We start from the raw sequence: 144,179 nt of genomic DNA on the forward strand, positions 1-144,179 counted from the left end.
AAAGAGCTGCTGCCCCCAGGGGTGTCAGGAGTGGCTGATTATATGCTGGGGAGTTGGGAAGTAAGGAAAAAGGGAGGTTTCAAAGGGTTTTCATATGTTAAAGAAGACCCTCAGGATACTGGAGGCCTGGCTATATCAAGCTAAGGTTGTTTTTCCCTCTGGCAAGTCATTAACATTAAGATAGTAGGGAGATTCTGGAAGAATGTCACACATGTCCCACCCAGGAATGGGGGTAGGGGGAGGTTGCAGGGTGTCAACTTATGCTTTGTCTTCAAGCTAGCCTTCTGCGCCCTCATCATCAAGCAATGAACCCCATGAGTTTGGTTACACTTATATGTAAAATTAGAGATTTAGTTCCAGGTTGGAAAAGATGATGAAACTGGCTCTCTTGCCTCAACTCAATCCTTGAAATTCTAGGAAATAGGTTGTCAAATAATGTGGAAGTAAACCTCTGAACAAAAAATATGGGTAGTGTCAAAAAAATAAATAAAAAAAATATGGATAGTTTCAAGAGAACAAAAGGATGTAGGAGCTTGCTAAGAGTTTATTCAGGGGAAAGGCTTTATCTAGGGAAAAGATGAATAGAAGTAAATATAAATAAATAAAGCTATCAACACATGGGGGAATGAAGCATACATATGGGTCTTAATAAATTAGAGATCATCACCGGAAAGACTTTTTCTAGATGTACAAGTTTAACACAAGTAGAAATAAAAAGGAAGCAAGGTAAAATACTGCTGATATCAAAAAAGAGAATTTAAGTCCTAAAATAAAAAATTTTAGATGTTTTTAAATAAATCCATCAATATATTTTTTACAAGAGACACTTAAGATGCAAGGATGAAAATGAAGAGATGGAAAAATGACATGTGACACAAATGTGGATTAAAAGAATGCAAGGGTAGCAATTAAATATAAGACAAAAATATTTTTGGGCGCCTGGGTGGCTCAGTCGGTTAAGCGTCTGCCTTCGGCTCAGGTCATGATCCCAGGGTCCTGGGATCAAGTCCCGCATCGGGCTCCCTGCTCCGCGGGAAGCCTGCTTCTCCCTCTCCCACTCCCCCCTGCTTGTGTTCCCTCTCTCGCTATGTCTCTCTCTGTCAAATAAATAAATAAAATCTTTAAAAAAAAAAAAAAAGACAAAAATATTTTTTAAAGCTATAAGTATCATACTGTTAAAAATAAATAAAATAAAAAGGCCCCAAATGGAGTCACTTGCCCCCAGGACAGCAAACCAAGACTTAACTGCTGGAATGTGAACTTTAACCAGTCCATCTGGGATTTCCTGATCAGCACTAGGGAGGTAACCTGCATGATAGGCCCCAACCCTTCCCCCAAAGGAAGGTGACCTTGCCTGAAACAATCCTTTCTTTTTTTTTTGCTAGTAACTTCCTTGCCCTGCTCTGTTTTTGCCCATAAAAGTCTTCCAGTTTGCACAGCTCCTCTGAGCTCCTTTATACTTGCTAGATGGGATACTGCCCAATTCATGAATCACTGGATAAAGCCAGTTAGATCTTCGGATTTACTCCATTGAATTTTGTTTTTTAATGATACAAAATAAAGAGGAATGTTGTATAGAAGCTAAAGGGAAAATACATCAAGATGTAGCGATTATGAACACAGATCCATTTAACCATATGGTCTAAAAATACATACAGCAACATATGACAAAGTAGTAAGAAATATATAAATCAACCATTGTAGTTATTTAAAAAATTAGTGAGATAAAACAAACATGTATTATAGATATACCCACTTAACCCCACCCTGATGAAAGTATAGACTATTTCTAGCACCCAATGCCCCCTTCTACAAAATTAACTTCTATCATCATTATTCATTTTGTCTATTCTTGAACTACATATAAATGGAATCATTCAGCACTTTATTAATAGTTTATTGGTCATTTGGTTTTCCTCTTTAATGAAGAATCCAAGTATTTTGCTCATTTTTAAAATTGGTTTCTTTGTTTTTGTTTTTGTCTTTTTTCCTATTGATTTGTAGTTCTTTATATATTCTAGATACTAGTCCTTTTGTAACTGAACCAACATGACTTCGCTCTCCCTCCTTGATGAGTCACAGGTGGAATTATTGCACAAAGTAAATTTTATTTGCAGCAAATAAGGAGATCATGGGGAATAACTTCCAAACCCATGACTCTCCAAGAGATGGTGAATGGGTACCTTTGTTTCGGGTGAGGATGAATGTTTAGATAGGGAAGCCTTGTCATCATATGCAGAGGCCGGCATAAGATCACACATATGCCTTAAGGAAACATGCCTATACATACAATGTATGTAAATATGGCTGAGGCTCCTCTTTGTACAGATTTTAGTATTATAATGAGGTAAAGGTAATTGTCGATCCGGCCAGGGGTCATCCATGGTCCAGTGGTGCAGGCCAGAGTCAGGGCTCAACCTGTCTGGGTGGTCTGGGCCGGCTGGAGGTCTCATCAGGGCAATTACTATCACCTGAGGGGTGGTTTTGAGTTTCATCTGCCTGAGTTAATAGGTAAGCCATAAAGAAGAGCTTAAAGAAAAATGTAAGACAAAGGTTGTGAATGTAAGCAGTAAAGTGAATATGGGAAGTAAAGGTCAGGTCTTGGGGCCTAGCTGGTGACACTTTGTTGGATGTATGTATCACAAATATCTTCTTCCGGTCTGTGACTTGCCTTTTTACTCTATTAGTGGGGTCTTTGATGAACCGTGGCTCTTAGGTTTCAGTGAAATGTAAGGTTTCAATCTTTAAGTGGCTTCTCTTGGGTCCGATTTAAGAATTCTTTGTTTTCCCCAGGGAAAGAATGGGTATCTTTCTGTTTTCTTCAAAGAGTTTTATTATTACGTCTTCCACATTTAATTTCATGATCCATTTCAAATACACTTTCTGTGCTTCAAATACATTTTGTGCATAGTATGCAGGCAAGGTCAAGGTTCACTTCATTTTCCATCTGGTAACTTTTATTAAAAAGACCATCCTTTCCCTACTGATTTGCAGTGGTACCTTTGTGGTAAATCAGGTGACTGCATCTATGTGAATCTATTTCTGGACTCTGTTTTCTTTTCCATTTTATTCTGTGAGCAGAAACCAGGACTGGATTTGTGAGACTATAGTCATTTCCCAACACGCTATTTTTAGGTTGGGACACGAATGCTTTTGCCTTCATAGAGTTCTTTTGATTCTTTTCCCTGACTTACTTTCCATCCCTTTATAAGGACAAAGATGGCAGTGAGCTCCAGGACATGCACTGGCAATGGTGACCCCAGACATTTTTTACTATAAATTTCATTATGTCTGCTTTTTCTAATAGAAAAAAAAAATTATGTTCCTTAACCCAATATTCAGAGAAAACGTAAAATTGTATGAATGTTAAGGAGCCTTTCTTTTGCATTAATTCATTTTCTATATTCCTATTCATATTTTCTATATGCCTGACTATATATGAACACCTACTAGAAATAGTCTACAAATGTTTTAAGATCTCAGAGAAATAACTATAATCTGAGATTTTTAAATTTTCCTATTATGTGTAAAGAAAATATTACATTGGTTTATCTTTAATGTTGACATTTAATACAGTAATGAGTATAGATGTTGATGCAATCTCCATATTGCAATGCACATTTTAAATTATCTTTTAATTAGAAAGGTAAATGTTTAGTTCTTGCTTGTGAATGGAAACATTAAGTACAAGAAGCAATATTTATATATACTCTGGCCGTCATATTTTTATGAAATGAAATTCCATATATTCTTCATAAACTGACAACTAAAAAAAAAAAAAATCTCCTGATGTAAGTACGGATCACAGTTTCTCTGATGCATCCAGTGGAACTAATATACCAGATTCAATTCTCTGTAAGTCCTCGGTCACTGAACACTTAATATCTTATGAAAATTTCTTAAGTCCATCTCACAATGCACCTGGCTCCCCTAAAAATAGTTTCAGCAATATGTGCAGCTTTAATTCTGAAATTGTGGATTTCTCTTTTCTCCTCCCTCTAGATTCATTTGTGCTTCCTCAAAATGTTAGGTGAGCTTTTCTGAGGTCCCATATGTCACCAAAGCTTGTTGATAAATGACAGCTACCTGAGTCATTCAGGCAAGGAAGTTTCTGTTAAGAGAAAAAACTTAGAACTAGTTGTCGTTGTCCCACGGAATCCGATTTTGGCTAATTTGCACTGTGAACAATGTGCAGTTTGTTTGCACATTGAAAGTGTGCAAGTTGAAAGAGGGAGGACTTTGTTGCCTGAGGTCTTCTACAAAACCTTAGTTTGTGAAGATAAGCCAAATAGAGCTAGAGGATATATATGTGAAAGAAGTGATATAGCTTATCACTTCAGCAGTTCAATGATTTTGAAGCATGTAAACTTATGTAAGAAACATTTAAAAGGCAGTTTTTTATCAGTCCCAAAGGGCTCATTTAAATTTCAAGATGGTTAATGAACTTCTCGTTTGGAAATGAAAAAAATAAATCTAGACCTATACTTTAATCCGTTTATTGTGTAATATGATTAGTTCTCTAACATCTTTAATTCCTATGTCAAAAACAATTTTTCATATATGTTATGTTTTTCATGAAAATTATACTTCATTTAGAGAAAAACAGAATTGTCAAAACAAAAATGGCTGTATCTAATGAATGATTCAAACTAAAATAGGGATCAAAATGTTTTAAGTTGTTTTCTAAAATTTTCTAGAAATATATATTCTAAAATTATTTTAATGTACAAAATATGGATATTAAGTAATTTTTTAAGTACTGCTACACCTTTTATTTCCTTTTTTTCAAGGTTTTATTTTTAGGTAATCTCTACACCCAGTGTGGGGCTCGAACTCACAACCCTGACATCAAGAGTCGCAAGCTCTACCGACTGAGCCAGCCAGGTGCCCCAAGTGCTGCTACACCTAAGTTTGGATGGGGAATTAAAATTTTTATTTGTAAGTTCTTGTGTTAAAGTCTTTATCCCAAGAAAAGATAGGGGGAAGAGAGCAGAGAGAGTTTTTAGTGCCTCTTTGTATCCCTAAATCCATCATAGATGTCAGCTGCTACTTATGTCTGAGGTGCCACGGTTTAACTTTTGTGGGATTTTGGTGGTGGGCTGGGGTTAGGGTGGGCTTATATGCCCTTTTTTTAAAAAAAAAATATTTTATTTATTTATTTGACAGAGAGAGCACAAGCAGGGGGATCAGCAGGCAGAGGGAGAGGGAGAAGCAGGCTCTCCGCTGAGCAGGAAGCCCGATGTGGGGCTCGATCCCTGGACCCGGGGATCATGACCCAAGCAGAAGGCAGACACTTAACAGACTGAGCCACCCAGGCGTCCCACCTTTTTTTTTTAACACTGAATAATGATAGCATTTTTAAAAAAAGAATTTATTTATTTGAGAGAGAGAGAGAAAGCGAGGAAGAGAGAGAGAGCTAGCACAGAGGGAGAGGGAGAAGCAGACTCCCTGCTGAGCAGAGAGCCCTATGCGGGGCTCGATCCCAGGACCATGAGATCATGACCCGAGCCAAAGGCAGACACTTAACCGACTGAGACACCCAGGTGCCCCAATAATAGCATTGATGTAGAAACCTAGGAAGACTACCATCCTGCAACCCTAATTAGTGTTTTGAAAGCACATAGAATCTTTTTAAAGTCTTTCTAGGAATGTATAAATATTTGTATGGTACTTTTCAATAAGCAAAATACTTTCACTTACTTTCTCTCATTGTGATCATCACAACAAACTGTAAGGTTTATTTCTTACAGATAACAGGAATTCCTACAGGGAAATTGAGGCTAAAAAATAGTTACATAGGTTAGCCAGTAATTTACTTTGGAGTCCATATTCAAACCGAGGTTTAACAACTAGAAGCATTCTGCCCCTGGTCAGAATGTCACACTGTATCATACCTACAGTTCTAAGCAGCAGGATCTGCCTGAAACATTGGAATTTTCCAGAGGAAACAAGTTCTTTAGATGCTTACATTTAAAAGACTTATCAAATGAATAAGGATGGCTGTGTTCAAGTCATGTATTTTTGAGGTTCAGCTGTGGATATTGATGATATGGGGCTAGAGATAAACTTGGGTAAGGCGTAGTCCTGAAATTCCAACATGGACAGAAAGTAGCTGACTGCAAGCACCTGAGACAGGCAGCTTATGGCGCCCTCAGAGGACACAGCATCCCTGTGGCCTATCGGTTCACGCCACGGGATAAGGTTCAGAATTTTTCCTTGGAGCAAAGGTGTATTTCTTTCAAGTACAAAGGCTAGATTCAGATAGAGTGATAAAGGTCAACCTTTTGAACTCTTGGTTTCTTGAGCATTATCTTTGAAAATGTGGACTACTTCCTGTAGTAGACTAGCAGTTCATACTGTTGTAAGAGGCTTCCTGCAGAAGGTAGTCAACACACTCCTTGTGGCTAACAAACTTTATCCTTGTGCTGTCTCTTACGTTAATTTGTAGAGCTTTCTCCAAGAAAGGGCCACAGCAACCGCTCATCACTTTCAGTAACATCCAACTTTGTTATTATAGTAACCTTGAGTATACGGGCTCCCCAAAAACTTTGAAAAGAACTTGTGAGAAAATACTGTGCAAAGTAACGGTAATGAATTCATTGATATTAGTTGTCTTCCATTTCACAATTGTCACCTTTTAAGGAATGCCCCAAGTGCATTAGGAGGCATTTTGCTTTGGCCCTTCTAACCAAAGTAAAACTTTTGGAGTTTACTGCTATGTGAATACACAGAATCATCTTGATGTCACACATTATTTAATGGAGATTTTCTGAACTTCATTCTAATCGTAACCTTTTAATTACAAGCTCTGTAATTAAAACAATTAGAAATAATATGGTAGTGAGCATTGAGGAGGTATTTTAGTATGTCTAAATTGTTGGAATTTTCAAGATTTATATGAAAATCTGGGAATTTACAATTCTAGGTTGGCTTATTCTAATAAACGCCACAAAGAACATATGCAGAGGGAAATCAGGTATCCCCTAGAACTTGTGTAAAATGAGAAAAGTTTAAATAAATAATTCAATAGGCATCTGGAGAAATAGTCCTAGCGGCTGTGGATGTGTGGCTGAGATTTTAAAACAATTAGTCCAATCAAGACAACAAGGATTTGGTTATAGTCTCACGGAGACATGACTAGAACTTAATTACACTTTAAAAAAAAGCTAACACCTGAACAACTGAAAAAGGCAGCATTAACTGTAGGGGATGGGAAAGGGAAGCTAGGAAATGCAGCTGGGGGAGAAGGGTGAGTAGCATTGAGAAGGCAAGTCCCCACCTTAGACTCTCACAGCTGAACTGCTATGGCCACCTGACAACCAAAGCTTGCTCCAATTTCTGGCTCGCTGGGCTACATTTTGATTATTCCGCTTCCAACAAGAGACAGAATTCATCTGTTAGTATACTATATTCCCTTGGCAACCATATTACTGTCACAAGTGACAATGGTTTTGGTTTATACTGGAATCACACCCGAGTGACATGGCCTGCCTTCATACAAGGACATGGAAAATTTAGTACTACTGATTCATTTATTTATGGGAAAACAGTTTGAGTGAAGATATTTACAATACAGAGCAGCATGGGCATGCGTGTCAGGTTTAAGTCATTCAAATCCCAAGAAGACAACATTGGTGTGCTGTGAAAGTGATTTCTTGACATTCCAGTTACATCCACAAGCCTGTACCCACCCACCTCTTAATGTTATGAACTAGGAATTACCACTTAGCTCGTGGTGTGAGATTTCAATTACCTTAACTGTGAATACTCTATTGATAATGGTAAATAGCAGTTATTCAATAAATCAAAACTTTTTTGAAAAGCCTCTCTGATTTATGGAGTGCACAATTGTTCAATGTGGAGGCAGTTTGGGAAATACCAGGTACCAAAGTTGGAAGGTGAGTTGTCCGGCATCCCAGATCCCTACGGAAATCAGGATCAGAGTGATGACAGAATTCTTGTAGAATTTTTGAATGCTCTTGTCAGATAATGACAGTATTATTTGTAAGGCAACTCAAAATATTTTAAATTATGCCCAATTGCTTTTAGTGCTGTTAAGAATCCTCCGATAATATTTCCAGGATGCAAAATAGGCCACAGTTATAAACGTTGCTCACTCATGTTTTCTTGCACTCTTCAATGCTACAGGCTAAAATGTGTTACTGGATCTACTTATGTATATCGTGGTATGAAAACATAAGGGCAGAGTATACATTTCTACTAGATCATGTATAACCTGTTTTAAAAGTTAATACCTGCACAGATGGTGACAGCTCCAGAAATCATACTTCTAAGCAGGTTGGATGAAGAGATCAACTTGTTGTATGTACGTGGCAGTTCAGGCTTTACACTTGTAGGAGTTAAGAACTCATTCTTTTAAGAAACTAGACGTTGATGTTAGAAGCTTGAACTGGTTAAGCAGACATCCACTGTTACAGCAGAATTCCAAAGAGATTACAAGTGACACCTACATGAGCTATTCACAGAGTAGTATTACTGACTAGTGGAGGAATTAACGGGTGGCATTTCTAAATCAGTCTAAGAAGGGAGTATTACAACATCAACTGGGAATTAGACTGTCAGAAGCATTTTTGCTATTAGGGTCCACAAAACATCTTTCAGAAGCAACATGTAACATTTGTAAAAATAACCCCTGAGAGTGCTGGAATTTCCTGAATTGTCCATATTATACTGTTAGTTCAGTGAGAATGGAGGGATTCCTCCCTCTAGCAGGCCTAGCACCTGCTCTGAAGGAAGTAAAATGGGCGACATCCATTAAAATGGCTGAATGGCACAGTATTTTAATGGGGGCACAGACACTAAAGAGGCATCGCTAGGTATATTCTTATGTGAAGCATACAATTGCTTTGATGAGAGCACATGGAGAACTAATCTTGCATTTTGTAACACCGAGGCTTGCCACTTGTTTCCTTTAACATGAGGACTGATATTGCTAGTAAGCCTTATTTATTTTAAGGTAGGAATGAAACAGGTGAAACGAAATGGTCTCCAAGTCTGAGACACCTAAGAAGTATGTAAACCAAATAGCTTACAGCTGACTGTAGAGTCTCATTACCAGAAGTGTTTGAAAGAATTTCCATCTTACTCACAAATATTATAAATTATACAAAGCATTTTTAAAATTGGCCAAAGATGGCTTGTTTATATTCTGAGACTATGACTAATATAAAAGCTATCAATTAGTGGACAATAACATTTTTAACTGCTCCCAGTTTTTATTACTAAGTAACATATGTACTTATGGAAATTATTTTAAACAAATTTTGTGGCTTTAGACATCATTAAATCACATGCTACTCTTAAAAAAATTTCAAGGATATCTGTAACTATTTCTATCAAAGGGCAATAGCTATTTTGCACCTTGTGATGGTATTAAAAAAACAATTTTTATACCCTGCTACTCCTTTGAATCTGAGTTGGTTCTGTTAGTTTGACCAAAAGACAAGCGACAGAATTTGCCTTCCAAGCCTCAGACTTTTGCTGCCTCTCTTTTAGGAATGCTACATTGTAACTTAGAAAGCCAGGGTATTATGATGGAGACCACATAAGGAACCAAAGTATCCCTGAGGACAACCCTAACCTTTAGACACTTGAGTGAAGGCATTATGATCATCCAGCCTAAGTTGAGTCAACAGGTGACTGCAGCCATGTGAGCAACTAAGTGTTTTGGAATGAATAGTTACACAACAATAAACACTTGATACAGAAATTGGTACCAAGACTGAGGTGCTGCCATAACAAAAGCCTAACGTTTGGCACTGCCTGACCAGAGGCCGGAACAGTGAAGGAACTGTCTGTGAAAGTTGGAAAAGTAGAGAAACTGCTACTGAAAGCTGGAAAGATGATGACATATTTTGAGGTAGCCAAACAAATGGCAAAACTAACAAATGTGTGCTTCTGGCTAAAAAAGTTTCCAAGAAATGTTCAAAGTGACAATTGATTCATTTTAGCTGTGTATAATGAGGCATGGGGAGAGATGGTTCCAAAATGCATGTTCCTTGGGCACCTGGGTGGCTCAGTTGTTAAGCGTCTGCCTTCAGCTCAGGTCATGATCCCAGGGTCCTGCGATCGAGCCCCGCATCGGGTTCCCTGCTCAGCGGGAAGCCTGCGTCTCCTTCTCCCACTCCTCCTGCTTGTGTTCCCTCTCTCACTGCGTCTCTCTCTGTCAAATAAATAAATAAAATCTTTAAAAAAAAAAAATGCATGTTCCTGGGAAATGTGACTTGATGAGATCAAATATGAAGAAGCATTTAAAAAGATCAAGGCTCTGGCAATTACACAGTAATAGCACAAAAAGAAAAAACAACAGAAAAGCTTCAAATAGACTATGGGCTGTACAAGGGAGGAAATGTAATCATAGTTCAGGACATGGCTCAGCAAACAGTATTTAGAGTCATGATATTGTAAATGCTAGTTGAAAAGTTACACAGTAAATTATTGGAAAGAGCAGAAAAAGTTCTAATAACTAAAATTTCATATAAGAAAGTAAACTGATAACAAATTATCAAGTTGATTGCAGTGTAGTCTTATAATTTGGCATATAGACTAAAAAAGGCTAAAATTAAAAAGTAAAATTTTACTTCTAGATGGTACAACTGGGAAATAGGACAGGGACTTAGGGATGTATTAATTTTTTTGAAAGCATGTACATGTCTTATGCCATGATAATTTTAAAAAATAAAAGTGAAGGTTTAGATAATTTTTGCTCATTCTGTTCTTAGCATATGCAGAGGTACCTTTGCAAAAAGAAATTATCCACACATTTCATGTGTGATTAATTTTACTTGCAGTAAAATGTGATTTAAACATTCATCCCTGGAATAAAGATACATTTCTATCAGAGTTTGAGTAGTGAATTTAACAGGTTTTGATTATGCAAAGAATCTTTACAATAGCTTTTATTCAATATTTAATCTGTTTTTGAAATTGTTCAAAGTACTTTATATTAATTTTCATCACTTAACCTTCAAAATAACCTTGGGAGGTAGGTCCTATTATTATACCATTTTATACATGAGAAAACAGGTTCAGTTTATGCAAGTTGCCCAAAGCACAGTACATTGACTGTAACCATACGAAGATTAAGAACTCAACTGAGTTTTGATTTCCAGGTTTCATTTTTAAATAACAAAACTGCATTTTCTTTACATGTGCTTTATAAAGGGATATGTGAACACTGATAGGATGGATATAAAAAAGAAGAAAAACTGTAAGCAATAAAATCCAACATTAAAGAGGAGCATTAATGAGATGATGGCTTTCATGTGTCAGGCCACTGTGATTCCACAGCACAACGACCACATATTTATATGTGTGAAGGGCACCAAGTAAGTCAAAATGGTCCATCTGGCAGATTCATTTAGACCCAACTAAATCTGCTTCACAAAACCATTCTGTATATAAAGTAGTTTAATGCTTTGGTATTTTTTGCATTGAGATGTCATGGAAGGATTGAATAGAAACATGTGAAATCATTTGTTCATTTATTCATTAATATGTTGTCAAATTCAGTTTTCTATACACTATGGTGTTTATTCCATTTTCTGTACTATTAGATATACATATTTAAAAAAATATTTAACTTATTTTAAGAAGAAATTAAATATTTTCTGAAAAAGAATCATTTTATTATTGTTCTCTAGCAACAAACCTGAAACAAGCCTCATCCAACTCAACTAACTCATTTAAATACCTTTGCTCCACAGCAATTTGTCTACATATCTAGTTTACACAATTCTATTCTACATAACACTGTTTTACCCTGTTACATAGTATATAGTTAAAGAACATTTTTGTAATAAACATGTTTCTCTTTTGATATGATACAGAACAAGTTTCTTCATACTTCCCAGCAATCACTCAAATATATTAAAAATGTATCCTTCTTTAAAAGGCACACACATTTACAGGTTCAAATCTTTATTGTTTTAAAATTCTACATGTCTTTTACAATACAATATTTTGTTATTTAAATGACCTCTAAATGGTTAAGGTACAATGAATATGCTTTTTCTGAAATCAAACCATGAATTACGATTTCATCAATATGATTATTCTAAACCAAGTAATAAAGAGGCTGGGAAGGTTCCAGTGCTGCATTTGAAACTGTGAATAGCAGACTCTTCCCTTTAGAACCCAGGTGACCACTGTTGAAAGTGCTTTTGAAGATTGCTGTTTATGGCTGATCTTAACATCAGCCAATCAAATTAAGAGTTTCTTTTTGTTTTGAAACATCAAAGGGCATTTAAAAAAATAAATGAAACAATTTGCTTTAGTAATCTACAGAGGCAAACTCAAAGTTATGATTATCTGCATGCAATAACACTCCTCTTTAAATAGTTTTGAAGAATTTATACATTTTATAAAGAATGTGTTTAAGAGTGCAAGTTTTCTGATATTGACTTCACAAAAGGACAAATGCTGGTAATAATAACTAACATTTAATATCTAAGTCCAAGCTAATGTATATGTAACAGGCAATTAATATGGCTAACCATAAGCCACAATGCAGGGTATGCCCTTTGAGAAAATTAACTAGTTTGGTCCACATTTCTAGTTATTTGGGTAAAAAAACAAAAACAAAACCATTTTAATTCAGCCAAGGGTTTTGATGAATTTATTGTTCCTAAAACGTAGCCAGTTAAAAAGTAAATGATATACACCAATGAAGTATATTGTCACGGTGACTTTTGTATAAAAAGATGGCCTGCTGTTTTTGGAGTGATGAATAAGCACTGTAGGACAAATCAGAAAAATGTCACAGAATGTTTAATTTCTTCCATAAGTTATACTTTCTTATTCCACGACACAGCTTTCACTCTGTAAAACTTTGTCCCCAAAGGAACTTTAAATCTGTTTTGTGCCTAAGAAGAGAAGAAAAAGAATCACTTAAATGGTTAAAACCAAATCACAAAGGTACTGTCCTATCATACAGTTCAATGCTAGAGTATTGTGGGCCGAGAAGCATGGGTGAGAAGTCTTTATCAAACTATACAAAATCCAGCCCTTACACATGAGAGTATACTGAACCACTAATATTGATAGAAGAAAGAGCTAGTAATAATTGCTCAAGAATATAGTACAAAGGGAGACATATGTCATGATTTTAAGTATCAAAGAACCCTCAATACACAGTTTAAGTTTCATTAGTGTTTTGGAGCAGAGGGGCCCCAAATTACAGTGAGTCAGGAAAAATGCTCATTAGATTCCATTGATTCTCTAGCACTGACACTGCTGACATTATGGTCAGGTACATTTTTAGTCATCAAATTATTTGCATTATCTTTCTTCAAAGGGGGTAGCATATGAAAATCAGAAAAAAAATCTACTACAAATAGCAGTAATTTAATCATCAGTTATGCTGTGTGTTCTTTTTTTGCTCAAGAAAACACTAGTAACTTGACAGTTATAGAACAGAAATTTGCAGTTATTTTCATGTATAGGCTGATGAATTGTTGGTAATCTACCTACATCTACTCTCTAAAGATAAATAACAAATACTTATAAAATTTGTGGTTCATACTCATACTCATTAAATTCAAGGTATTAATTAAATGAGCTAAAGGACAAACGACTGCCCTAGTAACAATTTCTATGTGTAGTATGTGAATCTGAATCTTCTTGATAGTTCCTAGGTTTATATCATTTGATGTAGTTTTTCACCTTTTTGGCTTGACAGTATTCCTTTTCCATTACTTTTCCAAGTACCCAGGGTCTTCTAGATGCACCTGAAGCTGTTGAATGAAATTGTTAATTTCTTTTTAAAAGTACAGGTATAATCACCCATGAAAACAAAACTGCCAGAATCAAAACTAGTAAAGTTTTCAAAAGTGAAAGAAGGTGAAGACTTTTAAAACAAATCACTAAAATACAAAATGATTTATAAACCAAAAATGAACTCATTTTACTTTTCAGCCAGTAATTTTGGCTTTACTCATTAAATATAGATGGTAAATCAAATCACAGAATAGAGTTCAAGAAATACAAATAATCTAAGTACAAATCATGAACAATCTAGGAATTCTAAATTAGCTCAACAGTGCCATCTACTGGAAGTGCTAATGAAGATGACCACGTCCATTTCTGAAAGCAGACAGTTATTCAGACAAAATTTTTTTCCAGGTTCAAAGCAAAGCACTACCCTTTTCTTTGGTTGGGGGGTGGGTGCTTTTAACACCAGGTGCTCAAGGGCAGGAGTTGCATCTGCCTCACATCTGTACTCCACAGTGCCTGGAATGGCAGTGTTAACATCGTGAGTGCACAAAAAACGAGAGTTAAAGGCTTAAGAACCAAAGTCTGGAAAGGCAGCGCTTATGTAAAGGGGAGATGGAAAATGTGGGAGGAGACAGGATGAAAAGACTAGTCCTCATAGAGCCAAAGTGTGACAAACTAAGAAAAGGAAAGTACTCATTCTATTTTTAAATTCATCAGAAGATAAGTTTTTAAAAGAGTCAATTTCGAAAGTATTTGGCCAGTAAATTATCTGGTTAGGCTAAAGCCTTTGAGAGATTCCTAAGAGAAGACAAAACTGATTTTTATTCTGTAAACATAATTTGGCAACATATAAATGAAAGATATCATGAGGGGTGCCTGGGTGGCTCAGCTGGTTAAGCGTCTGCCTTCGGCTCAGGTCACGATCCCAGGGTCCTGGGATCAAGTTCCACATCGGGCTTCCTGCTCAGCGGGGAGTCTGCTTCTCCCTCTGCCCCTCCCCACACTCGTGCTCTCTCTCTCACCCTCTCTTGCAAAAATAAAATCTTTTTTTTTTTTTTAAAGATTTTATTTATTTGACAGAGACATAGTGAGAGAGGGAACACAAGCAGGGGGAGTGGGAGAGGGAGAAGCAGGCCTCCTGCTGAGCAGGGAGCCCAATGTGGGGCTTGATCCCAGGAGCCCAGGATCATGACCTGAGCCGAAGGCAGATGCTTAATGACTGAACCATCCAGGCACCCCAATAAATAAAATCTTTAAAAAAATAATAAAAAAAAAGATATCATGAGTGAACTATCAGAAATAAAAATGTGTAGATATATCACATGATAGAAAGATTAAAAGCCCCTAAACCACAGGATATGGAAAATACTCTTAAGAGTAATACAGCACTTCACAGACAATCCATGATTGCTGAAAATTAAAATTAAACACTTAAGTTTTATGTTTGAGGAGTAGTAAGTCCCACTGTCACGGGCACAAAAACACCCTAATAATCTCCAGGGCAATGACACAGGGGTAGGGAAGCATAATTCCCAATTGGTAACCTCAGTTCTGTATTTCTCAAAAAAAGGGTGGAGGGGAGGGAAGGCTGGAGTGGAGTTCCTTCGTAAAGTAAGATTGTTAAATAAGTTCTTTTCTCCAAGACCTGTGAGAACCTTTAAAATGGTAATGTACATTGTAAACCTCTAAGAGTATACAGTGTTTCCTAGATTTATTTTTATTTAAGTTTTTAAAGATTTATTTGAGAGAGAGAGACAGAGAGAGAGTGGGTGCATGTGGGGGGAGGGGAGGGAGAGAATCTTCAAGCAGACTCCCTCTGAGTTTGGAGTCGTGGCCTGAGCTGAAACCAACAGATGCACATTCAACTGACTGAGCCACCGAGGCGCCCCAAGTGTTTCCTAGATTTAAACACTAACTCTTCTATTCTTGGGAAATGCATATTGAAATATTTAAAAATAAAGATCCATGATGTAACTTGGGCTCATATGGTTCTGGCAACAAAAACAAGCACATATTTGTGTATATTTATGTATTTATACATTTAGACATACACATGTAGAATAAGGCAAATGGGGCAAAATGTTAACAATAGGTGAATCTGAGTAAAGGTGTATGGGTCTTTTTTTTTTTTTTTTTTTTGCACTGTACTTACTATGCAACTCTTTGGTAAATTTAAAAATCATTTTCAAATAAAAAGTTTAAAGAAATGAGAAAAAAGAAACCCACAGCAAATCAAAAAAATAACCAAGTTCATTGTTTTCAAGACAGAAAACCAGTAAGCTGTAAGCTTATCTTCTCATTTTTCAAGGTTATATGAAAACTATACAAGTCTATGGACATTCTGTATAACCCATCACCAACAGTCATGATGGAGTGACTATGTGACATTGGCCTACGTCAAGAGTTGGTATTTGCCCATGTTGGTTAAGTCATTCCAAACAGAAACATCAATGTAAATGGACATATATTCCTTTTTTTTTTTTTTTAACATTTTATTTATTCATTTGAAACACAGAGATACAAAGAGAGAGAGAGAGCATGAGCAGGGGGAGAGGCAGAAGGAGACGGAGAAGCAGGCTCCCCCTGAGCCAGGAGCCCAATGTGGGGCTCAATCCCAGGACCCTGGGATCATGACCTGAGCTGAAGGCAGACGCTTAACCATCTGAGCCACCTAGGTGCCCCTGGACATATATTCTTGTATTTTAATAATTCTATTTAAGCTAAGTATCCCAAGGTTTCTATTCTTTAAAGATCAAAGTAATTACAATAGACACTGTAATTTAGTAAATTTTAACAAAACTTTTTTTAAAAAGCCTTAAAAAACTAAATATTTATAAGTTTAATAAAAAACAAGGTAGGAACATAAGATGATAAATAGGACAGAAAAGACATTTTACAGTTGGAGAGAATATTTTTTCTAAAAACAGTCTTTATTGCCTTTGTAAACAAATGAGTATAAACTAAGCTTAAATAGGCTGCATTTATATGGGAATTCTGACAATATAATTCTACTTTTGCTAGGGTATGAGATACTTGAGCCAGGTGCATTAAATACACTCTAATTTTGAACTTTCCACAGAATCCAGGAAAATAATCTGTATAATGCAGATTTTATAAAAAACAAACAAAAAACATATTAAGCAGAGTTCCTTCTTAGTGATTTAATTCTAATTAGTCAAGAGGGTAGAAAAATCTTTGATATATTCTCTGTACTCCAGGTTTTTATCTTAGTTATGGATGTGACACTTACCACCCTCACCTGGTTTGAGATCCAGGGCAGGCAGAGACTCCGAATGCAGAAAATACAAGGTTGGACTAACAGTAAATAACACATAATTGTCATGGCGCTCATCTAGGATGATGAGTACCAAATCTCCCACCTGAAAACTGAATAAAGGAATATAATTTATTGTCCTCAATGGTTACTGCCACCCTCTTATGAAAACTTTAAGTATATATTCTGCAATATTCAACTCTATATTTAAATATCAATGCATTATTAAAACTCACATTAACATGATTTTTTTTTTTTCTTTTACTCTACCCTGCTCCCAGTGAGTGTGCTGGTCATACACAGATGTTCAAAGAATGATGCCCATGACTGTCAAAGACCAAAACTTTTAAATTTCCAATACTATCTATTGTTTAAAAAAAAGAAACAAAACAAATGCTTGGATGAGAGGGAGAAAAACACCATTATAGTCACCAATCACAGGAAGAAGATATTCATCCTCATCTTCCATCTTAGAACATGAAACAAATTCCAAGTGAACTATTTGCAGTCACAGTGGCAAAGAAAGACTACATACTATTTCTGTCTCCAGGTATAGAGCTCTTCAATTTGAAAGAAAAACCTATTGTGCTCAGTTCATGTACTTAATCAGTTTTAAACAAGTCAATGAAAATTACTGCTTTAGGGCGAAGGCCCAAAAAAAGGATCAAGGAAAGAAAAAAGTGGGTACAACTGCCCATATATGCTTTAATTGGTTCTGTGTCTTCAGAATCATTTTTAGAAATGTTGTTCAAAATATGAATAGGCCTTGAAAGTTAATCTTGTGACCTTACTGAATTTATCAGTTCTAGTAGTTCTTTGATGGAACCTTTGGTGTTTTCTACATAGTATCATGTCATCTGCAAATAGTGGAAGTTTTACTTCTTCCTTGCCGATTTGGATGCCTTTTATTTCTTCTTACTGTCTGACTGCTGTGGCTAGGACTTCCAGTACTATGTTGAGTAAGAGCAGTGATGGTTACCAGAGGGGAGGTGGGTGGTGGGGATGGGTGAAATAGGTGATGGAGATTAGGAGTAACATTTATCATAATGAGCACTGAGTAACACGTGGAACTGCAGAATCACTATATTGTACACTTTAAACTAATGTAACACTGCATGTTAACTGTACTGAAATTAAAATAAAAAAACTTAAAAAAGAAAGTTAATCTCAGATTTCTTAGTTGTCAAGATCATTTAGTTTAGTAGGCCCTGCACCTGATAAATCATCAAAATCACTGGGAAAGTTATTAAAGGATAACAGCTTTTTCCTTAATTGCTCATCCTACAAATACTTGATGCCTACCTAACAAGATGTGGCAGGTACTGTTTTGGCTAAATACCAGAACACCTTCAAAAAGGTAAGGGCCTCTCTCTAGGCAGTTAAAAAAAAAAAAATTTTTTTTTTTTTTTAAAAGCTCATCTTACTCTAATCTTTGAAATGCCAAAAACTGGATTTGATCTGACATACAGCTGATATATAAAAGAAGATACCAGCTAGTTTTTTAACATCACTGAGAAAAGATAAAATTCTAATGAGAAGTTGAAGGTCAGAAACCACAGATGTCTGACAGCCGAAAATTTAGTTGACAGACCTATTACAGACAAAAATAAAGGGTCTTGTAAAAATATCTAGTTTGCTGATTTTTTTATCTGTCCTGATAGGTATAGAAGACTGACCAGTGTTTATATGCTACTGACAACACTTTTTGAAAACTTTATTACAGAGACCCTCCTTTCAAACAGTCCATGCCAAAACCCAATATATTACTATGGCTAATGTGGTTCTAGAAGACTGTCTATGAAATTATTCAACTGATAAATAGTGTATTGTGAATTGGTAGTATATCAATAAAATGAAGTCTGAAAAATAAAAATGAGGAAACACTGCAACTTAAAAAATCTCCTGACTCTCCAATCTAAAATGTAAAAGGCTAAGGTAATAAATGGGATTTAAAAGAGGTGAAAAGTGAAGTAGAGTCAAAAGGAATATTTGTGTATAAATGATAAATGAAGCTGTAATAATGACTTCAAATATAATCCTAATGTTTCCAAGAATAATAATTTAGAAAAACTATGCTTTTTAATAAAAAATTTTTATGACCAATGGTTACAAAACACTCAGCTCAATGCACCTGAATCTGAAGGAATATAGCCACTGAAAAATATTTTCATTAACAATTCAATACTATCCAAATCAATAAATTTATTTCACTGGAAAACAGAAAATATAAATATAATACTTACTCTCTAATAGCTATCTTTTCAGAATGCCTTGAGGATACCGAAGACATGCTCTGAGACATCTAAAAAAATGAATAAAGCTTATATAATTAAAGCACCACATTTATTTATTAGGTCCCTGCTGCAAAAATTTTTGATGTCACACACATTCACATCTGTGTCCCAGCTTTTAAGGATCCAAATATGAGGTTCATTATTAATATAACTGCTTTCCTTCAACAATGATTTTCAGTGGACAAATTCACCTACATTTTTACTTATGGTATTTTCTTAATCAAATTTGCCTGCATTAAAAACTTTAATATAGGATCATATTTTATTTATAATTACATAGTTAATATTAAAAATATCACAGAGTAGAGATTGACAAGTTTTGGGGAAGCATCTGCCAATTCTAACACATCAGTTTCAAATCTTTCCTTTTGGTAAACGAACAAACCAAAAACTCTTCAGGAAAATCTTATTCCAAGGTCCAATATCTAACTACAAAAAACAAATACAATACTCCTCTGGTTAAAATGGGGGTGGGAGAATAAAGTTCTGAGAGTTGGTAAAGTCCCTCACTTACCTCCAAGGCAACTTCTGAGAACTTCAGTTTAAAAACCCACTATTCTCTGCAAGTGCTAAATAATGACAGGTGTGATTGTCATCCATTTCCTCTCCTGATGAGCACAATAGAATGGGACACGCTAGGTGATGTAGTGTTGCCTTAGCTCAGCTGGGACTGCTTGCTCTTCCAACAGGCTTTAATCCATTATTTACACCATCACATGATACACGGGACTTATGTCCCATGGTCTTGGGGCCAGAAAGGAGGGTGAGGATGCCTATACTTCCCAAGCAGAGTGGGTCCATTACACAGTTGTACAAATCAAGGACAGTTAATGGATTTCTCTTTGTTTAATAAGTCTCTTTTTAAAAATTTTATTATGTTAATCACCACACATTACATCATTAGCTTTTGATGTAGTGTTCCATGATTCACTGTTTGCATATAACACCCAGTGCTCCATTCAGTACGTGCCCTCTTTAATACCCATCACCAGGCTAACCCATCCCTCCACCCTCCTCCCCTCTAGAACCCTCAGTTTTTTTCTCAGAGTCCATAGTCTCTCATGGTTCGTCTCCCCCACCGATTTCCACCCTCCTTCATTTCTCCCTTCTTACTATCTTTTTTCTTTTTTTTAACATGTAATGTATTATTTGTTTCAGAGGTACAGGTCTGTGATTCAAGTCTTACACAATTCACAGCGCTCTAATTCTGATGCTCAGAATTTGTTCCATTGCCCTCTAAACATTATCTGGAATGATGCAGGGTCTCATTAGCATTTGGAAACAAAGTAAAATGAACAACAACAAATAGTGAATAGAAAGGCCCAGAAGTGTAGCAACTTATTATCAGAATCATCCAAATGGTCTATATGCTGCCAGTGAAGACAAGTTTGACTATCCATTTTCCAGACCATATTCAATTTTATTTTGATTTTTAAAAAAGCTTAAGTTTTTCAGATATTTATTATAAACAAGGGCTTAGATTTAAGAAAACACTGTGTGAAAACAGTTGTAAATTGATATGAAAGTATGCTTTACATTGAGACACCTCTTTGGGTGGGAGTGGGGTACTCTTTGGATCTGAAGGGCAAAAATCTTTCATTCATAAACACTTCCCAAGCATCAACCGTGTACCAGTTACTATTCCAGGTGCTAAGAACACAGGCAAAATTGACTATAATCCTTGCCAAACACAGCTTATATTCTATTGGAAATACCGCATAAAATAGCATACTGAATGATGTCTGGGATAGGCAACTCTTCTCAGTCTTTTTGAACAAGTTTGCTCTACTTATGAAAATAGCAAATAGCCTTAAGATTATCTTGGTGATAAATTAATGATTGACTGGAATGACTACAGACTAACTGACTATATGACTGATGACTGTAGAATTAAGATGTAATTTATGCTGTTCAAGTTGGGGAAGAAAGGCATATGAAAGAAAGCAGATGTTTCCCTATAAGACACAAATTTTAAAAAGCTCAATTCTAATCAGTACCTTAAAACTTTTCAAAAGTATTGAACACAGGCCTTAGATTATGTCTATTTTTTTTGTAAATTACAATTATTAGAACTTGAAAAATGAAGTAATTGCTTTATTAAAGCATGTAAGATCAACTGTATAACTGTTCAAGTAATTGGTTAAGTTCAAAGGTTAGATTAGAGCCAATATTAATTCAGAAGACCATATAGTGTCTCATGTAAGGTGTCAAGGTCAAACAGTTTAAGTTAAAAAAAAAAAAGAAAAGAAAAAACGGGAAGGGATACCATGTATTAATTATGCACACTTACATGTGAACATGTTAATTTTCAAAAGGCCTATGAAGAATACCTCCAACTTTGTTACTGACTTAAGAATCCTAACTTGATGTTATAAATACATGTAATTATGGAATCCTAAGTGATCATAGCTTTTTAATCAGAAACACTGCCTTGATTTTATTGACTGATTTTAACATTATATTAGTAAGGCAGTCCACTTGGTCAGCTCTATGGCCACAGATAGTAACTCTGACTCAAGGTCATCACTCTGAGAATCAATTCATTAATGACCCACATGGCCCAATGAAACTACCAGAAATAAATTAATCAAGCCATACATATCTCTGATGGTATTTATAATAAAAGATAGTGCAAAACATTTTGAAATGTTAACATCTATTGGGCAAGAAAAATAACTTACCAGTCTTTGATTTAACCGCTTGTTTTCTTCTTCTTTCAACTGTAATGTCTGTAGGAGAAAAAAAGAGAGACCTGTGGTTTATCTCCTGTACCTTCTCAAATTGAAACTTAACTGTCAAAATTTCCTGAATCTTCACATTAATGTTCTGATCTAGTATGAAAAATTAGTGACTATATTCTTTTTTATGGGTCCTTTCCAACTGTTTTAATTATTTACAGGCTTAAGAGAGAAAATTAGAACAATTTTAGATACATTTACCTAAGCCTAGAGTTCTCAAGAGTTTAATATGCATTAGAATTACTTGTGGCACTTGTAAATATGCAGTAAATAGCTGAGATCTAACTCCAAAGACTCTGTAGGGGATAGACAGGAGATAGGGATAGGAATAGGTATGGCCTAAGAGGAGGATTCTGTAGTTGTAATACACACTACAGCTGATTCTGATAAAGGTGATCACACAACCCTTTAATAAAGAAAATGTAGAAAATCTTAAAAGCCTAAGGAATGAAAAGTGGTCTATGAACAAAGATATGTTAACTTTGAATCAAAATTATATATAACCTGGTAGTACAACTGGGAGGAAACCCCTTATTGTCAGTTTTTTCTTGTTCAATTAATCTCTAAAAAAACGCTTAACTTTTCTTCATTATTCATATTCTATTTTCACCCAATTCTAGAAAATATTTACCTTGCTTTTGAAATACATGAAGTTCGTATTTATGTTTTGCTGCATTCTGAATTATTATTGAATAAACCATTATTCCATATATTCATTTTATAAAGACCACCAATCTTTCTTACTGATAGAGACTTCATTTATTGGGAAGAAATGAAAATAAGAAAAGTAACCATTAAAAGATCTAATTTATAAACACAACTGGGTATGTTTTCAATACAAGGTTTATGTAACTGCATCCCCAGAGTGAACATAGCAAACATTGTATTTTAGGAAAGCAATTTACTTACTCGTTCTAACAGCATTATTCTCTGTTTTTCTTCAGATAGCATATGACTATTTTCTCTAAAAGAGAAGGATTTATTTTTGTTTAAGCTGGTTAAAATTCTGGACTTTACATTTTCCAGTAAGATTTGGAAATTTAACTATTAATACAGAGCACTTAAAGGTTTGTACTAAACTTTCAAAAGCAGACTGTTTAAATTAGGACACATTTCAAAGGTGTATATTCTTTGTACCAGGTCTTGAACCTAGATCTACAAACTGAAATTATAAGCAAAACTTTGTGCATGCATTTTTCCAGAGATAAGGTCTTCTGAATTTAAAATTTCCACCCCCCCCCCAGGGATTAAAAACCACTCTTCTTCCTATGTGTGGGGTTAATCCATGTTACCAATCAAGTGGTACTTCTTGGGTGGCTTTACCATTAAAACTAGAAACAAAACAAAATGCTACACGTCCTTGAGTAAGCTAAAGGACTTGAAGTTTTATTTTACAAAAAAATAAACCAAATATCAATAAAGACTTCAAAAGTACTACTAAATGGCTATAAATGTGCTAGTCACTGTGCCATGTGTGAATCTGCCCATCACACTAAAATACTCAAAAATTAGAAAAGAAAAAAAATGTAACAGGGTGTAGCCTTATATTTTTATTTTTACTACTAATGGGAAATAAAATTGAGACATTCAAAGTATAAAATATGATGATTTGATATACATACACATTGTAAAAGCAGACTCTCCACTGAGTTAACTAACACCTCCATCACTTACCTTTTTTGCAAGGCAGGGAGAACACTGAAATTCTACTCCCCTATCAAATTTCAAATATACAACACAGTGCTATCATTTACTGTCTACATGTTATATAAATCCTCAGGTCTTATTCATTTTGTAAGTGGAAGTTTGCAACCTTTTTCTCCCACCTCCCAGCTCTTGGCAACTACTTTTCTACTCTATGAGTTTGACTTCTTACTTAAGATTCTACAGGGGCGCCTGGGTGGCTCAATAGTTAAGCGTCTGCCTTTGGCTCAGGTCATGATCCCAGAGTCCTGGGATCGAGCCCCGCATCAGGTTCCCTGCTCTGTGGCAAGCCTGCTTCCCCCTCTCCTGCCCCACCCCCCCGCCGCTTGTGTTCCCTCTCTGGCTGTCTCTCTCTCTGTCAAATAAATAAAAATAAAATCTTAAAAAAAAAAAAAAAAGATTCTACATATAAGAGATACTATGCAGTATTTGTCTTTCTCTGTCTGGCTTATTTCATTTAGCATACTGGCCTCCAGTTTCATCCACAATGTTACAAAGGGCAGAATTTCCTTCTTTCTTATGGTTGAATAATAATCCATTATATATTTTTATTCACCATTTTCTTACCCATTTTCTTTATTCATCCATCGAGGAATACTTAGGATGTTTCCATATGTTGGCTACTGTGAATAATGCTGCAATGAACATGGGAGTACAAGAATCTGAGATAATGATTTCACTTCCTTTGCATGTATACACCCAGAGATGAGACTGCTGAATCATACGGCGGTTCTTTTAATTTCTTGAGGAAACTCCGTACTGTTTTCTATAGTGGCTGTCCCAGTTTACATTCCCACAAACGGTGCATGAGGGCTCCTTCTTCTCCACATCCTTGCCAGCATTTATTATCTATTGATTGTCTCTTTAATAACAGACATCCTGATAGATATGAGGTGACTGATATCTTGTGGTTTTGATTTGTATTTCCCTGATGATTAGTGACATGGAGCACCTTTTCATGTACTTGTTGGCCATCTGTATGCCATCACATCTATTTTTTTGCCCCCTGTTTAACTGGGTTGTTTCTTCGCTATTGAGTTGTGTGAATTCACTACGTATTTCAGACATTAATAATTTATCAGATATATGATTTGCAAATATTTTCTCCCATTCCACAGGTTTTTGCCTTTTCATTTTGTTGATGTACATAGAAGCTTTTTAGTTTGATGTAGTCCCACCTGTTTATCTTTGTTGCCTTTGCTTCCAGTGAAAAAGCCCAAAATCACTGCCAAGGCCAATGTCAAGGAACTCACCTCCTTTATTTTCTTCCATGAATTTTATGGTTTCAGGTCTTATGTTCAAATTTTTAATCCATTTTGAGGTGATTTTTGTGTATGATGTTAACACAGGGATCCAATTTCATTCTTCTGTATGTGGCTATCCAGTTTTCCCAGCACCATTTATTGAAGACACTATCCTTTCCCCATTAGTTTTCTTGGCTCCTTTGTCAAATTTTTGTTGCCTAACACGTGGGGATGTATTCCTGGAATCTCCATTCTGTTCCACTGAGCTATGTTTATGCCACCTGTTTGATTACCATAGCACTGTAGTACAGTTTGAAATCAGGAAGTGTGAGGTCTCCAGCTTTGTTCCTTTTACTCAAGATTGCTTTGGCTACTCAGAGTGTTTTGTAGTTTGATATGAATTTTAGGACTGCTCTTTTCTATTTCTGTGAGAAATGCCACTGGAATTTTGATAGGGATTGCATGAAATCTGCAGATTGCTTTGGTTAGTAGACATTTTAACAATATTAATCTTGCAATCCAAGAACACAGGATACCTTTCCATTTATTTTTGTGTCTTCTTCAATTTTACCAATGTCTTCTAGTTTCTCACTACAAATCTTTCACCTCCTTCGTTAAATTTATTCCTAGGTATTTTATTCTTTTGGATGCAATTGTAAATCGATTGTTCCTTCAAATCTCTGTTAGTTCATTGTTAGCATATAAAAACACTACTGATTTCATGTCCTGCAACTTTACTGAATTTATGATTAGTTTGAACAGTTTTTGGTGGTCTTTAGGGTTTTCTACATATAATGTCATGTCATCTGCAAAGAGTTAATTTTACTTCTTCCTTATTTGTTCGGGGTTTTTAAAATTTCCTTTTTTTGCCTAATTGCTCTGGCTATGGCTTCCAGTACACTGTTGAATAAAAGTGGCAGAGTGGGCATCTTTGTCTTATTCCTGATCTTAAAAACTTTCAGCTTTGCACTGGTGAGTATGATGTGGGTTTCTCATATATGGCCTTTATTATATTGAGGTACATTCATTCTATACCCACTTCTGTTAAGAGTTTTTATCATGAAAGGACATTGGAAATTTTGTCAAGGGCTTTTTCTTCATATATTGCAATGATTAAATGATTGTCATCCTTCATTTTGTTAATGTGATATATCACACTGATTTGCAGATATTGAGCTACCCTTGTATTCCTGGAATAAATCCCACTTGATCATGGTGTATGCTTTTTATTTTTTAATATTTTATTTATTTATTTGAGAGAGAGAGTGAGAGAGAGCACGAGTGGGATGAAGGGCAGAGGGAGAAGCAGACTCCCAGGTGAGCAGGGAGCCCGATGAGGGACTTGATCCTGGGACTCAGGGATCATGACCTGAGCTGATGGCAGACACTTAATCGACGGAGCCACCCAGGTACCCTGCATGCTCCTCTTAATGTACTGCTGAATTCAGTTTACTAATATTTTGCTGAGAATTTCTGCATCTGTTCATTAGGAATATTGCTCTGTATTTTTCTTGTCCTTCCTTTGTCAGGTTTTGGTATCAGGGTAATGCTGGCTTCATATAATAACTTCAATAGAGTTCTTTCCTCTTCTACGTTTTAGAAGAGTTTCAGGAAGTTTGGTATTAGTTCTTCTTTAAAAAAATGTTTGATAGAATTCACCAATGAAGCCATCTCGTCCTTGACTTTTCTTTGCGGGGAGGTTTCTGATTACAGATTCAATCTCCTTACTATTAATTGGCCTGTTGAGATTTTCCATTTCTTCATGACTCAGTCTTGTTTGGTTGTATGTTTCTAGGAATGTAGCCATATATTCTAGATTGTCCAATTTGTTGGGAATAATTGTACATAGTAATCTCTTACGATTCTTTGTATGTCTGGTATTAGCGGTAATGTAGTGTTGTAATTTAATGTTTTAAATTCTTCTGCATGTGTAATTCCCCAATTACATTTTAAGCAACTTGAATGAGGCAGGAATTTTATCTTCTAAACGTTAATTCTTGTAGGAAGAGGCTTTGCCTAACATAAAGTCACAAAGACTCATAATTCTAGCTTTTACATTTAAGTCCGTGATCCATTTTGTTAATTTGTCTTATAAGATAAATAGAAGATCTAATTTCATTCTTTTGCACGTGGATATCCAACTGTCCCAGCACCATTTATTGAAAATGCTATTATTTCTCCATTGAATGGTCTTGGCACCTTGGACCATAATGCAAAGGTTCAATTGACTATAAATATTAAGGGCTTATTTCTGGACTCTCAATTCTATTTCAATGATCTCTAAACATATACATTCATATATATACACACACATATAGATCAGGCTACCACCATACTGTCTTGATTGCCCTAGCTTTTCATTAATTTTTGTAATAAGGACATGTGCGTTTCCAACTTCATTCTTTTTTGCATATTGTTTTGGTTAGAGTTCACTGCACTTCCATATGAATTTTAGGATCCATTGTCCACTTCTGCAAAAAAGGCATATTTCAACAGCAATACTGTGTTGAATCTGCAGATCACAAGAGTATTGCTACCTCAAGAAGATTAAGTCGTCTTTTTTTTTTTTTTTTTAAAGATTTCATTTTTAAGTAATCTCTACACCCAACTTGGGGCTTGAACTCACAACCCTGAGATCAAGAGTAGTATGCTCTACCGACTGAGCCAGCCAGGTGCTCCAAGATTAAATCTTCCAATCAATGAACATGGGATGTCTTTTTAGGTCTTCAATTTTGTTCAATAATGTTTTGTAACCTTCAAAACATTGTATGAGTCTTGAACTTCTTTTGTTAAACTTACTCTTAAGTATTTAGATTTCTAGTGAAATTCTTGGGTGTGTCAATATACAAGATCATGTTATAGATACCAATAGAGACAGTTTTATTTCTTCCCTTCCAATATGGAATGGATGCCTATAATTTCTTTTCCTTGCCTGAGTGCCCTTTATAGGAGAACCTCAACTGATCTTTTTCTTCTTGATTTTTAGGGGAAAAGCCTTCTTCTTTCATCACTGAATATGATCTTATTTGTGGGCTTTCTTAGATGCCTTTTATTAAGTTGAGGAAGTTCTCTTCAACACTTCAATATTGAGTGTTTAAATGCTTTCTCTTTATTGATATTGATATGATATATTACATAAACTAATTTTTAAATATTCAGCCAATATTGCATTCCTGGGATAATCCCAGTAAGAATCCCTTTTACGTATTGCTGGATTTGGTCTATTAGTATTTTGTTGAGAATATTTGAGTTTATAGTTATATTTTCTTAGAGTATTAGAACTGAATTTGATGTGGATTTCTCACTCAGTAGGACTTGGAAGGGTTCTAAGATTTTAACTCCTAAGGAGTTTAATGCCAGTTCTGATATTGCTTATCTAGAGAAGGAACTTGAAGAATGACTGCTAAACTACTATTTTTTTTTTTAAAGATTTTATTTATTTATTTGAGAGAGAGAATGAGAGAGAGCATGAGAGGGAAGAGGGTCGAGGGAGAAGCAGACTCCCCGCTGAGCAGGGAGCCCAATGCGGGACTCGATCCAGGGACTCCAGGATCATGACCTGAGCCGAAGGCAGTCGCTTAACCAACTGAGCCACCCAGGCGCCCTAAACTACTATTTTTAATTTTTATAAAATAAACAGTTAATTATTTAGACTTTCTAAAGTCACACAAATAGAAACACAAATAGAAAATTAAGGGGGAACTTCTAAAGTAGGCTGAAATAAGTAGAAACCCAGCACATTTAACAAGCCAATTAGAAAAGAACCAAGCTGGCATTACTAGACCTAGCTTCAATTTTCTTTTTCTTAGTTTAACTGAGGTTTAATAATTGATATGCAAATATCTGCACACATTTCATGTACACATCTTGATGAGTCTAGACACATGCATACACCCATGATACCACCACCACAACCAAGGAACTAGATATATCCATCAAATTAAAAAAATTTCTGTGTGTGTGTATAAGAGAGAGTGACAGAGAAAAAGGGAGAGAGAAATTTTGATGTAACACTTAGTAGTCTTTTCCTTGTGCTTCCCTACTCCACATTCAAAGTAGTCTACTTTAAGAAATACTTTATGTTAAGAAATCTTTAGTCTTTAATACATCTGTAATATTTTTTGGTATATAATATAAAATATAGGTTACCCTCCACCAACAGGTAACCAGTTACTCCAATATCTCACGTCTTTTTCCAAACTGATTTAAAATGCCATCAATTTCCATACATCCATGGGTTTATTCGACAACCAATTCTAGTAATCTATTTACCCGTGACTTTATCAACAATATACAGAATTAATTATCATCTACAGCTTAAGACTATATCTTAACATCCAGCAGGATAAATTCCTACTCACTGATATTTCCTGAAAATGTTATCAACTGTTTTTTTGCACATTTATTTTTCTATATGAATTTTAACATCCAACATCAAATTTTACCTACTTATCCTGTTGAAATTTTAGTTGGGTATAAATAACTGAATAAGTCTGATGAGAAAACAGTATCTTTGCAACACTGTACTTCCATCCATCTTTAACTTCTAAGCCTTTAAATACCTTTCATAAAGTTCTACAGCTTTCTCCACAAGGGTCTTGCACATTTTTTTGTTAAATTCATTACTAACAAATTATTTCCTTAAATTTTCATTGGGATCTCATACACACACATACATGTATACATATACAAATACATATATGTATATATACACACATACAAATATATATATTCAAATCAGCTTTTGCTGGTAAATATATGCAAACTGCTCTATTTTGATATATTTATGACATACACTCTGATGTAGTCTTATTACTTTTAATAGTTTGTTAGGTCTATGTGGTTTGAAAAGGAAATTATCATGAACTCGTGACAGTTAAGACTTTACTTGCCAATTTTTACTGTTTATTGTCTTGCAGAATGATCATGGTGACAGCTGGCATTCTTCCTAAAATTATGGAAAATGCTTCTAAATGTTTCAACATTAAATATAATGTTTGCTGTAAGTGTCTCATGTATACTCTCTCAAACTAACAAAGTTCCCCTCTATTCCTAGATTGCTAAGATTTTTTTTTTTTTTGAAGATTGATTTATTTGTGAGAGAGAGAGAGAGAGAGAGCACAAGCAGGGGGAGTGGAAGGCAGAGGGAGAAGCAGGCTCCCCGCTGAGCAGGGAGCCCAATGCGGGACTCGATCCCAGGAGCCCGGGATAATGACCTGAGCCAAAGGCAGACCTGCCCAATCAACTGAGCCACCCAGGCGTCCCTAAAAAAATATTTTTAATGGACACAGACTTTTATCAGTTGTTATTTCTGTATCTAGATGATCACATAATCCTTTCCATGTGATCAGTGAATTTGGTTACACTGAGATATTCTGAGGTTTAATTATTATTATATTCCTGAAATATTCCATTGAGTCATGATGATCATCTTAATACTCCATTGTATTTGAAATGCTGAAATTGTCTTTTGGATTTTTTACACCTATAATAACAAAAATGAGATTAACCTTTATCTTCTGTATAATTTTTAAAACCATACCTGTGGTTATGGTTCTATTCATTCCACATATTTACTTATACCTTCATTTTGCTTGATATTTCATTTATCATGGCTCATATACTTTTATCAATTTCATTTTCTAATACATATACTAGAGATTATATAATTCTTCCAGTGTTACCACCTTCATTATATCTCATTTTTTTGATACTTTTGTTCAGATTTAAGTAACTAAATTTCCATTTTCTTCTCAATACCTATATTGAATATATAGGTATTCAAATTTCCAAATGTATAAACTTCTATTTTTGTTACAGGTTTTCAATTGCTTATGTTTAGTGGCTGGAATTATATCAATATTTCGAACTTTGAGACTTCCTTTGTGATTTGGTATATAGTGAATTTTCTTAACTGTTTCTCTATTGCTTTATTTTTTACTTCACTGTATCCTGAGAGGAAGGTCTACTGTTACTGTGGCTCTGAAAAATTCTCATTCTAGTTTTAATCCATTTTTCATTCATACACAATTGATCAAAGTCACATTTTCAAGCATCTACAAGTTAACAACCAATTGCTTACGGTAAAATTGTGCCCTCTCTACATGTGAAACTTTTTCTTAAACTTATAAAAAACTTTTGCTTTGAATGGCTTATATATTTTTTTCCCTTATCATTTTTCTTTACGTGCTTCTCATATGTAGAGTTCACTGGATGCTTTTTTTTTTTTAAGAGGTTTTGTTGTGGTAGGTCAGTTAGCTTTTCATCACATGTTTTGACTTATTTTTGTCATTTATGTTTTCTAATTACCATGGGCTCTTCAGAGGTTTGTGCCTTGCCTTTTTGAATTAGTTTATTTGCTCCATTTTTCACTTACATTCTTAAAACCTTGTATCTTCCCCAAACTCAAGTTAACCAGTTTCTACTCCTTTCTTTTAAACCAAACAGAAAGCTGAATACATTTTTACTTTTTAAAAAACTCCTTTGCCTTCCCCCACCCAATACACTCATCAAAATAAATATATTTATTACTATAGTAATGCCTTTTCCTCCTAGGTAGTGGACTTCAAAATTTAAACACTTCCTATAAATAAAATAGCTTGACACTACTGCAGTGATCCTGATCTTGGCAGCCTATGAAAAGTTTGGTGCACTTATAAAGTATGAAAACATGCCAAAGTGATTCATATATTTACACAAGCAGCAGTATGAAGATATTTTTCATATTTTTAGATTAAAGGAATTTAAATGCACAATTTTCAGATACATGGGCTGTGGGCAACCAGTAGTGCTACCATATTTCCTATCTTTAGAGCTTTCAGCTTAGGAAAGTGCACACTAGTGGTTTAAAAGCCTGTATTACTTAAGGAAGTTGAAGACATAATGTACTTACTGTACAGACATCATGCTTGTCTCCATTGCTGGATCCACTTTTCCTTCATCTTGTGTTTCCATGGCTGATCTCTCTGCTTCACCTGGGAGTTCAGGTGCACAAGCTCCATAAAGTTCTGGGGCTGCAGCTACATACGCTGAAGGAACAAAACTGCTACTACGCAACTTACTGACTTCTTCTTCAAGTTTTTTCTTTTCCTCAAGCAAACGAGCTCGATCTTCAGATAGTGACTCTATCAAATCTGAAGGCCCCCAAGTTGAAATAACATTATAAAACATTTCATGTGATTTTTAAATTTTAAAATGGAGTTAAAAATATATTGTGAAACATTACTAACCTTTATCTCGCTCTTGCTGTTGCATTGTACTTTTCAACTTATCGCTAAGATCATTGATTATATTTTCTTTTCTCATTTTCTCTCTTGTTAAAACAGTGTTAAAATTGGTCTGGAACAAGAGAATGATAACTACTTAAATTACCTGCATGTACACAGCATCTAGGACTAAAGAAACTAGCAAATATTTTTGTATGGTGCATCTGTATGTGGAGAAGGTAAAGTGCAATTCACAAATGATGTTCATTTTTTAATAACAATACTCTACTGTGGTAAATACAATGTGACTGTGCTGTCCTGAGGTTCCATATTAAGATACGCTCCAATTTAATACCTTGAAAATGAATGCTATTTTTTTTTTTTTTAACGATTTTATTTATTTGACAGAGAGAGGGAACACAAGCAGGGGGAGCAGGAGAGGGAGAAGCAAGCTTCCTGCAGAGCAGGGAGCCCGATGCGGAGCTTAATCCCAGGACCCCGGGATCCTGACCTGAGCCGAAGGCAGACGCTTAATGACTGAGCCACCCAGGCACCCCGAATTCTATTTTCTCATTATTGTCTACATATTTATTGTCAAAGGAAAAGCACTAATAGATCATTTTATTTTTTTTTTTAGGCAGGTCACCGGTGACCTGAGATGCATTTTTTTTTTAGATTTTATTTATTTATTTGCCACAGACAGAGAGAGAGCACATGCAGGGGGAGCAGCAGGCAGAGGGAGAGGGAGAAGCAGACTCCCCACTGAGCAAGGAGCCCGATGTGGGACTCAATCCCAGGACCCTGGGATCATGACCTGAGCCGAAGGCAGACACTTAACAGACTGAGCCACCCAGGTGTCCCTAACAGAGGATTTTAAAATTGGGAAGAAAGAAAGAAAACAAGTGCTGTTATACACTTCATTTTTTCTTTAATACCCTTCCTGCTTCTGGAATCTTCCTTTTGTCTTTAGCTAAGTCTTGATTACCACAGTATATTTTATAGAGATGACTTTATCCCATCATCTTCTCCTTTCTGGATATTTGCAATAGACACTGCACATCTGGTTAATAATTACTGGACTTATTACTCTTTAATTTTTTATAAATACCTTCCTACTGTGAAGCTCATGTATCAAAGTGCCTACTGATTGCATAAGCCCATCTGGCAATTCTAACTGCAGTTTCTTTTATAAAGATGACCGAATTGTTAACAATTTCATTAATAAGATCTCCATTAAGATCTTCTTTAAACTTAAAAGCAATAGATGAATGGTAAATGATCTAAATTGACTCTTCCCATCTGCCCAGCATTTCCAATTCCAAAATTAATAATCTATGATCCTTCAATGTATAATGCCAATAATGCTAAAAACTGGGAGACTTAATAAGAATATGGCATTTTTAGATCAAAATTAGTTAATTCATTAAAGATTGAGTTAAATATCATTTCTAGCCAGAAAGCATACATGGAGATGCCTCGAACATTTATGATGCTAAGCCATTTCTCTATGTATTATGTATGTATAGAAAATAAGCATTTATAATAGTGTGTTTTAGTCAGTTAATTCATCCCAAATATTTATAATAGCATATTTCAGCCAATTAATTCGTCCCCTACTTAATTTTGGAAATCAAAAATTGGGGATTAGCTCACAAAAGAGCACACAGAGAAAGAAAATGAATGAAAGATACATTTTATGTAGAATGAATCATACGAAGGAATGTACAACCTCAGATTTTTAAAAACAGAGACATCATTAATGATCTCTTCACTAGTAATTCTTACTTAGAACTGGCTGCTACTCCACCTCCCTGAACACTTAATTTTGCTGGCTTCCATAAAGCCACACTTTTCCTTTTTCTCGTTACTCTTTCTCATTCCCCGTTTCAGGCTCTTCTTTCTTTCCCCAGGCCTTAAAATGTAAAGTTCCTACAGGTTTTGAACTATACTTCTATACTTTTCTTGAATTCTACAGACATTAATGTAATTCACACCATTACAAGAAAAGGAAAATACCACATACGTTAAACAAATGTGTATATCAACTGTAATATGTTACCTGTTTCAGAAAAGCATTCCCTGGGGTAAAAAAAGCAGGTCACTACTCTCCCTGGCCTGAGCTGTCACAGCAGACACCCACTGTCCCCACAGTTGCCCATGTTTGGCAAATCTCCATTCTTTCTCCCCACACCAGTGGACAATCCTGATTAAGTATAAATCCAACTGTGGCATTCCTTTATTTTCTCTCCAGGTGCCTGAGGTGAAGCACAAGCTCCCGAACAAGGCAACCTAGTCCTTAGTGGTCTGTGCCCCTGCTTCCCTCACCAGCTTTACCCTCTCCCCATTCCTCAATATTATTAATAAAGTGAATCAGCAAAATTCAACAGTAGATCATGATTATGTACCACCAGCCTGTCACATGGATAAAAATTATAGAAAGTAAAAGAAATTTGTACTGATCAGCATGTAATTTATAATAAAATTTGAGCGCTTAGGGGGAAAAATTCAAATATCATGTGTGAAGTAGGAGAAGCACTTTCATTTTACAAAAAACTAATCTGAATCAAAAATGCTTTTATCATGAAGATATTTAATAAATATAATCAGGGTTAATGTAGGAAAATCATATCTAAGATGTAAGATGCCCTCAGTTACACACAAAAAAATTATATTTGTTAATTTATGTTTGTCTTCTTTAGACCTGAAATAAATGAAACAAGGGTGGGGGACCATACCTGTTGTTCAGCAATCAGAGATGTTCGAACATTTTGCATTTCTTCATTCTTTCTTTTTTCTTGCTCTTCAAGTTGTTCTAGAAACTTTGCCTTTTCTTCCTGAAGCTTTTCTTGAAGTTCAGCAACTAGGCTTGAAGAATCTTCTCTGGTAGATTCAATGGCAAGACTTGGAAATTACATACAGTATTAAATTTTTTTGAAAATAACATATAATCACAAATATACCAAATATCACAATTAGTTGACATCAGAAAGGCTATGTATCTTCCTTAAACCTAACAGTAATTAATTGCTGTTAGAGATATTTCTATGTAACCCACCACCCTTTTTATCTACCAAGGAAAGGGAAGCAAGTAAAAGGGAAAAGTTTAACAGAGATTATATACGTGTGATACCAACATGGTGAATGACTATAATGATTATATTTGATAAATTCAGGATAACCTGCTTCTACCAGCATTGGCAATGTTTTCAATATAAAAAATCAATATGCCTCTCAAGAGCTCAGCTTCAAATGTCGGTTCTGCTAATCCCAGAACTGTAATGTACATGAGAGAGAAAGAAAAAAAGAAACACATACGTGAGGATCACATATATTGAAAAGTCCTTCTTAATTTTTTAAATAGGCTTTGGTTCATTTTGTTAACTAATGAACAAGTAACACAAAACTAAAAAGGAACTTAAATGTTCACACAGCAAATCTACATATTTATAATTCATATTCACCTCCCTCAAAACTAGCTACCCCCTAAGGGGTTGCTGACAAAGCACCAGAGGTAAGAGAAGAGGACAAGGCAAGGAGAAATAGCAAAAACACAAGTAATAAGTATTGTAATTTCTGATATAGAAGTTAATTTTATCTGCTTTCAACCTAATAACCTTTTACATCAAAAAAGTTTGCCCATGAAGTAGATAATTCCACTAAAGGAGTTATAAATATGTTAAACCATGGGAATGAGGCTGCCATGTTAGCAAATATTCCCAAACTGTTTTAGTGATTAAGTCAACTGACTGCTTTAAATGTACATTTACACAATTTTAAATTACACTTTAATGTTTTTGAAATCAGGAGGCATACTGAAGATTTTTAAAATTTACTTGAGAGAGAGAGAGAGAGAGAGAGAGAGAGAAAGAGTGGGAGGAGCACAGGGAGACGGACAAGCAGACTCTGCTCTGAGGGTGGAGCCTGATGCAGGGCTGCATCCCACGAGCCTGACATTATGACCTGAGCTGAAATCAGGAGTCCGATGCTCAACCAGACACTCGACCCAATGAGCCACCCAGGTGCCCCTTGGAATCAAAGAGGCATTTTCTAGTCAATGTAGATTTTATTCCTGATGTAATTTCATAATCTATAAAATTATCATACTATTAATATTATAGCAATTGATAATCACACAAAGAATTATTGTGATTCTTTTATTCAGTCTTCCAAACTTACTGATAAAATCTAGTAATTCTTATCAATTTGCTGCCCATTTTCTTCTAAGGGATGGTTTTAAATGGCCAAACATGAAATATGCAGTTAGAGATATATTACCTCTACCAAAGTCTGAGACTTCTTAGTTTACAGAAAGATTTCAACTGGGGAAGCACCTAATCCCTTATGCAGTAGAAAGTATAAGGTGGAAGATCTGTTTTCAAAGTTTTTCCTGTAGGGCTAGAGGAGAGGAGTATAGAAGGTAAAAATTATAGCACAGATGGAAACCTGACAAGCTACATAAATCAAAGTGTTACTCAGGAACTAGAATATAAATATGGACTCAACATAGTAACAAAGTGTTAAGGATTAAAATTGGTATAGGCAGGGTTTAGGTATTAGGTTTTCTTCAATACTATTTGGCTAATGTCTACCTTTGGCAAGTAAGAGATATACTTTGAAGAATTATCCCTACAGTTACAGGATAGGTGAACTGTTACGGGAAAAACAAAAAGCCAGGTTTCAGGCAAGTAAGCAAGGTGACCACAGTGAGGAATGAAGTTAGAGAAGGGAGCGGGGGGGGGGGGGGGGAGTCATTTCATGAACAGAAAACATTTTGGATTTTATTAGCAGTACAGCATAAAGTCATTAAAGAACTTTGTCTAGAGAGAATGACAGAATACAAATTTAGGTTTGTAAAAGACTGCTGTGAGGATGTTGGTAAGAATAATGGAGCACAGTAACAAAGTAAGAAGGAGAGAAGGTTTCAGTATGAGAAACGATGCTAAGAATCCTGTTTTTGTGTGTGTGTGTTATGCACAACAATGGGTAGTACTTATAATTTCTAGGTGTCTTGTAACTTTGGGTTGCCTGGTGCACCCTGGGGAAGTGTTACTTTTACTTCAAGTGTCAGTGCTGTGCTAGGATGAGGCAGGTTGGGGAGAAGATAGTTCTAGGCACACAAGAATGTGCAGACATCATTGTCTCTTTGTAAATACACTATCATTCCAAATACCCAGAATATTAAGTAACTGCCTTCGGCTCAGGTCATGATCCTGGGGTCCTGGCATCAAGTCCCGCATCGGGTTCCCTGCTCAGCAGGGAGTCTGCTTCTCTCTCTAACCCTCCCTCCTCTCATGTGCTCTCTCTCAAATAAGTAAAATCTTAAAAAAATAAACAAACAAACAAACAAAAAAACATTGAACCAAATACCCAGAATGAGCACATTAAATGATTAGGTATATGCTGACTCATAGGGTAAAAGACTTTTGGTGGCAAAAGCAAATAAAGGAGAGCTTAAGACACAAAGAACAATCAATCATACTGTGTTGGGGACAGGGGTTTCTTGTGGTTGTATATGCTATGTCACATTGTTTGAGGATCCCATTAGAAAAGGTTCCAGGGAACTGTTAGCCACATCATTCTGTTGTATTTTATACTACTCTATGACCTCAAATGACTCTGTCATCAGGGGGAATTAACCCTAGCAATGAAATAGTAACAGCTAGAGTAAGTTTTGTTTCTTATAGCACCATGGCCACACTTTCTTTGGGGACTAAGGAGATAGGTGTGTGCTGAGTGGGAGGGAAGGCATGAGGAAAAGGTTATAGTATTTCATAATTAAGAATACTATTTGATCTAGCAATGCTGGCATAGAAACCTAAGAAATTTATCAATACAGGTTGCTCCCCCCAATCTAAACTTACATAATCCTGTCTTATATTATTAATACCCTAAAACAGCCTGGAAATTAGAACTGAAGGAAGCAAACACATTTGTTGTCAGTTGGAAATTTCTATACTCTTACACAGAACCTGAAATAAATCATTTCTGGTTGATAGGTTACCCCACCATTAATAAATTAGTGTATGCTAGCCAAAGATTCTATTATACCCAACATTTCTAGGACCTAGAAAATCTGCGCTGGATACAAACTAGACTGTCATGATGCTTGAACTATCTCTTATCATTAACTATATTAGATTTGGGCCTAGTAAACAATATATTGTTTATTGTGGGTTTTTAAAATTTTTTTGAGATTAAAATTATAAAACTGAAATGCTTCTCCTGTACTCACCCAGATCTACATCAACTACTCCCTGGAGGCACAGCTATGAACAGTGTAGTAGGTACATTTGCAAACAACACAGACACACACACACACACACACACACACACATTCTCTGCACTCATTTTCTTTGTACACAGGAGTATGAGAAAGCCCTTTCCCCTACTAAAAGTAACGTGTATTACTGATTAAATTTTTCCCAGATATATAGGAAAAAAATGTATTTTACTTTAATTTTGCATTTCCTTAATCCTAGATAGACCGAAAAGCTATTCACATACTGGCTATTTGTACTTCTTCATTGATCTGGCTGTTCATATCCTCTGTCCATTTTTCTAATGAATACCCTGCCTTTTCCTCACTGACTTGTGGGAGTTCTTTAACATTACAGATACAATTAATACTCTTATTTATATCTCGCTGATGCTTCTCCCATGTAGTTGGTCTCTCCATGCTGCTTCTGGCATATGCGCAGCCAACCAAGCAGTGGAAAGCAGGGAGGTGTGCTGGACCATGTCATCACCTCAGCATCATTTCTTCTCAAAGATTTCCTCATTCTTTTTCAACTGTTTCTTCTGCATGACAGAGAAGCCTAGAACTATGTTGCCCAGAACCCCCTTCCCAATAAGTTCTGAGTTCAAGTTTGCCAACGAAAGATACCCACACAAGATCTGGAAGGCTAAGAGAAAGAGAGTTTGTCATTCTGTAGAAGTGGCTACGACCAGCTATGTGGGCTGTTAAGTTCATGAGGGGTTTCCAAGTGAACTACCTGCACTGGTGCCACAGCAGACAATTGGTAGACGTCTCCAAGAAACTGTAGCAATTTTCTGACTAGCCACACACTTTTGGTGCTTCAGATGGCTTTGAACCTACAGATTTCCAGGTCTTGGGCAGCAACTCGTTTACCACGTCCCTCCCTTAGGTCTCCCCAAATTCATATAAGTTCTAATTCTAATATTAAACCCTTTAATCCTGAAAGATTTAAAAGAGATTCTGTTTTCTAAATTCAATACTGACAGATACAAATATGATCCTTGGGGAAAAAAAGCATAAAGACAGGAATCTGGAATTGATTCTCTGATCTGTTTCGATCTGAAGGCAGTGATGACCTCACTGTCAGTGCAAAATGGAACTCTGGCAGATGAGGGCATTCTATGGCAGAACAGCTGATACCTATAGCTATGTGCATCAGGTGACTAAAGGTGGCAAGGTTTTAGAAATGCCACAGCTGTCCCTACCAATCCCACCAAGCCTTCCTTGACAGCAGCAGCAGCCTTTACTCCCTCATCTGAAAAGATTAGTGTCACCTTGACTGAGGTTCCCATCTCAACAAGCTGATCCTTCTCAACTGGCTCCCATACTATTTAATTACTTCGACTCATCTCTACTTTCAAATCCCCAGGTCCCAGGGGAGATGAAAATCTAACCAAGAAGGAGTTGCAACTGCAAAATTTTCCATTTGTTTTGGTAGCAATATAGGAAATACGTATGGGGATAGATCCAATAGGAGTTAGAAAAGGCAAACATAATGGTAACTTGGGCCAGTATTATCTGTATGGATACAATAATCAGAGACTCTAGATTCAATGTTAACAGTTTGCTAGATTTATTGCCTGAAACCTGGATCTAATGGCCAATGTCAAAAGAAAATAAGATGCAAAGATGAGATATTCTAGACCACACACAGGCAAACAATGGCCTGCAGGCCAGATCCAGCCTTTATCTGTTTGTGTAAAGTTTTACTGCAACACAGCCACACCCATCCATTTACACTGTCTCACTTCTCTCTGGCTAGTTGAGTAACATGGATAGAAACCATATCACCCACAAAGCCTAATATATTTACAATGTGGCCCTTTACACAAAGTTTGCCAACCAATCTCTGTATCAATGATTCTCAAAGTGTGATCCACAGAACTTTGACTAGAAACACTTTCAAGGGATCAGTAATATCAAAACTATTTTCATAAGATGATATTTGTCTCTTACACCTTGTTGACATTTGCACATATGATAAAATCGCTGACACCTTAACAAATTAAAGACGATAGTGCCAAACCGTACTTTTAGTCATTGTTTCTTTATACCGACGCACTCAAAGTGTAAAAGAAAAAGGCAGATTTTGCAATATCCATGATATAGTAAGAATTATTATTACTGAATCCTGACCACTGAGTATGCACCTTTTTAGTATTCAGTGTGATGAAATGAGTACATATAAAGCACTTCAGCCACTTACAGAAGTATGTCTGTCTCTCAGAAAACTACTTGTATAATTGCTTTGCTGTGTGCTGAATTAGCTACATTTTTCATGCTCTACTATTTCTATTTGAAAAACGACAATCTCTGGTTATTTAGATTTGGGTTTTCAACAGACATTTTCTCAAAAATGACCAATGTGAGCTTGTTACTTCAATTAACAACTGACAGAATTTGTTACCAATGGTAAAATGTGATTCTCTAAAAATAAATTAAAATTTTAGAAACCTTGAGGCGCCTGGCTGACTCAGTCGGTAGAGCATGTGATTCTTGATTTCAGGGTCATGAGTTCGAGCCCCACTTTGGGCACAGAAATTATTTAAAAACAAAAACCAAAAAACCAAAGAGAAAAAAAAATCTTGTACCTGCCACTATGAACTTGAGAGCCTTCCAGTACTTAAGATCTTTCTCATAAAATTGGTAGGTATACTAACACAACTGATTTTTCTTTCAATAAAATAAGTCAGTATTTACAAGATCTGCATAACTCAGTGAACCAGTGTTTTTCATATGGACAATTCATTGTGCTACAAAATTATGCATGAGTAAAATAGCCACTCAAAGTGCAAGGCAGTTCAATAGATATTAGCATAAACAGCATGAAAAAAATCCATTTGATAGCTTCATATTCTATCCTGAAACTAATGTTTAAGAAATTATAATTTGTTGGATTTTGATTTAGTATCAAGGAAATGTCCACAAGTATCTGAAAAGGTTATTGAAATACTCCTCTTTTCCAATTACACGTAAGTTAAAGACTCTATTTTTATCATACATTAATCAAAAGATACTGCAATAGATTTGATGTAGAAGCAGATATGAGAATCCATTAAGCCAAACATTAAAGAGATATGCAAATATATAAAACAAATGGCACTCTTCTCACTTATTTTCATTTTAGAAAATAGTTCTTAAAGAACACATTTACTGATCCTTGGTCTTGAGGAATGCATCCAAAGAATGATGGTGATAGGCATTGTGGAAGAGATTTATTATTTATATCCCGGGAGGGTCCAGAGATATTGCCCTTCAACAAGGCTTTAAGAAATTCAACTTCAAAAAGCTCTATAGTGGTACTCTGCAGGAAAGGGATAGCAGAGGGAGATGAAATCACTGAAATTCAATGAATTTAATGAAGTCAAATTCTTACTCTTTGCAGATAATATAATACTTTATGTGGAAAACCCAAAAGACTCCACCCCAAAATTCCTAGAACTCTCCAGGAATTCAGTAACGTGGCAGGATATAAAATCAATGCACAGAAATCAGCTGCATTTCTATACACCAACAATACAGAAGAAAGAGAAATTAAGGAGTCAATCCCATTGACAATTGCACCAAAAACCATAAGATACCTAGGAATAAATCTAACCAAAGAGGCAAAGAATCTGTACTCAGAAAACTATAGAATACTCATGAATGAAATTGAGGAAGACACAAAGAAATGGAAAAATGTTCCATGCTCATGGACTGGAAGAACAAATATTGTGAAAATGTCTAAGCTACCTAGAGCAATCTATACATTCAATGCAATCCCCATCAAAATACCATCAACTCTTTTTAAAGAAATGGAGCAAATAATCCTAAAATTTGTATGGAACCAGAAAAGATCCCGAATAGCCAGGGGAACGTTGAAAAAGAAAACCAGGGCGCCTGGGTGGCTCAGTTGGTTGAGCGACTGCCTTCAGCTCAGGTCATGATCCTGGAGTCCCTGGATCGAGTCCCGCATCGGGCTCCCTGCTCGGCAAGGAGCCTGCTTCTCCCTCTAACCCTCCCCCCTGTCATGTACTCTCTCTCTCTCTCTCATTCTCGCTCTCTCAAATAAATAATCTTTAAAAAAAAAAAAAAAAAAAGAAAAAGAAAACCAAAGCTGGTGGCATCCCAATTCCGGACTTCAAGCTCTATTACAAAGCTGTCATCATCAAGACAGTAGGGTACTGGCACAAAAACAGACACATAGATCAATGGAACAGAATAGAGAACTCAGAAATGGACCCTCAACTCTAAGGTCAACTAATCTTCAACAAAGCAGGAAAGAATATCCAATGGAAAAAAGTCTCTTAAACAAATGGTGTTGGGAAAACTGGACAGCCACATGCAGAAGAATGAAAACAACCATTTCCTTAGACCATACACAAAAACAGACCCCAAATGGATGAAAGACCTAAATGTGAGACAGAAATCCATCAAAATCCTTGAGAACACAGGCAGCAACCTCTTCAGCCACAGCTGCAGCAACTTCTTCCTAGACACGTCGCCAAAGGCGAGGGAAGCAAGGGCAAAAATGAACTATTGGGACTTCATCAAGATAAAAAGCTTTTGCGTGGAAAACGAAAACAGTCAACAAAACCAAAAGACAACTGACAGAATGGGAGAAGATATTCACAAATGACATATCAGATAAAGGGCTAGTATCCAAAATCTATAAATTATCAAACTCAACACCCAAAGAACAAATGATCCAATCAAGAAATGGGCAGAAGACATGAACAGACATTTCTGCAAAGATATCCAAATGGCCAACAGACACATGAAAAAGTGCTCCACATTACTTGGCATCAGGGAAATATAAATCAAAACCACTTCACACCAGTCAGAATGGCTAAAATTAACAAGTCAGGAAACGACAGATGTTGGCGAGGATGTGGAGAAAGGGGAACCCTCCTACACTGTTGGTGGGAATGCAAGCTGGTGCAGCCACTCTGGGAAACAATATGGAGGTTCCTCAAATAATTGAAAATAGAGCTACCCTATGACCCAGCAACTGCACTACTGGGTTATTTACCCCAAAGATACAAATGTAGTAATCCGGGTCGCCTGGGTGGCTTAGTCGTTAAGTGTCTGCCTTCGACTCAGGTCATGGTCCCAGGGTCCTGGGATCGAGCCCTGCACAGGGCTCCCTACTCCATGGGAGGCCTGCTTCTCCCTCTCCCACTCTCCCTGCTTGTGTTCCCCCTCTCACTATGTCTCTGTCAAATAAATAAATAAAAAATCTTTAAAAAAAACAAAAAAAAAAAAACCCAAAAAACAAATGTAGTAATCCGAAGGGGCACCTACACCCCGATGTTTATACCAGCAATGTCCACAATAGCCAAACTATGGAAAGAGCCCAAATGTCCATCAACAGATGAATGGATAAAGAAGATGTGGTATACATATACAATGGAATATTATGCAGCCATCAAAAAAAAAAATCTTGCCATTTGCAATGACGTGGATGGAACTAGAGGGTATTATGGTAAACTAAGTAAGTCAATCAGAGAAAGACAATTATCATATGATCTCACTGATATGTGGAATTTGAGAAACAAGGCAGAGGATCATAGGGGAAGAGGAAAAAAACGAAACAAGACGAAACCAGAGAGGGAGTTATAACCATAAGACTCTTAATCTCAGCAAACAAACTGAGGGTTGCTATAGTGGTGGTGGGTGGGAGGGATGGGGTGGCTGGGTGACAGACACTGGGGAGGGTATGTGTTGTGGTGAGAACTGTGTATTGTGTAAGACTGATGAATCTCAGGCCTGCACCCCTGAAACAAATAATACATTATATGTTAATTAAAAAAAAAAAAGCTCTGTAATGGTACTATGCAAAACAGGGATAGCAGAGAGATGAAATCACTGAAATTCAATGAATTTAATGGGAATGACAGGATTCTGGAGTGGTAGAGGCCAATTAGTGGCACTTAACCAGCGACATGATGTGGTATTATTACAGGGAGCAGAGCCAGAGCAGCAATCAGGTCTGACCCAGATAAATCTTTGGCACTGGCTGTCCACAGGGCCATAACAGAACAGGATGATAAAGGATTATTAAAACTTTTTAAAATTGTTTTTTAAAAACTCAATATTTAGTGCTCAGAAAGCTAATTTAAATAAGGAGAATCACCACCCCTCACCTAATCCCAAGATCTGAGTCAGTCACCAACTACAATGCCGAATTTTATAATCTTGTCTCCTTTATAGTCTTTAGCATAGAGACCTGTGTCCACTTCTCAGGCTTAGTATGTATTCTGGGAAAGTAATTAACCAACCTTTGGGGGACAAATGAATACTGGCTCTGAGGGGGCTCTAATGCCACTGTGGTCCACCAGGAGATTACTAATAGCCAAGTGATAAATGGAGTTTGGGTCCATCCTTACATCCAGAATCTCTAGTGGAATACACATAAAAGCAACTGTTAGCGACTCCTTGTTGGTTCCCTTACTCATGGAATGAGGAACTATTATGGTAAAAAAAAGCCAAGCGAAATCTCTAAAACAGTCTCTCATTTCATATGATGTAAGGGCGATTTTTGTAACATTCTTATTCAACTTAAGTATGTGTCCTGTAGAAAACATACAAAAATAATGGATTCTCATAAATTTAATCAGGTAGTGACTCCAAGAAAACTGTATTTCACATAGGACCTCTTTGCTGGAGTAAATCAACAAGGTCACTACTGCCTGACATGGAGCTAGTGACTTAGTGATTTCTTCCCTCTTCATAATATATACTGGAGGCTGACAAACTTCTTGTAAGGGGAAAAAGAGTAAACATGTTAGTGAGATGATCTGTCATGCCTACTCATTTCTTCCAAAAGCAACCACAGGCAACAAATAGGTAAAGGAAAGGGCATCTGTGTATTCCAATAGAGCTGTATTTACAAAAACAAGTGGGAAGCTGGATTCCCAGAGGCCAGTTTGTCAACCTCTAGTACAGACCACAAGCAGCAGTTAGATTTTACCTACAACAACAGCAACACACTTCCAATGTCTTATATCTGGATTATACCAGTTCTCTAGTTCTCTGATAAAAACTGGTCTTCTTGCTATTCCTCAAGATATCAATACTAATCCATGAGAGGGGTGGGGAAAAGGGGAAAAAGATATCATATTAACCCAATATATTTATGGCATTTATGCTCCTTAGGCCAAGTAAATAGGAAGCAGCAACTACCTCAGCTACCAGGGCAAGACATAGGAATGCCAGAGGATGAGCAATAAAGACCATGAAAATTCAGGAGCTTGTCAGCACAGTGAAATTTCTAAGTATCCAGTGGTCCAGTCATATGAGATGTCAAGGGACAAGCTGCTTATAGGTGAGCATCTCTGAATTTTGGAGGCAATATAGATAGTACATTTGGGATTGCTGCTCTGACTCATTTACGAACTAACTCCCGGTTCTGTGTAAGTTCCAGAGCAACATGCAAGTTGCTCTGCCCCTTGAGCCACACTTCCAAGAAGATGCCTGAAGTGTCTGTAGCAGAAATGAATACTGTATAGAACTTCTGACAAGTCCTACAGGAGAATCACAGTTGAGAACCTTGGAATTCTGAAGTGCATAACTATTTTTCTGTTGTAAAGTAGTTATGGCTTGCTACTGGGTCTGTAGCAATTGAAAGACTGACCATGGTCCCCCAAGTTACTGTGTGTCCTGAGCTGCCCATCATAAAGTGAATGTTGTCTAAGTCATGAAACCATAAAGTTGGGTATACACAGCAATATTCCATCACAAGTTAGATGTGGCATACACGAGATCCAAGAAAATATGGCACAAGTATGGTACAAACAAACAGATCAAGAGATTCAGGTTCCCAAGGTGCTTTCTCCTGCTACATTGCCTCCTTTCTCTCCATCAGGACTCTGACATTGACTATGAATGAAAAAAAGTGGGAGGCCTGGTTTCATCATGATTCTGCAAAATATACTGACACTATTCAAAAGTACGGCTGAGGTATTAGAGCCCCACTGAGGAGTGGCTCTAAAGAACAACAGTGAAGGGAAATCTTCCCAGTGGCATTATGTTAAGCAGTGTACCTGAAGTTACCGAGTAGGAGAAATGGTCAGGGGCAAAGATTTACAGTGATTCACAGCAACTGGCCAGCCAAGGGCTTGGCTGGATAGTGAGGGACTTCGAAGAAACTAGACTGAAATCTGGTGGGAAGATTTCTGGAAAAGAAATAAGGACCAGCCTCTTGAAATGTGCAGGATATTAAGTATGAGGACATGTCAGTTCTCTGAGTATATTATGTCTGACTGTGAGGAACCTCTTAATAATCAGATGGGCAACCTGAACATTCTGTATCAATCAGTCCTATTCAAAAGGCTGATGAACAACAGTCTATACAGGCAGGAAGTGAGGTTACATATGGGCTCAGCAATATGGATTTCTATACATTTAGTAACTAGCAGTGAGCCCCCCTGATATTGCAGTGCTCCTTTGGGAGACCATGCCAGCTACTTGGTGGCATGCTGATTACACTGGACCGCTTCTATCATAAAAAGAACAGTAATCTATCTTCACAAGAACAGTCTATTATTCTCCATATAGAATTACTTTCCATGCCCACAGTATTTCTGCAAAAACCACCATTCCTGAACATATAAAAAGGCTTATTCACTGCTATATTCTACTATAATTCCTTCTGAACATGGAATTTCATTGTACAGTGAAAGATATGTAGCCATAGCCTCATGCCCATGGAAATCACATATTTTACCACATATGCCAATCATTAAACAGCTAGTTTGATAAAACCGTGGATCAATGTACTAAAAACTCATTACAGTACCAGATGGGTTCCATGACCAGTGTGGAGCCCAATATGGCGCTTGAACTCAAGATCCTAAGATCAAGACCTGAGCTGAGATCAAGAGTTGGACACTTAACCGACTGAGCCACTCAGGCACCCTGTCATTCTGAATGGCTAGGGTAAAGAATGCAGTACATGTCCTGAACCAAATACTACTATGTGAAACTAATTCTCCCACAGTTAGAATATATAGGTTGGAGAACCAATGATAAAAATTGGAGTAACACATATGTTAACTAACTAGAATTTAAATAAAAATTTGGAAAACAAAATTGGAATAACTATTATTTCAATGAGCCAACAGCAAAAATTTTGCTTCTCATCCTTACAACTTTAGGCTGTGCCTGTTTGGTACCCCCAAAAGAATTCCTTTACCAGGAGATACAACGAAGGTCCCACTCACCTGGAAGCTTAAGCTACCACAGGGATACCTAGGGCTCATCACAGCACTGAATCAACACACAAAGAAGGAAGCTGCAGTATGTACTGATATAACTTATCAATGAGAAACCGTTGTTCCTACACAGTAAAGCAGAGGAATATGCCTGGAAGTCAGAAGCTTTTCTAGGGTATCTCTTGGCACTGCCATGTCCACTGATAAACAGTCAAATGAGAAACTACAGCAACTGTATTACAGGAGGAATCATTATTGGCAGTCTCTTCAGGTCAAGTAAAATCAGCTGAGGTAATGTCTAAGGTAAAAAATAGAAGGAAGCCGTAAATACCTACTAGGGTTATGAGACTAGTTATAGAAATAAAGACTACCACAATTAAGCCTATACATATGGATGAATTTTTTATCTTTATCCCCTTCTCTCGGTATCTTAGTATGTAATAAGCGTTGTGACAATTGTAATTAACCCTGTATTTCAGTATTTAGCCTACAAAATATCAAAGAGAGATTGTGTATGTACAGAAAGATAAACGAACAGAATTCTAGGATGGCTACAATGACATAAGTTTGAGTCTCACCTTTGGAAGCGGGTGAGCCTATCTGAGAAGATATGAGACAGAAGCTGAATCATGTCCAACAGAAACATGACATTTTAAGTGTCTTTATTTGGGAGTTCAATAGGGGTAAAAGAGACACAAAGGACCCCTGAGTCGGAAATGGAGTGTATACAGTGCTGGACTGTCATCATCCAGCCATTGCTTTCATTCCTCTTCTAGAATCTCATCTACACTATACTACAGAGATGTGTATTTCCCAGAATCCCCTTCAACTGCAAGTTTGCCAATAAAAAGAATATGCACAAGATCTGGAAAGCAGAAAAGCAGTCCAAAGCTAGGTGCATCCAGATGAAATTCCACAGGAGCTTCCTGTCAAGTAACTGAGAACTACCCATTTTGTGTTGCAGACTGAGCCACATTACTGGGGCTTTGAAGAGATTCTTGATTGCTACAGCAATTTTCCAGGGAGCCATGAATAACTCTCAGCTTCGGTGGGTACTTCAGCATCTATTTTCCTGATCTTTCACCCAGAGTTTTCCGGAGTTTCAGCAGTCATTCCCTTGACCTTAGCTCCCCCAGCTCTGTAAACATTTGTGCAGGCCCTAATTCCTGTATTAAACCCTCCAATCCCCTCAGAATACATAAAGAGTTCCTGTTTTCAAAACAGAGTGGGAGGTTTACCTGAATACCAATATATGAATATCACCAGCAGAAAGTCTATCACAAGAGATTGTAAAAGTGATAAAGGCAGGAAATAGGTTAAAATATGTAAGGTATACAAACTATAAATATATTCACTCAGAAGAACTAATGACAGAACTAACTGATAATGTTCTAGAAGTTGTTCATTAGGCCATAAAACACCTGAATGAAGTTTAAAGAGCAGAAATACTGATCAAAAGGTAGTAATATCAGACAGTCAAAATATTAAAAATACAAAAAAAGAAAAAAAACCCCACCACTGTATAAAACCTGGAATTTAAAGACATTATCTTTTGAACCACAGAGGGAATAACTGAAACTGTAACATCAAGGAAATAACAGTGATGAAACATTTAGCCCCAATTTAGAATTTACTCTTTAATAAGTGAGCACAGATGAAACTGTTATCTGTCATACATATGAAATTTAAAAAGAATGGTAAAAAGTAATTTTCAACAGAAGAAATTAGGTAAAAAATTCAAATAAACCAAAAGAAGGAACTTAATGAATTAAAAAAGGAAGAAGCCCTGGAAAACATTTGAAATTTTCAAAAAATCATTTCTTTGGAAATCCAAGATATTCATCCATTTTTAAAAGCCACTAATGAGCTTATGTAGTCTGTTATTTTTTTAAATGTTTGAAAGAAACACTGACTATAAATAAAGTAAAAGACTTGACTTTATAAAAATATCTCAATTACTATATTGGCCTAAGATAAGTAAATCAAGGTACTGTGATTACATAAACAATTAAAATTTGAATCACCAATATTTTAATTTTAAATTTTAAAGTAACTCTTACCTTTTTGCTATTTGATTCTCAAGATGTTTAACTTTTTCTAGTAACTCTTTCTCAACAGCTTCTCTCTCCAATTTAAACTCTGTTAGGGCAGTCTGAATAGCTTCCTCTTTTGCACAATTAAGCTTCTGAATTAACTGTTCTCTGTCTTGTTCCTGGCTCATGACAAGTTTCTCTTTGTCTTTCTCAAGTTTCTGGATAATAGCTTCGTACTTCTCTTCCTGTTGGGTGAGTTTTTCATCTTTTTGTTTTTCAAGAGCACTCAATTCTGCATCCAATTTACTCTGCAGTTCAGCTATTTCTCCTTTCAGCTTTCTTTCTATTTCAAATGCTTGGTGATGCAATGATGTTACTTTGTTTAATTCAGCTTTAAGCATATCAGATTCTTCTTCATGTCTACTAATTAACTCTGAAATGCACTGATCTTTTTCAATTGTCATTAAAGTTCTTAGCTCTGCCAAGCCCACCTGATAGTTTTCATTATTATCCTGAATCTTTTGGTTTAGTTTACTTATCTCTACTCTCAAATTTTCTGTCTCTTGTTCAAGGAGAGATTTTAAGGTTTCCTTCTGCTGGGCTCTGCTTTCTTCCAGCAAAAGTTTTATTTCATCAGTTTCTGCTTCCTTTAATGCAAGTTCAACCTCTAACTTACATCTCATGTCTGACAAATCTGAAAACTTGAGTTTTAATTCCTGTAGCTGTTGTTCTTTTTCCTGGATAACTGTGGCATGAGACTCTTGTATCTGATCGATTCGTTGTTGATTTTCCTTTTTTAGTTTCTCCAAAGACACTTTATGGTCTGTCATAACTTTCTCAAACTCCTGTGTGTGCCTGACATGCAGAGCATCCTCTAGCTCCTTTAGATGACTTTGCTCTAAGCAATGAAGTTCTGTCCGCAGCAACTGCATCTTCTCATCATTTTCAACATGGAGCTTCTTTAAGTCTTCTAACACTATCTCTCGTGATTGTTTCAGTTCATTAATTTCACAATTTTGAGTGTGCATTATATTTTCCATTTCTAACAACTTCTGATCCTTTTCATTTTGTAAGCAGATGACAGCTTCTTTTTCATGTTTAACCAAAGCAAATTCATTATCTTTATTTTGTAAAACCTCCTCAAGGCATACCAAGTCTCCTTTCAGCTTTTTAATTTTGTTTTCATTTTCTTCACTTTCCTTTATTAGTGCATCAAGTTTGCCTTCATATTCACTTTTTAAAGACTGCAGTTCTTTTTGATGTTTTTCATTTAGTGTTATTTCCAGAGAATGTTTTACTTTTTCAATAATGTTTCTTATTTCTAATGCTGTACATTTTAAAGAATTTGAGAAGTCACACTGTTCTTTCTGTACAAATGTTCTGAAGTGGCAAAGGTCTTCCTTGATGGTTTGTATGCTGAAGTGCGAGTCTTGGGCAACAACTCGACATTTTTCCAATTGGACATTCAGAGAAGCATGATCTCCTAAATCCTCTTTACCGCATACATTTGTATCCTGCATCCGTCTACTGTCTATTGCATTGATAACAGATGAATAAAGTGATTCCACCATCATTTCCGGACTCTGTGGATCACTTATAGGATTAGGAGATGACAAATTTTCTTCTATTACAAACTCATTTACAGCAGACATAAAATCTGATTCAGGACTTTCTGCTAATGAATCCAAGTCTAATGAAACTTGGTGAATAGTCTGTTCTATGTTTGGATGGGGGATAGTTTCAAAATCAAATGTATGTGCATCGATGCTATCTGGAGATAACTCTTCTAAGGGACATACTGCAGGACATAAGGGATCCTGAACAGTGAGTGAAGGAGGAGTTCTTGGTGAGGTAGTAGTTGCAATTCCTGTTGCACTTTCTATCCGTGGTGAGGAAGCCGACGGTGGCGAAGTCTGACTCATGGATGCCTGGAAAAAAGAGGGATAGGCTTACAGAGCTGCAGCAACATTTTACACTAATGAAACAAACCACTTGAAAGAACTTAATTTGCCTTTTGTTCACTCAGTAGATCTGTAATGGTCTGTGACATTTCATCCAAACTTTGTGCTGCTTTTACCAAATTATGTAGAGCAAGTACATGCTGGTGTAGAGGTTCAAAGTCACAAAGTAAGGGGACCCTGAAACAGAATGCAATCAAATTAGATTTGTGATTTCATAATGAGAAAATGGATACCTACAACCAAATATTTTGATCTACGTCAAAAAAAAAAAACAGTACTATCATCCCCTTTCAAACAACACCAGAAATAGCTTAAGAGACCTAAGACATAATCATTAAAGTAATGAATTAAAACTCTCCCACAGAATGAAAGCTGGTGCAGCCACTCTGGAAAACAGTATGGAGGTTCCTCAAAAAATTGAAAATAGAGCTACCATATGATCCAGCAATTGCACTACTGGGTATTTACCCCAAAGATACAAAAGTAGGGATCCAAAAGGGTACGTGCACCCCGATGTTTATAGCAGCAATGTCCACAATAGCCAAACTGTGGAAAGAGCCAAGATGTCCATCGACAGATGAATGGATAAAGAAGATGTGGTATATATATACAATGGAATATTATGCAGCCATCAAAAGGAATGAGATCTTGCCATTTGCAACGACGTGGATGGAACTGGAGGGTATTATGCTGAGCGAAATAAGTCAAACAGAGAAAGACATGTATCATATGACCTCACTGATATGAGGAATTCTTAATCTCAGGAAACAAACTGAGGGTTGCTGGAGTGGGGGGTGAGGTGGGAGAGATGGGGTGACTGGGTGATAGACACTGGGGAGGGTATGTGCTCTGGTAAGCGCTGTGAATTGTGCAAGACTGTTGAATCTCAGATCTGTACCTCTGAAACAAATAATGCAATATATGTTAAGGAAAAAAAAAAAAGAAGAAGAAGATAGCAGGAAGGGAAGAATGAAGGGGGGGAAATCGGAGGGGTAGACGAACTATGAGAGATGATGGACTCTGAAAAACAAACTGAGGGTTCTAGAGGGGAGGGGGGTGGGAGGATGGGTTAGCCTGGTGATGGGTATTGAGAAGGGCATGTTCTGCATGGAGCACAGGGTGTTATGCACAAACAATGAATCATGGAACACTACATCTAAAAATAATGATGTCATGTATGGGGATTAACATAACAATAAAAAAGATGCAAAAAAATTATTTAAAATTCAACTTATAAAATTATTTTTTAAAGTTCCAATAATGCATATGAAGGAGTAATGAATTGTATGGAATAATGATATATATTAATAGCAAAATAGCATATTTAAAATTATCCAAATTTTGTATCTCATGGCAGTTCGATTTTGTATCAGTAAAAAAATTAAAATGGTGCAGGGAACATCTGCCCATGTTAGTCATTACCACAAAATAAACTCAAGATGGCAATGAGTGTTAAAGTGTGATAAGGCAATATAAACATGTTAGAAGAATATACAAGTATATACACATGTAATTTTGAGTTGAGGAAAGCATCTTTGTGATTATTCAGCAAATATGTATAACATTTCAATATTTCAAACAATATTGATAACAAAATTTTAAATATTTGTCTAAATTACAACACAAATTTAGAAAACCAGATTTGTTTTGTTTTGGTTTTGAGTTCAGACTACATTATTTGAAGTTATTTAATAAGTATTTTTAATATTTTAATAATTCTTTTTCCACAGACATTATTTTTCCCTTTGTTGAAAATGTATGATTAGTTTTCATTAACAGATGCAATACACTCAAAATTTCTAAGTTTTGATTTTAATTCATCCTATATAGTATTTTAAAATTATTGCATGAAAATTTAACATAGATGTCTAATGATTAGATGTTGATTGTATCTCATATTTTTCTAAAAATGCTGTTTATGTTGAGTATAATAATTTTTGCACTGGGAAAAAAAAAAAAAACTCTCCCACAGTATACAAAAAGTATAGAGTAATTACTAGAAAAAAATTAATTACATGTAAGGCACTAATTTCCTTTATCTTCATTTTCTGATCATTTGCATATTCCCTAGAAATTTCCTAAAGCAGCATAGGAAAGTCAGTCTATCATAAAATATTTCTATATGCTGGCATCTCCTGAGACTATCAGTGCTACTTTCTATAGCTCCAAAATAATGAAAACATTTTAAGATGATAACTAAAGTTAAAAATACTAATGATATTTACCTGAGGAGTGGCTGAACTTCTGAAGGACAAAATGACTGAAGAAACTGTAAATCTTTTAATGAAATATCTGGAAGTTCACAGTCAAACTTTCGAGGCTTCTGTGTCTGTACCCCCCCAAAAATAAAATAAAAAGATAAAAAAATTACCAAAAAACACAGGGTACAAATTTGTAATTTTTCACTATGATTAACTTCAATATAACAAAGAAGCAAAAATGCTACAAATCATCTACTGACATTTAAGAAATAGAATAAAATAAAAATGAAGAACTATTCAATGACCAACATGGTAAACTATTTTTCTGAGTTGTAAATGACTGAGAACCATAGCTGTTGGTGATCAACTGATGTGGCTGTTCCTCCCTTTCTCATCATCTTTTTAAAACTGGGGTAGTATCCTGTCAACATTAAAGGAACCCATTTGTTTCACCAGCACATAAGCTATTCCCAAATTTTTGTTTTACTTATAACATGACCATGAAGATCTCTCTAGCCTTAGCTCTATGTCTATTCCTATCATTTATTAGAATGCCTTGTTGTTTTAATATGGTAAAAGGTTTTTTCCTATGTAACATGTCCTTCCTTGCCTTTCACTTGATCTTTCCACTCTTTTCAAAATAACTTAGTCAATTTCAGCTTCTTAAAAAAAATTACCTGGTAAGTCCTACCATTTCTTTATAATATTGCCAAGAAATACAACTTTTAAAGTAACTCCGGTTGTTTCAATCATTACCTAAGCAGATTTAGAGATGTCAAGATGCTCTTCATTAAACAGAGGTCCTAGATAAATGAGTGTGGGAAACCCTATTACATTACTCATTCTTAGATATTAAAAAATACATACATTTAAGGCCTAAGAAATCCTGCAGTACAAAAAAAATGTTTAATAGCTAAACAGTGCATCTGAAGAGAAAACAAACAAAAAACCTGAAGCATTTCCGAAACTTCTCTGACCTGTGGAATCATTTTTTTCACAAAATAAAATGAATGGTCCGCACTAATCCTGATTTAAAAACACACACTTATTTTTCAGGGTTTCAATGAAGGCCACCTGAAGAGTCACCCTATTCTGATTTGTAAACACATGAATAAAATGAGGGTGGTAGTGGTGGTGGTGAAGAAAATGAAAAGGGGAGAGGACAGAAGGAAAAGAAAGGACAGGGAGGGGGAGAAAATAAGGGAGGGGAAAGATAAAGAGAATGAGAGGAGGGTGAAGGATGAAGATAAAATAATAAGAAAATCTACTCCTACCAATCAACAGCTTAACAGTGTAATATGGCTTATCCTCCTGCGTTATGAAAACTCCTGATCAAAAACTATGAATATTCTTTAATAAAGTTTCATGATAACTCGCTTTTAAAACCAAAAACATTTTTATGTTGATAAAAAGAAATTCTATATGTTTCTGAAAATATCTCTACTTCTGAAATGAGGTTTGAACACATACAAAATTTAGTCATGGTTAGAAAATTAATACATACACAAAAGGATGGGGGCCAGGAGTCCAATCCCCTAAACAGACGATTTCTTAAAAAGGACTTTCCTGTGTAAAGAAATTAACAATATGGTTATTTTGTAACTTTATATTTCAGGGGAAAAAAAAATCTCTGGTTTTTGAAAAACAAATGAACAATTCTTCATATTTAAATTTTAACAATGGATTCAACTCTACAGACCTTAAAAGGAATGTTTCTCCAGATTTCAATGGTAACTACTATCACATACATGCTATATAGTAACACATTCTTATCTACAAATAAAAACAGCATTTTTCATTAAAAATAAATTAGTAAAGAACACTTACTAAATAATTTCCCAAAGGATTCCCTTTTTGACTTTTCAGCTTCATATAATCGCTTTCCATCTTTGACTAAAGCACCAACCCACTAAGAGGAGGAAAGCTTACATTAATATCACACACCAATTCATTAAGGCTCATACACAATGAAAAGAGAATTCAACTTGCATACCTCCCTGTAGTGTTTTATGAACATTTTTCTCCTTACAACCTCAACAACAGCTATGCAGTACATCTGAGGAACTGTACTAAGAGCTTCAACAATTTTGACTCTCTCTAACAGTTCTATTACGAGGCGGAGCAAAGCTTGCAATTTCTCTCCATCTTGATCAGCATGAAGCATTACAAAGCAACACCACCTACAGAATGAAATTGAGACACACAAACTCTATAAGAATAATCTAATCCCAAATTAATCAACCAATCAAGTATTTCAATATAATGCCAAGAGAAAAATTACTCCATTACTTGGCAGAAATTTAAAAAATCACTTCAAAACATCCAAAATTAGATGTAAGAGAATCACTTACTTCAGTCTGACATGTAGGTTATTTGCTAGTTCCTGTTTGGCAGTGGTACACTTCTGTTTAATATCCAACAGTTTTCTATGATTTTGCAACATAATCATCAACTGATTTGCATGACTCAGGCACAAATCAGGTAATACAGATGCATCCTTCAAGTTTTCAGCTCTCATCTGATTAGCTAAAAATCCCTTTGAGAGAAAATATTTTAAAGGACATTAACTTGGTTTCATGAAAGATACCAACATTCATTTAAGAAGAAAATCTTTGTTAAATATGACTGCTCTACTTTTAAAGAAGATTTTAAAATCCACTATCCTGAATGTAGACATGTTCATAAAAAAAGATCATTTTTAAGAACTCTGCTCATCTAGTTGTTTCATTTTCATGCTAGGAAAAAAAAAGAAACCCACTGGGAAGACAGAGTAATTTATCCAAGGACACACTTAATAGTTAAATTAGAATTAGAACCTAAGTGTCTAGACTCCTACCACACCATGGGTCAGTCAGAGCATGACATTAAATAAAATATGGTCACTGATTTTAAGCCATGAAATAACTGACTTAATCTAATCAATGATATTCAATAGTATTTTGTACCCTTCCCCAAATGAATAACAATTGACTGTACTTTTTATTAAGAAGTCATTACTCTCTCCAGTATTTCTGGACTATATTTTGTTCCACTATATATATGTATCAGTGCTCATATTAGAATAAATTAAATGTTTACAATACAATTTTACAATACATTTTATTATTTGGTGTAGGTGAGCTTTGCATCATTCTGCTAAGTAGGGATTGTGTTTAGGCTATAAATTAATTTAGACAGATGTGCCATATTTAAAATAAGGTAGTTGTGTGCAGAAAACATTAAAAAAAAAACAAACCAACAGCAAACACTTAAAAAAAGGTCCAAAGACATCTTGATGAAGTTATTACTAAGCATTTTTATTGTATTTATAGGTTCTTTTTCCTACTCTGCTTACTAAACAGTTATTGTGTTATAGTTTTACAATTTGCAAGTCTATCTGACTGCCATACTTGCTACTGTAAATAATTATCTTTCTAGGAACTTAACAATATGGCCGGCAATAGCGTGTCTTTTAACTTTTTGGTAGCTCTCTCTCTGTTTCTGTTTCATGTCTTCCTAAATTTCAAGAAAATATTTAAATTTAAATGACATGTATTAAAGTTAAAATCATTTAATATCTGAAAATAAGACAATTTCAATACAAATTTTATGCTTTACTTCCTTTTCAATACACTATATGTTCCACTGTGGCTATATTTTTTCTGAATTTAAAAATAACTTATTGCTTTTATCAATTGTGTTAAAATCTTAATAGGTTTCCACTACTTTTTAATGAATCCAAGAAAAACACATAATCAATCCCCCAAATTAAATTCTAAACCACTAATAAGGAATTTCCTGACACCAAAAGCACAGACATGCAAATGCTGCCAAAAGCAAAAATGTGAATCTGTTTGTTTGTTTATTTATTTATTTATTTATTTATTTATTTTGCGAGAGAGAGAATGAGAGAGCACGAGAGGGAGGAGGGTCAGAGGGAGAAGCAGACTCCCTGCTGAGCAGGGAGCCCGATGTGGGACTCGATCCCGGGACTCCAAGATCATGACCTGAGCCGAAGGCAGTCGCTTAACCAACTGAGCCACCCAGGCACCCTGTTTTTTTTTTTTTTAAAGATTTTATTTATTTATTTGAGACAGAGAGAATGAGAGAGACAGAGAGCACATGAGAGGGGGGAGGGTCAGAGGGAGAAGCAGACTCCCTGCCCTTTCTTTCTTAATTTCTACACCCAATGTGGGGCTCAAACTCATGGCCACAAGATCAAGAGTCACATGCTCTTCCGACTGAGCCAGTCAGGTGCCCTGGAGCTTATATTCTTAAAAAAGAAATATCATTTAAAAGAACCCCACATAATCACTTAAATTATGACATAGGCTAAGTACAACATGCTAAGAGAAAATAAATCTGATCTGATCAAGACTGTAAAATCAGAGAAAACTTGTTTGTGGAAGTGATGTCTCAGTTAAAACCCTTGCCTCTATACATCCCTTGGCAGCCAAACACATAAAAATATAGGAGTGAAAAGTTGCTCCAACAGCCACATATCACCTAACTTCAACAGGTTATCCCTTGTCTCTCATGAGCACATTTAAAATTATCTTATTATAGCCAGTTTCTCTCAAAGCCATTCACTCAGGCAAGCCTAGCTGACATCCATGGCTCTTAGGGCCTTGATTTGCATCTGTTCTACAGTTTTGTTCTGAATATGTAATACACTTATATTAAAATGTATGTAGGAACATCAAAAAATATTCACTGAGGAATAATTAAATGAGAATTTGCCTCTCAATGTCAAAAAGGACTATAGTACTTCAGGTATCAATATCAAAGAAAAACATATTTTTTAAAGATTTTTATTTTATTTGAGAGAGAGAGAGAACGAGCTGGGGGGAGGGGCAAAGGGAGAAGGAGAAGCAGACTACCTGCTGAGCGGGGAGCCTGATGCGGGGCTCAATCCCAGGACCTTGAGATCATGACCTGAGCCAAAGGCAGACGCTTAACCAACTGAGCCACCCAGGTGGTCCAGAAAAATATATTTTTTAAAAGTAAGAGTATTATGCTTTAAAAGTTAAATTCTAAGAGCTATGATAGCTGAAAACATTAGCAAAAGCTGGGAATAAATTAGGGGGAAAGAAGATGGTTAGACAAGGTACTTCTATGATCACAGGATGCCAAAAATTAGTTTTCAAATTTTCAAAGGAACAGTATAGGACTTGTCTACTAAATTTTTTTCAGTTTGGGTTCAAGAAACCCTGGAAGAGTCAGCCCTGGAAAGCAAACAAAAATATAGGAACAAACAAAAAAGGATCAAGAAATGCTTCTTCTATTTTTTAAATAAAATAAAAAAGTACTATTAGCTCCTTCATCAAGCAACTACACTTCCAGAAAAATTACTTATCCTTGTATTACACAACTCCATTTGCCTAATCCAATGCAGATGAGGATAACATCAGCATCAGATTTTTTTTAATACAACCAAATGCAAAACCATTCATTATAGCTGCCTGATTGTAGTAGAGATATTACACACACACCCCTCCTCCAAGAGATTTGAGAGTAAAGAAAGAGAGAAAATAGATTATCTAGATAAGAAAACAGGAAGTCCTGGTTTATTCAATCAGAGAAACAGTTATAAAATCTGGAGATTTTCTTTTTCTTTTTTGACAGAGAGAGACACAGTGAGAGAGGGAACACAAGCAGGGGGAGTGGGAGAGAGAGAAGCAGGCTTCCCGCAGAGCAGGGAGCCCGATGCGGGGCTCGATCCCAGGACCCTGGGATTATGACCTGAGCCAAAGGCAGACGCTTAACAACTGAGCCACCCAGGCGTCCCTAAAATTTGGAGATTTTAAAGGAATGATGAATTCATAAAATTAAAAACAAAAAAATGACTAATACATCTGACTACGTCAAAATTTAAAATTTCTGTGTAACAATCTTTATAACACTATCAACAAAGAGACAGCATCTGTATTATTTACAACAGACAAAGGATCATCTAGATTATATATAAAATAAATTCTTACAGAAACATTAGGATAAAAAATTGGCAAATGAAAATTCAGAGGAAACAGATGGCAAATACTGATATAAGGGAAACTGCTCTTCTCAGTAATTACTGGGAGTGTGGACTGATTTTTCCTTTATGGATGGTATATTATAACATTACTAATTAATATTTAAAATGCACAAACACTCTAGAGTATAGCCATTCCATTACTGAAGATTGTCCCTAAAGAAAATACTAGAACATGCACATAATGGCAGACATGTACTGGGATAGTAAAACAATGTTTGTAACAAGAAAAACTGGAAGCAACCTAAATGACCATCAAAAGGAGTCTGGTTAAATAAATTATGTTTGACTCATTCTATTGAGGGTTAAAAAAGAATGATATTGGAGAAACAACAAAAAAATCAGAAATTCAGAGCTGTCTCAAGTGATGGTAAACTATAATTTAATGGTAATGCAGACCAAGCTTCCTGTGGCATTAGTTACTAGAGATGTAAAAAAGCAGTGAAGGAGAAGGGCCAGGATCTAGGAGGAGGAAGAAACCTAGGGAGGCCAGTTAAGCAACTAGAAATGCTTTGCCCTAGAGACAAGTGCTGATTCCTGAAGAGGAGTCCAAAGCTAAGAACTAAAAAAAGCAATCCTTCTGACATTCTCAAGGAGCTATGAAATAAGAAACTGGAGATCAGTGCCAGCCAAAGGAAGTGAAGATGGAAAACACTTTGTATTATTAGTACCCGGAAAAGCTATATCCTATGGAATAAGAGTCTACAAAAGCAGACTGTCCATCACAAGGACTGGAAGACCAACTTCCCATCACCTAAATCCCTGAGGTTGGATTAAGATGATATAAGATTGTGATAACCCCTACCACATGTAAACAAATTCTCTCTAGAAGTGTTATCTTAAGCTTCATATTTCCTGTTTTTATTTTTTTAAGATTTATTTGTCAGAGAGAGAGAGAGGGGGAGAGCATGAACAGGGGGAACAGTAGGCAGAGGGAGAAGCAGGCTCCCTGCTGAGCAAGGAGCCTGATGTAGGACTCCCAACCTGAGCAGAAGGCAGATGCTTAACCAACTAAGCCACCCAGGCATCCCCTGGGTTTTTCTTATTAAAAATAATTAGGCACATGAAAAGGCAAAACCACATGAATTTCAACTATAGGAAACAACAGAAAATATCCACAGACACACAGGCACAAGTAATGGAGTTACTAGATATAGACTTTTAAATTACAATATGGTTAATGTAATCAAAGAGATGATGAATGGGTCTGAGTATCTTGGTAGATAATTTGAAACTATATGAACAAAAGAACCAAACTGAAACTGTGGAGCTAAAAAATAAACAAAAATTATAAATCAATAAGTGGGTTTAATAACAGCCATTCACAGCTAGAAAAAATTAATCTGGGTCAATACAAAATATTTGGAATAAAGCACAGATAGATATAATGATGGGAAATACAGGAAACAAGGGTAAATGGAAAGAATGAGATGAAAGCTCTAATACATGTGTGACTGGAATCAATGAATGAGAAGGGAAAGAGTAAGGTAAAGGCAAAATTTGAAGAGAAACTGGGAATTTTCCCAAAAGATATGCCATTAAGCCACAGCTTCCAGTAGTGCTACAAGCCCAATGCAGGAGAAATACAAAGAAAGCCACATCTTGTCATATTATAGTAAAACTGTTAAAAAACAAACCAAAGGCAATGTGTTAAAAGTAAATCACTGACAGCCAATTAGATTCTATATCGAGAAAACATCCTTCAGAAACAAACATGATTTAAAGAGATTTTTAAATGACAAAGACTAAATTTGCCACTAAAGGATACTATAGGATACTTTTTTTTTTTTAAAGATTTTATTTATTTATTTGAGAGAGAGAGAGACAGAGATAGTGAGAGGAAGAGCACGAGCAGGGAGGAGAGGGAGAAGCTGGGAGCCCGATGTGGGGCTTGATCCCAGGACCCTGGGATCATGACCTGAGCCGAAGGCAGATGCCTAACGACTGAGCCACCCAGGTGCCCTACTATAGGATATTCTAATACATATCAAACTTACAAGGATGCATATGTTACTTAAAAGGAAAAAAGCTAATATGGAAGATAGAATAATAAATAATTTTTAATGATAAATTTTTTAATTATATATATATATATATGTATATATATATATATATATATATATATATTTTTTTTTAAGAGAGAGCAAGTGACCAGGGGTGGCGGGGGCAGAGAGAGGAGAGAATTTTAAGCAGGCTCCATGTCCAGCATGGAGCCCCACATGGGGCTCAATCTCACAACCCTGAGATCATGACCTGAGCCAAAATCAAGGGTCAGATGTTTAACTGACTGAGCCACCCAAGTGTCCCCCAAGTTTTTAAACTTTAAATTTAAATGATAAAATAATCTGAAGGGCAAAAGCAGAAAGGGATAGAATTGGAAGAAAAATTAGAAATAAAAAATTAGAAATAGTTGACTTAAAAACAAATAGTAATTATATTAAATAAATGGATTAAATATTCTAATATTCTAATCAAAAAATTTCTCAACTTACTTTGAGGCCATCATAAACTCGGTGCCCAAACTTGACAAATACATACCAAATGAATAATACATACACACAATATAATTCAGTTTGCCAAAATGTTACACTCAATTCAGAAATACATAAAAAAGACAATATATTATGACCATGTTGAGTTTATTTCAAGAATCTAAGGATGGTTCAAGATTAGAAGTAGACTATAACTTTCTTAATCTGATAAAGGGTTTCTATTAACACAAAGAGAAAAAACTAACTACTAGAAACATTATAATTGTGAAATACCACTTTCTATAGATCAGGAATTAAACAAGCACACCCACTATCACATTCTACTCAGCAATGGTACTAGGGGATTCTAAATCAGTCAAAAGCACAAGATAAAGGGGTTCAGGGGGCGCCTGGGTGGCTCAGTTGGTTAAGCGACTGCCTTCGGCTCAGGTCATGATCCTGGAGACCCGGGATCGAGTCCCGCATTGGGCTCCCTGCTCGGCAGGGAGTCTGCTTCTCCCTCTGACCCTCCCCCCTCTCATGCTCTCTCTCTCTCAAATAAATAAATAAAATCTTTAAAAGATAAAGGGGTTCAGTTCACAATAAGGTGGCTGGATCCAAAATCAGGAGAAAAAAGAGAGTCTGGGAATGACAGATAAATTCAATTAGGAAACTATAAAAATGCAATAAATATTTTAAAATTTATTTTAGAAGAATAAAGCAAGGATATACACATTTTATCTACCCGCAACACACTGTGTATAATGCTATGCAAGTAAAATAAAACATTTATACCCATTTATATGTTCTACAATTGGAGGAAAAATACTGGCAGAGGAACATTAAACTAGAAAAGTGTGTGTTAGAATCAAGATTATGCAAGTCAACTCTTTCGCTGTTTTGCCAGAATGGATGGAGGACCAAATCATTAGTGTGGCAGAAAATGTCTAGGCTAACCGCTCTTCGCAATTCCATCACTTTGTTTTGGTTATAAGTCTGAGAACAGAGTTCTTGGAACACTGCATTAAATTAGACCTAAAAACCTAAGTATTAGTAATCTCTAAGATTTTATATTTTCCTCCTGTCCTTTACAAATCTCATGTATTCTTCTTTTTTTTTTTTTTTAAAGATTTTATTTATTTATTTGACAGAGAGAGAGACAGTGAGAGCAGGAACACAAGCAGGGAGAGTGGGAGAGGAAGAAGCAGGCCTCCTGACGAGCAGGGAGCCCGATGCGGGACTCGATCCCAGGACCCTGGGATCATGACCTGAGCCGAAGGCAGACACTTAACGACTGAGCCACCCAGGCGCCCTCTCATGTATTCTTCTTTAGTTTTCTGAGGGGGGGGGAGCAGGAAGTACTCAGATGTTTAGTACAATGACTGCTTTATCATGTTCCTTCCACAGGTTTTTTCCCCAGCTGCTGACAGCATTTTCATGGTTTATCTTTCAGCTACTACCTAAAGTGGCCTCAGCTCATTTTATCAAACCTGAACATTAAGAACGTCTCTTCTTCCTTATTACACGGAAACAATACTATTCATTAACACTAATCAAGGATGAGGTAAAAATGATGGTTTAAACAAGTTGATATTACACTTAATACTGGTACAGAGAAACTACGAATTGCTTTTCCTGAGAGAAGTCTGAAATGAGTACCTGAGCGAGTTCCTTCTGTTCATTCACCAGTCGGCTGCAGCTAGCGATCATCTGGTCCAGGGCATAGAGCCGGTCTTCAAGTCCTTTAATGGCTTTCATGTTCTGATTATCAAGTTTGGCAATAGTTTGACGGCATTCTGCTATAAATGGTCGAATAATCCTTGGATCAAGCTAAATGACAACAGAACATATGAATGAAGTTTTCAGCAAATAGTTTAAAATATATTTCTCACTATTTTGACACACAGCTTCAGAGGAAAAAAGTTGAAAAATATAGAGAAGTAAAAGCATGGGGAACCTAAGTTATACTTTCACAAAATTGAGAGCAGGATAATTATGTTAATAAAAAATTACTGATTATTTTAGAATAATTAGGAATATAGTGCCAGGAATTATAACCTTCCAATCAATGCCACAATTTAATCAATCCTCAGTATCACACAGAAAATGTTATTTTCAAGGTCTTACAAAGTAAAGCAGAGTTAAAACACATTCTTTGTTCAGTCTTAAAACTCTAATTTCCCTCAAAACATATCAATATCTTCAAAGTGACTTCCCTCCTGGAGGTATCTTTACTATCAGTCTCTATCTCCTAAAGCAATTTGCTTGATCAACTCCACTTTTTTTTTTACTCTTCAATCTCTCCTGTTTCCTGGCTTTATTTCTACAAATTTTCTGGAATTCATGGAACCTAATTTCTCTCAACACTGTTCCCCTTCCCTTGAAAGAATACACTGTGTTTTTATGTGTAGTCTCCATTAAAACCATTCTGCCAAAGATCACCAATGACCTCCTTTCACGTGAGGCTCTTACACACTGAAAACAATCTTTGACAAACTCTGGAAGCTTTGGGGTACTACCTCACTGGTTCCTCCACAGTACCCTTCCCTGGCTCTTTCTCCTGTCTAATCCATAAATACAGATAATCCAGAAGGACTTTGCGCTCAGCCCATTTTTACTATTTCTTATATGATTTCAGCATTAAGCATAAATTTCTATGGAGCTCCCCTTTTGTAATCCCTGATTCTTCTCACAGATTTTCAGCTTGTGTTTCTGACCACTTACTAATATCTCCATGTGAGTATCAACCATGTTATCTATTATTATTAACTCATTATAGTTGTCTTCTGTTGAAATCCCTAAATGGCTTCCTTTTGCCTACAATGACATCCAAAAAATATAGCATAGTAAAGGCTTCAGTGATTGGATACCACTAAATCTTTCCAAGGCCTATCCTCTTTTTCAAACTGAATTACCAATTACATCCAGACAAGCCCTGTGTTTCTCTACCTCTGATTTTTCTTCATACTGATCATCCTGCCTAGCTGTTTGAAAGCCCATCTTTGCCTCTACATAAGGATCCTAGTCAAATACTGCCTCCTTCATGATGTCTTCCCTGATCTCTACAATCAAAGGACCATAAAATATTTAATGTAGTGTTTGGTACACAGAGAACATACAAAGGCAGTTAAAACTGAACTATTTTATTGTTATTATCAATAATCCAGTGTAATTAATAAGAGGCTGCATTTGCAACACTACAAAAAAGTTAACAGAGCCACTACTTATATATAGACAGCAGTTGCCCAATATAAATGAAGACTTTACATACGTTAACATTTTCTCACTTTTCTTAATTTCACCGTAACTGAGTCCAATCTGCACACATTTCTGATCCAAAGTATTGTACAAACCAAAGATTAGCTATAAATCATTAAGGTGATAAAGGGCTAAAAAAGATTTAAATAGATTCACATTTTTAGCTTGTGCAAAATTACAACTACACATGGGCTTCACATAGCAATGATTTAAAGAAGAAAAAACAAACCCCAAACCAGGGCTCCTGATTATAATTCTGTATTTCATAATTCATTGAGAGTGTAATACAACTACACTGATAAGATGGAAGAGTGTTTGTAAATCACTTGAGTAGCAGTTACATAACTTGATTTCCTAAAATCTTATTCTACTTAATATTTTATTTCATTTGTCCACAGGTAATAAAAATTAAAATTTCTAGATGGAGTCTCTGGAGAAATTTTTTATTTTATTTATTTGTCAGAGAGAGAGAGCAAGCGTGCATGCGCACAAGCAGGGGGCGCGGCGGGCAGAGGGAAAAGCAGGCTCCCTGCTGAGCAAGGAGCCCGATGTGGGGACTCGATCCCAAGACCCTGGGATCATGACCCGAGCCGAAGGCAGACGCTCAACCGACCAAGCCACTCAGGAGTCCCTCTGGAGAAATTTTTAATGATTTTTTTTTTTTAAAGATTTTATTTATTTATTTATTTGAGAGAGAGAGAGAGAGAGAAACAGCATGAGAGGGGATAGGGTCAGAGGGAGAAGCAGGCTCCCTGCTGAGCCGGGAGCCCGATGTGGGACTCGATCCCAGGACTCCGGGATCATGACCTGAGCCGAAGGCAGTCGCTTAACCAACTGAGCCACCCAGGCGCCCAGGAGAAATTTTTAAAAATACGTATTTTAAACCACAAAATTCTATTAATAATTATTTAGGAAATTTTCAATAATTGAACACAGTGCTACACTAATATTTTACTCTTGGGCTTTTCCATTGATATCTAGAAAGATTAATATTGTTGTCTTAGAAGAGAAGAAACTAAAAATTTTCTTACCCTCTTCATTCTTCCCATCCCACCTCTAAATCCACGCTCACTGCACAGAGCAAACAATAATATTTCAATAACAACACAAAAATCCTGAATGAAATACTACAACAAGATTCCATAAATTATGCTGGTATTAATCTGAACAGCTTAGAAATGAGCTAAATGTGTATATTTCCAACTATTAATCATCAGATATACAAATGTTTGCCTTTTACAGTATAACCTGAACTAGAATATCCAAGATTCATACGAACACACTACAACCTAAGAAAATATGTGAGTACACAAAAATGCAGCAACAATTCTAAATTTTACTTGGTATACGAGGGAGAAAACTAAACAGGTCATGAAAATGCCATCTATTAATCCATCCAAGTATTATAAAACAGAGGATTCAAATGATGTAGGGATGGCACGAGTAATAAATGAATGGAGGTGCCAGGATTCGAGCCCTTATGATGCCCAATCTTAGGCAAGTCCCATAATGCCTATGTCTTGACTAGTTTCTTGAAAAAGATCTTTGATTTAGGCAGTTGGAAATACACATTACAAATACCGCTGAAACTGGGATTAGTATGTAAAAATGATGCCTTTAAACAGAATCTGCTTTTATAAGAAGAACATCAAACCTTGGCACATTTTAAAATTCACTGGCAAATAGCACTACTACTATCAGATGAATCAAGTAGGTTAGTTGTTATGGGTAATTATATAATAAATGTGAGATAAAAGGAAGGCATCTCTGATGAGAGAGAAGTCCTATACTCAGTTTAATCTATCTTTAGAAATGCCATCAGTGGCAAAGAATAAACTACCAAGAGGAGGAAAATATTAATCTAATAAAAAACTACGACAAGTGTTATTTATTACACAGTATATCCCATGAATACAATATTCCACACTGTAAAATACAGGCAGAAATATATAAACAAATATATAAATTCTTCAAAATGTGTTTTCATTGCTTTTGAACAAAAATTTTTTAATCTAATGGGCATGCACAACTGAAAAGAAAGCTTTATTATATATAGACAATATTTTAAGCTATGCTAACTCATTTTATAACAAGTGACTATAACCAAATAAAAATTTATATTTTGCTTTCATAATATAATGGCCATGTAATCTATCACAAAGACTTCAGATACTCTTGGTATGTACTATGAAAGTAAATATTAACTTAGGTCAGTAATGTGACACCCTAGTAATAATACTACAGCTAACTTCTGTTTTCTGTAGATATAAATTCTTATGAATTTTCATTAAGCCAGAAAAGGATGATCATTGTTTCTTCTCTCTTGTCAGGTAAAGTGAATAAAAATGATATGGCTGTGCTGGATTTCATTTAAACATGCAAATGCAAAGCCAATTTCAAGTCCTTTTAAAAGGGAATTCTCCTCATAGTCTATAACCCCTATTCTGACTCATGCAGAATTATATATATACTTCAATCACCCTAATTACAATCATGTACCTGACTTTCCAAAATCATGAATTAGAATTCTTAGGCTACTAAAATGTCAACATTTTAAACAGGAATACTAGTTTTCATTCCTTTTAGGCAGTAATCTTTGCATAATATATTACATACTTCCATGCCCTGGCAAATATCTTAATTGAAGTTTTCTTTGACGACAAATAATAAATGGCCAAAAAGAAATGCCTCCTTTAAAGGATGTCATCAAGGAAGTGGAAATTTAAAGAATTAAGAAGAAACCTAGAATTTCTTTAAGTTTTTCATTTGGAAAAGGTATGTGCTATTTTCCATGCATTCCAGACAATGCACTGCCTTTCTCAATACTCAAAGAACAAGTCTCTTTTCCAATTAAGTGCCCTTTTAAAAAAGGTTAACTATCGTGGCAATTATCTTTAGACAACAGCAGCCTTCAAAATACTATTTTGTTTTTACTGTATAACTGAAACATGTGCCCATCAACTTCCTTTCTGAATTCAAAGATTTTCTATCAGCTTATGGATCATTTATATTTTAAAGATTTATTTATTTTAGAGAGAGAGAAAGAGAGAAAGAACGTGCATGAGTTAGGGAAAGGGGAGAGGGAAGAGAGAATACCAAGCAGATTCCCCGCTGAGTGTGAAGTCTGACATAGGGCTCAATCCCAGGACCCTGAGATTGTGACCTGAGCCGAAATCAAGAGTTGGCCGCTTAACTGACTGAGCCACCCAGGCGCCCATGGATCATATTTTAAGAGATATTTATTTCCAAGGTCTAAGAGTTTTTGGAAGTATATTTAGAGAAGAACTTAATCCAAAATACAAGCTAACTATAATTACAAAATACAACCAAGAACACAATGTTGGAATTTTGAATTTGAAAATATCTCAGGCAGATATAGTATTTAAAACTTCTTTTATAAGTCAGAAAGAAGTTCCCTCTAGGGGGATGGCGATTAGAAAGATGCACACAGGATTTTCAGAGAGATGAAAATGTTCAGAATCTTCTTTTGGGTGGTGGTTACTCTGTGATCTAACCACTCAAGAACCTGTATATTTCACTGAATGTGAATCGTTCTCACCAAAAAAATTTAACTGAAAAAAACCAAAATTTTATCTTTAATATTTTTCAAAAGACCTTGAAAGTTCTATAGCATTTATAAATATGAACATCTGATCCATTATTAACTTAAAAATATGGTAGGCTAGAGGTGGCCAAATATTACCATTTACCTATTTTCAGAGAGTGCTCCATACTTACAGCACAAGAATGAAAACATTAAGACCGCTCAAGTTTTACCTAGCAGATGAAAGCGCCTAACTGCAGGAACAAATGAAAGGACAGGAGATATTAAAACATCTAAGTAATATTACAAGGTCAGAGAAAAATATATTTCAAAGTGCTACCACCAAAATCTATAGCATTTGAGTAGACACTTCAACGCTCTGCATTGCAGAAATTTTATGTATATGACCTTTAATAGTCTTCACAAATTTACTAACAATTCATAAATTAGGTTACAAGTGAAAAGATTTGATTTGTCCAAGGTTGAAACCTTGGTTATGAAGTCTCAAGGCTCACTATTTCCACTATAACGTGTTACCATTCTCCCATTATATAAAACATTTGGTATAAATAATATAATTTTGAGTAGTTGAAATGACCCAAGAAATATCAAACATGACTTACTCTGCTCATGGAATCAAAGCATTTCCTGACCAACGATTCCACATCATTAGGTCTATCTTGAACATTTATCCAGTCTAACAAAGAAACATTAAAAAAAGGCAGATCACCGTCTTTAGCATCTACTGAAGTTTCATCCTGCTGGACAGTACTTTGGCAAGATTCCCTAATTTCTTTTCCATTTTCAGCATCTGTGGTATCTGGGGCTATATGTTCCACTGACTTGTGAAATGAGGTTAATAAGGATTGGTTAGTTGTTCTAGGCATATCAGGAGAGAGCACCAGTTCAGTGGAGGTTTTCATTTCAGCCTTTTCTGAGCCTTCATGTTCAGGTAAAGAATCCAGTCTTCCCAAACATTCCCTGTAACTATGTCTGGTTAGGCACTCCAACAGTGGAATCTTGGCCATTACTGAAACCGCAGTTCCTAAACTTAAAATACAAAAGAGCTGTCAGTAAAATTATGGAACCACTCTAGTTAGAGAAATAGCATTTAATTATTATACACACAAATATTACGACCTCTCTATTATATTATGCATATACAGTCTATGTTCTTTAAAAGAAATCTAGATAGATAATGGTATCATTAACACATTAAAATACCACTCTCAAGTAAAGGGAGCCAGCTTGTACTAAACAAGTGTACATGTGGTTTTCATCAAACCTTAAGATATAAAAAATTTGAAATAAAAAAAAAAGATTTACCACAGCAGTCCCTTAAAGTATGACTTTAAATCAATCAAGTATTTTTTGATAAGTTGAAAGCACATCTTATTTTTTGATAAGATAAAATTAATAATCCCAATAAAGATTAAGGTAACTCTCACATTCATTATACCCTATAGACAAGTAGATGCATGTTGTCAAAAGGCATGGGGAAGATGAACTATCGATGATTTGATTTCTGTAGAACATGTGTGAAATGACTCAGGCTCCTATGAGAAATTAACATATCTAAAAGAACTTCCCAAACAACAGTTACTTGAAAAGGTTGTTATATAAACTCTTTCTAGTCTTAAGTAATCATTCCCTTCCTTCCCAAGATCAGTCCCACTGGCAAGGCCAAAATCTTCTAATTCACACCACAAAACAGAAAAATGTGAATTAATGAGGTTCATTTTAATTAAAAAGAAAGATGTTACTTCCCTCCAATTCAATTCAAAGTAACAAAAAACGCAAAAACAAACTAAAAAATGATTGTAAAAATTGAAAGCATAAAGCATACACACAGACAACAAAGGGCTATACTCATGCTGAATTACTGCTATTATTTTTACATTCATTATAGCCCTTTTCAAAAACAACCACTGGCTATCAGATGTGCTTACATGTAAAGAGCCAGAAAACCATTTAAATGGCTTCTTTCAATCTCAGCAAGCCTACATCATCTGGCAATATTTAAAAAGGAAAATAAAAATTTCCTTGATTGCTCAATGTTTGAAAACTTTTCCATTTCTGTTAGATGTGTTATGTTTATATTTTGCCTTTACTTTAACATAAAATTGGCAGCAGGGCAAGAAGGAGACAAAGATTCTTGGGTTTGTAAATGATTTAAAAGTATTTTGAGCGCTTTGCATAAAGAAAACAATAGGTAAGAAAAAGAAATGTGGGTGATCCATAAAATAGGTGAATAAAACTGACCACAATTTTAAAATTTTAGAGCCTACAGAAGTCATCATAAAAGTCTCAAAAAATGAACAATTATAATAAACAATTATTAGAAATGAAATCACATTTACTAAAACAAAACAACTGATAAAACTGCAAAGGTATTTTAAACAAACATCTTATTATCCATTTTAATGGCAAACATACTGAGTAAGTTTTAACTTGATGTCTTCTATGGATTGCAGATAATTTGAATAAATACTTTCAAACTTGAAAAGTAGCTTTTGGTAAGAATTTGAACAGTCTTCCAAATTGGCCATGATTGCAGCCCAGCCTTGGTGTTGAAGATGTTCATCATGGACCAGACCTTCACAGAAAGAGCAAAGTTTCTTGGCAACTTCATACATTTCCTGAAAACGAAGAAACACAGCAAAAGAAGGTAATGTTTGTGTGCATGTTTGCATATGTATATTTACCTGTAGGCATGAATGTAGTCTAAATATATTTTAAACAAAGCACTGGCAAGGGAATGTTTTAGTCTATCCTACTGTTTGTTGTTGTGATACTGAGAAAGAAGAAAAACTCCTAACTCATTGCTACTGGTGGAGCACCTACAGAGGTCAATTCAGCAATAACTGTCAAAAGTAAAATGGCATCTATTGTTTGGCAGAATGATTCATCTTGTAGAAATAAACGCTTAAACAAATGAACAAAAAATACTAAAAGGTTCTTTATTTCAACTATAAAATGAAATGGAACCCACCTCTACCTAGAAATTATGTCTATCAAGAAATTATGTGCATCTATATAATGGAATTTATCTAGCATCAAATAATATATATATTCATAAATATATAAGACCAATACACAGTAAATTTAAAAGGTAGGCTGGATTCATAAAGTGAATTTTCTGTGTTTACTACTGAAAAATCAGTTTACCTAAATCTGTAGGTGACCTACAGATCTAAATGTAAGATTTTTTTTAAAAAAAAGGGTAGGTGGAGGGGGGATTCTGGAAGATAGCATAGCAGATATACACTAGCAGCTCCACACTAGCTGTTCCCTTCGTATCTTTGAGATAAGCATATGTTTCTTAAATAAGATCCAAGAGCAAGACTATTGATAAACTGGACATTAAACTAAGAATTTTAATTCATCACAAGACACCATTAGTGAAATGAAAAGGCAAGCGACAGGATGGCAGAAGATATTTTCAACATTTAGACAGCTTATATAAAGATTATATAAAGGCAACTAAAATCAAGTACAAAAAGATGAGCAACTCAATAAAGAGTAATTAAGAAACTAGAATAACTTCACAAAAAGGATATGCAAAGTCTCATAAATAAATGGAAACCTGTTCATCCTTATTAACAAATATAAATATAATTACAATGGCCTACCACTACACACCCAACAGAATGACTAAAATTAAAAGCACCAAGAAAACCAAGTAGCGGTGAGTTTGTTGAGCAAGTACAACAATCATACACTGATGATGGGAGTATAAATGGATACAACCACTTCAAACAGCACATGTAAAGTTAAAAAGAGGCATACCCAAGAGAAGGCAAAAGGTGCACCAAACAACATGCAAAGATATTCACAGCAGCTTTAGTCACAATAGTTGTTTTTTTTTTTCTTTAAAAAAAGATTTTTATTTTATTTATTTGAGAGAGAGCGCACACAAGAGGGGGTAAGGTCAGAGGAAGAAGCAGACTCCCTGCTGAGCAAGGAGCCCCATGCGGGACTCAGTCCCGGAACTCCAGGATCATGACCTGAGGCGAAGGCAGTCATTTAACCAACTGAGCCACCCAGGCGCCCTAGTCACAATAGTTTTTAACTGCTAAGAATATCTATCAATAGTTAAATGAACTGGAGCATGTTCATACAATGGAATACTATGCAGCAATGAATACAAAGCATTAATTCATGCAATTACATGAATGAATCTCAGGAACATAATGTTAAATAAAAGAGGCCAGACACACACACACAAAAACAATGATTCCATCTATTTAAAGTTCTAAAAGAGGCAAAGTAATTCATGGTTTTAAAGTCAGGATATTGGATAATTTTATGGAAGAGGGATGATGGGTACCAACTGGGAGTAAGCATGAAGTAAGGCTTCGGGGGTGATACCATATTTTAAAATATCACTTTGTGAAAATGTACCGCAAATATTTGTACATTTTCTAATATGTATATATCTCACTAAACAAAAATCTATTATTAATTTCACTAATGAAGGTATCTGAATCCAAGGTCACACCACAATTGGGGTGACCAAATTTAAACTCTGCCGATGTGACTCTAGAAGACCACACTCCTGCCACTGTTATAGGGCCTCTAATTCCTTATAAAATGCACTGTCTGACATATTCACTGTTTTGGTTACTACAGCTTCTGAGTACTTTTTAAAATCTGAGGAACATGTATTATTCCCTCCACCTTCCATTCTTCTTTCTCTTAACTTTCTTAACTATTCCTGGACACTGATCCTTCCCTGTAAACTTAAAGTCCATTTTATCTAAAACCAAACTAAACAAACAAAAAAATCAAAAGTTCCTCCTCACTCTCCAAAGCAAAAATGCCTTTTTCCCCCCACACCAATGCTTTTCATGGCAACTTTAAATGTAATTCATTAAGCTCATGAATATATTAAGATTATGACTATGAATATTAAAAATGATATTAAGAATGTCTTTTATTTCAGAAATAGAATTTAGTGATCCATCAGTTGCATATAACATCCAGTGCACATTACTTCAAATGCCCTCTTTAATGCCATTTGCCCAATTATCCCTCCCCCCCAACCTCCCCTCCAGTAACTCTCAGTTTGATTCCCAGAGTTAAGAGTCTCTTATGGTTTGTCTCCCTCCCTGATTATGTACTGTTTTATTTTTCCCTCCTTTCCTCTATGCTCCTGTTTTGTTTCTTAAATTCCACATATGAGTGAAAAAATATTTCTTTCTCTGACTGACTTATTTCACTTAACATAATACTGTCTAGTTCCATCCATGTAGTTACAAATGGCAAGATTTCATTCTTTTTGATAGCCAGGCAATATTCCATTGTATATATAGACCACATCTTCTTTATCCATTCATCTGTCGATGGACACCTGGGCTCTTTCCATAATTTGACTATTGTTGATAATGTTGCTATAAACATCAGGTGCGTGTGCCCCTTTGAATCACCATATTTGTATCCTTTGGATAAATACCTAGTGGTGCAATTGCTGGGTTGTAGGGTAGCTCTATTTTTAACTTTTTGAGGAACCTCAAAACTTTTCCAGAGTTTAAAAATATGTCTTTTCATTGGCTTATAACTTATATATATATTTTAAAGATTTTACTTATCTATTTAACAGACAGAGAGCGAGAGAGCACCAGGAGGGGCAGTGGCAGAGGGAGAGGGAGAGGGAGAGGCAGGTTTCCTGCTTAGCTGGATACATGGCTTGATCCCAGGACCCTGGGATCATGACCTGAGCCGAAGGCAGATGCTTAACCGACTGAGCTACCCAGGCAGCCCTATAATTTATGTTCTTGAACAGAATTTTATATATTTTTTGTTACTACTTAGATTGTAATACATTTTCCATTTCCATTCCAAAACAGGGCCCAGTACCAAGAAATGTGAATGTTTACATATTTGTCACATATCCAGCCACCTTACCAAAAGTCTTTTGACAGATTTTTATTAAATTCTCTTGATATTCCAAATATACAACCATATCTCATCTAAAAGGGATGTTTTTCACTTCTTTTCCATTAATTTTACCACTTACTTCATTTTCATTTTCTTATTTTGGTATATTTCTCAGAAGTTCCAAAAAAATACTGAATAGACTGATTCTGATTTATGCAAAAATGGCTCTAACATTTCGTTGATTTGAAAGCTGATTATCTTCCATATTTGGTCAATTCTAAATTTTATTTTGTTTCCTCCTAGAGCTATTTTACTTATTAAGAATAGCTGCTAAATTTTAACATATGCTTCTTCTGGACAATATTGATATGACTCTGTTTTCTTCTATAAAGTACTAACGATTGAGGTAATTAATTATATTAATTCATTTCCAAATATTGAACTACCCTTGCATTCCCATAATATATCCTCTTTGCTATTAATATATTACTCTTTTGATACTCTTCTGGTTTTATCTGTAAGAAAAAATGAGTATATTCTGTATTTTCAGGATACAAAATATTAAATATAGTCCATAAGAGCTTTCTGATTATGAAAGAGACATATTAAAATCTCCCATTTTTAAATTATGAATAATAAACATGAAACTTACTGTTTTAACCCATTTTTTAAGTGTGTGACTCAGAAGCCTTAAGTTTTTCACATTGCCGTGCAACCATTACCACTATCCTTCTCCAGAACTTTTTCATCATCCCAAAGTGAAACTATATCCAATACATAATTAACTCAACCTTCCCCTCACTCCTCAACCTTGGGTAACTATTCTTCTATTTTCTGTCTCTATGAATCTGACTCTTTTAGGTACCTCACGTAATTAACATTGCACAGTATTTGTCCTTTTATGTTTGGCTTATTTCGCTTAGCATATTTATCTTCAAGGTTCATCCATATTGTAGTTATCATAATTTTCTTCCTGACAAGGTTAAATAATATCCAATTGTATGTATATACCACATTCTGTTGATCTATTCATCTACTGATGGACATCTGGGTTGTTTCTATCGTTTGACTACAGGAAATAATTCTGGTATGAATACTGGTGTACATCATTATGCTTTATTAAGTTCTCCTGCAATTATTATCATTTAGCCTGTGTTGATAGGAAAATAGAGATCTGACTTCTCTTTCTCACAAGTTAAATCTTTTATTATAAATTTCACTTTGTTCTGTTTAATGCTTTAACATTCACTTTGTCAAGTATGAATACTGCCATTTAAAATTTTTTGTACATATTGGAAAGAAACTTTGTTCTCCTCCAGGACCTAAATATGGATATGGAAGAAAGAATCACATTTTTAAGAGTTATTTAAGTCTTTTGTTTCTGTCTACTCTAACAGAGGTAACTTTATTGATTATAGCAATGTTCAGAAGTCATTAACCGCACACCATCATTTAGGAAAGAAGTTCAACAAATCATGTTTAAAACTGCTTTTCCATTCTAAGATCTTATAACTCTTTGCAAATGCAGAATGACTAACAACTTATGAGTCTGAAAATTTAAAAACCAGACATATTAACCAGCAAAATGTTTCTCCCAAAACTTTTATTTTTATGTTTTTTTTCATGCTTCCTCTGTAATTCAGACCACTTTGCTAGCTATTTATCTATTTGAGTATAGTTGACATACAATGTTACGTTAGTTTCAGGTATACAACATTGTGATCCAACAACTCTATACTTAGGCTATGTGCACCACAAGTGTAGCTAACCATCTGTCACCATTCAATGCTATTACAGTATCACTGACTATATTCTTTTTGCTGTACCTTTTATTCCCATTTACTCATTCCTTAACTGGAAGACTGTATCTCCCACTCTCCTTCACTCATCCCCCAACTTCCGGCCCCTCTGGCAACCACCCGTGAGTTCTCTGTGCTATTTAGATTTGAATGCTTTTAGGAACTATCAATTTGTTTTAACATTCACTGATGCCTAAAATAGGCTAATACTTCATGAAAATATTACCAAGTATATGAATAAGACATCATTTTGTTAAGTAACCAATTTTTTTTTTTTTTTTAAAGATTTTATTTATTTGACAGAGAGAGACATAGAAAGAGCAGGAACACAAGCAGGGGGAGTGGGAGAGGGAGAAGCAGGCTTCCCGCAGAGCACAGAGCCCGATGTGGGGCTCGATCCCAGGACCCTGGGATCATGACCTGAGCCGAAGGCAGACGCTTAACGACTGAACCACCCAGGTGCCCCAACCAATTTTTAATTTTAAATTGTACTAGATGTAAATAAGTATAATAATCTCAAAAAACAATTATTTTTATCTTACCACTGCAAGTTGTGTCCTTGAAGCAACAGTGTGAAAAACTGCAGGCATCATAAGAGACTCTTCAACTTTTATTTCCATGTCATTTTCTGTTGAAAAAGTAGTTTTTGGAATAGCAGGTGGACGATCACATAAGATCATTTCTTTGTTAAAAAGAAAAATTGGATTTGTGTCCTACAGAAATAAAAAAGCAAAAGAAACTGAAGTAAAATGTTATAAATATTGAACATGCACACTGCCCTCAATATATGAAGCAGATAAACCTTACTTTTGAAGTTGAGTTCCCAATTCCCTATGTGATGTGAAACTGGGGCATGTTTGTACGAAAAGGCTCATGGACACATACCGTCCCAGCACTGTAGGTGCACACTCTTCGATCTGCAGCCATGCATTCTCCTCCATTGACCACCAGCACCTGATGCTGAATAGCAATCTTGTATTTGCTATGAATGGCATGCTTGAGGTCTGCCACACTTTAAAAGGGGTGGGGTGGAGCAAAAAATTAGTTCTACATAACTTCCCAATGACAAACTTTTTTATTATCAAAGTAGCACTGTGTAAAAATATCTGATAGATATTAATTTCACTCTAAAAAAATTTCCCCAAAACAACAGTATAAAATACAAACTTCTTGTTTCTGGAATCAGATTCCACAATCAACTGGCTGATCTTAGGTGAACAAATAACCCATTTGGCACATCTACAAGTGAGTCTATAAAATACAGGCAGTAGACATATTTATTTCTGTGCTCTTTATATAACACAGCAAAAGAATATGCTCAAATTAGCATCAGTCTGTTAAAATCCTCAGAACACAGATGTCTGTTAAAATCCTCACATCACATTACACAAACTACATTAAGTATAAACCATAAAATTGCTTCCTTTCCCTATCTTTCAGAAAATCATTCCTTTACAGGTAAAATTGTATTTTATAAAAACCAGAACTTCAAAAAAAGAATACAATTTCAAATTCCATTTTTAAAACTAAGATTATTAATTCCACAAATTATTTGTAATATTTTCAGTGTCAGGTTTATTCTGTATTGCTATCAAGTCTTTGCTCCTAGGTCCACTACCAAAACACAAGCATGTATAGTTGTTACTATTTCCTTCCTTGCTGTCTGGCCTCAAAATATGTCCTCCCTCGCCCTGACACTTCTCCCCAAATTTCACAAATATAAGGGCATTCATTAGTCAAATATTGGAATCCCTTGCAAAGCTGGAGAATTATTAGATATTATGAGTCCTACAAACTTGGTTAAAAATATTAAATTGATTGTATTCTTGCATCAACAAACAAAACAAGTACTACTGACTTTATTCATATAAGGGAATAAAAACAAATCACCAAAATACATAGGACTGATACATGTTACTTTATATAGCTAGCAATAATTTTCTTAGCAATGTCCTAGGAAACTGAGAAGAGCAATCAGCTATGAAAACTTCTTCTATTTGATAGTTTTAATTTGAAATCAGTTTGTTTGCAGGTAGGTTTGTTTAATGTGAATAATATATTCACATAAACAGAACAAAGCACAATTTTATGAACCTAACGTTAGCGTTTTAGTGAAAGATGACAACTATATACGTAATATGCTAAGATAAAAGATTTAAGATATTGCTACTATTATTTTCTTATTTAACAAAGGAATAGTTTTCTCCAAATCAAATAGTTTAATTTTTGCCTACACAAAATGCAAAAGTGATGAAATTGAATGAAATACAACTTACGTTTGCACTGTAAGTTCAGTGTCAAATGTCAGGGTAGTTCCAGTGTTAACCAGAAATACATATAACTTCATGATGATTTCTCTGGATTCTGTGAGCTTATACCTCACACTCTGACCTGATTACTAAAAGAAACAGACAAGAAAAATGATCAGTTATATAAACACAACTACGAATACCCTCACATAAGACATGTTATTTATATAGTACAACTATGCCAACAACAAAAAAACAGTTTTTGGTGTCTAAGATGGCTAACTGGACAATTTGGTAAACTTGTTGCTTAAAAAATAAACAGTAATGAGACTAGTGAAAAGCATTAACTATTCTTCATTAAAAAAATCTGTTTTAAGGAAGAGGCCAGCAATTAGAACAAAAATTATGTGTATACTTCACACTGTCCTCATGTACCCTTCTACATTAAGAATTAAAATTAAATACAGAGGAGGGGAGTGGGAGGATGGGTTAGCCTGGGATGGGTATTAAAGAGGGCACGTTCTGCATGGAGCATTGGGTGTTATACACAAACAATGAATCATGGAATACTACATCAAAAACTAATGATGTAATGTATGGTGATCAACATAACAATAAAAAAATTTTTTAAAAAGAATTAAAATGAAAAATTTCATCAAAGATCTTCCTAACTCAAGAAGTTCTTCCCTGACTGCTTCCTTAGAGCAATAAAATATTGTTTGGAGGTTAAACTTACTAATAGCAAATAAGAATGGCCACTACTTGCAAATTAGGGGAAATGAGTTAATTCCAATTCCTTCCACCAGCTGTCTCTTAATCTAAATTCCACCTCCACACTGAGTCAGAAATGCTCCATAAGAAACTGTGACCCTACCAGTTATATCATCTTGTTGAACAGTACAAAGTGCACAGGTCTAGAAATCAGAATATTTGAAACAACTGCCATTAACTAGCTGACCAAGTCAAAACCTCATATATAAAATAAACTTCTTCAGGGAGCCTGGGTGGTTCAGTCGCTTGAGAGTCTGACTCATGGTTTGGGCTGGGGTCATGATCTCAGGGTAGTGAAATCAAGGCCCGTGATGGGCTCCACCCTCATCAGGGAATCTGCTTGAGATTCTCTCTCTCCCCTTCTCTCCCTCTGCCCCCTCCCCACCCCTCCCATGCGCATGCTCCCTCTCCCTCTCTCTCAAATAAATAAATCTTTAAAAAATAAAATAACATAAACTTCCTCATCTACAAGGGAAGATTTCAAATCTAGCCATTTTATTTTTTACAATTAGAGGTAAAAATCCCCCAAATTAATGAAAGACCATAAATTAAGATACTAGAATATATCTTTCCTTATGCTCTTTTCAATGAGCTTTAGAGTAAAATTATCAGGGAAGAAAGAAAAAATAAGTAAGATCTTAAAATTAATGTTTCCAAAATCAGTTTTTTAAATACATTAGATGAAAAACTTACGAATTTAGAACTGTGACTTACCGTCAGGCACTGTGAAAAGGACTACCACTTTTCTTAAAAAGCAGATTAAAACTGGCTTATGTTTGCTTTGCTTGATATTGGCAACTGAATGGCATTACTGGTTAAACTCAGTGAACTGGAAAAGAAAAATTTCTGGATTATCACAGAGAGACATAATTCAGTATGTGACAATGTATGGTTATTGTCCTTTCTTTAAAAATTCCCTTCTGAGTGATTTCTACTCAATCTCTCTTCCTACATGCACATTCACTGAAACCACAAGAGTATAACTTTGATCCATACCACTCCATTAAAAGACACAAAAGTCTCTAAAAAAACTCTCCAAAACTGCCAAATTCTACAGCCATTTCTTAGTTCTTAAAATATAATGGTATAAAAAGAATCTGACTGTGGAGTCTGACTGCCTCTGGGTTTAATCCTGGCCCCATTACTCGTATATGATCTTGGGCAACTTACTTAATGGTCTTGATTTCTTGTTTTGTAAAATGAATAAAAATGGTACCTTTAGCAGGCAGCCTCTAAAATAGCCCCTCCACCTCTGAGTATCCATACTTCAGTGAAATCCCCACCCCTACTGGGTGTGGGCAGGGCCCGTGATCTTTTTCTAACCAATGAAATATGGTGAGGTTAATGAAATGTCACATGATTGCTACTCAAGATTAGAACTTCCACCATGCCAGTTGACTCCCTCCCTTGCCAGCTTTGATGAAGTAACAAGCTGCCATGGAGAGGCCCATGTGGCAAGAAACTGAAGTCAGCCTCCGCAAGAAGCTGAGAGTCTCAGTCTGACAAGCTGCAAGGAACTGACAACCATCACTGAGCTTGGAAGCAGATCACTCCTTGGTTGAGCCTCAGACAAGATGCCAGTCCCAGCAAACACCGTCACTGCAATCTTCTGAGAGACCTTGATGCAGATGACCCAGCCAACCTTCGCCCAGAAAATGTGAACTAAAACATTTCTTACTCAGCAAAAGATAATTAATACAGTACTCCACATTGCAGGGATATTATGAGAATTAAGGGAGAAAAAGTATGAAAAAAATTTTAATGTACTAGGCTCATGATCTGCATAAGAATTCAATAAACAACCCTAGCACCCCTTCTTGGGCTCTTTTTCCTCTGCCAACTCTCCAGTGTTTGGGTGGGACCTCACCACTAGGCCCAAATTCAAGAGAACACTTTATCTTACAAGTTAAAAGGAGTTCTTTTGTTTTCTGAAGGATTAGGTAGCTAAAAGTATGGTGACTAAAATGGAAGGAATACTGGTAGCAGAGATGATTCATTAATTCATTCATTCATCCAAATAGAACAAACACTTACTGAGCTTATGTGTCAGGACTGTATTTTGTGAACAAAATAGACATGATCTTTGCTCTGATGGAGATCACAGTCTTGAAATAGAAAAAAAAATTAAACAAAAAGAAAACAAAGATGATATAAGTTGTAATAAATGCAATGTAAGAGGAGTGGGGTAGCGAGAAGAACCTACTTTAGATTTGGGTGATCAAAGTAGGCCTCTATGTGGGTTACATTTAAACAGGGTCACACAAATGAGAATAAGCCTGTTCTGTAAAGGTGGGGTAAAGCAGTACAAGAAGATACAACACATTTGTGAGCCTAAATATAAAACCTTATAAATAATCACAACTTTATTCTAAGTTTCTACTTTTCTTTCCTCCTAAATATTATTTACCTTTTCTGTTTTGGTTTAACTTCACACTTAGAAAAAAGTTACAAAAATAGTACAAAAACCCCCTTGTACCCTTTACCTAGTGTTACCAACTATGTATACTGTGTTCCATTTGCTTTATCAATTGGGCCATTTAAGGCTCCATGCCTGCTCCTTTCTCCTTCTCTCTCTATATACATGTACACCACACACACAAATACATTTTTCCTGAACTATCTGAGAGTAATCTGCAGACAGACTGTCTCATTATCCATAAATATTCCAGAATGTGAGTATCCTAACAGAAAGGATTTTTCTCATACATGACCAAAGTACATTTATCTAATCATGAAATTTAACGGAGATCCATATTATCATCTAATCCACAATCCGTACTCAAATTATTGCCCTTTACGGTTTTCCCCCCTCAATCTAGGATCCAATTCAGGATAATATATTGTGTTTAAATTGTAATATCTATTTAATTTCCTTCAATCTAAAACTTCATCGATCTTTTTCTTTTCATGATCTAGGTACAATACTGTTCTCAATCCATCAGAGGCTTCAGAAATTATTATAAAGATGGACTCAGTGCCATTCCCCTGTTCCATAATACTTACAGTAAATGAGGGAAACTCTGATAAATGTAGTGGCTACTACGTGCCTTTAAACAAACAGAAATCTCTTCACCTGGCGTTCACCCTAAGAAACAGCTCAACCTAAAAACCACAATCATTAACAATGCTTACAAAAACAGCTGCACGAACAAAGCTTATTTGAAAATTGGTCTGTATGGATAATTCATGAATAATGTAAAACAATCTCAAGGACAGTTTTGACTGCTGTGGCTCTAGAACCTAGGTTATAGTTTGACTCCACTATATAGGCACACACACTTGATACTATCTGCCATTTAGCTCATTTCTTTCTTTTTTTTTTTTTTAACTTAGCTCATTTCTAACAGTTCTCAAGTGATGTTAATGACAGCATCATTTAGAGAAGCACCTCCTGACCTACCCTGACGTAACATCCCACGTTTTCATCCATTATCTACTGTGTGAAGCCATCACACTGGCAACTTTAACCAGAAGTCTCCTTCTGAATCTTTACTCTCTGTGTCCTCATTTATTGTCATATACCACCCAGGGCCTATGCTAGAATAGTGTTAAGAGAAAAATCTAACTAGTAAAATGAGTCATCATTGCCCCATGGGTCTCACTAGCCCTGGTGCTCAATGTCAGCCTAATGGTAATCCTAAAATTTGTATGGAACCACAAGAGACCCCGAATAGCCAAAGTAATTTTGAAAAAGAACAAAACTGGAGGTATCATAATCCCAGATTTCAAGATATACTACAAAGCTGTAGTAATCAAAATAGTATGGTACTGGCACAAAAACAGACACACAGATCAGTAGAAAAGAATAGAGAGTTCATAAATAAACCCATGATTATATGATCAATTAATCCTCAATGAAAGGGGCAAGAATATGCAATGGGGAAAAGTCTCTTCAACAAATGCTGCTGGGAAAACTGGACAGCTCCAAAGAAAAGAATGAAACTGGACCACTTTCTTACATCATACACAAATAAACTCAGATGGATTAAGACATAAATGTGAAACACGAAACCCTAAAAATCCTAGAAGAGAGCACAGGCAGCAGTTTCTCTGACATCGGCTGTAGCAACTTTTTTTTCAGGGTATGTCTCCTGAGACAAGGCAAACAAAAGCAAAAGTAAACTATAGGGACTACATCAAAATAAGCTTCTGCACAGCGAAGGAAGCAATCAACAAAACTAAAAGACAACCTACTGAACGGGAGAAGATATATGCAAATGATAGATCTGATAAGTGATTACTATCCAAAATACAGAAAGAACACAAGAAACAATAAGTGTTGGCAAAGATGTGAAGAAAAAGGAATTCCTATGCACAGTTAGTGGGAATGCAAACTAGTGAAGCCATTATGGTAAACAGCATGGAGGTTCCGCAAAAAATTAAAAATAAAAACTACCATATGATCCAGTAATTCCACTACTGGGTACTTACCAAAAGAATATGAAAATACGATAATTCAAAAAGATATATGCACCCCTATGTTTATTGCAGCATTCTTTACAATAGCCAAGATATGGAAGCAACCCAAGTGTCCATCGACAGATGAAGGGATAAAGAAGATGTGGGGTACACACACACACACACACGGACTATTACTCAGCCATAAAAAAGAATGAAATCTTACCATTTGCAACAACATGGATAGATCTAGAGAGTATAAAGTTAAGGGAAATAAGTCAGTCAGAGAAAGACAAATACCATATGATCTCACTCATATGTGGACTGTAAGAAACAAAACAAGTGAACAAAAAAAGAGACAAACCAAAAAACAGACTCCTAATTACAGAGAACAAACTGATGGTTACCAGAGGTGAGGTGCATGGGGAGATGGGTGAAATAGCTGAAGGGGATTAAAGAGTATACTTATCATGATGAGCACTGAGTAATGCGTTGAATTGCTGAGTATTACATACCTGAAACTAGTAACACTATGTTAAGTATACTGAAATTGAAACTGAAAAACAAAACCAGAAACATAAAGTAAAAAATAAAAGGGAATAGTAAAAACAAAACAAAACAAAACCACACAAAGAAACACAGGCTGATGGCTTCCACGGCCACAAAATGCTCATATTTATTTCACCTGTCCCAAGTATATGACACAAAGAATAATCATCAGTACCACTGAGTGATTCATTATATGTCAGTCATTATGCTCAGTAGTATTATATGCAATAGTTCCTTTATTTTTCATAACATGTAAGATAACCATATTATTACTGTTTCTTCTTGGAGTTTAGGGAAAAGATTCAGAGATTACTCAACTTGCCTAAAGGTAAGTTTGAACCTGTCTCAGTTTACAACATTTATTCAATAAAAATTTCACCTGAGAATCTAGTATGCCCTAGGCATTTTTTTTTTTTTTTTTTAGTTTTGGACATAAAAGAACAAATAATATGGTAAAATTCCCTATTCTCATGAAGCGTACATCTTACTGGGCAACCTATACACAAACTCCATGATTATCTACTTCCAAAAAGAATAGCTACAAAAATGCAATTATTTACAAATTAAAAGTAATTCCCAAATATATGCTTGCACTTTTCTATGTTTTATTCTTTAAAGATACGGATATTGTTGACTTAACAATAACCACTGATTGTTAACATGAAGTAAAAGCCATACCAGCTACATATCCTTACAATTTCTACTGTGAGAAAGGCTACTATTATCTCCATCAATCAAATGACAAAACTGCGGATCTAAAAAAGTTCAATCATCTCTCAAAGCCATATAGCAAAAACAACCGGAGTTCAAATCTATGGCTGGGTCAGGAAGGAAGGAAGAACATGAATGTACTACTAAACACATGTAGTAAGTACATCCCATGACTTGCCATTTTACTGTTCCTTTAGAAATCCCAGTACTTGTTTCCCCCACCAATTCTACCGCTTTTAAGTCTTCATTTTCTTAAATGCAATATAAAAAAAATTCTAAGATTAAGTAAGGGGGGTGGGATGGCAGAACACTTCAAAATTTGACATGGTAAGGTGTTCAAATGAAAAATCAGTTGCCCTCCAAGAACTGATGTGGTCCTAGGTTATGGGAGAACAAGATCCCCTTGGGTACGTAGATAACATGGTTCCTTGCACACGGCAAAGACTGGAAATTCTTCCATACTGTGGGTCATCTTTGCATGGGGATTCTCTGAAAACTTCACAAGCTAAAGAAATGTATACAGAAGAACTTACATATAGTAGCAAAGAAAAATATGGCTGAGTGAAATACTGAAAATGGCCTCCTTTGCTCTGCAGCCCCTGGGCTGTGTAGGTACTGTTCTAAGGGACAAGTGGAGTTGCAGAGGCCCACTCTGCTCCCAGGGCAGCATTCTGCTACTCAGGGTACACGCTGGGGGCCACTGACATGTCAGGGATGCCACAGCTTCTGCAGGCAGCAAGGAATAAACCAGTCTTGGAATGGGAAACCCAGAATGTCACCTGCCTCCAGCCACAATTTTAGAAAGAAAAGACAACTCAGGATCTGGAGTCTCTGGGCAGAAAGTAAAACTTACTGTGTTGGCTTCTCTCCCCAGCCTGCCAGGCCCATATCCCTTAGGTGGTCCCTGTGTGTCCAGAAAAAAAATCTCCAATTGATGTCAACTGAGCATAAAGCATGCCCACCCCCCTGGATGGCCCATTCTGGACACTTGGGACAGGGCAAGGTAGAAGTTTTTTCTCTTATTATGTAAACACCTACCTAATAGCCGTGATCTTGCCTCTTAACCAGCAAAGCCTAAATACTTATCTGGTCCTTTACAGAAAAAGTTTGTCAGCTTCTGCTCTAAGGCTTGAGCAGCTCCAGCCAGTTCAGCGTGAGCGTGCACATACCTGGGTTATCACCAGGCACCTAACAGTCAAGAACGGAAGCCTAATGGTGAGCACATGCTGCCTGCAACTGTAACACGGCATGGAAACGATAACAGCAAACGGCGAGCCCTCCAGGAGACAGGCCCAATTTCCCAGCTTTCTAACAGATGACAGGGTTCTGGATAGGTCACAGGATTTACTCATTTTCTGACTTATAGGGGAGGGGAAAAGGGAGAAATCCAAAAAAGGATGAATCTTTCCATTACCTGTTTCATCATTTAATCCAAATATCAAAAGACGGGATCTGACTTTCTCCTCAAAACTGTTAAGTGGGACAGTGTTACAACAAGTGATTAAGGGTAAACAGCTTAAAAAAAAAAAAAAAAAAAAGAGTTCCTATGAATTAGTAAGAAAATCACAAAAATCCACAATACATAGTGCATGAGAAAGTATTCCAAATAGTTAACCAATGAGGAAAGTACAAGAAACCTCTTCAGTAATCAAAGAAATACAAATCTGAAAAAGACATTATTTTTAAATGAGCAAGAGTTCCAGTCTAAGATTCCTAGACTTTCAATCTAAGAGAAAAGAGATAAAGTGTAAAAAAAAAAGAAAAAGTACTTTAGAGATGTTAGTTTGAACAAAAATTTTTCTCTTTGCCTAAAACACGTATTTCACAGCCCCACTGAATTAAAGGCAGTGACAACCCTAGAACAGTTAAGTACCCATCTCCCTTGTATAGTAAAGAATTAACCTTATCCAAAGAGAGGTCTGGACTTTACCCCTGGCTATGCGGAGGGGAACCTGAGGTCTCTGGAATGTCCTGCTTGATAGGAGTGTCTTTGTTTGGGGGCTTTAGAACAGTCTAACAATGTGATTTATGATGGGGGCTTTAGGACACACAGTATCAGTTTCCATCTCCAGAAGAAATGAAGACTGAAGACATTAGCTGGACCTCTAAAAAGAACTAGAGACTAAAGGTCAACTACCATGTAAAGATTATAGGACCTCAATAAAAACTCCAGAGACCAAAAACTCAGGTAAGCTTCCCTAGTTAGCATTACTCTATGTACTGTCACACACTCTGGCTAAGAGGAAGTAATCCTATCCATGAGTCCATGGGAGAAGGCAACCAGAAGCTCTGCATTTCAAAACCTTCCAGACTCTATGCATATCTTCCTTTGTCTGCTTTTAATTTTAATTTGTAACCTTTCACTATAAAAAAAATCATAATTAAGTATAGCATTTCCCCCATGGTCTGTAAGCCATTCTAGTGAATCCTCGAACCTGAAGGTGGTTGTAGGAACCCCAAATTTGTAGTCAGTGGATCTGAAGTGAGGGTGGTCCTGGGCATCACCAACAGGTGGCTGGTATCCAAAGTGAGAGTTGTCTTATGGAGACTGTTCCATCTAACTCTAGAATCTTTGTACATCTAACTCTAAAAATCACTGTACACCCACGTTATGGTTTCTAAAAAGAACCTTTGGAGAAGTGGCTGATTCCAAAGGTCTTAAGTAGAAAAATGTACCAATCACATAAGCCTGGAACATTAAGATGTGCCATTAAGCAAAGAAGCTATCAAAGACTAATTAATAAGACCATGTCAAAAGGGCAAAAACTCAACTTGGATGAGCTTTCATGACTAACATGGGGCAGTCTGAGCATTGAAAGAATACTTACAAATACTTAAATAGTATTAAATCTGTAAATATTTATGTTCATAACAATCAAAAAAGGAAGAAACAAACCCTCAGTGAGTTAGAGTAGCAACCTATTATGAAACTAAAAAAGGAAAGGATTTAAGGACTTATCCTCTTTCCTACATGAATTATATTTCAGGATAAACAATATAATGAAGAAATAACTTTTTACAGAAAAGCTCCACCTATTACTACAGACAGAATATGGAAGATGACAACTTCGCAATGAAATAATGGATCTAGACATCAACAGACATTAAAATAATTAAAAGAAATGTGACAGATTAAGCTTGTTGACAAACATGAACATGCTGATCACTTGTCACACTGCTACCAACTCATGTCTCTGTGTTTCAACTGAAAGTATGCAGCTTATCTATAAAATATTCTTGCCCACCTCCCCCCCCAAAAAACACAAACCCAAATTTAATAAAACTTCTACATCTACCTACAGTTACCAGTTCATAAGTAATACGGGTGTAGAGAAAAAACAAACAATATTATAAGAAAACAATCAGGTAAATTCAGAAATAAACATTCTATAGGACAATGACCTAGCTTAACAAATGGCCTCAAAAAGAGAGGAAGAATTCTACCTATTAAAGAAGATATAAGAGACATAATAATCAAATGTAATGTTTGGATCCTGAATCAAACTACTACAAAAAATACTTTTGAAGTAAGTGTGGAAATCTAAAGATGGATTAGGTATTAGAATTACTATTCCTTTTGGGGCATGATAATGGCATTTTAGTTATGAAATAATGAATTCTGAAAAATTAATGTGTAAAATGATATTTGAGATGTTTTACAACAGTCTAGCAAAAACGAAGGCAGAAGGGGAAGAGAGAGAGAGAGGGGGAAAGGTAAGTACGGCAGAAGGACAGGTAAAATCAGTAAAATACTGGTGACTATTAAAGCACATAGCATGGACAGATTAGATTCAGCACATTATTCTCGCTACTGAAATGGATGGTTGGGGGGGGTGGAGGGATGGGTTAAATAGGTGATAGGGATTAAGGAGTGCACCACCTGTCCTGATGAGCTCCAGGTGATGTATGGAAGTGTTGAATCACTATATTGTACACCTGAAACTAAGACTGTATGTCAACTAACTGGAATTAAATAAAAAATTTAAAAAATATATTCTCTCTACTTTCGTATATGTTTGCAAATTTCCACAAAATAGTACAAAAATTATCATAAGTATTTTGCAAATCATATTCAACACTCATATATTATAGGTGGGGATCTACTATAAATAATTATGACCTTCTTGGGAAAGCAATTGGTGCTCATGGGTAGATAAGTAAATGTTCTATAAACATACATTTCTCTTAACCTAATAATTGTACCATAAAAATTTTCTTATAGAAAAAATTTGTAGTTGAAGTACATACAGAATACTTTACTACTTGTGAGTAGTGTTAAAAATACTCGGCCACTCATTCATCTACTCACATAGTAAAATAGGATATATAATAATTTTTAACAAAGCTTACAGTGTTGAGTGAAAACAATAATGCAATGATTACAGATGTTTAAAAAGAATAGAGGAAAAAAGATGAGAAAGAAATACACTGAAACAGTAAAAATAAGTACCTCTAGTAATGAATTAGTAATAATCTAGTAAAACAATTAGCTGCTGCCAGAATACATCACCTTCCTGGTTATAATCTGACCTAAAGTGAGGGAAAAACAACTGACTTTTATATAGGAGGAGCTTAATGGCCCTGGTTTAAATTCTTTTTCTTTTTTTTTAGATTTATTTATTTATTTTTGAGAAAGAGAGAGAGGGTGCATGTGAGCAAGCAAGAACGGGGAGGGGGGAGGGACAAGCAAACTCCCTGATGAGCAGGGAGCCTGATGCAGGGCTCCATCCCAGGACATGTGGCTCAATATTCCATTGCCTTTTTGCGTTAACTTCCATAATAAGTAAATATAAAAATACAACAAAATAAAACTTACAGAGCACTTCCAGAGGTTCCTCACCCCTACAAGAGAAGAAAAATAGTATAGCTAAAAGCTTAGCTCAATAACCTGTTTTTTCTGTATTTTGGATATGTTTTTGTTTTTGCATTTTTGAGCAATGCTAGGAGTTATTCACAAAAGCAAGTCCATTCTATAAAAGGCTGCTGTAAAGAACCCTGTCTGTTCTGAAACCTAACTCCTGACAATGCCTATATAAGGGTGACAGGCATGTTAGAAATTATGTGTCCCACACTTCCCATCATTCATGCTGGACAAAAATTTTTTAATTTCCCCCCACACCTAGTGGTCATATTTTCTCATGTTAACAGCAAGTTATTGAAACACTTTCTGAAAGCAGCTTTTCATTCTGGTAAGACAGTGCTGAGAAAATTTATTTTTCATAATTTCTCAAAGAGAACTGTGAACTTGTTAAATAAGTCTGGACCCAGCATATATCAAATCTCAGCATATCATATTTGCAGCCAGTCCATGAACAAGAGAATATACAAATAATGTATAATATATAGGGGCTTTGTGAACAATTGCAAATACAATGAAAATCACAACTTCCTAAAAGTAAGCACATATGTACAGAAATATACAAATCAAACTTGCATTTTATACCAGTACCTAATCAATATACAATATAAAGGATATGCAGAGCTTTCTCTCAAACTACACTGTAGCCTTTAATTTTTCAGCAAAAATCACCACAGACATGAAAAATAAAATTTACTTTCAAGTTAAGAGTTTTCCTGGACTATCACGGCAAGGAGAAGAAATTTGACCTTGAGGATACCGAAAATACCTGTCTATTCAAGATTCTATAAGATAAAGTTTATGTACAGGGCTCAAGCCATCTATTTAAGGAAACAGACAAAATTCAATCTCTGTCTTGAAGGGCTGTACAATCTTATAAGGTTAACAAAAAGCCAGATATGAAATAAATAGTAAATGTCCTGGAGTTCCATTACTCTTACATGAGCACTCTGTCCTGTTCGATACAAAGGGATATCATATAGATCACCATTTTTCCATCACCTAAATCTCCTCATGATCCTGCCTGACCTTAAATTCTTTCTTCTGTACCTTAGCTCCTAAATCACTGGAGTCTTTTCTAAAAAATCTACTTCTGTCTTTAGCTGTTACTTTGACCCTCGATTGCTGATTTTTAAGTGATCACATCATAGTTTCACAGCAAGATTTGTTTGGTTCAAGAAAGATTTTAATTCTACATTTAATTTTTTTCCATATTTCACATATTGGGCACATAGGGTGACAGAAACGAATTTTTGTATAAGTAAAAGTTCTGATTCAGATTCTACCTGAAAAGTATGGTTTATAAAAATCATTAAATACTCTAAATGGGTAATAAAATAAACATATTCATATTTTAAATTCTCTTATTAAAAGAAATAGAAAACTTCTATAAAGACTAATTTTGTGTAATCTATATGTTATAAAATTTTATTGAATTACATGTCCTCTAGACAATCCATGAACCACATGGCTTTATTATCAACTAAAAACTTGTAGAGTTTAAAAAATCTTCTCATCACTACACATCTAGATTTCATTTGCTAATGTGTAAAATGGGAATGTTAACAATACCTGTCTCATAAAGCATTTTGAAAAACAACTAAAAATATCTATGCCAAGAGCTTAATATTTAGCACAATGCCAACTGTACATTACAAACTTCAAAATATTAACCTAGGAATAGGCAGTAACTCTTGCAACATAACAAACTATTCAAGAGCATCTACTGAGTGAATAGGCTCTCACAAGCAAAAGTACTCTTGGAATACTACTTGCGTAAATAAATAATAAAACAGAGTTCAAATAGTTAATTGAGAGAGATCTCATCCAACTAGCTAACTTTTGGTAGTTTCCTTAGAGCCAAGGTATTCCAAGACTCTTTAATTAAAAAATAGAGGGACGCCTGGGTGGCTCAGTCGTTAAGCGTCTGCCTTCGGCTCAGGTCATGATCCCAGGGTCCTGGGATCGAGCCCCGCATCGGGCTCCCTGCTCGGCAGGAAGCCTGCTTCTCCCTCTCCCACTCCCCCTGCTTGTGTTCCCTCTCTCGCTGTCTCTCTCTCTCTGTCAAAATAAATAAATAAAATCTTTAAAAAAAATAGAAAAACAAAAATAATAATAATCATCTCTGCCTTAAACATCTCCAAAGTGTTTCTCCTACTGACCTTTTTGGGTTCACCAATGGTAATCAACTTTGTTTAACATGTCATATGTGAATAAGGACTCCTTGGTCTGTGTACTCCTCTTTCCCACTTATTCCCAATTAAGCTATCTAATTCAGGGCTTACTACTGCATACCCACGCTCTGACAATAACCTGAGCTCCTTCTACCCAGTGGATTTCAACTCAAATCAGTCCTAGAAGACACTACCAACTAAAAAATCTGAGGTCTTATTTTAATGTCACTTTACTTCTCCCCAACTAAAAATGCTTCATACATCTACTTGTCTAAATCCTTGGAGTAAACAATCCAATACTGCCTTTCTGTGCTTCATTACATGAAGCTCCATACCATTTAAAATGACCTCCTGATGAGAGATGAATAAGCCTTGGTCTTTAGTGCCTTTACTCATGTCATTTCATTGCCTCCATTTTGTAACCATGATGTCACCAACATCCTGTTGTAAAATCTTCACCAATCTACTGGCTGCCAACAATCTTCCTTAAACACTTCAAGCCCACAACTTCAAATTTCTACTAATAAAATAATAGTGTTTGTATCCAGAACATAAATAAATGTCTTGCTCTACATTTTTCCCCACCTGCCAAATGCCTTACATTCCTCAAACTGTATTATAAATAGCTACAGAAAACTTGGCCATGCCTTACACCTCTCTTCAAGATACCACAGTGTCTTGTACACCTACTACCAAGATATTAGACAGTCAATAAATGAGGCCAAGGCTATGGAGAAGGACTAGAGCAAGAACCACAATTGTGAAATCAGAAATACAAAATGGCTCAAAGAGAATCCACAGGAATACTTCATAAGAATGTACAATTTACATATCCTATATGCTTGCTACCAAAATAAGATGGTCCAAGACAGCTGAATTCACTCCTTGGTATGTAACTGTTAAAACATAAAGCAAAAAGGGGCATTAGTAACCAAGCACATCTTTGGTCATCCTGAAAATGAACAGAATTCATCCTGAAAAAATACTGGAACAGAAGTAAAATAGATCTGGGTTTTAGTCCTAGATTCAACATCTTTACTTCTAATTTCACCAGATCTCATTTCCTTACCTAAAAATTGAAAAGGGTATACTGGCTAATTCCTCCAAGTTTTTATAAAATGCAGATCGATTTACAATAAACTTAGTTCTAACTTATTTAATGTCTGAGTTTCTGAAGATTAAAAAAAAGAAGAAAGTATATGCTATCTTCTTTCAAAGAGCTTAATCACATAAAATGAACATGACACTACAATGCAATACAAATAATATTACAGAGGTATGCAAAAGTTGTATAGAGAAGGAATGGGCAAGAGTTCACAAAAAGGTGTCATTCCAAAAAATACCCAAAAAAGGATATGTAAAATTGAGTTCCTGCTAGATACCAATGATTTACCCTCCTTGATCACATTTGCTAAAATTTAAGAGAATGAACTTAGCAAATCACTAATTTCCTAGAAAAAAATCAATCATTAAAAAGAGCTAACCCTTTTTATCAACTTACAAAGTTGGGATTTCTAATTAAGCACATTTTCCCGTAACTTACATAAAATCTATCAAATTTCTAAGTGTATTGCATCTAAATGATCTAGAACTAAGTTCTTACACGCAATGGTGAAGTGCCACCATATAAGTGAACTGCTGCTGAAAGAATTATAAATTAACTGTATGACATAAAATTTCAGCCTTAGTACATAACACAGTATTACTTTTCACCAAATAGTCAAGATTTTCTAAAATTTGCCATAATGTTCATTTTCTATATAAAATTACTTTTTATAAAATGAAATCATACTTAGTGTGACACAAGCTAGCCCAATTTAAAATTAAAAGCAACAGGTCAGTAACTCAATAATGACATAAGATTTTCTTAAAATTATTATGTGGTTCTTTACCTAAACAATGTCTTTAGTTTCTATCCATTGAGACAATAACTATTAAGTGACCATTATAAATACTTATGTATGTATATACAACTATATATGGGGACAGAGACAGAGACCCTGTAAGGAGAGAGCATTTATCAAAACATGTCAAATATAGTCTAACAGTTATTAAAACCGGGATTCTGGCCCATTAATAGATAACTTATGGAACGAAACAGATACAAATATATCTTCATATACACAAATGCAGATAAATAATAATAACAGAATTTCAAATTGGGGGAAAGGATAAATTGTTCAAGCAATAGTACTATAACATATGGCAATCCATAGCATGCAGAAAAAAACTTTATCAGAAATGCCATCAGCTTTTACCCTTTAGGTTACTTCTAATGACTGAAATGAACAGTGCTGACAAGACTAGAAATCGGTACAACTTACAATGAGATTTAATTGGCAATATGTATCAAAATTTAAATTGTGCAAATTAAAAGGAAAAAACCAGCAATTCTACCTTTGAAAATATACTGGAAGCAAATAAACAGACAAGTGTACAAAGGTATATATCCAATGACTTTTTATTTTTAACAATGAAAAATTAGAAAGCTATCAATCGTGATCAAATAAATTATGGTGCAGCTATATGACATTATTTAGACATTTAAAAATGTTAGCTCTATACATACTGATTAGTGACATATTTACTGTTCAATAAGAAAAACAAGTTACAGTATATGTGATTCTGTTTGTGGATTTTACTGTTATTTTATTAAAACTAATGGTGAGGGAGTACATGTATACTCAAGCATTAAAAAAGTCTGGACCATTGCAACTTTTTCTAGATATGTCTCCTGAAGCAAAGGAAACAAAAGCAAAAGTAAACTATTGGGACTATACCAAAATAAAAAGCTTCTGCACAGTGAAGGAGACAATCAACAAAACTAAAAGGCAACTTATGGAATGGAAGATATTTGCAAATGACATATATGATAAAGGGTTAATATCCAAAATATATAAAGAACTTATAAAACTCAACTCCCAAAAAACAAATAAAATAAAAAATGGGCAGAAGACATGAACAGACATTTCTCCAAAGGAGACACGCAGACGGCCAAGAGACACATGAAAAGATGTTCACCATCACTTACCATCAGAGAAATGCAAATCAAAACCACTATGAGATAATACCTCCCACCTGTCAGAATGACTAAAATCAAAAGCACAAGAAACAAGTGTTGAAGAGGATGTGGAGACAAAAGAACACTCCTGCACTTTTGGTGGGAATGCAAACTGGAGCAACCACTATGGAAAACAGCATGGAAGTTCCTCAAAATTTAAAAATAGAACTACGATTCGGCAATTGAACTACTGGGTATTTACCCCCAAAATATAAAAAGTTATTCAAAGGGATGCATGCACCCCAAGTTTACAGCAGCATTATTACAAAAGCCAAATTATGGAAGCAGCCCACATGTCCATCAACTGATGAAAGGATAAAGATGTGGTGCGCACGCATGCGCACACACACATCACATGCAAGAACATTATTCAGCCATGAAAAAGAATGAAATCTTCCCATTTGCAATGGCATGGATGGAGCCAGAGAGTATAATGCTAAGTGAAATAAGTCAGAGAAGGACAAATACCATATGATTTCACTCATATGTGGAATTTAAGAAACAAAACAAATGAAGATAGAGGGGGGGAAAAAGGGGGGGGGAAACCAAGAAATGACTTAACTAGAGAACTGATAGTTACCAGAGGGGTGGGAGTTGGGGAGATGGGTTAAATAGGTGATGGGGATTAATGAATACACTTATTGTGATGAGCACTGCATGGTATATGGAATTGCTGAATCACTATATTGTACACCTGAAACTAATAACACTACGTTAACTAACTGCAATTAAGAATATAACATCAATCTTTTTACAATGGCTATTTCTGGATGCAGGACTTTCACTTTTCTCTGGTCTCCTTAAAAATCACATTTATAATCAGAGGTAAAGATACTTATTTCCATTTTGAAAAAGAAAAAAACACAACACTTTATGCATCACAAAGAAATAAAGAACCTGAAATACGATGCCCTAGAAGAGTTGGTCCAACTAAAAGAACAAGACAATGACCCCCATCTCCTGCTCCCACTCTAGCCTCGACTCTGCCATCACAGTGTAGATATACCTTCTGACTCTACCATCTTCCCTACATGGTCATTCATATTTAGTTCTCCAACTGTTATCTTTACATACATGTAAGAGGGAAAACAGAACTGTTAAAAGAACATGAGATTTGGAATCAGAAGAGCTATATTTAAGTCCTATCCCCACTATTGACTGTGTGACCCTGACTAACCTCATCAAACTTACTTTATTTTTTATAAGATTTTTTATTTTTAAGTAAGCTCTACACCCAACGTGGGGCTCAAACTCACGCCAAGATCAGGAGTCACACGCTCCAAAGACTGAGCCAGATAGGTACTCCTAAACTTAAATTATTTTGACTACAAAAAGAAACTCCCTATCTCACAGTGTGGTTGTGAAAATGTAACAAACCTATGAACTATGCAAACTGAAGGGCAATACAAACATCAGTTACTGTTGTTTACCTCAGATCTCTGCCCCCAGGCACAGGACTAGCACTCAGCTGATGCTAAATATCTCCCATTAGCAATCATGTTGTTACCACAAACCTGACACATCCACACTTCAATTCAGTGCTTTTCCTTTAAAACTATTCCCTAACTTCTTTTGTCAAAAAAGCTATCATTCTCCTGTTTTTCAGAACTTTAGTTTTTTCTAAAGTCTATCCATTTTTCCTCTAGAATCCAACACTTTATTTTCCAGTGACATAACCCTTATTTTAGAGCCTGGAAACTATTCTCGCTGCCTTTAAGTCTCCATCTTGCTCCAAGTCTTCCTGAGCATTCGCATCAGTTATAAGCACTGTCATCAGGCTGCATCCCTCAAGAATCTTCCCTAGAGCCTCACAGTTGCCCACAGGAGGACACAAATCTATGGCCTACCATGCTCTGTAGCTTGTTTCTTTGCAGCTATCTCTCCTGCCACCTCAGTAGAGTACCTCACAGTTTCACTGCATTTCATTATCTGCTCCTTTAAGAATGTGAATTTGCCAACTCTGGCTTAAAGCTACATTAATATTAAAAGGGCAGACTTTGAAGCAAGATTTACCTCTATATGAATGAATCCCATCTCTCCCAATGAGGCTCAGATAACCTGTACACATCAGTTTACCATCCATAGACTGAAATGATACCTTTTACACAGTGTATTTCAGACTCCTTTACTGTGCAAGGACTATAATAAAAGCTCTAAAAATGGTGGCGATTATAACTTTAAACTCCAACATTCATGGACTTCATAATTACACCCGAGTTTACCTTTCTAGAAATATCTGTATTCCTGTACATGAAACTTATATTCTCTCACTTTATATACCCCTGCCGAATTCAATTCCAATTTCTGCTAATATGAATTTTACTCATCCAACTATGGTCCAAAGACATGGTTCTATTAGCACTTCTGGGAAGTTTTCCCTAACCACAGGTGGCCCACAGTACTCTTATTCCTCTGCATTTACAGAGCTCTTACTAGCTATGTAAGGTAGTAGGAATTATCATAGAAAAAAAAATCTCACATCATAAAAAGGACATTTGTTCCACCTGGATCCTCTTTGGATACAATCAGCTATAAATGAGGGGGAGAAGGAGATATAAACCCATCTCCCATACCTGTGAAAAACACTGTCTATCCAATTTATCAATTGGAGATTAATTTACAATTTCCTCTTTGAGAGACTGCCACCATAATGATTAGGTCAGCTATTCCAGTTTATTGTCAACTACTCAAAATTTAGAACTAGCTTCCTTATGGGAAAAACAAAGGGAACAACCTCAATTTCTGACTTCCCAAACTGAACACATTCAGTCATTATTCATTCTCTATTTGTTAAATATCCAACATAAGCCAGAAACTGGACCAGGTGCTGGGATTACAAGTCCCCACAAGCTGCTTTCAGGTCTAGCAGAATTCACAAAATTTGGATGAACTAGATATGTTGGCCCAGAAGTTTTGTAGAGAAAGAACAAGAATTAGGAATAATTTTGTCTGATTTGTAATTCTGCAAATTGCAATTTGACCTCAATGAGGGGTCACTGTGTGCTGCACCAATGAAAATGTTTACCACAAACAGAACGTCTAGGTTACCCAGGGGACTAAAAACTGGACTTCAAACCCTCCAAATCAGATTATTTCCATCTGATCCTACCCTTTTTCTCTGCCAAGAGGAAAAGAAAAAGAGAAAAAGAAGAGTAGGTCAGTCATTTTCCTCACATTCCCCCGAAGAAAACTTTTTCCATAAAAGTTCAGAGCTTCCAAAATGAAGCTACAACTAGACAAGCAACTTCCTATAAGACAGCACCCAAAGAATGTAGACAACAGGAATACTTTTAGTAGTTTGGCTTCAGGTTTTTTCCCTGTGTATACAGAAAAAATGTATGTGTATATACGGACAGTTTGGTTTTACAAAAATGAGAAAGCATCATGCATACTGCTATACACCTTGTTATAACTGAATAACATAATGTGGGAATCCTCCCATCAATACATATAGATGTATTACACATTTTGCTGTCCTGCCATTCATAAAAATTATGTAAAATGCATGACTTACAGACAACTTGAATTTGGAATATTAGTAACAATCTAAAAAACAGAAGTCCCAATACAGAATATCATTAGATTTGTCATTCTGAATTAGTCTCATTCGTAAAAATTTAATTCACTTTGTAAGTATTATTGCATTTAAACATGTTTTCTCATATATGCTATGTCATTTGATAACTTCTGCTTAACAGAAATTCAAAAAAGCCATTAAGACGAATTTAAGTCAAGTTTGCTAGAAAACGGCTCTCCTGCCTCCAAATTATACCAAGTATGGAGGCCACATCCATTTGAAATATAATATCCAGGGCTGTGCATGGTATAATTTTTAAGGGATGGCAAGATCAAGTTGTGACACTCCCTTTGTTTTTTTATTTTATTTTATTATGTTATGTTAATCACCATACATCACCATTAGTTTTTGATGTAGTGTTCCATGATTCACTGTTTGCGTATAACACCCAGTGCTCCATGCAGAACATGCCCTCTTTAATACCCATCACCTGGGTAACCCATCCTCCCTCACCCCCCCTCCCCTCTAAAACCCTCAGTTTGTTTCTCAGAGTCCATAGCCTCTCATGGTTCATCTCCCCTTCCGATTTCCCCCCCTTCATTTTTCCCTTCCTACTATCTTTTTTTTTTTTTTTAACATATAATGTATTATTTGTTTCAGAGGTACAGGTCTGTGATTCATCATTCTTACACAGTTCACAGGGCTCACCATAGCACATACCCTCCCCAGTGTCTATCACCCAGCCACCTCATCCCTCCCACCCCCCACCACTCCAGCAACCCTCAGTTTGTTTCCTGAGATTAAGAATTCCTCATATCAGTGAGATCATATGATACATGTCTTTCTCTGATTGACTTATTTCGCTTAGCATAATACCCTCTAGTTCCAGCCACGTCGTTGCAAATGGTAATTTTTTTTTGATGGCTGTATAATATTCCTGTGTGTGTGTGTGTGTGTGTGTGTACACCACATCTTCTTTATCCGTTCATCTGCTGATGGACATCTGGGCTCTTTCCATAGTTTGGCTATTGTGGACATTGCTGCTATAAACATTGGGGTGCCTGTACCCCTTCAGATCCCTACATTTGTATCTTTGGGGTAAATACCCAGTAGTGCAATTGCTGGGTCGTATGGTAGCTCTATTTTCAACTTTTTGAGGAACCTCCATACTGTTTTCCAGAGTGGCTGCACCAGCTTGCATTCCCACCAACAGTGTAGGAGGGTTCCCCTTTCTCCACATCCTTGCCAACATCTGTCGTTTCCTGACTTGTTAATTTTAGCCATTCTGACTGGTGTGAGGTGGTATCTCATTGAGGTTTTGATTTGGATTTCCCTGATGCCAAGCGATATTGAGCACTTTTTCATGTGTCTGTTGGCCATTTGGATGTCTTCTTTGGAAAAATGTTCATGTCTTCTGCCCACTTCTTGATTGATTATTTGTTCTTTGGGTGTTGCGTTTGATAAGTTCTTTATAGATTTTGGATACTAGCCCTTTATCTGATAGGTATGGCATTCCCTTTAAATGTGAACACAGGTTTTCTAAACTCTTAAGATCCACCTAATTATGCCTATAGCAAAAGTGTTATAGTTCTATGCTTCATTTTATAATAGTCACCTAGTTTAAAAATGAAATCAAAACTATATATAGTAAATACTGAATTAGCTTCATTCTATTAAACTATATGTAAACATACAGCAATATCAAAAAAAGGATGTGCACAACTGGAATTTGCAGAATAACGGCTAAAGCAACCATGGGTATATTAAAAGTATGGTACTGATCTGACTAATATCTCAACAGATTTTTCTGGATACTTGCTGATCAATTATTATGTGTAGAATATGAGGGAAAAAAATAATGTGCATAGTCCCAAACCAGTAACAAAGAAATGGAAATGGGTCACAATTATTTTCATCCCTTAACATAATTACAAGCCAATAAAATTCGAGAATTCAAAAGACAGCAAAATCATGGGAGGGAAGGAGGGTGGGGTGTCACTCCATAATCCTCAGGGTACTCACTAAACAACTGTGAAAGAAACAAACCAATGAAGGGGTGCATGAAAGCACTCACATACTAGGAAAAAGTAATTTAAAAAGACCTCAACTTTACTGAGGGATGGAAAGAAATGCCATTCTCTCAGGGACCACACAACAGAAGTTTACTTACAGGCAATTAGGTTTATTAGGCCCACAATAATAAACAAATCAGAAATGTGATAATTAAAATTTACATACTTTTATCTACAACGGTAAGTACACATCTTCCACCTAGCACTCTACAATCTGCTTCTCTAGCATTATATCTATTACAGTGTCTGAAAGCAGCCAGCATTACAATTCATCTTCTTTAAAATTTCCCATAGTTCAAAATTTCCTACAATCTTATATACAAAGCTGACATACAAAGTTCTTATTCATTATTCATGTTGCAGGAGCTAAAACTGTGTGTTGTAGGGGTTTAACATTTCTTGAAAACATAAATGAATGTAGGTACAAGCTGCCTTCTAGCCTTGCTGGGTTTCTTGGAACAAACCTCTGTGCCTTTGCACATGCAGGGTTACAGTACATGACTGTTTCCTTACTATTTACCCACAAAACCCAGAGTCTCTGTAGAGCCCTTACTATCACCATTCTCAGTGCCCGCTCATTTCTATTAGTCCACCCTCAGTAACCTTTTCACTTTTTCTTGTATATGCCAATTATCTCAAGAGCCTTCCCATTTACTATTCGTGCTGTCAAGAATGTTCTTGTCCCAGTCACACAGCTAGCCTCCTCACTTCTTCTGGGTCTTTATTCCAAAGTTACCAGTGAGGACTTCCTTACCACTTTATCTAAACCCCCCAATCCTGATACTCATCTCCTCCCTTCTGTTTTTTTTTTCCCCCTTCCTAGCATATATCTCTTACTCCATATTTTTCTTGAATGTTCACTGCCAAATTCCCAGCATTTCTTGACCAGTGCCTGGCACATAGTAGGTGCAAGTAGGTACATGATAAATCCCAAGCCAAATTTGTTGAGGTGACTAGGCCATCCTCTTAAAGAAAAGTGAAATGACTTATCCATGTCAGATCATGCTTCTAAAAATATCCCCCTACACTCCATAAAAACCCAAATCCCCTTTCGTAACTTTCTTTCAAAGTTGTAATAATGCAATAGTGTAATTATATTTATACAGGACTCCAATTTCCTATAAAGCAAAAACAATTTCTTACACATTCTTATCTTCCTTGTAATAACTGGTTCACTTGTCTGTTGTAAGTAATAACTGTATGAATGAATGTGTGTAGAAAGGGACTGCTAGATTTTCACTTGAGTTTTTTTTTTTTTTTTTTTTAACATTTTATTTATTTATTTGACAGAGAGAGATAGCGAGAGAGGAAACACAAGCAGGAGGAGTGGGAGAGGGAGAAGCAGCTTCCCGCTGAGCAGGGAGCCCAATGCAGGGCTCGACCCTGGGATCATGACCTGAGCTGAAGGCAGACGCTTAACGACTGAGCCACCCAGGTGCCCCTTTCACTTGAGTTTCTTCAGGCACTATTATCTATACTACAAACGAAAGGCTTACATGGGTTAGAGAATAGCATTATCCAAACAAGAACATTTTACTAGATATTCCTGTTTTAAAAAAAATTTGTAGTTACATACAACTGCAAACTAAAGCATATAGCAGGTGCTCAAACATTTGCTGAATGCATGAAAATTTAAAGACAGTCTCAAAATCAGAAACCAAATAAAAGCTCTTCTCAAGCTTACATAATAAAAACTTAGGTTCAGAAGTGTGGCTTTTCAAAAACAAAGGTCTTGTGTCCTCTGCCCTTTTGGACCTTATGAATTTGATTTGCTAAAAGTCAATCTGCCACCCATTCTGAACTTGTATTTGTTAGCAAGGGCCAGAAAATTTTTCTGAGACAAGAGTACTGCTTCACCGTCTTCCCTGTCATCCAACAACAGCAGAAGAACTAGGCCAGTAATTAATCCTAAATTTGACTAACAAAAGATTCAAAATCAACTAAATAAAATTACTTTTAAAAAGTGGACTGAATCCATATCTAATTTCCATCAACAGATATTTATCAACAAAAACACCAACATAAAACATCTCTTTTATAAAACTATCTAGGCTTTAAACACAACACTAAAATTAAAAAAAAACCATAACAGGAATGTTACTGAGAAAATGTGTTCATTTAGGCCACATTCTATTACAACATTAAATACAGAAAGCAAACATATCTTCTCACCCCTAGCTTACAAACCAAATAAAACCCCCAAAATAAAATCCTTATGGTACTTTCGCTTCCCACAGTAATATCTTATCAAAATGGGAAAGACCCTCTTTGTATCAAATATCGAAATACAATAATGTGATTCTTGATTAAACCCAGATTTGTCTATATTAAAAGTCGTCTCCTCCTAAATTGCTAACTTTCCAACCCTTCGGATAACTCCAACAATCAGCATCAACACACAAAAACCTAGAAACTATACAATAAAATGACAAGCACATTTTCATAAGGCCCAAATCATTGCTCTATGTATAGTAAACTTGAGGCAAACATTGTTATCTAGCTTAATGACTTGTGTAGTAATGAGACTCTACCAACAGTGAGCACATTAGTCTTCTCGGCATCCAGGCACACACCACTTCGTGGTATGACCACACTTTAAAGAGTCATGATGGAAAAGACTAGATTACGAAATCATAAACAATAAACATACTACATCCACCAGGCGGTGGAAGAAACTATTCCCCTCAAAAGCTGCCATTTCTCCTGTTGTTGTCCTGCTTCTACTAAGGAAGTTGTGAAATCCGCAAACACACCCCATCCCAAATCTATCGGTGGGGCTGGCGGAGGCTGAGTCATTCCTAGGAGTAACTTTATACCGATCCTCGCACACCGGGATCGGGACAAAGGCATCTCTCCGATCCTCCCGCTGTGCGCTTCGTTCGGCCTCGGCCCAATTCCACTCCCCGGTTTCTCAAGTCAAAGACAGCATTAAGGCTAAGCCTGGCAGCGGTGACGACAAGGGAGGACACGTCCCGGTGGGTTCGGCGTCCCTCGCCCTCGGCCACTCCCGAAATTCGACCCGGGGCTGCCCCGGGCGCGTACAGGGAGGGACCGTGGCGGCCCCGGCCGAGGAAGCCGCAGGTAGGCCTGCACCGGGCGAGCCCGCCCCACACCTCCCGCAGCCCAGTGGGGCTTCGACTCAAACCGCGTGTCTCCTCAGGGGCTGTCGCGCCAGGGAGGCGGCCGCAGGGCAACACCTGCCGCGCCGGATGCGCCGGACCCGCCGGCACACACACCTGCAAGCGGGCGGCGCTCCGCCCGGTGGGGACCCAGGCGTCCCCGGCCCCCTGTGCCCAGGCTCCCCGAGCGGCCCCGGTGCCAGATGGGGGAAGGGGCCACGGGCAGCGACGGCACTTACCTGGCAGCACCTCCTCCTTCGCCGGCGGCAGCAGCAGAGCCGGCAGCCCCTGGTACCATCTTCCGCCGCCGCCTTGTCCTCGGCGGCGGCTACCAACCGCCCATCGGGCACCGCCAACCGACACAACCGCCGGCGTCCCAGGTGCCGGTCGCGGCCCCAAACTCCAGGCGGGAGGGAGGGATCAGGGCGGAGCGGGGTCGCTGTCAGGCCCCTCGGCTCTGGGTCGGGGGCCGGGGGTCAGGGGGCCGCGGCCAGTCAGAGCCGAGGGGCCGGAGCGACTCGAGGACCCCAAGGCAGCGCCGAGGGCTCGGCAGGGCCGCGGACACCGCCGCGGTTGGGTTTGTTATTGTCGACTCCGTCCCTTCCTCCGCGGAGCATGCCGGGAAACGGTGGGCGGGGGGAGGGGTGCACCCCGTGGCCCGGGCGGTGCGGAGAGGCGCGCGCAGGTCCGGAAGTCGGCAGGCAGCCGGTAAGGGGGGTGACTCCGCCCACAGTCGCCGTCGGCAGGCCTGTGAGTTGGCTGTCCTCTTGTGACCCGGGGAGAGCGCTGGGGCGGCCTGTTGCTGTGCAAGCTGTAGTCCGGGCGCTCACTGCCCCAAGGTGATCTTGACCGTCCTTGCTACAGCGAGTTGGCCTGGGTTGGGCCGACCCCGCCGAATTTTGGATTAGCACCAGGTTAAACAACTTACCTCTTTGAACCTGTCGCGGAGGAGCGGGGCCCGCTGAGGTTCCGTGTCCTCGTCGCCTGCCCGCACACTGGGCCAAGGTCTGTAAGAGGATGACGTACCCGGCCGTGCGGCGGGGCAGGCTGGACTGCCACCACCACCATACCCGCGCCGCTGGGACTGCGAGCGGCTGATAAGTGTCTCGGGTAGCTCTGTTAAGTGTGGGGCGGCACAGTGTTTCCTCAGACCAGGTAAGGCAAAGAAAACGCCCGAGAGACAAGAGAGTTAGGGTTTGGTCGACTGGAATGAAGGTGTAAGCGGCGAGACCACCAATTTTCAGCTCTATAGATGCTGAGTTTGTTCTCGAGTGGGTTAGCATGAGAACTCTAACGGGCGGGAAACAATTTCGGTGGAATCCTGAATTTCTGAAGATGAACACTCAGAAGCGACAAGGCCACAAGGCCTTGAATATTAAAATGTGGTTAGCAGAAGTTACACGTAGAATAGTTATATAATACTCTTTAAATTCCTTTTATATCCAGACATATGGTACGAGTCAACGTTTAGAGGTGCTACCAATGTCAGAGGGCTCTTGAGTTGGGTTTGCATAAAAAATGAGTATTGTTACCGTTTTCAAGAGCACCGAAACAGAATAAATACTATTAGGAAGCAAAATTTCCAATCCTTCATTTGTCACGTGGAAACTGACTTAAAACATTGAACGACTGGTGAGCATTAGGGGTTTTCAGTTTCCTTCACACCCGTTTCTGAAAGTTATGTTTGAGAAGACCTTATTTTTACCACTTTCTTTTTAATTTTGCACTCCTGCATATCCCAGAGAGAATCTTGTCTTTGGCAAGTCATTTCACTTGTTCAGTTTTGTTTTGTTTTTTTTAGGCTCCAGTTTTATACTCCCAGCAAGATAGAGCAGAGAAGTGAAAATTAAGAGACTAACTTGTTCTTATGCCTTGGGGGGAGGTATGAACTGGCAAGACTGAAGAAGAAGGATGCTGATTTTATTAGTCACAGCATAGTAACCAGCACACAGAAAATAGGTGGTGGAGAGATTTTGCCAGAAAATTGGTAAGCAAAACAAACTGTTAGGCCTGTAAAGAATATAGGGCTGTTTAAACTTCTCTTTAGTTACATTTATCGTTACAAATACAATTAGAATGTGAAAACATCACTGAACTATGTGGGTGGTAATCTATTAAATAATAAAATGTTTTAAATGTTATTTGTCTCTCTGACCTCTTTCTTTGGTAAAAAGAAGTTTCAGTCCTCATCTTCTCTTAGTCATAGGTTGGAAGAAATGATCAGAAATGATTGGTTCATACCTTAAAAGTTTACATCTTCTCCAGAGATCAAGAGTTTATATGCATTCAGTGTTGTTTCTTAGTGATAAGTATAAATATGTTAACATTAGCTTTGTTATATATACGCAGGTATCTGGAGTAAATACTATTAGAAGTTACGGATACTGCTTATGTCTATAGTAATAAGTTTCAACAAGTTGCGTTTTCTTTCCTACAGAGGATTTTGAAAACCCAATGTATTCTCCCTTCCTTAGTAAATTAAACCAACAAAAATCCCTTATGCAGCATTACTTCTCTACTAAGCTTCTTGATAGGAAGTCCACAATCTGCAGTCTCATTTCCGCCTACTGTTCTTTTCTCACTGAAATTGCAAATAAGTTAATAGGGACCTCCAAAATACTGTGCTAAATGGACTGTGCTGATACTTTATTTGAACTTTCTAAAGCATTTTGTATTTTAAATTATTCAATCTTTAATTCCCTTCTGTTTGCAGCATCTCCCTCTTTGCTCTTAAATCTCTGTCCTTTCATTTGGTTCTCTTCCAAATTCTCAAGTAATTATAATACAATGTAAATGATGCAAATATTCTCTTTGGGAGAAGACATGAGAGACTTAATCTTGTCCTCATTACATGATTATTTTTTAATTTAATAAACATTTAGGTCTTTTAATAGATTTATAGTGAGGGCAAAAGAAGCTGGTTCTCTTTAGGAGTACTTAGGGATTACACAGAATCTACAGAGAAACACCGGAGGTTCTTCAACTCAGTTCAGATCTTTAAAATCCTATTTTTCCTTCAGGTCTCTATTTTAGTGTCACTTTCTTTTATCTTATCTATTTATCTATCTATCTATCATCTATCAGAGAGAGAGCACACAAGCAGGGGGAACAACAGGGAGAGGAAGAAGCAGGCTCCTCCCTGAGCAAGGAGCCTGATGGGACTCCATCCCAGGATCCTGAGATCATGACCTGAGCCGAAGGCAGACACATAACCAACTGAGCCACCCAGGCATCCCTCAGTGTCACTTTCTCAAGGAGTCCTTCCCTAACATGCCTGTAGTTCCTCTAGATTATTATATCTTTTACTATTTGTCTAACATGCTGAAATATAAGTCCTTTTTTAATAGAGGAACCGTTTTCCTAATATGTGATGTACAGTGATGTGCATACAAACATTTGTTGACAATGCCCTACACTTTTTTTCAGGCCTTCAATTTATACTTAGACTCACCTCAACTAGTCTCCATCATTTACACCATCCAAGACCAATCTGATCATGTCTCTTCCCTAACCATCTTCATTGGTTTTGTTTTGTATATTGGATACAATTTAAATTTTTTAACATAACTTAAGAATCGCTCCATTATCTAGCAACCCATCTCTCCAGCTATATCTCCTGGCACTTTTGCCCTTTACACATGTGAGTTTCCTCCTCCAGGAATGTTCATTCCACCTTGTTCATTTTTCAAAGTCATTTTTTAAAACAGCTTGGACATCAGCCAGCTTCTAACTTCTGGGCAGTATAGTGATCCACACATCCTTCTACCTCTGCTCCACACCACACAACTATAAGTTTTTGTCTCTCCTCTAAGTCTATGAAGCTCTTAGGTTTAGGAACTATGAATTATTAATTTTCAAGTTCCTAGAACTTTCTAGAGAGCTTGGCACATAATTAGCAATTAATAAAATATTTATATTGAAGATTGACTAGGAAGTTACTATGGAAAATTCCTGCTCTGAAATATCTCAAAGGCTTGTACAGGGGGCCATTCAAAAATCACTGTAGTGACAAGTTTAAATGACATTAATTCCTTATCCAGAATACATCAAGATATTGGGGAGGTCACAGTTTACAGCTTAATCACAATTTTGTTAATCCTGCCTGATTTGGGATTTTATTCTGCATGCATTAGATATTTCTCAGCTTAGTGTCAATTCCCTCATTTTCTTTTAGGTTATGTTCAAACAGCAAGCAACTGCGATTAACATAATTTGACTTTTTTCAAAGAATGGATCAGTTAGCCATTTTTAAAGGTTAACTCCTTTTAAAAAGTTTTGGATTTTGTTTTTAAAATCATAGCTAATGATGTGGGCGCCTGAGTGGCTCAGTTGGTTAAGCGACTGCCTTCGGCTCAGGTCATGATCCTGGAGTCCCGGGATCGAGTCCCACATCGGGCTCCCTGCTCGGCAGGGAGTCTGCTTCTCCCTCTGACCCTCTTACCTCTCATGCTCTCTGTCTCTCATTCTCTCTCTCTCAAAAAAAAAAAAAAAAATCATAGCTAATGATGTATAAAACATGGTCATGCACTACTTAGAGACTTCTGGCACTATGATTATTAAGTTAATGTTTTTAGTACTATTTACAGACGTTAAAGCTGCCTTACTCGGTCTGTTGGTACTCACATATTATTAATGATAATGATGATAGTAAACTTATGAGTGTTTATCTTCAAAGCTGGTGATGAGCTTGATGAGCTAGTGAGCAACACTGTTTCTAATGCTGTAAGACATACAATACTTCTAGCATGCTTAATTTTTAAACAGATTTAAAGCAATAGATTGAGACAAAATATTTTTAGTCATTTTTCACATGAAGTTCTTGTCTCTCGTTACCTTGAAGAGCTTTTTAACAAAATGTCCAAAGATACAGCTGGACTGTCTTTTTTTTTTTAAGTATTTTACTTATTTGTTTGAAAAAGGGGGAGTGAGTAAGAGAGGGAGAGAGAATCTGAAATAGACTCTGCACTGCGCACAGAGCCCGACTCAGGGCTCCATCCCACAACCGCAAGATCATGACCTGAGCCAAAACCAAACACTCCACCGACAGCCACCCAGGCTCTCCTCAGCTGGACTGTCTTAAAACAAAACCTTATCAGTTCTGCAGATATAGATTAGACTGAAACATCAAATGGTAGTTGGACTTGAGGCAATGTCTTTCAAAGGTCTTTTATTGTGACCCACATTAAAATACACGTTTTAACATTGTGACCTGGTGTGTACATACAGGCCTCTATCAATGAAACCATGTTTTATGAAAACAAATACTTGTGATGCACTCGGATATTTTTTTTTCACTCTGATGTTTTCTATTTTTGTTCCAGTGCTAGTCTTGACCCACTAAATTGATTTTACTACACTCCAGTGGCTGTAAAGATCTTAGATTCAGTGACATAGGCCCCAAACCTTGAGATTCTTTGCTTCTGATTTTTCCATCAGTTCTTCCTAGTTAGACTATATCTGTCCGTAGTCAAGTTTGTGATTATGTTTATTAAAAAAAATAACCTAACTGAAGCCAGTGCAATACTAGTGAGTGTATCTTAGATGACAAACATGCAAACATGGGCTTTAAGTTTATAAACCTTTTTATTTGTCTTTGTAGCTCTATCCAGTTTCTATTAATTTTCTCCATATTTACAGATGAGGAAATGAGAAGTTAAGTTACTAATTCCTTCTAGGTAATGTTCTTCAGCCAATAACTGTTATGGCTAATATATGAGCCCAGCCAATTCAACAGGCTATATTCTTAAGCACTATACTATGCTGTCCCTTAATTTGGTGGACTCCTGAAGGGGGGAGAATTAAAAAATTTTAAGTCCAGCAGTAGGCTACAGAGTCTCAGCACTATTAGCATTTTGGGCCAGGTAATTTGTTATGGGGGGCTGTCTTCTATATTTTAGGATGTTTAACAACATTCCTAACTTCTACCCACTAGATGCTGGTGGCATCCCAGGGATGACAACCAAAAATGCCTCTAGACATGTTATAGTGTTCCCAAAGGGACAAAGTCACTCCCTTCCCAGAACCACAGGCTAAAGCCTGGTACATCTATATAATGAAATGCATTGTAGTCTTTAAAATTGTATTTTAGAAAAATATTTAATGACAAAATATTCTGAGTTAAATATACAGAACTATACTCTTTTTAAGGTGCACTATTTTTTTTTTCATATTTGAACATTTCTGAAATCTGGGTGCATTTAACAATGGATAGGGTCCTACAGTCTTGTTAACCAACTGCCATTCATTTCCTGTTTATTCAAGGTATCAAAAAAACTAGCTTAGAAAAAAAAAAAACAACAACCCTAAAAACAATGGTGGAGCATTCTTTTGAACCCAAGTTTTCACATAATTTGACTTTTTTCAAAGAGTCAGTTTCACAAAAGTTTGTGGAGAAGGGTGGGAAAGATGATGAATCAGACATGTTGGACAAGCATAATGAAAGGCAGTCCAAAGCATGCTCTATCCAAAGAATTGCAAAGCCAGTACAGGAGTCTGGCACCATGACTTGCTTCATTATGGATTCAGAGGGAATACCTGTTGCCAATGCTTTTACTGGTGAAAAGGATGAATTGTATGGAAAAACCAATGTATTTTATTTACTTATATTACTTGTATAATATTTACTTATATTTTCCTTTTTATGTATGCACAAGATCAATGATAAAAAAACAAGTTAGTAAAATCTAACAAAGCTTTTTAAATAACTAAAAATTATAGGTGATGTATCCTTTATGTGTGTACATATTTCTGCATTTTCCAAACTGCAAGGTCCTTAAAAATGTATCCTTACTCTTTCAACTTAAAGTGGTTCTATATTGTTTATTACACAAAATTCAAGATTTTCCAATTTGCTGAAGTCCATTTATTTTATTAATAGCATTGTTTTTGGCTATTACTTCCTCAGATCATCCTTTTTAGTTAATCCTACCTGCTGTCCATACATGCAAAAGCACTTTTCCCGGTAGGCATTCTTTTTCAGTGTGGTGTATCCATTTATTTTTTTTATTTTGAACATAATTGACACACAGTGTTAGATTAGTTTCAGGTGTACAACTTAGTGATTTGGCAAGTACATATATTATGCTATGTTTGCCACAAGTATAGCTATCATCTGTCCCATTACATTTCTATTCAATGTGGTTTATTAAGAGGAACACTGAACTGGACAACTGGAAACCTCGCGTCCAGTCCTGCCTCAGCCTCTGAGCTGTTTCCCTAGTGATCAGTTCCTTCTACTCTGTCAAACTGTCTGCACTGTTCTTAAATCCCTAACCCATACCCCTTTGCAATTCTCTCATTCTCGGTAAATAATCTCACCTCATACATTACTGAGGAAATAGAAGCTATGAGAAAAAACTTGTTCACGCTTCTGCCATAAAGTCTGCAAACCCAACTACACCTACTTAGTCTCCCCTCCAGTCACTGTTCTGTCCCTTCAATGGAAGATGTTCATGGGCTTTTAACTCCATTCCGTCATCTCATTGTGTCATTTGTGGGACTACTTGGTACATGCAAAATTTAGTTCATGTGAAATATTTTGTAGAATTTAAAGAATATCTTTAAAATTGGATTTATCCTTAATTGCTTATTGTTCCATTTAAATTTTTTTTAAAAATCAAGAAATATATCAGCAATGTGATTTCGTAGTTACCTAAGATATCTTTTGATGTGCCAGTTTTATTAAAATTAACTTCTTAGTTACTAGACAATTATTTACATAAAATGCTGTATTGATCTGTTAACAAGATCAAAGTTAAAACTCTTAGGAAGATATAAAAGCTATTGAAAAGTGTTTTTGTTTTCCCCTTTGTTTCTGTAATATTGTTATTTTTTTAACTTTTAATTTTTGACTGCCTTGATCACATGAAATCTCTTTTCTTTCCCCAAGTTTTTACTTAAATTTCAGCTAGTTAGCGTACGGAGTAATATTAGTTTCAGGTATAGAATTCATATGAAATTTAAAAAAAATTTCACTGTCTCTTCTGGCCATTGTTATTGTTAGTTTCATGATTGTTACTGAAACTAATTTTATTGTATAAAAGAGTGGAGTGTTAAAAAAATTCTCCACTCCGAATTCAAATACACTATACAGTGACAAGGCCCAGGACTCACTTTTTAGATAAGCTTTAGAGGGAATTCTAATGCATACTTGGCCTTGGAAAACAAAAGACTAAATCTATAAAGATCCTTTTAATCCTACTAAGTCCTCCTTCTCCTTTAAATCCATAGCTGCCACCCTCTCTCAATGAAATCAACAGATAAATCCTAATCTACTCAGCACTTTCTGTGTCTTTGTACTGTTATCAAACAATTACTTTGAATTTGTCATTCTCAATTGTGCCTTAATTCTTTTGGAATTGTGCACATTGTTTCTGTACAACTAAATCATAAGGTTTGCATATAGGAATTGGAAAACCTGAGATCTCATTTGGATTTAGAAAATCACTTAATATGTATGATTTCAATTTCCTCCTTTTATAATGGTGTTCACAATACCTATTTTAGCTTTCTCACATTACTCTATAGGTTAGAATGAAAATTGCATGTAAAATATACTGCACTTTGAACATTTTGTATGGTCCCCAAATAATAACAATGGCTCCTCATACTTCTTGAAAAATACAACTCCATCAGTTCTTAAAATTAATAAAGTGTTTGTATGTATTTTAGTACAAACATCTAGTTACATTTAAAACATAAAAGAATTACTTAATTTTATATCTTTCTTGTTATTTACATTCATATTATGAGTTTTTTGCCTGCTTTCCTTCTCCCCTTCATTCCTTTATACCTTTGAAGTTCTGGAAACATCAAAGAGATGGTTGTGGCAAATGCTCGTCTTTTCCTTTCTATATTTAAGGCTCCCAAGAACATTTTACATTCCTGTTTCAAGAAGGTTGTCTTTGAAAATATCCAACATCACCAAGAAGTAAGCTGAGAATCACAGGTTTCCTGAAAGGAAGTTCATCCAGCCTTTGAAAAGAAGTCATAGTTTGTATGTCTTCGACACAGTGGATAGTACAGATTCAAAAGAAACAAAAATCTATATTAAGTGATTAAAGAAATATATTCTTTTTTCTGTTTCATGAAACTCAGTTTCTACACAAAAACATTTTTATACTATTTCTGTATACTGGCAATAATTCAACAAATGAAAATGAGAAAATTTCATTTATATAGCATCCATTTTAAAAGAATATAATAGGAATAAATTTAACCAAAGAAAAGCAAGACTTGTACACTGAAAATTGCAAAACATTGTTGAAAGAAATTAAAGAAAACATCCCATGTTCGTGAATCAAAAGACTTACTGAGATGGCGATACTTTCCAAATTGATAACACAGATTCAACACAAGAAATACAATGCTATAAATTTAAAGTTAATTGATTTTCAAAAAGGGTACCAAGAGGGCGCCTGGGTGGCTCAGTCGCTTAAGCGTCTGCCTTCGGCTCAGGTCATGATCTCAGGGTCCTGGGATCGAGCCCCGCATTGGGCTCCCTGCTCAGCGGGGAGCTTCCTTCTCTCTTTCCCTCTGCTGCCCCCTGCTCATGCTCTCTCTCTCTCTCTCTCAAATAAATAAATAAAAAGTTAAAAAAAAAAAAAAACGGGTACCAAGACATTTCAATGGAGGAATAACCTTCTCAAGAAATGGTATTGGGACAAGTGGATATCCACAGGAAAAAAAGAGGGGGCTCCTACCTCATACCATATACAAAAATTAAACTGGATTGAAAACCTAAATGTAATAGCTAAAACTAAAAACTTAACAGAAAGCATAGGAGTAAATGTAACCTTGGATTTGGCAATGGTTTCTTAGATATGACACTGAAAACACAGGCAACACACGCACACACACAATAGATAAAATCAAAATTAAAAAAGTTTTTGTGCTTCAAAAGACACCACCCAGAAAAGACAATACAGAGTGTGAGAAAGTGTGAATTACCTATCACATAAAGATCAAGTATCCAGAATATATAATGAACTCTTAAAAATAATAAAAAGACAACCCATTTTTTAAAATGGGCTTAAGATTTGTACAGACATCTCTAAAGATATAAAAAAGCCAATAAGCACATGGAAAGATGCTCAATCTCAGTCACCATGGAAATGCAAATCAAAATCGCAATGAGATACCACTCCACATCCTCAGGATGGCTAAAATCAAAGACAGATAATAACAAGGATGTGGAGAAACTGGAACTCTGCTATATTGCTGGTGAAGTTGTAAAATGGTGCAGTCCCTTTGGAAACCAGATTGGCAGTCCCTCAAAAGAGTTAACAGAGTTACCTCAGCCCAGCAATTCCACTCCTAGAGAAATAAAAACATACGTCTCTACAGAAACTTATACATAAATGTTCAAACTGTATTATTCATAACAGCTAAAGGAAACAATCCTAACGTTCATCAACTGATTAATGGATAACCAAAATGTGGCATATCCATGCAATAGAATATATATGCTGCAAAAATGTCCATTCCTTAGAGTAAGCAGAATTACCATATGACCCAGCATTTCCACTAAAACCTGTGTTCAGGAGCGCCTGGGTGGCTCAGTCCTTAAGCGTCTGCCTTCGGCTCAGGTCATGATCCCAGGGTCCTGGGATCGAGCCCTGCATTGGGCTCCCTGCTCAGCGGGAAGCCTGCTTCTCCCTCTCCCACTCCCCCTGCTTGTGTTCCCTCTCTTGCTGTGTCTCTCTCTGTCAAATAAATCAAACCTTTAAAAATAAATAAATAAATAAATAAAACCTGTGTTCACAGAAAAATGTCACAAATATTCATAGCGGCATTCTTAGTAGCCAAAAAACATGGAAGCATGCCAAATGTCAAATGATGAATGGATAAACCAAATGTGTCCTGTACATACAACCCAATATTATCTGGCAATAAAAAGGAAAGAGGGCTGAATCATGACACAGCATGGATGAACCATGGAAATATGCTAAGTAAAGGAATCTAATCAGAAAAAGCCACATACTCTATGATTCTGCTTATATAAAATGTTCAGAATAGGCAAATTCCTAGACAGAAAGTACATTAGTGGTTGTCAGGAGCTGGGGAAAGGGATCAATGGGATATGACTGCTGATGGGCATGAAGTTTCTTTTGGGAATGTTGAAATGTTCTGAAATCAGACAGTGGTGATTTTACAGTCTTATGAATATCTGAAAAGCCACCACATGGTGCACTTTGAAGTGGTCAATCTGGTATGTGAATTATATTTCAGTAAAACTTAACATTTTAAAATTATATTTTTAAAAAATTTAATGAGATAAGTAGCAGAGAACAAATAGCCCCATAAATCACCTTGGTTCATTTAGCCATCACTGAAGTGTTTTAGAAGTCTGATTTAACCCTCAGGTGGCAGTCCTTTAAAAGGAGAATCTAATGAAAATGTCATAGTTAGCCCTGGGTGCAGGCATAATAAGATAGTGCTTGTCTACATAATTGTTTAACAATAAATATTGAACTATCATCAGTCTGCTTTTATTATCACCAGGTGCCATTAATCTTAACGCCAACAAAAAAATGCTCCCTAAAAAATCTTTTGTTAGTCCAAGTAGGGTTTATCAATCTTGTCATTTAAGGCCAGATAGTTTTTTGTTGTGGGAGGCTGTCCTGTGCACTTTGGCATGTTTGGCTGCATCCCTGGCCCCTACCCACTTGATTTCAGTAGCACTGTCTTACCCACAGTTGTAAAAACCCAAAGTGCCTCCAGACATTGACAAATGTCCCAAGAGGCAAAATCACCAAGGCAGAGAACCACTGATGTAAATTCTAACTAAATGCTGTGGTTTTGATTAAATTTTAATAACATATATGTAAGCCTCAAAAATAAGTAATTTTTAATACCTTTTAATAAACATTGTATTCTATGGGGAAGTTAATTCATGTCTCCAACTCCTGTGGTACGCTATAAGCCCTACCTTTAAAAAGTAGACTCAAAAAATACAATGATAGTACCATGATTGTAAAAATACCTAAACAGAAATGGAGTAAATTCTATCATTCTATGTGCAGATTATTCTCTAAACCTTAAAAACCCTTTATCTTTTTCCTTTTTTAGAAAAATTTATAATGAAAAGTATTACTCTATTTTTTCCTCTTTTGTATCATAATTTTTTTCAACTTTTCATTAAAATTTTTTTTAATTGGGGCGCCTGGGTGGCTCAGTCGTTAAGCGTCTGCCTTCGGCTCAGGTCATGATCCCGGGGTCCTGGGATTGAGCCCTGCATGGGGCTCCCTGCTCTGCGGGAAGCCTGCTTCTCCCTCTCCCATTCCCCCTGCTTGTATTCCCTCTCTCGCTGTGTCTGTCAAATAAATAAATAAAATCTTAAAAAAATTTTTTTTTAATTTACTTTATTTGAGAGAGGGAGAGAGCTCACAAGCAGGGGGAGTGGCAGGCAGAGGGAGAAGCAGACTCCCCACTGAACAGGGAGCCCAATGTGGGACTCGATCCCAGGACCCTGTGATCATGACCTGAGCTGAAGGCAGACGCTTTACCGACTGAGCCACTCAGGCATCCCTTCGTTAATTTTAATGGCATATTTTTCAATGTTTACATTTCTATCTGGCTCATATTACTTCATTTCATTTCAAGATTAATAAAAACTTTCTCATTCAGAGGAAGGTGTTAAGAATGATGTATACCAAGTGTTAAATGTGCTAGATACACCACTAATTTCAGAGAAAGAGAAAGTAGCTAACAAAATTGACTGAGCATATGTGAGGTATCATGCTAGGTGCTCTATACCTTATTTAATCTAACACAACAAACTGCCATTTACATATGAGGAAACAAGCTCAAGTTTAAGTTTTTCCTCAAATTTTATTTAAAAGTCTAAATAGCATGAATAATTTATATTGGCAGAATTTTTACTGTCTCAGTCTTGGGCTGGTTATTCCTCTCTCAAAACCAAATAATATAATGATACACTATTTTTATAATACAATTAGTAACTTAAAAACAGGTATATCTGATATATAACATTGTATTAGTTTCAGGCATACAACATAATGATATTTGTGTGCACTGCAAAATGATCACCACAATAAGTCTACTTAACACCGGTCACCTTACATGATCACACAGAAATCTTTTCTGTGATGAGAACTTTTAATATCTACTCTCTTAGCAACTTTCAGATATGCAAAACCTATTATTAACTTAATCACCATGCTGTACCTTACATTCCAATGACTTATAACTGGAAGTTTGTTCTTTTTGACCCCCTTCACCCATTTCTCCCACCTACCACTTCTGGCAACCACCAATCTGTCCTCTAGCTATGAACTCATTTTTTTTGTTGTTTTTGCATTTTGTGTACTATTTTTGTTCTTTTAGATTCCACATATAAGTGAGATCACATATTTTGTCTCTGTCTGACTTGTTTCATTTAGCATAATGCCCTCAGGGTCCATCTATGTTGTTGCAAATGGCAAAATTTCATTCCTAAAAAATGGTGGAGTAATATTCCATTGTGTCCATATACTGCATTTTCTTTATCCATTCATCCATTGGTGGACACTTAGGTGGTTTCCATATCATGACTATTGTAATGTAATTAGTAATTTTAAACTTGTGCACTTTTATTAGTTCTTAATTTAGTAAGAATTCCTTTCCAGGACATTGGTATACTTTGCAGCAAGACAATTGTCTTAAATTGTAGAACTATTATTATATATACATATTTTAAAAGGAACCTTTTTAGACTTCAGTACTTGCATCTCTGGTAGATGCCTAGGCTGGTGTGCATTTAATTAACCCTTGTTGAATGAATAAGAGATTAAGTTTGTGGCTTGCCTAGTCAACATGAAGTCAGCTCAAAAAAAAAAAGAATTGTTCAAAATGTTTCTATTAGCAAAGGCTTAGTACACAATTTTAATTTGAAAGACAGGTTATAATAATAAGAGGTAGAATCATTAAGATAAAGTCCTAATCTAAATGTTAGGATGGGAAAGAAGCAAGATTGGCATCTTTTAAGTGAATTATATTTCTAGGGCAGAAAGCTAAATATCAAGAGGACATATGTGTGGCATTTTGCCTTGGGAATCACAAATTTCTTAGCGTGGCCTCAGTAAAATTAATCACATTAAATGCTTCTTTGCCCCAGCCATAAAATGCAACGTATCCAGGGCGCCTGGGTGGCTCAGTTGGTTGAGCGACTGACTTCGGTTCAGGTCATGATCCTGGAGTCCTGGGATCGAGTCCCGCATCGGGCTCCCTGCTCGGCGGGGAGTCTGCTTCTCCCTCTGACCCTCCTCCCTCTCATGCTCTCTGTCTCTCATTCTCTCTGTCTCAAATGGATAAATAAAATCTTAAAAAAAAAAAAAATGCAACGTATCCAAATATTAAATAATGTCCTATGCCAAAACTTGCCATTGGTGGTTAGTCAGTGTTATAAAGTTCTTATATAGAAGCTGCCCTTGATATGATATGAAAATCAACTGGGGAATCAGAATATATGAACTTGAGCTTTAAATAATTGGTTTGTCCTTTTAACAACAAAGCAACCTAGCCAGATTTATTCTTGACTCAGTAAATATAGACAGGGTGTGGTGGCCCTTAGCCAGCTGGGTGTATCTCTGCAATTCAAAAGATGACTAATGAAGTACTGTTTACATTTAAAACTAGAAAAAAAAATTATCCTTGATGTGTACTGTTTCCTTGACTAAGTGGTGATTGAGGCTATTAATGCAAATCATGAAAACTGAAAAAATCCAGGGTTTAAAAGCAATAAAAGGCTATTCTTCCCGAACCCCTCCCATTTACCTCTAAGGTCTTAAAATGATGACAGGATGGGGTTGGATTTCCCTGGGTTTTCAACTACTTGTCTATGTCTTCCCTTGGACACTGTTATTCATAGTGGGAAATATCAACTATAGTCCCTCACAGTTCATACCAGCATGTTTAGCATGCCTTGCAATCAGTTTCTTATTATTCATGGATTCATTAGTTCATCCATTCACTATAGAAACATTTATCATGGAGATGCCTGGGTGGCTCAGTCAGTTAAGCGTCTGCCTTCCACTCAGGTCATGATCCCCCCACATCGGGCTCCCTGCTCCCTTCTCCCTCTCCCCCTGCACCTCTGTTTCTCTCTCTCTCTTTCGTGCTTTCTCTCATGCAAGTGCACTCTCGCTCTCTCTTTCAAATAAATAAAATCAAAAGAAAAAAAGAAAGAAACATTTCGGGGCACCTGAGTGGCTCAGTTGATTAAGTGACTGTCTTCGGCTCAGGTTCTCATGATCCTGAAGTCCCAGGATCGAGTCCGAGTCGGGCTCCCTGCTTGGCAGGGAGTCTGCTTCTCCCTCTTACCCTCCCCCCCACTTCATGTGCTCTCTCTCTCTCTCATTCTCTTTCTCTCAAATAAATAAAAAGTCTTAAAAAAAAAAAAAAAAGAAACATCACGGACCAAGCACTCTAACAAGGATAAAGTGACAATGAGACAAATGTAATTGTCCATCAGTGGGTGTGTGGATAAGTAACTTGCAGTATATTCAATTTATATAACTGAATACTACCCAGTAGTAAAACTGCATGAACCATGGCTAGGTGTACCACTATGATGTCTCAGAAACATAATATTTAAGTAAAAAACAAAGACATTTGATAATATGTGGCATTGGAAAGGGTGTGAGAAAATGGGCACTTACTTCATATATTACAACCTCAAGGAAGGACAATTAGCAACCCATTATGATTAATGTTACCATAAGAGTGTCAACTGTAATTTATTCTATAGATATATCTTGATGTATGGGAATTGACATCTGAGGAAGAATAGTTATTTCAATATTATTAGCTGTAATAAAAGATGGGTTGTTCATTCATAGAGGACAGGTTAAATAAATGACGTCCCAGTGCATCCTGGGACAAAGGAATAAGGAATCTCTGTACATTTTATGTAGTTATCTCTAAGATGCATTGTTGAATGAAGAAAAAATAGGTGCGTTAATAGCATGCTACCTTTTAAGCAAAAAAACACACAAAAAACAAACAAACAAAAACACCAAAAAACAAACAAACCCCGAAATATCTATGTATTTGCTTAATATGCATAGAACATCTCTGAAAGAATACAGAGGAAACAGGAAAGTGAAACTGGGTGTTTGGGCACCGTTGTGGGAAAGAATCTTTTCACTGCATACTCCTTTGAATCATTTGAATTTTGAACCATATCTAATCATAAAAGGAAAAGATGATTGCACATTTTTAAAGATAATGTTGAGTGGGGAAAAAACTTAAAACATAGAAAATAATGTACAGATAATCAAAATACAGACACACACATTGCAATGAAATATACCACAATCAGGATGGTGAGGTAGGAGAGGAGAGAATTGGACTAAGAGAGGCTGACCCAGGGAGCTTCAGTTATATAATGTTTCTTTTCTCAAAAAATCTGAAATACAGGGTGCCTGGGTATATTCTGAAATACTGGGTGCCACCAGTTATATTCAGTTGGTTGAGCGACTGCCTTCGGCTCGGGTCATTATCCCAGAATCATCAAATCCTGCATCGGGCTCCCGGCTCAGCGGGGAGCCAGCTTCTCCCTCTGACCCTCTCCCCTCTCATGCTACTTCTCACTCTCTCTCTCTCTCTCTCTCAAATAAATAATAAAACCTTTAAAAAAATCTGAAATACATATAATCATATGTTAAGATGTGTTAAATGTGGGTAATGGACAGATTAGGTGTTCATTATGTTAGTATCCTTTTGTGTTTGTTTGAAATATTTTCTATTTTTAAAGGGAAAGTTGTGATCAGATATCCAGGACATATGAAAACATTTCATATATATTCATATTAAATATTTGTTGGCATTACCAGGGATCATAAAAATGAGGAAGAAATGGTTCCTTCCTTTTAGCGATTTAATCCAGATTAAGAGGAATAAGAATATTATTGAACAGGCTACACAGCTGATGGGAGAGAAGAGCACCTCACCTCACCTAGAGGGGCAGGTCACCTCTCTGGAGGGGAGAGGCATGAGGAATTGTAACTTCTCACAGTGCCGAACTTTCAGTGAACTTTACCTAAAAGTGCTGGACAGTAGTGGCCTTTCCACTTTAATCTCATGATTTCTCATCTGGCCCAAGTAATGCCTTACTGTCTACTCTTTTTTTAAAGTGTCCTTAGTTGGCCTTTTATGTCCTTCAAATGAAGATACTGACCTACATGAGGGAGAACTGTGGACATACTAAGGACTCAATCTGGCTTTGGATCCTGCCAGTGCTTCCTACTGGCTGGCTGATCTGGAGAAAGTACCTTACTCTGTGACTCTGTTTCTTCAACTCTAAAATGAAAACCGTAGCAGTATTTGTCAGCATAGTGTGAAATAACACTTGTAAAGAGTTAAAGACAATACCTACCATGTGGTAAGTGCTCAATTAACACTGTCTGTTATTATGCACTCTAAATATAGTCTTCCCCCTTTTAGCTTTATGCCTTGCTCAGGCTATCTCTTTTCCCGGAATTTTCACTGGTCACCTGTCAATAGGCTATCAATTTTTCAAAATTCTTTTTTCCTGGCTTGCCCAACTGCATGTCATTTCTTTGTTCTCTGAGCCTTTATGGAACCACAGACCTTCTATGGAACTTCTACTCTGCCTTTCTGAAGTTATATGAGAACTTGTCTCCTTCCCCATTTTATATACATATCTCTCTATATCTATCTATCTATCTATCTATCTATCTATCTATCTATCTATCATCTATCTATCATCTATCTATCATCTATCTATCTACACACACACACATATCACTGGACAGATTTTATTCAATTTCTTTTAATGCCCTCATAGTGGTTCTATGTACTTTCTCTAAGCATCTTTGCCATAGACATCTTTGCCACAAGCATTTTTCCAAGAACATTTTCACTGCATAAAATTGGCTGCAAGGCAATTTTGCTATAAAAGATAAAAAATAATGGATATGACAGTTTGGTTTCATTTCTCCATTGATGCAGTGCTCCCATTTTTATATAAGTGTCAGCCCTCATAATGATCTACACAGTGGTGCAGAGTTTGGAACCCACATTTCCCATGGAACTTGGGAACATCTATCAATAGACATGGGACAATATGCCAATAACAAACAGTGTAGAAGCCTTTCACAATGCAATACTAAGCTCAGTTACAAATACAAATCCTAGTATTTGGAAACGGATACCTCTCAATGAAGGAAGAAATTTTAGTGAAAAGAGAACAGAGTGTAATGCTGAACAAGGAGATGAATCAAGAAGCAAAAAAAATGTGTAATACTGTGAGAGGTGAAATAAAATGGGCTAACTTGTGACAAGGAGTTTTAAAATGGACCTAGGAGGACATTAAGGAAATGGGCCTTATGCATGTCCCTAGAAGTGGAACCATGAACTTTTGAACTGGACCAAACTGCAAATATTCCAAGGATTCAGCCTGGACACCTGCAACTTGCTACAGTACGAGATTTTGCTTTGTGACAGCCTTAGCCACCAGTTATATTCAATCAAGATTATCTTTCTGCCACCAACACCAATCAAAAAATTCTTTTGTAAGCAACATATATGTGTTCTCTTTTTCTTTTAAAAACCCTTGACTTTCGCTCCAAACAAATGTTATTGCTTAATTATTGCTTCCTGACAATTTTAGGTTGACAGTACTATGAACAAAAGACTTTGAAGACAAGTGCTTAGGTACAATCCATAAAATCAGTTATTTGCAATTTTGCCATGAATCTACACACATTTTAAATGTATTCAAATATTTTGTATTTTGTGATATCTTTTTAATTTTGTTGTTCATTTTTCATATTTTATATGTCCTTTTTAATGTCCTTTTATTTTTTTGTGTGTGATTTTATCTCTTACAGCAAAATTGCCTTATGGCCAGCTATGTGGTGCAAATGTTTGCGGAGGAAATGCTTGCCTCAAAGATGCTTATGGTGAAAATACTGCACATGATTTGTAGTATTCCATCATATGGAATGTTTCTATATCCATTTGCTCCTACAGTTTACAATCATACTATTATGTGAAAAAATATATATTTTTTCTTTCCTTCCCTTTACTCCACATTGTCATGAATAAACTCCTATGAACAATCAAGGTTGTTCCATATAGCCAAAGGTCTTAGGTAGTGAAAAAACATTGCTATTATTTCTATCTCTGAGGAACCACCATCTGAAATACTATCTAGAACACATGAGTGCTTTTTTATGCTCTTTCGCCTTTGGGTATGTTGGTGTTTGGCCACATTTGGTCTCCTTTTACTTGCCTTTTTGGTCCCTCTAACTCAGCACTAGTTCTCTCCTTTTTCTTGCTTCTTTCTTGTGTAGTGTTTTTCATAGGCCTAGATTTTAGGAAATATGTGTAACAAAGTTGTTATTGCCCCCAGCTTTTGTTTTTATTTTTTTCTTAACCTTCTCGTTCCTCTTCCCCATCCTTCAATTTCAGGCTCTTAAGAAAAGTGTAATCATAGACTTTAGTAAAAATATGTGCATTTTATATCATTCTCTTTTACTTTTAGTAAAAACCCTGTGTTCTAATACAGATTTTTAGGAATCGTCTGAGTAACTAGCAGAAAGCTTTTGGGCTGTGGGGTGTTCTTATGATTCCAATTTAAAAACACAGACCTATTTGCATGTTTTGCCTTATTGCTGGGCCATACGCTTTACACATCAGCTTAACCACTGCTGTGTCTCTCCAGGGACTCTGTGCTACCCGCATAGTGGCATAATACTTTGCGGTAATACAAAGCTTTATGATTCCCACATATATGGTCTCATTCAGGGCTAGTTGATGGTTAAGCCAATTAAAAGACATTCCTGCAAGGAGCACTACACCCACCCACCCTATTCTAAACATATGGGCCAGAACATATACATGTTAACTTATATATATTCTGCATAGTTTTAATCAGTCAACTTTAGATAGGTTAACGAAATTGCCAATATTGGACAACACTTTGACAAAGAGTCTCTCCTCGACCAAACTTTAGTCAGACTCCTCTGAATCGTCTTCCCAACTAGGCCTCAACTTTTGGGCTTCTGTGTTTGTCTCTGCATTGTCCCATTTTAGCAGGAATCCTCCTGAGTCATTTTAGCCAGTATTGCCCATCCTTGATACCTGACCACCCTCCATATCTGACTGGGTTCCTCATTTTCTAGCATGCCTCAAGTGATATCTGACCATCCTGGCCTGGCTTCAGCAAGAACGCCACTAGGTCAGTTTACCTAGACCTCCCCCCCCCTTATCCTTGAGGATTCTTCTTAGTAATTTTCTACGTGCTGACCCTCACCCCACTCATTTGCTATCCATTTCCACTTTTCCTTGTGGCATTCAGAGTTGAGGCCAATCTCTCTACCCTATTGCAAACCTCACCATAGTAATCCCTATACCTATCACAGCAGTCCCCCTGAATAAAGTCTGATTTACCATCCTCTAACAAGTGTCACTGAATAATTTTTTTTCTTTCAACACCTTTCACCTCTTCAACCTGATGTATGTTAGGCATTACAGTAGGCCCAGTGGACTCAGTGGTCATTAAGCACAAACTCTCAGGAGGCAATAGTCCATTTAATATATACTGTTTTCTCTCTTCTTCCTTCTTACCTCCTTTCTTCTCTCTTTCTCCCTCCCTGCTTTCTTCTTATTTTTTCCCCCTCTCTTTGTTCTCTCTTTTTTCATCACACCATATTTCATGAAGGATGTGAGGTGAAAACTTCGTTCTCATTACAATAGCATGTTCAGAATTAAATGTTCCCGTGTAAAGAATGAGTTACCTAGGTTTTTGTCTCTCATATTATTATTTAGACAACCAATCTTTTAAACTTGCTATTCTTGGAAGAACACATAATTCTGCATTATTATGGATTTTAAGACACTTCGAAGATATCTTTTATATGCATCTTTTTGAATAATGACTTCTATTAAATTAGGGGATAGGTAAGTTTGAATTCCAATGATTACTTTTCTTTTTCCAATTGCTTTAATGGTTGAGATTTGATAAGATGAATTTAGTTCCCAAGTGGTTTTATTGTAAATTTTTAAATTAACATATATAGGTATTACTTAATGTTATTTTTTTGTATGTTTAGTGCACAGAATCTAATTTCTTGGAGAAATTTGCTCTTTACCTCATGGACTATTGGGAATGAACTGTTTCATAGAGTTTGCCCACTCTTGGCAGGAACTATTTCTTTTTTGGGGGGGGTGGGGTGGGGTAGGGGTAGAGATAGACTCTTAAGCAGGCTCCATGCCCAGTGCAGACACTGATGTGGGGCTTAACCTCACAACCCTGAGATCATGACCTGGGATGAAATCAAGAGTCAGGCACTTAACTGCTGAGACCCAGACACAGTAGGAACTATTTTAATACATGGTCTTAAAGATGAGACATGAATAGCATACTGCATGTTTTTCAAAATAACACCAGGGGTCACTATAGGCTAGAAACCTTCAAACACATCTAGACCTGTTGAGTTAATGTTAATCACAGGATTTTTATCTGAATACTTGCTTATTGATGAGCTCATTGTTAATCCCTGGTTTCATAACAGCCCATATTACCTTGAATTATCTTTAAATTGTCCAATTTTAAGGGGCTGAGCAAGATGGCGGAGGAGTAGGAGACCTGGATTTCGTCTCCTCTCAGGAATTCAGCTGGATAGGGATCAAACCATTCTGAACACCTACAAACTCAACAGGAGATCGAAGAAAAGAAGGGCAACAACTCTCTCATTAGAAAAGCGACCACTTTCTGGAAGGTAGGACGTGAGGAGAAGTGAATCCGAAGCGATATTCGGGAGGATAGATGGCGGGGGAGGGGCCTCCGTCCGCCGCTTCTGGCAAGTGATAGAGCCGCGGAGCACAAAATCGGAGCTTTTAAAAGTCTGCTCCCCTGAGGGACGTCACTCTGGTGGCTAAGCGGGGGGTGGAAACCTCCGGGACAGTGTGGTCTCAGGACCCTCGGGGTCACAGAAAGACCGGGGGTGCCTGAGTATGGCAGAGCTCCCAGGTAACAGAACAGGGAAGACGGCTGCAGAGGCGGAGCCCAGGTGCGGGCTCTCAGCTCGGGGTTGCCATAAACCGTGATCTGCGGCACAGTCGGGCCCCTGCTCCTCCAGCAGGGACCCAACAAGCGGTAGATCCGGGGAGACTCACCTTCCTCCCCTGGGAGGAGCCGCGCGGGAGTGCACCGCAGGGATCTGCTGGGTTTGGAGACTCCACCCGGGGTCGGGTGCCAGAGATAGAAACGCGCAGTCACAGGCCGGGTGAGCACGGAGTGCGTCCGGAGACTGGGGAGATGGGAATGACTGACGGCTTTTCTCTGGGGGCGCACTGAGGAGCGGGGCCCCGAGTTCTCGGCTCCTCCGGAGCGGAGATTGGGAGGCCGCCATTTTCACTCTCCGCCTCCAAAGCTGTACGGAAAGCTCGCAGGGAACAAAAACCCCGGAGAGCAAACCTGAGCAGATTACTTAGCCGGGAGGCGGCAAGGGCGGGGCAATTCCGCCTCCGGCAGAGACATTTGGAAACCATGGCAACAGGCCCCTCCCCAGAAGATCAGCAAGAACAGCCAGCCAAGACCAAGTTTACCGATCAATGAGAACGGCAGAACTCCAGTGCTAGGGGAATACTGCACATAGAATTCATGGCTTTTTTACCATGATTCTTTACTCTTTCAAAGTTAATTTTTTTAACTGTCTTTTTTTCTTTTTTCTTTTTTCTTTTGAATTTTTCTTTTTCCCTTTTTCAACCAACATCTTATCAATCCCTTTTTAAAAAAAAAAAAAAATTTTATTTTTCATTTTTAGAGTCATATTCTATCCCTTCATAGTAGTTACCTGTATTTTTGGCATATATATATAAGTTGTTCTCTCTTTAAAATTTTGAGATAGTTTCTTCTAACAGATTAAAATATACCCTAAATCTCTAGTATATGGTTTTTTCTACTCCCATGCCTGATCACATTCTCTCCCTTTTTTTTCTTTTTTCTTTTTTTAACTCCTCTTCTTTCTTTTTTCAAACAACTTCTTAATTCATTTTATAGAATTTTGTATAATTTCCATCTTTACAGTCATATTCCATCCCTTCATCATATCAACCCTTATTTTTGTACATATATAAGTTTTTCTTTCTTTAAAATTTTGGGAGGCACTTTCTTCTAAAAGACCAAAATACACCCCAAATCTAGTGTGTGGCACTGATCTATATACCAGCCTGATCGTATTTGATCACATTCTGTTTTGTTGTTGTTGTTGTTTTGTTTTGTTTGTTTTTATCTTTATCTTTATCTTTTTCTTTTTTTCTCTTTCCGTTTCTTTTTCCACTGCTTCAGGTCTTTTCTGATTTGTTTAGAGTATATTTTCTGGGGACGTTGTTACTCTGCTAGCATTTTGTTCTCTCATTAATCTATTCTCCTCTGCACAAAATGACAAGACAGAAAAAATCACCTTAACAAAAAGAACAAGAGGTAGTACCAACTGCCAGGGACCTACTCAATACGGACATTAGCACGATGTCAGATCTAGAGTTCAGAATCATCACTTTAAAGATACTAGCTGGGCTTGAAAAAAATAGGGAAGTTATTAGAGAAACCCTTTCTGGAGAAGTAAAAGAACTAAAATCTAAGCAAGTCAAAATCAAAAAGGCTATTAATGAGGTGCAATAAAAAATGGGGGTGCTAACTGCTAGGATAAATGAGGCAGAAGAGAGAATCAGTAATATAGAAGACCAAATGATGGAAAATAAAGAAGCTGAGAAAAAGAGAGATAAACAACTACTGAATCATGAGGGCAGAATTCGAGAGATAAGCGATACCATAAGACGAAACAACATTAGAATAATTGGGATCCCAGAAGAAGAAGAAAGAGAGAGAGGGGCAGAAGGTATAATGGAGCAAATTATAGCAGACAACTTCCCGAATTTGGGGAATGAAACAGGCATCAAAATCCAGGAGGCACAGAGAACCCCTCTCAAAATCAATAAAAATAGGTCAACAGCCCAACATCTAATAGTAAAACTTACGAGTCTCATAGACAAAGAGAAAATCCTGAAAGCAGCTTGGGAGAAGAGATATGTAACCTACAATGGTAGAAACATTAGATTGGCAACAGACCTATCCACAGAGACCTGACAGGCCAGAAAGGACTGGCAGGATATATTCAGAGCACTAAATGAGAAAAATATGTAGCCAAGAATACTATATCCAGCTAGGCTGTCATTGAAAATTGAAGGAGAGATAAAAAGCTTCCAGGACAAACAAAAACTAAAGGAATTTGCAAACACAAAACCCAGCCCTACAAGAAATCTTGAAAGGGGTCCTCTAAGCAAAGAGAGACCCTAAAAGCAACATAGACCAGAAAGGAACACAGAAAATATACGGTAACAGTCACCTTACAGGCAATACAATGGCACTAAATTCTTATCTTTCAATAGTTACCCTGAATGTAAATGGGCTAAATGCCCCAATCAAAAGACACAGGCTGGGGGCGCCTGGGTGGCTCAGTCGGTTAAGCATCTGCCTTCGACTCAGGTCATGCTCTCAGGATCCTGGGATCGAGCCGCGCATCGGGCTCCCTGCTCAGTGGGGAGCCTGCTTCTCCCTCTCCCTCTGCTGCTTCCCATGCTTGTGCTCTCTCTCTCTCTCAAATAAATAAAATCTTAAAAAAAAAAAGACACAGGCTATCAGACTGGATTAAAAAACAAGACCCATCGATATGCTGTCTGCAAGAGACTCATTTTAGACCCAAAGACACCCCCAGATTGAAAGTGAGGGGGTGGAAAACCATTTACCATGCTAATGGACACCAAAAGAAAGCTGGGGTGGCAATCCTTATATCAGACAAATTAGATTTTAAACCAAAGACTGTAATAAGAGATGAGGAAGGACATTATATCCTACTTAAAGGGTCTATCCAACAAGAAGATCTAACAATTGTAAATATCTATGCCCCTAACATGGGAGCAGCCAATTATATAAGGCAATTAATAACAAAAGCAAAGAAACACATCGATAAGAATACAATAATAGTGGGGGACTTTAACACCACCCTCACTGAAATGGACAGATCGTCTAAGCAAAAGATCAACAAGGAAATAAAGACTTTAAATGACACACTGGACCAAATGGACTTCACAGACATATTCAGAACATTCCATCCCAAAGCAATGGAATACACATTCTTCTCTAGTGCCCATGGAACATTCTCCCAAATAGATCACATCCTAGGTCATAAATCAGGTCTCAACCGGTACCAAAAGATTGGGATCATTCCCTGCCTATTTCAGACCACAATGCTTTGAAACTAGAACTCACTCACAAGAGGAAAGTCAGAAGGAACTCAAATACATGGAGGCTAAAGAGCATCCTACTGAAGAATGAATGGGTCAACCAGGAAATTAAAGAAGAATTAAAAAAATTCATGGAAACCAATGAAAATGAAAACACAACTATTCAAAATCTTTGGGATGCAGCAAAGGCAGTCCTAAGAGGAAAGTATATAGCAATGCAAGCCTTTCTCAAGAAACAAGAAAGGTCTCAAGTACACAACCTAACCCTACACCTCAAGGAACTGGAGAAAGAACAGCAAATAAAGCCTAAACCCAGCAGGAGAAGAGAAATAATAAAGATCAGAGCAGAAATCAATGAAATAGAAACTAAAAGAACAGTAGAACAGATCAACGAAACTAGGAGCTGGTTCTTTGAAAGAATTAACAAGATTGATAAACCCCTGGCCAGACTTATCAAAAAGAAAAGAGAAATGACCCAAATCAACAAAACTATGAATGAAAGAGGAAAGATCACAACCAACACCAAAGAAATACAAACAATTATAAGAACATATTACGAGCAACTTTATGCCAGCAAATTAGATAACCTGGAAGAAATGGATGCATTCCTAGAGATGTATCAACTACCAAAACTGAACCAGGAAGAAATTGAAAACCTGAACAGACCTATAACCACTAAGGAAATTGAAGCAGTCATCAAAAAATCTCCCAAAAAACAAAAGCCCAGGGCCAGATGGCTTCCCAGGGGAATTCTACCAAACATTTCAAGAAGAATTAATACCTATTCTTCTGAAACTGTTTCAAAAAATAGAAATGGAAGGAAAACTTCCAAACTCGTTTTATGAGGCCAGCATTACCCTGATACCAAAAGCAGACAAAGACCCCATCAAAAAGGAGAATTACAGACCAATATCCCTGACGAACATGGATGCAAAAATTCTCACCAAAATACTAGCCAATAGGATCCAACAGTACATTAAAAGGATTATTCACCATGACCAAGTGGGATTTATCCCTGGGCTGCAAGGTTGGTTCAACATCCTTGTGATACAATACATTAACAAAAGAAAGAACAAGAATCATATGATCCTCTCAATAGATGCAGAAAAAGCTTTTGACAAAGTACAGCATCCTTTCTTGATCAAAACTCTTCAGAGTATAGGGACCGAGGGTACATACCTCAATATCATAAAAGCCATCTATGAAAAACCTACAGCAAATATTATTCTCAATGGGGAAAAACTGAGAGCTTTCCCCCTAAGGTCAGGAACGCGGCAGGGATGTCCACTATCACCACTGCTATTCAACATAGTATTGGAAGTCCTAGCCACAGCAATCAGACAACAAAAAGAAATCAAAGGCATCCAAATCGGCAAAGAAGAAGTCAAACTCTCACTCTTTGCAGATGATATGATACTTTATGTGGAAAACCCAAAAGACTCCACCCCAAAACTGCTAGAACTCATACAGGAATTCAGTAAAGTGGCAGGATATAAAATCAATGCACAGAAGTCAGTGGCATTCCTATACACCAACAACAAGACAGAAGAAAGAGAAATTAAGGAGTCCATCCCATTTACAATTGCACCCAAAACCATAAGATACCTAGGAATAAATCTAACCAAAGAGACAAAGGATCTGTACTCAGAAAACTATAAAATACTCATGAAAGAAATTGAGGAAGACACAAAGAAATGGAAAAACGTTCCCTGCTCATGGATTGGAAGAACAAATATTGTGAAGATGTCAATGCTACCTAGAGTGATCTACACATTCAATGCAATCCCCATCAAAATACCATCCACTTTTTTCAAAGAAATGGAACAAATAATCCTAAAATTTGTATGGAACCAGAAAAGACCCCGAATAGCCAAAGGAATGTTGAAAAAGAAAAGCAAAGCTGGCGGCATCACAATTCCGGACTTCCAGCTCTATTACAAAGCTGTCATCATCAAGACAGCATGGTACTGGCACAAAAACAGACACATAGATCAATGGAACAGAATAGAGAGCCCAGAAATGGACCCTCAACTCTATGGTCAACTCATCTTTGACAAAGCAGGAAAGAGTGTCCAATGGAAAAAAGACAGTCTCTTCAACAAATGGTGTTGGGAAAATTGGATAGCCACATGCAAAATAATGAAACTGGACCATTTCCTTACACCACACACAAAAATAGACTCCGAATGCTTGAAAGACCTCAAGGTGAGACAGGAGTCCATCAAAATCCTAAAGGAGAACACAGGCAGCCACCTCTTTGACCTCAGCCACAGCAACTTCTTCCTAGAAACATCACCAAAGGCAAGGGAAGCAAGGGCAAAAATGAACTATTGGGACTTCATCAAGATAAAAAGCTTTTGCAAAGCAAAGGAAACAGTCAACAAAACCAAAAGACAACCGACAGAATGGGAGAAGATATTTGCAAATGACATATCAGATAAAGGGCTAGTACCCAAAATCTATAAAGAACTCATCAAACTCAACACCCAAAGAGCAAAGAATCCAATCAAGAAATGGGCAGAAGACATGAACAGACATTTTTCCAAAGAAGACATCCAAATGGCCAACAGACACATGAAAAAGTGCTCAATATCGCTCGGCATCAGGGAAATCCAAATCAAAACCTCAATGAGATACCACCTCACACCAGTCAGAATGGCTAAAATTAACAAGTCAGAAAATGACAGATGTTGGTGGGGATGGGGAGAAAGGGGAAATCTCATACACTGTTGGTGGGAATGCAAGCTGGTGCAACCACTCTGGAAAACAGTATGGAGGTTCCTCAAAAAGTTGAAAATAGAGCTACCCTACTATCCAGCAATTGCACTACTGGGTATCTACCCCAAAGATACAAAAGTAGGGATCCAAAAGGGTACATGCACCCCGATGTTTATAGCAGCAATGTCCACAATAGCCAAACTGTGGAAAGAGCCAAGATGTCCATCGACAGATGAATGGATAAAGAAGATGTGGTATATATATACAATGGAATATCATGCAGCCATCAAAAGGAATGGGATCTTGCCATTTGCAACGACGTGGATGGAACTGGAGGGTATTATGTTGAGCGAAATAAGTCAAACAGAGAAAGACATGTATCATATGATCTCACTGATATGAGGAATTCTTAATTGCAGGAAACAAACTGAGGGTTGCTGGAGTGGGTGGTGGGGTGGGAGGGATGGGGTGACTGGGTGATAGACACTGGGGAGGGTATGTGCTCTGGTAAGCGCTCTGAATTGTGCAAGACTGTTGAATCTGAGATCTGTACCTCTGAAACAAATAATGCAATATATGTTAAGAAAAAAAAGAAAAGAAGAAGAAGGTAGCAGGAGGGGAAGAATGAAGCGGGGGAAATGGGAGGGGTAGACGAACCATGAGAGACGAATGACTCTGAAAAACAAACTGAGGGTTCTAGAGGGGAGGGGGGTGGGAGAATGGGTTAGCCTGGTGGTGGGTATTGTGGAGGGCACATTCTGCATGGAGCACTGGGTGTTATGCACAAACAATGAATCATGGAACACTACATCTAAAACTAATGATGTAATGTATGGGGATTAACATAAGAATTAAAATTAAAAAAAAGAAAAAATAGAACAATTATAACAATATACCTTAAAAAAATATTGTCCAATTTTAATTCAACTGAAAAAAAAAAAACAAACCTCTTCCTTAGAAGCACAGCCACAATCAGATCAGTAATAACTATTATACTTCCAAGAAAGTTGGGAATTCCTTTTCTTCCATCAAAATTAGGTATGATAACATAGTTCAGTAGATAAAGCCAGATTTAAAATCAAGAAAGATGAATTCTTTTTTTTAAGATTTTATTTATTTATTTGAGAGAGAGAGTGAGAGAGAGAAAGAGCACAAGCGGGGGGAGCGGGAGAGGGAGAAGCAGACTCCCCGCTGAGCAGGGAGCCCGATGCGGGACTCGATCCCGGGACTCCGGGATCATGACCTGAGCCAAAGGCAGTCGCCCAACCGACTGAGCCACCCAGGCGCCCCTAGAAAGATGAATTCTTAAATTTGATGCATGTAGCATATTTTTGTCTAAATTTCCATTTGGTAGGAAGAGACTATGTTAGAGGATTTCTAAAATCCTATCCAGTTTGTGATGACACAATTAAACTTGAACATCTATTGTTTTCAGTATTCTAATACTATTCAGAAGGTCACAGAACTTTCCTCATGTTCACAGAGGGTCATTTTGCTTAGGAATAGGCTTGGAGAAGACTGAAGTAGACCTAGGGCTATTTTAGAGATTTAAATCCAATAAAGAGACAGTTGTAGGATTCATGACCAACGAGGTCAACATAAAACCTTTCCTTGAAAGGAGCCAAATCTCCACATAGCCTGGCTCTAATGCTTTCCTTCATATCATATGTTCATACATATCTCTGTCTCTATTTATTTATTTATTTTAGTTTTTTTTTCCTTAGGTCCAGTTAGCCAACATATAGTGCATCATTAGTTTTTGATGTAGTGTTCAATGATTCATTAGTTGTGTATAGCACAACTAATGTGAAAGTGCTCATCACAACACGTACCCTCCTTAAGGCCCATCACCCAATTACCCCATCCCACCACCCTGTTCCATTCTGTAACCCTCAGTTTGGTTCCCAGAGTCCAGAGTCTCTCATCGTTTGTCTCCCTTACTGATTTCTTCCCATTCAATTTTCCCTCCCTTCCCCTGTGGTCCTCCACGCTATTCCTTATGTTCCACATATGAGTGAAACATGGTGAGGGAGAAGCAGGCTCCCCAAGGGGCAGGGAGCCCAATGTGGGACTCTATCCCAGGACTCTGGGATTGTGACCTGAGCCAAAGGCAGACGCTTAACCATCTGAGCCACCCAGGTGCCCAGGTATTCATCCTTTCTGATGGCTGAGTAATATTCCGTTGTATATGAACCACATCTTCTTTACCCATTCATCTGTTGAAGGGCATCTTGACTCCTTCAACAGTTTGGCTATTGTAGACATTGCTGCTATGAACACTGGGGTGCATGTGCCCCTTCTTTTCACTATATCTGTATCTTTGGGGTAAATACCTAGTTGTGCAATTGCTGGGTCATAGGTTAGCTCTATTTTTAACATCTTGAGGAACCTCTATACTGTTTTCCAGAGTGGCTGCACCAGCTTGTATTCCCGCCAACAGTGTAGGAGGGTTCCTCTTTCTCCACATCCTCACCAACATCTGTTGTTTTCTGTCTTGTTAATTTTTGCCATTCTAACTATGTGAGGTGGTATCTCATTATGGCTTGGATTTGTATTTCCCTGATGGCTAGTGATGTTGAACATTTTTTCATGTGTCTATTAGCATTTGTATGTCTTCTTTGGAGAAGTGTCTGTTCATGCCTTCTGCCCATTTCTTGACTGGATTATTTGTTTTTTGGGTGTTGAGTTTGAGAAGTTCTTTATAGAACTTGGATACCAGCCCTTTATCTGTAATGTCATTTGCAAATATCTTCTCCCATTCCATGAGTTGTCCCTTAGTTTTGTTGACTGTTTCCTTTGCTGTGAAAAAGCTTTTTATCTTGATGAAATCCCAAAAGTTCATTTTTGCTTTTGTTCACTTGCCTTTAGAGATGTGTCTTGAAAGAAGTTGTTGTGGCTGATGTCAAAGAGGTTGCTGCCTATGTTATCCTCTAGGACTTTGATGGATTCCTGTCTCACATTGAGGTCTTTCATCCATTTTGAGTTTATCTTTGTGTATGGTGTAAGAGAATGGTCCAGTTTCATTCCAGCGTGTGGCTGTCCAATTTTCCCAGCACCATTTACTGAAGAGAGTGTCTTTTTTCCCATTGGATATTCTTTCCTGTTTTGTCTTAGATTAGTTGACCATAGAGTTGAGGGCCCATTTCTGGGGTCTCTATTCTGTTCCATTGATCTATGTGTCTGTTTTTGTGCCAATACCATGCTGTCTTGGTGATCACAGCTTTGTAATATAGCTTGAAGTCAGACATTGTGATGCCCCCAGCTTTGGTTTTCTTTGTCAACATTCCCCTGGTGATTCAAGATCTTTTCGGGTACCATTCAACTTTTAGGTTTGTTCCAGCTCTGTGAAAAAATGTCGATGGTATTTTGATAGGAATTGCATTGAAAGGGTAGATTGCTCTGGGCAGCATAGACATTTTCACAATGTTTATTCTTCCAATCCATGAGCATAGAATGTTTATCCATCTCTTTGTGTCTTCCTCAGTTTCTTTCATAGTGTTCTGTAGTTTCTAGAGTATAGATCCTTTACCTCTTTGGTTAGATTTATTCCTAGGAATCTAATGGTTTTTGGTGCTATTGTAAATGGAATAGATTCCTTAATTCCTCTTTCTACAATTATATTGTTAGTGTATAGAAAAACAACTGATTTCTGTGCATTGATTTTTTATCCTGCCATGTTGCTGAATTGCTGTATGAGTTCTGGTAATTTGGGGGTGGAGTCTTTTAGGTTTTCCACATAAAGTGTCATGTCATCTGCTTAGAGAGAGAGTTTGACTTCTTTGACAATTTCAATACCTTTTATTTCTTTTTGTTGTCTGATTGCTGAAGCTAGGATTTCTAGTACTATGTTGAACAAAAGTGGTGAGAGTGGACATCCCTGTTGTGATCCTGACCTTAAGGGACGAGCTCTTAGTTTTTCCCCATTGAGAATGATATTTGCTGTGGGCTTTTCATAGATGGCTTTTATGATATTGAGGTATATTCCCTCTATCCCTATACTTTGAAGAGTTTTAATCAGGAAAGGATGCTGTATTTTATCGAATGCTTTTTCTGCATCTATTGAGAGAATCATATGGTTCTTGTCTTTTCTGTTAATGTGATCTATCACGTTGGTTGATTTGCAAATGTTGAACCACCCTTGCATCCCAGGAATAAATCCCACCTGGTTATGGTGAATAATCATTTTAATGTACTGTTGGATCCTATTGACTAGGATCTTGTTGAGTTTTTTGGAATCCATGTTCATCAGGAATATTGGTCTTTAATTCTCCTTTTTGATGGGGTCTTTGTCTGATTTTGGGATCAGGGTAATGCTGGCCTCATAGAACAAGTTTGGAAATTTTCCTTCCATTTCAATTTTTTGGAAACAGCTTCAGTATAATAGGTATTATTTCTTCTTTATTTTTATTTTTTTTAAAGATTTTATTTATTTATTTGAGAGAGAGAGAATGAGAGAGAGCAAGCACATGAGAGGGGGGAGGGTCAGAAGGAGAAGCAGACCCCCTGCTGAGCAAGGAGCCCGATATGGGACTCGATCCCGGGACTCCAGGATCATGACCCGAGCCGAAGGCAGTCGCTTAACCAACTGAGCCACCCAGGCGCCCTATTTCTTCTTTAAATGTTTGGTAGAATTCCCCTGGGAAGCCGTCCAGCCCTGGACTCTTGTTTGTTGGGAGATCTTTGATTACTGCTTCAATTTCCTTGTTGGTTATGGGTCTGTTCAGGTTTTCTATTGCTTCCTGTTTCAGTTTTAATAGTTTATATGTTTAGGAATGCATCCGTTTCTTCCAGATTGCCTAAATTGTTGGCATATATTTGCTCATAATATGTTCTTATAAATGTTTGTATTTCTTTGTTCTTGGTTGTGATCTCTCCTCTTTCATTCATGATTCTATTGATCTAGGTCCTTTCCCTTTCCTTTTGGTAAGTCTGGCCAGTGGTTTATTGATCTTATTAATTCTTTCAAAGAACCAGCTCCTAGTTTTGTTGATCTGTTCAACTGTTCTTTTGGTTTCTATTTCATTAATTTCTGCTCTAATCTTCATTATTTCTCTTCTGCTTGGTTTAGGCTTTATTTGCTGTTCTTTCTCCAGGTCTTTTAGGTGTAAGATTAGCTTGTGCAGTTGGGGTTTTTCTAATTTTTTGAGAGAGGCTTGGATGGCTATGTATTTCCCTCTTAGGATGGCTTTTGCAGTATCCCATAGGTTTTGGACCAATGTGTTTTCATTCTCATTTGTTTCAATGAATTTTTAAGTTTAAGTTCTTCTTTAATTTCCTGGTTGACCAATCATTCTTTAGCAGGATGCTCTTTAACTTCCAAGTGTTTGAGTTCCTTCCAAATTTCTCTTGTGGTTGAATTCCAGTTTCAAAGCATTGTGGTCTGAAAATAGGCAGGGAATAATCTCAATCTTTTGGTATCAGCTGAGACCTGATTTGTGACCCAGTATGCGGTCTATTCTGGAGAAAGTTCCATGTGCACTCAAGAAGAATGAGTATTCTGTTGTTTTAGGGTGGGATGTTCTGTATATATCTACAAAGTCCATCTCGTCCAATGTGTCATTCAAAGCTCTTGTTTGTTTGTTGATCTTCTGCTTAGATGCTCTGTCCATTGCTGTGAGTGGAGTGTTGAGGTCTCCTACTATTAGTGTATTATCATCAATGTTTCTTTATTTTGATTATTAATTGGTTGCTCCCATGTTGGGGGTATATCTACAATTGTTAGATCTTCTTGTTGGATAGACCCTTTAAGTATGTACTGTTCCTCTACATCTCTTACTATGATTGTTTAAAATATAATTTGTCTTGATATGAGGATTGTTACCCCAGCTTTCTTTTGAGGTCCACTAGCATGGGAAATGTTTCTCCATCACCTCACTTTCAATCTGGAGGTAACTTTATGTTCAAAATGAGTCTCTTGTAGACAGCATATGGATGGATCCTGCTTTTTTATCTAATCTGAAATTCAATCTTTCCATGGGAGCAATCAGCCCACTTACATTCAGAGTAACTATTGAAAGATGAATTTAGTGCCATTGTATTACCTGTAAAGTCCCTGTTTCTGTACATTTTCTCTGTTTCTTTCCAGTCTATGTGACTCTTGGGGTCTCTCCTTGCTTACAGAATTCCCCTTAATATTTCTTGCAGGGCTGGCTTTGTGGTCACATATTCTTTCAGTTTCTGCCCATCCTGAGAGCTCTTTAACTCTCCATCCATTCTGAATGACAACCTTGCTGGATAAAGTATTCTTGGCTGCATGTTCTTTTCATTTAGTACCCTGAATATATCTTGCCAGCCCTTTCTGACTTGCTAGGTTTCTGTGGGCAGGTCTGATTTTATTCTGATGTTCCTCCCTCCATAATTAAGGAACCTCTTCTCCTTGGCTATTCTCAAGATAGTTTCTTTGGCTGTAAAATTTGCAAGCTTCACTATTATATGATGGGGTGTTGATCTATTTTTATTGATTTTGGGAGGGGTCCTCTAAGCCTCTCAGATTTGAGTGCTTGTTTCCTTCCCCAGATTAGGGAAGTTCTCAGCTATGATTTGCTCAAATATACCTTCTAGCCCCTCCCTCCACGCCCTCAGGGATCCCAATAATTCTGACATTAGAATGTTTCATGGCATCATTAATTTCTCCAATCCTTTTTTCATGTACTACTAGCAACCTATCTCTGTTTTCCTCTATTTCCTTTCCATCAGCTTATCTTCTAGATCACTGATTCTCTCTTCTTCCTCATTTACCCTGGCTGTTAGAATATCCAGTTTAGACTGCATCTCATTCATAGCATTTTTTGGTTTGGCCTGATTAGATCTCATTTCTGCTTAGAGATTCTATAGTCACTAATGCTTTGTTCAAGCCTAGCTATTGACTTTAAGATTGCTATCCTGAATTCTATCTGTGACATCTTGCTTATATCCATATCCATTATTTCTGTGACAGAGGACATTGTCTCTGTTTTTCTTTGTTGAGAGTTCCTCCTCCTAGTCATTCTGTCAAGGGATGGTTGAATGAATGAGCAGAGTGCAAAATATCAACCATGACCCAAGCAAGATGCATGCTAGCAAAATCTGGAGTGATCAGAAGCCACCATCAAAAAACAAAGCCAAAATGAAACATAAGAATAAAATTTAAAAATGTAAAAATTAATAAAAGGGGGGGAGGAGGGCTGACATCTCTCAGTGTGGACAAAGCAGGGTGTTTTAATTGTTCCTGGGTGTATTTTGGTCTGTGTGTTAGAGGACACTATGTCCCCAAATTACAAAAAAAGTAAAGCTTATGTATATATAAAGGTAAAATTGAATAGAGTGAAAAAGGACTAAAATAAAGCATATATCTATAAAAAATATAGGTGTGAAAAAATACAAGTTAAAAAGTGACTGTGAAATATAAGTTGACATAATAAACATCTAGTTGAAATAAGGAGAAGGTGAAAAGAAAAAAAAAAAGAAAAAAAAAGAAAAGGAGAATTTTATCTGAAAAATAAAGAAGTCATGACATCACAGCTGGAGCTCAATATACTATTTTCCCCTGGTGTTAGGATTTTACAGTCTTATGGGATCCATAGGATTGTTGTACACCTGTTCTTCCAGCCTGTCTTCTGGGGGAGGGGCCTGCCCCACTTTTTCTCAGGCAACCTTGCCTGTGTGGAGTTGCCCCACCCCCTGTTATGGGGAAGGGCTCAGTGAAAACTGGTCCTCTACGTGGCTTTTTTTTCCTGGGGGCTTTCTGCGCCTCTTCAGAGGATCAGAGCAAAAATGGCCACAGCCAAACCTCTGGCCCAGAGCAGAAAATTCAGTCTGCCCTCTTTACTAAACCCTCCAGGACAAACACTCTCCACTTCTGTATGCACTGCCAAAAACCACAACCTCCCATGGTGCGCGCCCACAGCAGCTCTCTCAGAGGTAGTTCCAGGGGCCTGGGAGTGGTACTGCCCTTTGTGATTCTAAAACTGTGAGCAGCTGATGGCTCCTGGATCATGACTGGGTGCTGCTCTAAAGTCCTTTCTGGTCCGCTACTGCTCTGTGAGATTTTGCCTGGTTGGGCACAGGTTCCAGATTTTTTCAGGCTGCTCAAGAAAAGAGTGATTATTGACTGGCCCAGCTCATGGTTATGGTGATTCGAGCTGAGAGTCCCTTCCTGGACTGCTTGGGCACTCTACCAGTTCAGGAACACTTTTTGCTCTGTGTTTGCTCCTATCCCAAGACCACAGTGCCCTACCTAGAATTCTGCCTTTTCATTTCCAGAGCCCCTTTCAGAGAGGAATGTCTCACTAGAGCAGATTCCTAAGGGTTCCAATTTGTGCTCCAGTGTTATGTTACTTTCCAGGAGCCAGCTTATGGAGGCTCCCTCCCCCTTCTATTTATCTTCTGATATCTCCCCACAGATTCACGAGTCTGCACATCCTACCTTGCAAAAAGCATCACTTTTCTGCTTGTAGAGAACCAGATATATATTCTTATGTTTCAGGCTGATTTTGTGGGTGTTCAAAATGTTTTGATAGATATCCAGCTAAATTCAGGGGACCAGTTGAAATGGGGGTCCCCCACTCCTCCACCATATTGCCAGTACACCTCCATACCAATTTAATACAATATAATTCCCTCACCATCCAGCATGAGGTTACCCTCTATCCCTAGCAACCCCCTGGACATACCCAAGCCAATGGATGAAATCAATGAAATTTTTCTCCTTACATGAAGGTCTTAAACCAAGGGATTTAGGGGACTTCCCCAGGTTTCTTTCAGCCATGTCCTCAAGCTCCTCCAACTGTAGGTCTTTGCTTAATCCAGTCCTACTCCATGGGACCACTGCCTTCCATAAATTGATAAACGATTTTCATTTCCCGGCTAATGCTCATTCCCTCAAAAAACTTTTTGGTCCTCCTTTATTACCTATTCCCAAAGCACAGATTCATGTGTTTGGTGAACATTCACAGCAATTAGTGTCACTAAGCTATTGTCTGTGCCACCCACCTTACCACTCTAATATTCATTGTCTTGCACATTAATCTAGTTATTATACACAGGTAATTATTATACACACAGTTATGATACACAGGTATACTTTCATCTCCAGTAAAATTTTAAACTTCCATGAAAAGCGGTCAAGTCACATACTATAACACAGACCCTCAATCAACAGCCTAGCATAGAACAACTTTCAATGGATAAGTAAATCTGGAGGACAGAATAAAGTATACTTGTTTATTTTGACCTCATAAGACTTGTGGATTATTTATTATATAAATGACAGAATTTCCTACTTTTTGGCCCCATCTGATTTGCCTCAGTGTTACTTAAATCTGGCTATATACTTCTTTAGGATTAGATCTCATAAACCCCAAGCACTTCTCAGTTTTTCAAATGCATAAGGCACGCTAAGTGAATGAAAAGGCTATGCCTGGCAACATATTATTCTATATATGTGTTTAAAAATAAAGAGAATCACTATCAATCTTACAATGCAGATTTCTTCTTATTCTTATCTAGTTAAAAAAATGGGGTGGGAAAGTTATTGAAAAAGTAATAAATCGGGCGCCTGGGTGGCTCAGTTGGTTAAACGACTGCCTTTGGCTCAGGTCATGATCCTGGTGTCCCTGGATCGAGTCTCGCATCGGGCTCCCTGCTCGGCGGGGAGTCTGCTTCTCCCTCTGACCCTCCCCCCTCTCATGTGCTCTCTCTCATTCTCTCTCTCTCAAATAAATAAATAAAATCTTTAAAAAAAATAATAAATCATCCTTAAGAAGATCTGGATTTAATTATGGGGAGTCCACAAATCAGAGGAACACCTAAAGCAGGTTTATTCCAGCTGGAGAAACAATTGCTTTTCTTCATTTCTCCTTTCAATAAGTGAGTATTTACTGAGCAGTAACTGGTATCTTGGTGATTTTATAGTGTTTAGCCTTGAGCATTTTATAAAACCTCACCATGCTCTTCCTTGAAACAAAGCTATAACTTATTTGAATGCTCGTTTAACTGCTGCGTTCCAGTATGGAATTCTACTGCAATTTCTACATTCCTGATGTGACACTTTTGTAAACTCTATTGGTGATTCCAGAGACAAATTCCTATAGTTGGGAATTTAATATAGGAAAAGTGTGGAGAAATTCCTTTGTATCTGGTGTTGAAACCTTAGGGCATTCACAATGATGATCATCTCCCACTATCCTCCTACAGACTATAGCAGGATTAAAGGATCAAGTGTAAGCACCAAAGCCATTGAAGTAGTAGAAGATAAGTGTAAAGGGAAAACCACTCCTGTGTCTGCTCTACTTGACACTCTACTGCAACACTGTTTCACCCTAACACCAGGTGTGTGGGTTATCTACACATCAAGCAATTCTGTGATAGCAGCTGGGTGTTTTACAATGTAACTCAATTAGACACTATCTACCTAAAGGTGGTGTTAGATCCCATAGGTTAAAGATTCAGTCCTACAAGATTGCTATTCCCCCAATTCTCCTTCTTATGCAACACAGATATACAAATGAATCTTCTTAAATGCAAAGAGATGTATGATATTTTGAGATCTCATCTACTTTGGTAATTTCATAACCAAGAGAAGATATACACCCCCACATTCATAGCGTTATTTACAATTGTCAAGACAAAGAAACAAGCTAAGTGTCCATAGACAGTGAATGGATAAAGAAAATGTTACATATGTATATGTATATATATAATGGAATATTATTCAGCTATAAAAAAGAAGGAAATTCAGCCATTTGTGACAACATAGATGGACCTTGAGGGTATTATGCTAAGTGAAATATGCCAGACAGAGAAAAAGACAAATACTTAATGGTACCACTTATTTGTGGAATCTTGAAAAAAAAAGTCAAACTCATAGAAACAGAGTAAAAAAGGGTTGCCAGGGGCTGAGGTGGGGGAAATAGGGAGAAGCTGGTAAAAGGGTACAAACTTTTAGTCTAAGTTTTCCCAGGAAAGTAAACTTTAACCGGTCAATTTGGAATTACCTGGTCAGCACTAGTGAAGTAATCTGCCCTGTAAACCCTGCCTTTCCCCAAAGATTGATTTTTGCCTGAAACAACACACTTTGTCTTGTCCCCTTTCTGCCTATAAAAGCTTTCCATTTTGTACATCTCTTTGGAGTGTCTATTTGCTAGATAGAATATTGCCCAATTCATTAATTGTTGAATAAAGATAATTTGATCTTCAAATTTACTCACTTGAATTTTGTTTTTTTAACAAGGGAAATGAAAGTTAAAATCATAATGAGAGGGGCGCCTGGGCGGCTCAGTCATTGGGCATCTGCCTTCAGCTCAGGTCATGATCCCAGGGTCCTGGGATCGGGCCCCGCATTGGGCTCCCTGCTCAGCGGGAAGCCTGCTTCTCCCTTTCCCGCTCCCTCTGCTTGTGTTTCCTCTCTCCCTATATCTCTGTCAAATAAATAAATAAAATCTTTTTTAAAAATCATAATGAGAAATTATACCAATTAAATGCTAAAATTAAAAAGACTTCCAGTATGAAAGGTTGGCAAAGATGCAAAACAACTGTAACTCTCATACATTTCTGGTGGGAATATAAACTGGCACAGCCACTTTGGAAAAAGTATGATAGTCTTTTATAAAATTAAATGCTTACCATAGTACTTAGTAGCCCTACTTGACTTAGTAGCCTCACTCTTGTATTTAGCCATGAGAAATAAATTCCTATATTCGCATAACACCAGTACAGCAAGTCCTTAAAAGCAGCTTTACTCCCAACAATCAAAACCTAGAAACAACCCCAATGTCCTTCAATAGGTGAGTGGATAAGTAAATTACAGTATAGCCATTCAATGGATTTGTTAACATCAAAGGACCAAACTATAGATTCAGGCAACAACACAGAAGAATCTCCAAAGCATTATGCCAAGTGAAAGAAGTCAAACACTAAAGTACTCTCCTC

At 36.8% G+C, this 144,179-nt stretch overlaps 1 protein-coding gene across 6 annotated transcripts; it reads right to left on the reverse strand.

Moving 5' to 3' along the window:
* Window positions 1-11,487: 11,487 nt before the first annotated feature.
* Window positions 11,488-104,645, reverse strand: RB1CC1 (RB1 inducible coiled-coil 1). Of its 6 annotated transcripts, XM_035011146.1 has the most exons (25): window positions 104,519-104,603; window positions 90,295-90,320; window positions 80,535-80,649; window positions 79,077-79,198; window positions 77,686-77,812; window positions 77,343-77,513; window positions 71,558-71,760; window positions 69,745-70,171; window positions 63,979-64,149; window positions 56,190-56,374; window positions 55,832-56,018; window positions 55,666-55,747; window positions 55,343-55,404; window positions 53,863-53,966; window positions 51,688-51,814; window positions 49,704-51,604; window positions 34,929-35,094; window positions 32,218-32,326; window positions 31,881-32,121; window positions 22,950-23,004; window positions 21,984-22,031; window positions 19,252-19,310; window positions 16,985-17,121; window positions 13,684-13,754; window positions 11,907-12,884 (listed from the first exon to the last, which is right to left on the reverse strand). In XM_035011146.1, the coding sequence occupies exons 4-25, from the start codon at window positions 79,145-79,147 to the stop codon at window positions 12,807-12,809; spliced, it is 4,782 nt and encodes a 1,593-aa protein (XP_034867037.1). In that variant the 5' UTR covers window positions 79,148-79,198; window positions 80,535-80,649; window positions 90,295-90,320; window positions 104,519-104,603; the 3' UTR covers window positions 11,907-12,806. The 6 variants fall into 6 exon arrangements, with proteins under 6 accessions (XP_034867040.1, XP_034867037.1, XP_034867034.1 ...); XM_035011149.1 differs by lacking the exon at window positions 90,295-90,320 and having other exon boundaries at window positions 11,488-12,884; window positions 34,929-35,073; window positions 104,519-104,618; XM_035011143.1 differs by lacking the exon at window positions 90,295-90,320 and having other exon boundaries at window positions 104,519-104,645.
* Between the last annotated feature and the right edge of the window lie 39,534 nt (window positions 104,646-144,179).

This window comes from Mirounga leonina, unplaced genomic scaffold (assembly GCF_011800145.1).
Source record: "Mirounga leonina isolate KUSES-001 unplaced genomic scaffold, KU_Mleo_1.0 Mir_165, whole genome shotgun sequence".
Lineage (NCBI taxonomy): Eukaryota > Metazoa > Chordata > Mammalia > Carnivora > Phocidae > Mirounga > Mirounga leonina.

Bases quoted from the DNA above. Each gene is read 5' to 3' on its own strand.
- RB1CC1 (XM_035011143.1), bottom strand. From the start codon at position 79,147: ATGAAGTTATATGTATTTCTGGTTAACACTGGAACTACCCTGACATTT. The intron at 51,605-51,687 runs GCAAATTAAGTT...TCTTTTTTCCAG, and splicing joins ATCTACTGAGTGAACAAAAG to GCATCCATGAGTCAGACTTC. The intron at 12,885-13,683 runs GTGAAAAACTAC...TTCTCTTCTTAG, and splicing joins AATACTGTCAAGCCAAAAAG to GCACAAAACAGATTTAAAGT.